Below are 144,179 nucleotides of genomic sequence, written 5' to 3'. Positions count from 1 at the left end.
AGAGTCAAACTGCCAGACTGCAAACCAGCAGACCTCACTCTGGATGTGAAAGAGCACTTTCTGGGCCTTCGATCATCTGTCTAGTAAGTGGATCAGTCTTCATGTAAAATGTCACCATGTCTCTTGGCTGGGAGAGACACTGTTTCTCGAATGGAAAAACAGAAAATATGGCTGATGCTCAGCGGGTCTTGGTTATCGAAGAGGCTAGTGCAATGCTGTTACAGCGCCAGTGACCAGGGCTCATATTCACTGCTGACTGTAAGGAGTTTGGATGTTTTCCCCGTGTCTGTGCAGGTTTCTGGGTGCCTTGGTTTCCTGCCACCCTCCATGTGGTGCGCTGTTAGCCAGAATCAGACACACACAAGGTAAAGACTGTTCAACAGGCTTTAATCCACAAAGACTCCACAGAACCATGCTGGCTTTAGCTGCAGTAACTCTGAGTGAGGCTTTGGGAGGCCGGAGGGTGATTGACATTCGACCGGGTGGGGCTTGATCCCTTCAGGCAGACTGATTGACAGCCGGCCAGGTGTTGTCCTGTCCCCTTACACTCCTGCAGGTACAGAGGTTGCCCCCTGCAGTAGGACGGTGGTGAACCACCACATTCACCCCCTTCTTTAAAATTGTCCCGGGTGGGGCATTAACAAGGAATTGTACCCACTATATACATTCAATATTTACAGATTGAGATGATCAGGCGGCCGCCGGGTTCTCTGTGAGCGTCGTAGGACTGGCTCTTGGTCAATGGTTGGAGGGGAAGTGGGGGGGCTGTTGGCAGGGGTCTGTGTGACTAGTGTGGTGCTGCGTGGGGTGGCTGAGGGGGCCAGGGTCGACGTATGAGAGTCGTATTGGATGGGTTGGGGGGCAGGTTCGTCCCCCAGGGCTGAAGCGGGCCCCTGGTGGTCAAGAAGGTTCTGTGCACCCCATAGCTGCATGGGGACGGGGATGTATGCCCGGTCGGCTGAAGGATGCCTTGGAGTGGTGGGTACTCCTGCTGGTGCCAGGTCCTTGGTTGAGACTGTGTCCTACCTGCCACTGCCGAACCTAACGTAGGCATAGTTGTGGTTCGCAAGTAGGAGGAAGACCTGCTCGACCAGAGCTTCGGCCTTGTGTCCCGGGGACATGAGCCATGCTGTGAGGGACATTCCAGTCGCCAACTTCCTGGGGAATGAGAACAGAGTTTTTGAGGGGTCTCATTGGTAGCCGTACGCAGCAGAGACCAAATGACATGGAGCACCTCGGGCAGGGTGTCTTGCCAGTACCCAACGGCCCACCCTTTCAACTTGAGAGCCAGGAGAACTGCCTTCCAGACCACCCCGTATTTGTGTTCCACTTGCCCATTGCCTCTCGGGTTATAACTCGTCGTGCAACTGGTCACGATGCCCCTCACTGCCAGGTACTGGCGCAGCTAGTCACTCATGAAACTAACCCTCTGATTGCTGAGGATGAAAGCAGGGTAGCCAAACATGGTGAAGATCTGCCCCAGGGCCCTGATGACGGAGGCCATGGAGGTGTCCGGGCAAGGGATAGCAAAAGGGAAATGTTAGTACTTGTCCACTACCGTGAGCAAGTAGACGTTTCGGTTCATGGAAGGCAGGGGCCCTTTGAAGTCCATGCCAAGGTGCTCAAAGGGCCGAGTGGCCTTTACAACATGGGCCTGGGGCGGGCGGAAGAAATGGGGTTCACACTCTGCGCAGACCCAGCAGGCCTCGGTCATGTCCCTGACGTCCCTGATGGTATTCGGCGGGTTCACTTAATGAAGTGGTACACCCGGATGGCAGAGGGACTCATGCAATGCCTACTGCCTATCGTCGTGCATAGATGCGCAGGTGCGAGAGAGGGCATCAGGGGAGTCGTTAAACTTCCTGGGGCGATACTGGATGTCGTAGCTGTAGGTTGCCAGCTCGACACTTCAGCGCAGGATCTTGTCGTTCTTGATCGTTCTCTTGTGGGTAGTGTTAAACATGAACACCAGAGCTTGCTGATCCATGAGGAGGGTGAATCTCCTGCCGGCCAGGTAGTGGCGCCAGTGGTGGACTGCGTCCACAATCGCCTGGGCCTCCTTTTCAATGGCAGAATGCCCTAGCTCAGAGCCGTGGAGGGTCCGAGAGAAGAAAGCAATGGGGCGCCCCTCTTGGTAGAGGGTAGCGGTGAGGGCTAACTCTGAGGCATCGCTCTCCACCTGGAAAGGGGCGTCCTCATCCACAGCCTGCATCGTGGCATCCGTGATGTCCGTCCTGATGCAGATGAAGGCTGCCTATGCATCGGGTGGGAGAGGAAAAGTTGTAGCTTGGGCCAGTGGGCGGACCTTGTCTGAGAAGCAAGGAACCAACTGCGAGTAATTGGAGAATAGGCCAAGGCATCTGCAGAGGGCCTTTAGCATGGGGGGGGGGGGGAAGAGGTTGCTCCATTAATGGGCACATCCTTTCTGGATCTGGGCCGATGACCCCATGGGCCATGATGTTCCCCAGGATGGCGAGACGGGAAGTGCTAAACACACACTTCTTGTTGTAAGTGAGGTTCAGCTATCCGGCTGTCTGGAGGTATTTTTCCAGGTTAGTATCATGGTCCTGCTGGTCATGGCCGTAGATAGTGACGTTATCCATGTACAGGAATGTCACCTTTAGCTTGTGCCGGTCTACCATGCGATTCATCTCCCGCTGGAAGACGGAGACCCCGTTCGTGACCCCAAAGGGAACTCGGTGGAACTGGTACAGGTGTCCATCTGCCACAAAGGCGGTGTAGGGCTTGTCCTTCAGGTGGATGGGGATTTGGTGATCGCCGACTTCAGGTCATTTGTGGAGAAAACCCGGTAGCGGACTATCTCGTTGACCATGTCGGCGATCCTCGGCAGGGGGTAGGCATCCAGTTGGGTGTACCAGTTAACGGTCTGGCTGTAATCTACAACCATCCTCGGCTTACTTCCCCCTTTGACCACCAGGACTTGGGTTCTCCAAGGGATGTTACTGGGCTCTATGACACTTTCCGCCAGGAGTCACCGCAGCTCCGCCTTGATGAGGTCTCTGTCTGCAGCGCAATAGTGCCTACTTCTGGCGGCGATAGGCTTGCAGCCTAGCATAAGATGTGGGAAGAGCGCTGGAGGGGTGATGCGCAGTGTGGAGAGGCCGCAGGTTGGCTGGGGCTGGTAGGTTTGTGTGCTGTGTAACGTGAGTGGAAGTTGGGGCCCCCTGAAGGCAAGAGTGACAGGTGACAATGGAAATCTAGGCCCAGGAGGACTGGGGCACAGAGTTTGGGCATGACAAGGAGCCTGAACCCTGTGTAAGTCTCCCCTACCATAGTTACATCGGCCGAGCAGCGCCCAAGGGTGATCGAGCAGGTGGTGGGGTGGACTTTTAATCTCAGGAAGTGGGCCACGCTCGGTGAATGAAGCTCTCGATGCTGCCACTGTCAAACAGGGACTTCGTTATCTGCCCGTTGACTTGCATGTCCATCATAGAGCACCTGAGGTCGTGAGGGATCTCTCTGATCAGCGTGGTGTCAGCCAGGACTGTCTCGGGATCAGAGTCATCACTCTCCGGTTGTACATGGCGATTTATGGCATCTGGAAGCATGGGGAGCATCAGTAGGGCGGCCTGGTCATCGCCCATGTTGACCTCATCATTCTCATTGTTGTCGGAGCCTTCCGTGTTGGCCATTGCCTGGCCCAAGATGACCACGGCACGTAGGGGCCTCCTTCCGTAGCTGTGTTTGTTGCGCAGGCGGCAGTGATGTCATTACATCAGCTGGAAGTGACGTCACGCTGTGAGCTGGAAGTGATGTCACTGTAGTTCTAGGCGAGCGGCATTGGCGAAGGCAGGGGCTGGTCCAGGTGCTCGGGGCACACGCTGCGATCGTTGCTGGCAGAGCCAGATGCTGCTCCGTCTGAGTCAGGGAAGGCGGAAGTTGTAGCGGGGACAATGGCGCCGCCTGGCATGTGCACGTGGAGGGGTCCGTGGGGGAGGTGGGAAGGACATAGAAGGCCACTGAGCTCCTGGCTGGTTTCGAGAGGCACACTTTAGCAAAGTGGCCTTTCTTGCTGCATCGGGAATAGTACTGGTTCCTAGCCGGGCAATTTTGGCACGATCGATGGTCTGACCCAAACCAGGACCCACAGTACTTACAGGGGTGCCAGGCACCTGCCGCAGTGACATTCTCATCCCCAGCGCGATCTGGGGCTGCCGCTGCAGTGTGAGAGGACCATTAGGGAGCCTGGGGTAACCTGGAATTGAAGGCTTCAATGTGCATTGCTGCAGCTTCCAGGGTTTGGACCACTTCCACTGTCTTGGTCAGGGCGTAGATATTATCTTCCAAAGCTTCTGCTGGATGGCCCTTGAGCATAGCCCTCTGACGAAGGCATTGCGGATCAGCCTCTCGACCTCCTCTGTGCCTACCCCGGGTTCAGCCAGACACGGTTGGGCCAACTCTCGCAGGTGTCCCAAGTAAGACTCGGCTGTCTCATTGGGTTGCTGGGCTCGGGTGTTGAGAAAGTACCTTGCACAGACTGCATTCATGGGGGGTTTGTACAATTTCTTGAGAGTGTCCATTGCGCTCTTGTATGTGGAGTAGCCTTTGGTTGCCAGGAAGGCGTGGGAACCCAGCTTTGACCGGAGTAGGACCAGCCTCTTCCAATCTGAGTCCAGGATGCCACCTACGTGCGCCTCGATGATTGCCTCGACCACGTGCCGCCAGATCTCAAAGTGTGTCTGGGCTTCCGGGTGGCGTGATTGACTTTGAGGCTCCCTGCGTTCAGGAGTTTTTCCATGGCAGCCGTGGGAAAATTTTATGGATTAAATTGTGGTGTGCTGATAGCCAGAATCACACTCACAAGGTAAAGACTGTACAACAGGCTTTAATCCACAAAGACTTCTACAGAGCCAGGCTGGCTGTAACTGCAGTATCTCTGAATGAGGATTTGGGAGGCCGGCGCAGGCTTATAATCCCGGAGGATGATTGACACCCAACAGGGTGGGGCTTGCTCCATTCAGGCCGACTGATTGACAGCCGGCCAGGTGTTGTCCTGTCCCCTTACACTCCTGCAGGTACAGAGGTTGCCCCCTGCAGTAGGGTGGTGGTGAACCACCACACTCAAAAAACATACAAGGTTTGTAGGTTGATTGGTGTATTTGGGTGGTATGGGTTCATGTGCCAGAATGACTTCATATTACCCAAACCAGACCACCTCATTTTCATGATGGATGTCCAATCCCTTTACACCTCTATCCCCCACACAGGTCTGAAAGCATTTCACCTCTTTCTAGACCAAACACCTGACCAGTCACCCTCTATGACCACCCTCCTCTGCCTAGCAGAACTTGCCCTCACTTTAACTCTTCTCACTTCCTCCAAATCAATGGAATAGCCTTGGGTACCCGCATGGGTTCCAGCTACACCAGCCTGTTTGTGGGCTTTGTAGAGCAATCCATGCTACAAGCCTACACAGGCAAGAACCCCCAACTCTTCCTCCAGTATATTGATGACTACATCTGGGCTGCCTCATGCACCCACAATGAGCTTGTCAACTTCATCCCCTTCTCGGCTAACTTCCACCCTGATGTCAAACTTACCTAGTCCATCCCCGACAACACTCTCCCCTTCCTGGATCTCCATCTCAGGAGGCAAGCTTTCCACCAACCCCACAACTCCCTTGACTACACTTCCTCACACCCTGTTCTCTGCAAGGTTTCCATCCCCTTCTCTCAATTTCTCTGTTTCTGCCGCATCTATTCACAAGATGAGGCCTTGTAGCCCAGATCTTCTGAAGTGTCTGCCTTCTTCCACAAACATGGTTTCCTCTCCACCACCATCAACTTAGTCCTGACATGCATCTGCTCCATTTCCCACTCATCTGCCCTGGCCCTCTCTGCCTCCAGACACAAGAAAGATCGAATCCCACTCATCGTCACCTTCCACCCCACCTGCCTCCACATCCAACACATTATCTGCTGGAATTTCCAGCACTTACTACAGGATCTCACTACCAGACACATTTTTCCTTCCCCTCCCCTCTCTGCCTTCCATAAGGACAACTCCCTCCATGATTTCCTCATGCACTCATCCCTCCCCACCTATTCCCCCCACTCCCCAGGGCACCCTCCCCTGTGGCTGCAGGAAGTACAACACTTGCACCTACACATCCTCCCTCTCCACAGTCAGGGGCCCCAAACAGACCTTTCAAGTGAAGGAACACTTCACGTATATTCACGGGACTGATTTACTGCATCCGGTGCTCCCTTTATGCCCTTCTCTACATGGGAGAGGCTGGTCGCAAAATGGGAGATCGCATTGCTGAACACCTCCTCTCTGACAACTACAACAGAGACCTCCCAGTAGACAACCATTTCAGTTCTGTGTTATACTCCCTCACACATATGTCTGTCCATGGCCTTGTATACACCCTGACCACCTGCATATTGGAGGAACAACACCTTATTTTCCGTCTGGGCACTCTCCAGCCAGATAGCAATAACATTGACTTTCTGCTAACCTGGTCACCTTTTTCCCTTCCCCCTTTCCAGTTTTTCCATTCCTCCCCTTCACCCACCCAGCCATCCCTCCTCCATCGCAGCTATCCCCTCCCTCCCTTTCTCACCTATCATCTCCTGCCTTTGCCCCCCCATTCCTCCCCCATCCTTTTGTTCGGAAGTCTGCCAACACTTTTCCCAAACCTTAATAACGGGCTCAAGCCCGAATCGTCAATAATGTATCTTTACCTTTGCTACTGTTTGACCTGCTGAGTTTCTCCAGCATTTTGTGTTTTGATTGTTACTATGCTGTGTCTCTTAAAAAAAATGGGTGAACATTTCAGGTCAAAGACCAGAACGCTTTCCAGGCTAAATCTCCAAGTTGCTAACCAGTCCCGCTCGCCATTCCCACACAGATATCTGAACGCAGCTTCTTCCTTTGCCAAGGTAAAGGAAAATGAGGAATAACACATCATATACAGTAACTCTTGGCAGATTTCAACCTAACAACATGATTTTTCCAATTTTCCATACCCCTCCCCCCCCCCCCCCCACTTGATCTGGTTCCACTGTTTCCATTGTTACCTACTCTCTGCCTCACTTTTCTCTCCCAACATCCCCACCTTCCAGTGTTCTCTCCCTCCCTCACTATCTCTTCCATCTTCTGTCCAATACCTTTTCAGCATTTAGCCCCTCCTCTTGTGCACTGCTGATGAGAAGAGAAACAAAATTAACATTTCAGTTGAAGTTTGTTAAATTCCAGTAAAAGTTTCTCATTGAGACTCATGATCTAAATATTCATTGATCATTTCTCTCCATGGATGCTGAGCCCCTCCAGCTTCTCCTTGTTTCATGGAATGGAATCATAAAATACTGCAGCACAGAAACAGCCCCTGCTGCCCATTTAATCCATGCCAAACTATTTATTCTGCCTGGTCTTATCAACCTGCACCTGGACCATTGCCCTCCTCCATACCTCACCCTTCAACATTCCTATCCAATCTTCTCTTAAATTTTGAAATCAAGCCCAAATCCATCACTTCAGCACATTCCATGTTCTCACCATTTTCTGAGAGCAGTTACTCCCTAATGTTCCCTTTAAACATTTTACCTTTCATCCTTCACCCATGTCCTCTAGTTCTTGACTCACTTTACTTCAGTGGAAAAAGTCTGCCTGCATTTACTCCATATTTACCGCTCATAATTTTGTACACCTCTATAAAATCTCCCCTCATTCTCTGACACTTCAGGGAAAAGAGCCCGAACCTATTTAACCTTTCCCTGTAATTCACTCCTCATCCCAGCAACACTTCTCTCTTCACTCTCTCAGTCTATTGATGTCTAGCTCTCCCTTGGAGTCATTATCTCGGAGGATCTTTCCTGGACCCAATTCACTAATAGCATCATGAAAACACGTCAGTGTCTCAACTTCCTCAGGAGTTTGCGGATGTTTGGTATGACATTGTTAACTCTGGCAGATTTCTACAGATGTGTGGTGGAAAGTGTGCTGTCCGGCTGCATCACAGTCTGGTATGGGGACATCAATACCCCTGAGCGTAAAGCCCTCCAAAAGGTAGTGGGCATAGCCCAGGACATCACAAGCAAAACCCTTCCCATCATCTACAGGGAACGCTGCTCTCAGAGAGCAGCAACAATCATCAAGGACCCACACCATATAGTACAAGCTCTGTTCTCGCTGCTGCCGTCAGGAAAGAGGTATTGGTGCTACAAGACTCATGCCACCAGGTTCAGGAACAGCTGCTCCCCCTCCACCATCAGACTCCATAACAACAAACTCAATCAGGGACTCATTTAAGGACTCAGACTTTTTTGTTACTTTCTTTACTTTTATTTCCTTTATTGACTTTTTTTCTTTCTGTATTGCACAGTTTGTTTACATTTCTTTATTTTTTTACATGTGTATGTTCTATAAGTTTTTTTTGCACTATCAATAATTAGTAATTCAGCCTGGCCTGCAGGAAAAAGGAATGTGATGTCTGACAATAAATCTGAAATCTTCCCTGCAGCTGGTTTTATTGCACTGCCTCCATCTATCTAATCAACCAATTATACTCAAGATTTACTCAAGATTCCAGCATTTTTTGTTTCTCTCTGTCAAATGTAGCATTTAAACATACCTTTGAATGGTGAGTTTGCCTTGGTATTTTGCATTGTTTTCCTGACTTTCTTTTGTTTTCCAGCAAGCTGGGTTTACACCTGCCCCATCCTGTGGACAGCAAGAATGGAAGGGCTCAGTTCCACTCTGAAACTCACACGCTGGAAATCACCTTAACTATGAAGAGAGAATTTGACTTCATTAACTTTGCTTGAGCAGACCAATGGGGATGAGAGAGTGGCAGAATCAGATTAATGTCTAATGCTCAATGTCTAAGAGTGAATATTTCAGAATTCTTGTCTTCTTGCCCTTCACTTTTTATGTTAAAGGGGCAATACTGTATAAATTCCCCATTCATAAAGAAAAGTGGGATTGCACAAAGTAATTTCCTCTTCAAATAAACCTTAAAACTGCCTCCAGGAAACACAGGCAGAGCTTGATACCGAGCCTAAGACATTTGACAATATTAATCACAATACCCAGTTGTAAATTTTCAATATCGTGAAAGTCTTTGTTGGAGTTTGATATGTCCTGAACATGTAACTAATCAAGATGTTGCACATAAATAAGAAAGGATCTAGGAAGAGTGGATTGGGATGTTGTTTTTTGGCAAGGATGTGTTCAGTAAGTGGAAGGCCTTCAAAGGCAAAATGTTGAGATTATAGAGTTTGTATCTTCCTGTCAGGATTAAAGGAAACGTTAACAGGCATAGGGAACCTTGGTTTCCAAGCGATATTGGTGATCTGATAAAGAGGAAGAGAGATCTACAGCAAATATAGGGAACAAGGAGCAAATGAGGCTCGAGAAGAGAATAGAAAATGTAAGAAAATACTAAAGTAGGAAATCAGGAAGATAAACCTGAAAGTTTCTACAAGTATATTAAGAGTCAAAGGATAGTAAGGGACAAAATTGGTCCCTTAGAAGATTAAAGTGGTCATTTATGTGTGGAGTCTCACGTGATGGGGGAGATCTAAAACAGCTTTTTTTTTACAACAATATTTACTCAGGTAACTGGCATCATGTATAAGGAAGGAAGGGAAACAAGCAGGAATGGCATGGAACATATAGAGATTAAAGAGGAGGAGGGGCTTGCTGCCTTACAGCGAATAAAGGTAGATAAATCCCCCAGGCCTGAGAGGATATTCCCTCGGACCTTCAGGGAGACTTGTGTAGAAATTGTAGGAGCCCTGGTAGAAGTATTTAAAATGTTCATAGCCACAGGTGAGGTGCCGGAGGATTGGAAGGTAGCTCATGTTGTTCTGTTGTTTAAAAAAGGCTCCAAAAGTAAACCAGGAAATTACAGGCTGGTGAGCCTGACGTCAGTAGTGGGTAAATTATTGGAAATTTTCACATACACATAGCATGGCTTTGTGCACGGTAGATTGTATTTAATGAACCTTATAGAGTTTTTAAAGGAGATTACCAAGAACATAGATGAAGGAAAGGCTGTGGATGTTATCTATATGAACTTTAGTAAGGCCTTTGACAAGATCGTACATGGGAGATTAGTTCAGAAGGTTCAGACGCTAGGTATCCATGGAGAGGTTGTAAACTGGATTCAAAATTGTCTGAATGGAAGAAGACAGAGTGGAAGTGGATGATTGCTTCTTAGACTAGAGGCCTGTGACTAGTGGTGCCTCAGGGATTGGTGCTGGGACCATTGTTGTTCGTTGAGCATATCAATGATCTGAATGATAATGTGGGAAATTAGATCAGCAAGTTTTCTGATTACACTAAGATTGGAGCGGTTGTGGACAGCAAGGAAGGCTTTCAAAGCTTGCAGGGGATCTGGGCCAACTGGAAAAATGGGCCAGAAAAAGACGTAATTTAATGCAGACAAGTGTGATGTGATGCATTTTGGAAGGACAAACCAAGTTAGGACATACACAATAAATGGTAGGACACTGAGGAGTGTGGAAGAGCAAAGGGATCTGGGAATACAGATACATAATTCCCTGAAAGTGGTGTCACAGGTGAATAGAGTTTTAAAAAACCTTTTGGCATCTTGGCTTTCATTAAATCAAAGAATTGAGTTCAGGAGGTGGGATGTTATGGTGTGATTGTATAAGACTTCAATGATGGTAAATTTGGAGTATTGTGTGCCGTTCTGGTCACCAGACTACAGGAAGGATATTGGTAAGATTGAAAGAATGCAGAGATGATTTACTAGGATGTTGCCGGGGCTCCCAAGAGTTGAGTTACAGGGAAAGATTAAACAGGTTAGGACTTGATTCTTTAGAGCGTAGAAGAATGAGGGGCAATTTGATAGAGGTTTACAAAATTCTGAAGAATATAGACAGAGTAAATGTGAGTAGGCTCCACTTAGATTAGGAGAGAGAAATATAAGAGGACATGGGTTTTGGGTGAAAGGGGGAACATTAAGGGGAACTTCTTCCGTTATTTAAAAAGGGTTCAAGGAGGAAGCCTGGCAACTATCGGCCTGTAAGTTTGAAGTCTGTGGTAGATAAATTAATGGAGAAAATTCTTAGAGATAGTACTTATAAACATCTGGATAGACAGGGTCTGATCAGGAGCACTCAACATGGACTTGTGGGAGGAAGGTCATGTTTGACCAATCTGATTGAATTTTTTGAAGAGGTGACTAGGAATGTGGATGAGGGTAGCGCAGTGGATGTTGTCTATATGGACTTCAGTAAGGCCTTCGATAAGGTACCACATGGAAGGTTAGTTAAGAAGGTGGAGTCTTTAGGTATAAATTTTGAGATAGTCAAATGGATTGAACATTGGCTGAAAGGGAGAGGCCAGAGAGTGGTAGTGGATAATTGTCTGTCAGGTTGGAGGCCGGTGACCAGTGGTGTGCCTCAAGGATCTGTATTGGGCCCATTGTTGTTCGTTATGTACATTAATGATCTAGATGATGGGGTGGTAAATTGGATTAGTAAATATGCAGACGATACTAAGATAGGTGGAATAGTGGATAATGAAGAAGGTTTTCAAGGATTGCAGAAGGATTTGGGCTGCTTAGAAAAGTGGGCTGAAAAATGGCAGATGGAATTTAATGCTGATAAGTGTGAGATGCTTCATTTTGGTAAGAAGAATCAGAACAGGACATACGTGGTAAATGGGAGATCATTGATGAATACAGAAGAGCAGAAAGATTTAGGAGTAACGGTACATCGTTCCCTGAAGGTAGAAACTCACGTGAATAGGGTGGTGAAGAAGGCTTTTAGTATGCTGGCCTTTATCAATCATTGCATGGAATATAGGAGTTGGGAGGTGATGTTGAGATTGTATAAGACGTTGGTGCGGCCTAATTTGGAGTTCTGTGTGCAGTTCTGGTCACCTAATTATAGGAAGGATATAAACAGAGTGGAGAGAGTGCAGAGAAGGTTTACCAGAATGTTACCTGGGTTTAAGCATCTAGAGTATAGGGAGAGATTGGACAGATTATGTCTTTATTCTTTGGAGCGTAGAAGGTTGAGAGGGGATTTGATAGACAGAGTGGATGTGGATAGACTATTTCCGTTAAGAGGAGGAAAGATTAAAACAAGAGGACATGAGTTAAGAATTAAGGGGCAGAGGTTTAGAGGTAACATGAGGGGGAACTTCTTTACTCAGAGAGTGGTAGACATGTGGAATGAGCTTCCGGGAGAAATAGTGGCGGCGGAGTCAATTGTATTATTTAAGAAAAGGTTGGACAGGTATATGGATGAGAAGAAGATGGTGTGCAGGGAGGTGGGACTAGAAAGGGGTGTTTGGTTCGGTGCGGACTAGAAGGGCCTAATGGCCTGTTTCTGTGCTGTAAATTGTTATGTTAGAGTGGTGAGAGTTTGAAATGTTACAAGATCAAACAAGCAACCACAAAGAAGGCATATCACTCAACGGTAAAGATGAACATGTAGCGACAGCTCCACTGCTCCTGCAATAATGCACACAACCAGACAGGTTGAGCTCAGTGAGCAGACTAGTTTATTGCAGGCTGCTGGGCTGCACTTATACTCCCAGCCTGGACCTGGGTGAGAAGTGCGCTGGAGGGTGCTGACGTCACCCGAGCATCACGTGATGCTTCTGAGCATCGTGCTGGAAGGAAGGGAAACCCCTGACGGCACCATTTTGGCTGGCTGCCCCACCGTGTGGCTTACAATTGGGGCCGGTTCGCCTGCCTAGTAGTGAACCGCCACACAACCCCCCCCCCCCATCCCAGAACTGGCATCAATGCCCTTTTGCACTGGGCGGCCTCACTTCTTGGGCTGGGCTATGACCATGGGCTTGGTGGGATCAAGGTGCACTGGCTTCAGCCTGTCCATGGTAAACAGCTCCTGCCTTCCGCCAAGTCCAGCATGAACGCAGAGGCAGAATGCTGTATGGCCCCTCATACGGTCACTGCAGAGGTGCCGTGGTCGGGCCCCGCTAATGAAAATGTACTCCGCAGAAAGCAATTCGCTGGGAACATGAGACAGGCGGGTGCCATGCCTGGGCTGCGGTGGGGGTTTGAACGAGTTCAAGTGTACCCTGAGGTGAGGAAATAGTTCATGTAGCGACATCTGTGGATTGTGAGGTGCATTGATGAACTCACCTGGTAGTGCCAGCAGCGCACCGTAGACCAGCTCAGCTGATGACGCTTGCAGATCTTCCTTGGGAGTGGAGCGGTTGCCCAGGAGAACCCAAGGCAGTTTGTACACCTAGTTGGGACCGGTGAGGTGGGCCATGAATGCCGACTTAAGGTGGTGGCGCAGACATTCATCCAGTCCATTGGCCTGTGGGTGGTAGGCCATGGTGTGGTGTAGCTGATCCCCAACCTGTTGGCAAGCTGTGCCCAGAGCGCAGATGAGGTGACCCAGGACGCTGAACCGGGCAACACAACCATGCAACAGTGCTCGGTAGCAGGAGTCGATGGAGACATCTAGCATTGAGGTTGCCTCGGTCCAGCGAGTGGTGCCGTCCACCATTCTAAACAGTTGACGGTTTCCCCAAGAAACGGTTAAGGGCTCGACGATGTCCACGTGAATGTGGCTGAACCGTTCCCGGACATGCTTGAACTCCTGTACGGGTGCCCTGGTGTATCTGTGCACCTTGGATGTCTGGCAATGAGTGCATGTTCTGGCCCAGCCCGCGATTTGCTTCTGCAGCCCATGCCATACAAACCATTCTGCCACCATCCAGACCGTGAACCTGATGGACGGAAGTGAAAGGTCGTGGATGTGACGGAAGACCTGCCTGCACCACTGCTGTGGAACCACTGGCCACAGGGTGCCCATGAAGATATCTCACAGGATGGTGTCTTTGCCGCTCGGAGTCAGGAGTCTCGGAACAGCAGGCCCGTGATGGCGGTCTTGAAGTCCCTCATCTCCTCATCAGACTTCTGGTCCCGGATGAGCTGGTCGAAGTCGAGGCCGGGCATCAGCGCACAGATGGCAAATCGCAAGAGTGCATCGGCAACCACATTGTTCTTACCCACCTTGTGTCAAATGTCGATGGTAAATTCCGACGTGAAGGAGAGGTGATGCTACTGGCGGGCCGACCAGGGATCCTTTGCCATTGCGAGCACCTGGGTGAGGGATTTGTGGTCGGTGAAGATGGTAAAAGTCCTCCCTTCCAAAAAATAGCGCAAATGCCACACCGCCAGGTACATGCCCAGTAAATTGCATTCCAGCAGACAGAGCAGGCAGCTGAAAACTCCTAGCGGCTTCCAATGTCCATTCACCTGCTGTTCCAGGACGGCACCAACAGCTGTGGCAGAGGCATCGACAGAGAGTGCCATATGCAGGTTGGTGTGCGGGTGGGTGAGCATGGTGGCCTTCGTGAGGGCATCCTTGGTGGCCTCGAATGTGGTGCAGGCTTCTGGGTTCCAAGCAAGTGTTTTGTGCTTGGCTGTGATGAAGGCGAAAATTGGCTGCATAATGCGCGCAGCTCCAGGGATGAAGCAGTTGTAAAAGTAAACCATACCTGCGAACTCCTGCAGCCCCTTGAGGCTGTTCAGGCGTATGAACACCCTGATAGTGGTGACCTTCACAGTGGCGGGCGTGGCTCCTTCGGCCGTGATTGTATGGCCCAGGAACTGCATGGACTCTTTCCCGAACTGGCACTTAGCCGGGTTGATGGTAAGGCTGAAGTCGGCCAGTCGGGAGAACAGGGCACATAGGTGGGCCTTGTGTTGCACCTGGTCCTTGCTGGTAGTCCCTGTCCACAGAGTCCATGAGGTGCTGGAAGGTCTGAGCGGCATTCTTGAGCCCATACGGCATGCGCAGGAATTTGAACAAGCCAAAGTGGATGATGATGGCCGTCTTGTGTATGTCCTCAGGGTGCACCAGGATTTGGTTATATCCGCGCACCAGGTCAACCTTGGAGAAATCCCTCGCACATAGAAACATAGAAACATAGAAGATAGGAGCAGGAGTAGGTCATTCGACCCTTCAAGCCTGCTCTGCCATTCAACGAGATCATGGCTGATCTTAAAGTTCAGTACCCCGTCCCCGCCTTCTCTCCATAACCTTTAATACCCTTATACTGAAGAAATATATCATGCACCATGCAGATTGGCTGAAAAGTCTTGGATGTGAGGGATGGGGTAATGGTCAGGAACTGTTGCCTCATTGAGCCATCAAAAGTCTCCACAGGGATGCCAGCCACCAGAGACTTTTGGGACCAGCTGGAGCAGTGAGGCCCAAGGTCTGTCGGACCTCCGAATGATCCCCAGTTCCAACAGGTGCAAAAACTCCTCCTTCGTCACCTGGAGCTTGTCAGGCAGGAGCCGGCATGCCTTGGCATGAACCGGTGGGCCCTGGGTGGGGATGTGGTGGAACACCCCGTGGTGCAGTGAGGCAGCGGAGAACTGTGGCTTGAGGAGTTTCGGGAACTCATCCAGGATTCACTGGAACTTATCTCTGGGCATGCTGATTGTGGCCATCTGTGGTTCCTCCGAGTGGGAGGCATCAAGGTGAATAGCCTGGAAAGTATGGGCATCCACCAGGCATCTACCTCAAATGTCCACCAGAGGCCTGTGTGCGAGGAGGAAGTCTGCACCCAGGATGGCAGTTGGGAGGGATGAGATGGTGAACTTCCATGCGAAATTTCGTTGGCTGATCTGGAAGTGGACTGTTTTGTCTCCATACATCCGGATTGCTGTTGCGTTGACCGCACAGAGGGGAGGTCCACGAGGTCAGTTCCTGGACTTGACGGCCATGGCCGGAATGACACTGATCTGGGCTCCAGTGTCAATGAGGAACCACTGGCCGCTAACTGAGTCCCATAGGTAGAGGAGGCTGTGTCTTTGGCCAGCCACCGCAGCCATTAACAGCAGCCAGCCTGGTTGTTTCCCTAGAACGAGCAGGGCTGCTGACACCTCTAAGCCTTGGCTCCCCATCGCTGGTGGTAGAAGCAGAGGCCTGAAGCGGATGCTGTGGCCTTGATTATGTTCTTGGGTGCCCCTGCAGGGGCCGGGTGCTCTACCGCAGTGCTAGTGGCAGGATTGGCGTGGTCATGCCCATGCCTCGTGACCTGCTGGACCACTGAGCCCTCCAGGAATCATGCGAGCCATAGCTCTTGGGCCTTCTGGGCAACCTTCCTTGGGTCGGTGAAGCTCTCATGGACCAGCAGTAGCCGGATGTCCCTGGGCATATGGTCGAGGAAAATATGCTCAAAGAGTGGGCAGTTGGTGTGCTCACCCATGAGTGCGAGCATCTCATACATCAGCTCCATCGGGGACCTGTCCCCCAGGGCGTCAAGGTACAGCATCCGAGTGGCACACTGGTGTCTGGATAGTCCGAGGGATCCGGTAAGCACTCGCTTGATGGTCTTGTATTTGTCTTCAGCGGGTGGGTGCTGAACAAGGTGCAGCACGCATCTGTTGGTGGCCTGGTCCAGGGCAACGACTACAGGGTAGAATTTAGTCATGTTAGACAAAATCTGGTGGAGGTGAAACTGAGCCTCCGCATGGCCAAACCAGGTTTCCGGCTCCTGAACCCAGAATTCAGGCAGTTTTATGGCTATAGCGCTGATCCCAGGATTGCACATGATCGGTTCAAAGATGTTTGAACCAGTCGGAGTAACTAATTGTAGCAACAGCTACTCTGCTCCTGCAAGAACACACACAACCAGACAGGTTGAGCTCAGTGAGCAGACTAGTTTATTGCAGGCTGCTGGGCTGCACTTATACTCCCAGCCCGGACCTGGCTGAAAACTGTGCTGGAGGGCGCTGATGTCACCCAGGCATCACATGGTTCCCCAGCGTGGGCTTCTGAGCCTCATGCTGGAAGTAAGGGAAACTCCCGACAGCACCATTTTGGCTGGCTGCCCCGCTGTGTGGCTTACAAGCGGGGCCAGTTCACTTGCCTAGTGGTGAGCTGCCACAAACAATTACTTTATTAACAAAAATTCACCTTCAAACTTTAATTCAAACCCCCCCCCCCTTTTATTACATGCCCACTGGTTACTAGACAAATTTCTATAACAGTGCAAAACTAATAAATTCCCCAGCCTAAATATAACATTTGTAATTAAAGTCCAAGTTATATTTCCAACCAGCCCACAGAAAAACTTAAACACAAAACACACTAGACTCACAAAACTTTGATCTCAACTAAAGCAAAGATCATAAACAAAATTCAATTTGTTTGGTAAACTGAAGGCCAAAAGGCCAAGAGAGAGAGAGAGAGAGAGAGAGAGAGAGCACAAAATTCAAAGTTGTCTTGTGTTGCTTGCAGAGAGAGGAACAGTGGCTTAGTCCAGATCTTTCTGGCTGCCTTTGAAATATTCATCCCTTTTAAAATGCCCAACATTCTAAACTGCCTCTCAGACAATGACTCTGCTTGGGCCTCCTTCCACTTCACAGCCACACCCAGTGGTGGTTTGTCTTCCAAGTCCAGAAATTTCTAGATCATCTTCTGCATTTGTTCAGTTCGTCTCCCACTCTCTCAGCAGTCCACCTTCACCTTGGCTCTCTAAGGCAAACTGTCACTTTCCAACACATAGGCCAATACACAACACAGATCTCTGTAACATCTCTAATAAAAAATTGATACACAACAATTTTTTAACAATTAATGGAAGTATTACATAAATACATAAATAAAATGAAATAAACTCCTTTTTTGCATTAAGTATATGATTAGATTCAGATCTACCCAGATATAACATCTTGACAAACAATCTCATATTACGTTATCTGTCCCCTTCATGTGTGTAATAATTAAATCATACTCTTGTAACATTAAGCTCCATCTATTCCTATTTTTCATTTTAGACAGAAAAACTAATGGATTATGATCAGTATATATTATTAACGATTTTTGACCAGTACAAATATACACATAAAAATGTTGCAATGCTAGAGGGGAGATGTGGTTGCCTGGCAAGGGACAAGGGGAAACTCAGAGAGGGGGGAGGACATTTGGGGTTAAGGGAATTTTAGATGTGGGAATAGTGGAAATATTTTATGTTTTAGAAGTGTTGTCGTACAGTGTGTTCTAAAAAGGAAAACAGAAATGGATAAGGAGGAAAGGTGGTGATGAGGAAACGGAAATGAAAGGTAAACAAAGTATGAAATGGCCATGTTGAACTATATGACTATAAATATTAATGGAATACATAACCAAATCAAAAGGAAGAGGCTGTTAAATTTACCGAAGAAAGAAAAAAATTATGTAGCATTCGTGCAAGAAACGCATCTAACTGAAGTGGAACACAAGAAATTAAGGAGAGACTGGGTAGGACACGTAATGGCAGCATCATATAATTCAAAAGCCAGAGGAGAAGCTATATTAATCAATAAAAATGTACCAATCAAAATAGAGGAGGAAATACTAGATCCAGCAGGGAGGTATGTAATGATAAAGTGTCAGTTATATTCAAAATTTTGGAATTTTCTCAATGTATATGCACCTAATGAAGAGGATCAAAAATTTATGCAAGATATCTTTTTGAAGATTGCAGATACGCAGGGCAATATACTGATAGGAGGGGACTTTAAACTTAATTTGGACTCAAAGATGGATAAAACTGGAAAAAAGTAGCAGAAAGAACAAAGTAACCAAATTTATGGTTAAATCGATGCAGGAAATGCAACTTTTGGATATATGGAGGAGACAACACCCAAAGGAGAAGGAATACTCATATTATTTGGGTAGACATAAAACATACTCAAGGATAGACCTGTTCCTGTTGTCAGCCCACATCCAAGGGAGAGTTAGGAAAACGGAATATTAAGCTAGATTGTTATCGGATCACTCACCCCTGTTATTGGCAATAGAGCTGGAGGACATCCCACCAAGAACATATAGATGGAGATTGAACTCCATGCTACTTAAATGACAGGATTTTAGAGAATTAATTGAGCGACAAATTAAAATGTACTTTGAAATAAATATGGAATCAGTGAAAGATAAGTTTATACTATGGGATACAATGAAAGCCTTCATCAGAGGGCAGATAATAAGTTATGTAACTAAGATGAAGAAGGACTACAATCGGGAAATAGAACAGCTGGAAAGGGAAATAGCAAGTACAGAAAAAGAATTAGCAATAAGGGAAAATACAACAAAAAGAAGAGAATTGGTGGACAAAAAAATAAAATATGAAACACTACAAACATACAAGGTGGAGAAGAACGTAATGAAGACAAAACAGAATCTATGAGAAAAAACATACAAAATACTAGCTTGGCAACTTAAGACAGAACAAACTAGAAGAATGGTATTGGCATCAAGGGAAAAGGACAAACAAATTACATATAACCCAACGGAGATCAATGAAAACTTCAAGGAATTCTACGAGCAACTATATCAAACTGAGAACAAAGGGAAAGAAGACGAAATAGATGAGTTTCTAGCTAAAATTGAACTACCGAAATTGCAAGAAGAGGAGCAAAATAAATTAATAAAACCATTTGAAATAGAGGAAATACAGGATATATTAAAAAAACTACCGAACAATAAAACGCCGGGAGAGGATGGACTCCCAATAGTATTCTATAAAACATTTAAAGACTTATTAATTCCTCCTCTCCTGGAAGTAATGAACCAGAATGAAGAAGCACAAAACATGCCAGATTCATGCAAAACAGCAATAATTACAGTAATACCAAAGATGGGGAAAGATCCACTAACACCAGCATCGTATAGACCAATACCTCTACTTAACACAGATTATAAGATAATAGATAAACTATTAGCAAACAGATTGGCTGACTGTGAACCAAAAATAGTAAAACTAGATCAAACTGGAATTATTAAGAAGAGATGAACAACAGACAATATCTGTAAGTTCATTAACTTAATCCATGCAGTAAAAGGAAACAAGACTCCAACAGTGGTGGTTGCCTTGGATGCAGAGAAAGCCTTTGACAGAGTAGAATGGAATTATTTATTCAAAGCACTACAGAGGTTCGACCTACCAGAGAAATATATTAATTGGATTAAAGCATTATATAAGGGACCATTGGCAAAAGTGATATATATCAAACCAATTTAAATTAAGCAGATCAACTAGGCAGGGATGTCCACTATCTCCCTCTCTGTTTGCATTAGCTATTGAACTAATGGCAGAACTGATAAGAACAGAAAATAAAATAAGAGGGATAAAAATAAAAGAGAAGGAATATAAAATCAGTCTATTTGCAGATGATGGCATAGTATATTTAACAGAACCAGAAATATCAATAAAAGAATTGCATAAGAAATTGAAGGAATATGGAGAAGTATTGGGGTACAAGATCAACGCAAATAAAAATGAAGCAATGCCAATGAATAATGTGGATTTCACAAAGTTTAAGAAAGAATCACCATTTAGATGGCAAACACAAGCAATTCGATACCTAGGTATACAACTAGATAACAATCTAGGCCATCTATACAAACTAAATTATCAGCCATTAATGAAGAAATTACAAGATGACTTAGAACATTGGAAAGACTTACCACTAACACTGATAGGAAGGGTAAATTGTATTAAAATGAATATCTTCCCAAGGATACAATACCTATTTCAATCATTACCAATTCACCTAACTGAGAAATTCTTCAAGGAACTAAAGAAAATAATAAGGAAATTCTTATGCAAAGGGGAGATAGCGCTAGATAAATTAACATAATGGTACAAACAAGGGGATTTACAGCTACCAAATTTTAAGAATTATTATAGAGCAGCACAATTAAGATACCTATGAGATTTTTTATCAAACAAGGGAAAAACCAGATTGGACCAGATTAGAGCTAGATAAAATAGGGGAGAAGGTACCTGAACATATACTATATAAGTGGGATGAAAAGCTGGTGCAACATAGGAATTCACCAGTACTACACCATCTGCTCAACATTTGGAAGAAGATTCACGAAGAAAGGAATAAAACAAATTATCAACTAGCAAGCCTAATATTGATGCAAAATCAACTGCAGATCCCTTTCACAATAGATAACCTTTCCTTTAGAGAATGGGAGAGAAAAGGGATCAAAAGAATAGAAATTTGTTTTTCTGGAAATAAATTATTATCTTTTGAACAAATTAAGTACAAATATGGTATAACTCACGGAACAAAGTTTGCATACCACCAACTGAAAACCTACTTGAAGGACAAACTGGGAAACAGACTGAGGTTACCAGAAGGAAGCAATTTTGAATATGTGATTACAGACACAATAATTAAAAGATTTATAACAAACATGTACATCAAACTGCAAGAGAAAGAGAACAAGGAAACAAACTGTAAACCCAAACAAAAATGAAAGCAAGATATAAACATAAAGATAAAGAATGAAACATTGGAAAAGCTATGCTCCGGAACTATGAGAAATATAATAAACACGAGGTTATGCATGATACAATATAATTGGTTACACAGGCTATACACCACGCCCCAAAAGTTAAATAAATGAGAACCAACTGTATCAGACAGATGTTTTCTCTGTAAGAAGGAAATGGGAACAACAGTACATGCATTTTGGGCATGTGAGAAAGTGGAAAATTTTTGGGAAGATCTAAACCAGGTATTAAATAAATTCACAAAAAGCAACATACCAAAAAATCCAGAGATCTTTCTTCTAAGTAATATAAGAAGTAAAGAACTTGGACTCGATTTGGATGGAGCACAAAAAAGATTTATTATGATATTATGTATTATTATAATTATAATACAAAAATGTATTATGTCAACCTGGAAATTAGAAGATAGCCTGAGAATACAGCAATGATACATAGAAATGAATAAATGTATTCCATTGGAAAAAATAACATATAATTTAAGAAATAACATCACAGTATTCGAACAAATTTGGAAACCATACATGGAACACAACAAAGAAGGCCTACCGCGGACCTCCACCCCATAAAATTACAGAATGAGAAGAAGACAAAATGAACTGACCCAGTATGTAAAAATAGAAGTCACAAATTTCTTGTTTATTTTCATTGTGTGATAACATTGTTTAATGGGTTTAATGTATCATATATGTTGAAAGTTGAGTTAGTGGGGAGGGGAGGTGAAGGAGGGAGGGAAGGGAGGGGGGAAACAAGGAGAGAAAATGACACTGTGTATATTCAAAAGGGAAATGTTTGTGTGTATTTTGGTCAGTATGGTTCATAGTGTGAAAAATAAAATATTTGAAAAAAAAATGTTGCCATGCTAAAACAAGCGCTAATAACTCCTTCTCAATTGTTGAATAATTTCATTGATGGTCGTTAAAATTTTTTGAGAAATACAAAATAGGATGTTCTACTCCATCACCATCCTTCTTCTGTAACATTACAGCACCAACTGCTTTGTCACTGGCATCCATGGCTAAAGAGAATGGCTTTTTAAAATTAAGGGACACAAGTACAGGCTGATGGCATAAAATGGCCTTTAACTTCAGAAATGCTTCCTGGCATGCATCTGACCAGATAAACTTTTCTTTCTTTCCAAGTTTTTGTTAATGGGAGTGCAATTTCTGCAAAATTTTTACAAAATCTACAATAATAGCCAATCATACCTAAAAATCTCCGGAGCTTTCATATTACCGGGGATAGGGAACTCAGTGATAGCCAATACTTTCACTCCAACCGGTGGCACCTGTCCCTTTCCTACCACATAACCCAGATAAATTACAGTGGCAAGTCCCAACTCACTCTTGTGCAAATTCATTGTGAGGTGTGCTTCCACCAGTCTCTGAAATAACTGCTCTAATTCAAGCATGTGTTCTTCCCATGTATCCGTACTAATTACTGAATAATCGATATAGGCTCCTGTATGCTCTAAACCATGAATTGTTGCATTAATCTTTCTCTGAAATGTGCCAGGTGCATTTTTCATCCCGAAAGGCATAACATTATACTCATACAATCCCAAAGGTGTAACAAATACAGAAATCTCCCTGCCTTTCTCTGTCAAAGGAACACACCAGTATCCTTTTAAGAGATCAATCTTTGTAAGAAACATAGCCTTCCCCACCTTATCTATACAATCATCTATTCTGGGAATAGGGAACACATCAGTCTTTGTCACCATGTTTACCTTTTGATAATCTGTACAAAACCTAATTGAGCCATCAATCACAGGGTGAACAATTTGAACTTGATTTTTGGATTATGTCATTTTTGATCCAACAATTTGCTCTTTTCCTGATTAACTCAGTAAGGATGCTGCTTAATAGACTTAGCATCACTGACCACATTATGACAAGCCACAGTAGTTCTTCTTGGAACATCTGGGAATATATCCTTAAATTTCATAAGTAATGTCTTCATTTCTTCCCTTTCTGATTTAGTCAAATGCATTAACTTGGTGTCTAAATTTTGCAAAACTATAGAATTTTTCAGTCTGGGGCTTATCACTTTCTGTGCTCCATGACCTTCCCTGAAACTTATGTCCTCCTTACTTTCCTCTATAACTAGCAACTTGGTTGGAATCCTAGTCTCCTCCTCAGTCATTTTCTCAAAGTAAGGTTTAAGCATGTTCACATGACAGACCTATAACCACATAACCATATAACCATATAGAGCACAGAACAGGCCAGTTTGGCCCTACTAGTCCATGCTGGAACAAATCCCCACCCTCCTAGTCCCACTGACCAGGACCTGGTCCATACCCCTCCAATTCTCTCCCCTCCATGTAATTATCCAGTCTTTCCTTAAATATAAATAACGTCCTTGCTTCAACCACCTCTGCTGGAAGTTTATTCCACATCCCAACCACCCTTTGCGAGAAGAAATTTCCCCTCATGTTCCCCTTATAATGTTCCCCCTGCAATCTCAAACCATGGCCTCTGGTTTGAATATCCCCCACTCTTAATTGAAAAAGCCTATCCACGATGACTCTCTCTGTCCCTTTTAAAATCTTGAACACCTCCATCAAATCCCCCCTCAATCTTCTACGCTCCAGAGAAAAATGCCCCAGGCTGCTCAACCTTTCTCTGTAACTCAAACCCTGACATCCTGTCAACATTCTCGTGAACCTTCTCTGCACTCTTTCTATTTTGTTTATATCCTTCCTATAATTTGGTGACCAAAGCTGCACACAGTATTCCAAACTTGGCCTCACCAATATTTTGTACAATTTCGATGATCAGGCATCTCAATGACATAGGTGACCTGGTTAATTTTTGATTTCACCTTATATGGTCCTGAAAACTGAGGTTTTAAAGGGTTTGACTGCATTGGAAACAAAATCAATACCTTGTCACCAGGTTTAATGTCCCTAATTTTTGGTTTTTGATCATACTGAATTTTCATTTTTCCCTGAGCAGTTTTTAAATTTTTCCTTGCCATCTCGCAATCTGTTTTTAAATTTGAAAACATAATCCAACAGATTTGATTGTGTATTGTGTATCCACTGTTCCTTCAACAATAGTAATGGACCCCTGACTTCTTGACTAAACACCAACTCAAATGGACTAAAGCCAAGAGACTCCTGAGTTGCCTCTCTAACAGCAAACAATAACAAATGGATTCCTTCATCCCAATCCTTATTATTTTCCACGCAATAAGCCCTCATCATATTTTTTACAGTTAAAAGGAACCTTTCCAAGGCCCTTTGACTTTTGGGATGATAGGCAGATGACACGATTTGATGGGCTCCCAATTCATACACCACCTGTTGAAATATTCCAGACATAAAATTACTTCCCTTGATCTGATTGAATTTCCCTTGGTTGGCCAAAGAGTGTGAAAAATTTTAGCATAGCCTTCACAATCATCTTTGCTTTAATGTTTCTCAGGGGAATTGCCTCTGGAAACCTTGAAGCTGTGCACATGAGTGTTAACAAATATTCATTTACTGCTTTTGTTTTTGGCAATGGGCCAACACAATCCATTATCACTTTTGAGAAGGGCTTCCTGAAAGCAGGGATGGGTTGTAAAGGTGCCACTGGTAGTCCTTGATTAAGCTTGCCCACCAGTTGACAAGTGTGACAGGTTCTACAAAAGTTCACAACATCCTTTCTTATTTAGGCCAATAAAACTGTTTCCTTATCTTTTCTACCATCTTCTTCACTCCAAGATGTCCTCCTAAAGGTGTACTGTGAGCTTTGGGAATTACAACTTGCCTTATTACCACCCAGTTTTCACTGGCAGGTATCATTTGTGGTCTCCCCTTTCTCATCAATATTCCATCTTGAACAAAGTAACCTACTGGTACAGTTTCAATTTCCTGGTTAGACAGAATCTTATCTCTTATCCCAGCAAGATCAGGATCATGCTTTTGTCTGGCTATTAATTCTTTTCTCGACAACAGCAAAGCTGGATCCTTAGGTTTGACCTCAATGCTTATCTCCACTACAGGATCATCACAGACTTTCTCTACCTCTACCTTTTTTCTAGACATGGCTCTGGTAATGACACACGCAAGGTAGATTTTTAAATCCTTTTTGGACTCATAAACCAATAGCTTACATGTGAGTTTCACCGCAGGTTTGACTTTATCCTCTGCTAATTCATTCCCTAAAAAAAGAGAAACTCCATCCACCCGCAGACTTGATCTTAATCCTATCGTAACCGGGCCATTAACTAAGTCTGATTTCATCACTATTCTATGCAAAGGTATAGGCTCTGCTTCATCACCAATGCCTTTAATTAAATTCACATCTCCAGTATCGGTCTCCTCACCAAATTCAAAATGTTGCTTAATACAAGCGATTGGGCTGCTCCAGTATCCTGCAGGACTTTAACTGGCACTTGATTGGATCCTTCTTTAACCAAAATGAAACCTTCTGTCATGAATGGTTCAAAAATATCCCTAACTTTCTCACTCTGAACACAGGCAGTTAGTACCAACCCTTTCTCTTTATTCCTTTCAGAACAGGACAATTTGTTATTATGTACCCAGGCTTCTTGCAATAGTTGCAAATAACACTTGAAAATTTTTCCTTCACCCATGTCTCTTCCTCTCTTCCTTTACCCTCACTTCTAGATTTTCTTTCTACTCTACTTGGATTATTAGCAGTATTCCTTTGAAAGGTTTTCCCTGGTGTCCACTTAGGCTTGTAGGTTAAAGCATATTCCTCTGTGAATTTAGCCAATTCTTGCCAAGTTTTTATATTTTTCTCTGCTAAGAACACTTGAATATTGTCAGGAACACAATTTTTAATTTCCTCAATCAAAATGGTTTCCCGCAATAAATCAGTTATTTTCTACTTTCATTGCCACCACCGATCAAAACACACAACCTTCCTATAAGGCAAAATCCAGTTAAGATTGGATTTTTTAAAAACTCATGAACTTTTGTCTATAATGCCTCTGGGACTAGTTCATCAGATAGTATAGCCTGCTTTACAAATTCGTAATCAGCTGCTTGTTGTACCATGAGGCATGAATACACCTGTTGGGCTTTCCTTTTAAGAACACTTTGTAGCAGGAGTGACCACTGGACTGGTGGCCATTTTAAATTTACAGCTACTTTCTCAAAATGCTGAAAATACTGGTCTATTTCAGCTTCCTCAAATGGAGGAACTAACCTCACTTCTCTATTGACCAGAAACCTCTCCTCCTTGCCAGTACGTGGGTTTTGGGCTTCTCCCTCTCCTTGTGTTAGGTTCACCTTTAATTTAGCTAGTTCTAGCTCATGCTTCCATTCTTTTTCTCTCTCCTCTCAAAGCCAAATTTATTTCCTCTGAAGTTTTCTCCTTTGGAAACTGTTCTAATGCAGCTTCTTTAAACTACTCTTCAAGTAGTTCTGTAGGTCCTTTGCAGTCGGAATCAGGGGAATATATAATGGGGAATAAGGAAATGGCAGACCAATTAAATTCTTACTTTAGTTCTGTTTTTACAAGAGAGGATACAAATAACCTCCCAAGGATGGAAGAAATCAGTATCTCTAAGGACATGGTCTTGGGGAAATTGATGGGATTGAAGGCAGATAAATCCCAAGGGCCTGATAATCTACATCCTAGGGTACTCAAGGAAGTGGCCATTCAGATAGCAGCTGCTTTAAGAATTATTTTCCAGAACTCGATAGACTCAGGATCAGTACCCATGGATTGGAGGGTAGCTAATGTTACCCCACTATTTAAAAAGGGGGGTAGAGAAAAAGCGGGGAATTATCGGCCAGTGAGCCTTACATCAGTAGTGGGTAAAATGATGGAATCCATTATTAAGGATGTAATAGCGGAGCATATGACTAGCAGAGAAGGGATCGGACGGAGTCAACATGGATTTATAAAAGGTAAATCGTGCTTGACAAATCTATTGGAATTCTTTGAGATGGTGACAGGTAAAATAGATGGGGGAGAGCCAGTGGATGTGGTGTACCTGGACTTCCAAAAGGCCTTCGATAAGGTCCCGCATAAACGACTGGCTTCCAAAATCAAGGCTCATGGGTTTGGGGGCAAAGTATTGATGTGGATTGAGAACTGGCTAGCAGGTAGAAGACAGAGAGTTGGGATAAATGGGTCATTTTCTGAGTGGCAGGCGGTGACCAGTGGGGTACCACAGGGATCTGTACTGGGACCCCAGCTGTTCACAATTTACATTAATGATCTGGATGAGGGGATTGGATGTAATATCTCCAAATTTGCAGATGACACTAAGCTAGGAGGGGTTGTGTGCATGGAAGAGGGGGTCAGGAAGCTCCAGTGTGATTTGGATAAATTGAGGGAAATGTGAGGTTATCCACTTTGGCAATAGATTAAGAGATGGGGAAGTGCAGAGAGAACTAGGGGTACTTGTACATCAGTCTCTGAAAGCGAGCATGCAGGTACAGCAGGTGGTTAAAAAGGCAAATGGTATGTTGGCCTTCATATCAAGAGGGTTTGAATATAGGAACAAGGATACCTTACTGCAGCTGTACAGGGCCTTGGTGAGATCCCACCTGAAAGTATTGTGTGCAGTTTTGGTCACCTTATTTAAGGAAGGATGTTCTTGCAATGGAGGGAGTACAGAGGCGATTCACCAGGCTGATACCTGGAATGGCAGGAATGACTTATGAGGAAAGATTGCGCAAATTGGGATTGTACTCCCTGGAGTTTAGAAGATTGAGAGGGGATCTCATAGAGACCTATAAAATTCTGGCAGGACTGGACAGAATGGATGCAGATGGGATGTTTCCAATGATGGGAAAATCCAGAACCCAGGGCCATGGTTGAGGATAATAGGCAAACCATTTAGGACCGAGATGAGGAGGAATTTCTTTACCCAGAGGGTGGTGAATCTGTGGAATTCATTGCCACAGAGGGCAGTAGAGGCAGGTTCATTAAATATATTTAAGAGGGAATTAGATCTATTTCTTCAGTATAAGGGTATTAAAGGTTATGGAGAGAAGGCGGGGACGGGGTACTGAACTTTAAGATCAGCCATGATCTCGTTGAATGGCGGAGCAGGCTCGAAGGGTCGAATGACCTACTCCTGCTCCTATCTTCTATGTTTCTATGTTTACCCACTTTCCTACATAGTGCTTAACAATCTTTTGGGCAATTTCCTTTTTTTTAATCCCAGTTCTTACTGTAAGAAGTTTTATCTTGCCAACTATAACCATCATTTCTGACTTTTTAGCCATTTTTAAATGAACCACTGAAGGGTTAGCTTTGAACTGGTCAATATTCATAGTTGCTGTTTTTTTGCTGGTGATTTATACACTCGCCATTTATTTTTAATTTCAAGCTGGAGGTTGAGTCAAACTCAGACGACTGATAACTATGCACAAGTCAATCGCCCCTAAAGCTTCCAAATTGGTTTGATCCTGGATGATTTTCCCCAAATTATGTTACAAGATCAAACCAGCAACCACAAAGACAACATATCATACAGGGGTAAAGATGAACAATTACTTTATTAACAAAAATCCATCTTCAAACTTTATAACAATGCAAATTTTTATAGAGAGTGTAAAACTAATAAATTCCCCAGCCTAAATATAATATATGTAAATAAAATCTAAGTTATTCGTCTGCTTACTGTATAATATTTTACCAATCATAAGACCACAGCTTATCAATACTTAGTAGCTCGTTTCTCGCATATGCAAAGTCTCCGGGTGCCAATCAGTGCAGGTTCATATCCACAAATGCTCTATTGTTCTTTCAGATGCTGCTGCGACCTTCATTGCTTTCAGACATACTTTGTGTGTCAGCTTTATGCTAATTTATTCCTCCTGCTGTTTTCCCATCATGTTGCAAACCCCGACTATACTATACTAGCCCCCAGCTCTACCTACAGTTTAGCCAACTTCCTCACATTGAGAAACAAAAATTGTGGAGGCAAAAAGGAAAATTAATATTAAAGCTTTTTTTTAAGATGTATATTTAAGATGAGATGAGAGGAAAGATTTAAAAGGAACCTGAGAAGTACCTTTTTCACACAGAGGTTGGTGGGCATGTGGAATGAGGAGCCAGATGAATTGATGGAGGGAGGCCCAATTACAACATTCAAAGGTAGAAGTAGGGAAGGTTCAGAGGGATATGGGCTAAACATGGGCAGATGAGTTGGGCATTTTTTCTATGCTCTATGACCCTTTATAACTTAAACAGACAAATCCATAAAGATATAGTTAAAACATTTAAAAGAAAAGTATGTGAGGAACGGGATTAGGGCAGCGGTTGTGCAAGCCTACTCTGCATTTCACCAAGGTAGTGTCTGATCCACTCTTCCCCTCAATGCTGCTTTCTACTCTTATCTTTCCACTTGATCATATAAAAAAAAATTCTGTTTATCTGGTGCACCCAGAACTTTAGTACCAGGCGAGCAGATTTTCTGGACTTATTGGATGTTATTAATAACAATAACATTTCAATGAGCTCACAAAGTGTAAAGAGAGTGAGGTAATTTTCAAGGGAGTGTGGGAACTGGATCTCCGTGAGTCGATGGGGAGTGTCAGTTATCCAGTCCAACTCCAGACCAAGATAATTGCCCCCAAGTCCATTCGCTGTTATCTTGTACATTAACCTTCTATTTGGCATCAAATCCAGATACCCTACATCGACTGGTTCCCTCTATTCACCCTCAAATACTAGCACCACATTGACTCTGCTTGCCCTTCTTATGGCTATTTTTATAGCTGGCCATCACCCCGCTTAACAATGGATTCTAACATTGCCCAATTACAGGTTAACTGACCTGTTGTTTTCTGCTTTCTGTCCCCCTTCTGAAATAGTGGTGTTCTACCTTATAGTTTTCCAATCCTCTGAGACCTCTCCAGAAACCAGAGTTGAATTTAAAAAAAATGTAATAGCAAAGGCTATTCTGCCCTTTTTCCCTTCAAACTTGTAGTTCTGGAAATGCCTATCCAGACGTGTCTATGCAGCAGGTCGAGCTGGCATTGGGTGAGGGCAGCCATTGCAGAACAGTCAGGCACTGTTTTTTCGAGCAAAGGAGTGTCCCTGCCGTAATCTGCTGGAGGCCTGGAACTCATGGGAGGAGCTGAATTCCAAGACTTCCCTTCAGACCCACTGACTGCAGCCAGCTTGACTAAGGCCAACAGGTTTGCAAGGAATTTGTACCTTCTCCCTGTTACCTGTGAGGGTTTCTTGCAGGTGCTCCCATTTCCTCGCATGTTCTGGTTAGTAGGTGTAGTTAGTCATGTGAGTGGTGCGAGCTTGTGGGCTTGAATGGCCTGTTATCATTGCTGCACTGCTAAATTTATTTTAAAAAGAGTTATTTTGTAACTGATCTGTAGAGGCTGATGATCATGAATCATCAGGTATCTCCCACAGATTATAATCAACATTTAGCTCAAGAACTGTGTGGATTCTCCGACTTTGTCTATTTTTAAAACTCTGACTTAAAATAAACTAATGTTATTTGTTGAGTTTTTGTTGGTGTTTCTACTGGTCAGTGATTTGCATAAATTTGAAATATTCTGTGAAATAAGAGGGAGGTTTAGAAGCTTTTGCATCAAAGAAAAATTGGAAATTTGAGGGTGAAAGAATAAAGGAATGAGGTTCATTATCAAACAATTCTACGACTGATTCCACCTGCATTGAATTCGTCCATCGTTATTGAATGAAGATCTACCGGGACCAATGCCTGAAGAGGGCGCACAAAATCAGTGAACCCCATCATGGCCTGTTTCCGCTCCGTAAATGGTTATATGGTTATATGGTTATATTTCCAACCAGCCCACAGAAAAACTTAGACACAAAACACACAAGACTCACAAAACTTCGATCTCAACCGGAGCAAAGATCATAAACAAAATTCAGTTTGTTTGGTAAACTGAAGCCAAAAGATCTTTGAGAGAGAGAGCACAAAATTTGAAGTTGTCTTGTGTTGCTTGCAGAGAGGGGAACAATGGCTTGGTCCAGATCCTTCTGGCTGCCTTTGCAATGTTCATCCCTTTTTGAAATGCTCAACATTCTAAACTGTCCTCCAGACCATGACTCATGCTCTGGGCCTCCTTCCACTCCACAACACCACCAGTGGAGAGAGTGGTGGTTTGTCATCCAAGTCCAGAAATTTCTAGATCATTTTTTACACATGCCCAGTCCATCTCCCACTCTCTCAGTAGTCTACCTTCACCTTGCCTCTCTCATGCAAATTGTCACTTTCCAACACAAAACCACACAACACATAGGCCAATACACTACACAGAACTCTGTAACAGAAAAGAGCTGCTTTCTGATGTGGTAAATGTGGGCTCACTCTTAATTTTTTAGAATAAATTGGATAGATACATGGAAGGGAGAGGTCTGGAAGGTTATGCAATGAGTGCCGGTCAGTGGGACTAGAAGAATGATGTTTCGGTACAGAATGGCCTGTTTTCTGTGCTGTCATTTTCTATGAATTGCAATGTTTTCCAGAATGGTCTATGCAGACTTGAATTGTTTAAGACAATAGTCCCCTGTTAAACCAATGAAGGATTGACAAACTGCTCCAAGAGTAGAAAGAGAGCACAGATTATGGACATATCACATATCCAGAAAGAATACAACCCTCTCAATGTCTCCCACTTGTCACCATTCTCTGCTGCCTGCACCTTAAAAAGAACATGGATCTCCAAATAAAAATCCCAATGGGCTGACCTTAAAATGAAGGTCAAGCTGAAAGACTTGTGATTGCTGGATAAATTCTAAATCCCTTTGTTTGAACGAGCATGTATCATTACAAGACTTCATTGCTCTGAGAAATTGCAGTGGTGCTTTCCCAATTTCCTCCCTGACTTCTCTCAGCAGCCTCAGATGACCACAACTACTGACACCTGCCTTGAGGCCAGGCAACCTTTCTAGTGGTTTGTCTCTATTCATTTTTAGTCCATCCAACATTTTTTATTGTGATCACAGCAGTATGTTCTATTGAAGTATTTGCACAAACACAGCCATTCCCTCTGCTTTTATTTTGATCCCTTAAAGCAGGGGTAGCCAAACTTTGTTTGGTTGTGGGCCACATATAGAAAAATATAGGGAGTCACGAGCCAAACAATATTAACCTGGCAATTTTCAACCAGTTACGAAAGGATGTTGTTGCGGCTCACCATAATGCAGGCGAATCAGCCCCGCTTGTAAGCCATGTGGTGGGCAGCCGGCCAAAATGGCGCTGTCGAGGATTTCCCTTCCTTCCAGCATGGGGCTCAAAAACCCACGCTGAGGGACCACATGACGCCCGGGTGACGTCAGCGCCCTCCAGCACGGTTCTCACCGAGGTCCGGGCTGGGAGTATAAATGCAGCCCAGCAGCCTGCAATAAACTAGTCTGCTCACTGTGCTCAACCCGTCTTGTTGTGTGTGTGTTATTGCAGGAGCAGTGTAGCCACCGCTACAACGTTTTGATTAATGAATTAATTTGAATTACTAATAATGCAGCGGCACCTAGTGTTGAAACTAAGAAGTGCAATGTACATACAGTGTTCTAATAGGTCACTTAAAAATGGGCAACTGGACACAGTTGGCCTGCAGGCCATAGTTTGGCCATTCCTGCCTTACAGGTTTCACTTCTCCTTTTATCTATTCCTGTTTGGTCAGTGGGTCACCAATATGTAATTTTTTAAAAGTTTAGATATGCAGCATGGTAGAGGGCCCTTTCAGCCCATGAGCCCGTGCCACCAATTACACCCAATTACAACAACCCATACATTTTGAAGGGTGGGAGGAACCTGGATCCCCCCCGGAGGAAACCCACACAGACATGGCGAGAACATACAAACTCCTTAGAGATAGCACGGGATTTGAACCCCGGTCCCAATCACTGACGCTGTAACAGCGTTGCGCTAACTGCTGTGCTAACCATGCTAATGACAAGTTGTTATGCATGATAAGTAAGTTTGCAGATTACATCAAAATTGGTGGCATGGTGGACAATGAAGAAGGTTATCCATGTTATTTTTGAGGAATCCACTCAGCTGCTTCACTGCAAAGTCTCTTTGAGGATACCCCGAGTGTCTCCAGAATCCTGTTTAATTGTATCTCATATTGCAACAGGATCTTTCTTGATGAACTGGAGAAGTAGGCCATGAAACAGCAGATGGAATTTATCTTGTGTGAGATGGAGCACTTTGGTAGGTTAAACCGTATCAGGACACACATGATGAATGTTAGGGCCCTGTGGGGAATGTGGTAGAACCAACAACCTTGAGGGTGTCGGGTATAGTTCAATGAAAGTGGCTGTCAAAAAAGTGAGGTCAAAGATGGAGACTTCAAGGTTTGTTTCAAGAGTTTATTACAATGGGGGGCGTGGCAAGATGGCGTAAGGAACAGACGTGCCTTCCAGTCCTCTCCTGACTCTGATTTATTGTTTCGTTTCTAAGTGCCCGTTAAAATTCTTTAAAAAGTTTAAAAATAGTAAGAGAAGTTGAATTAATGCCTAATGGTACATTTGTTTAAAAAAAAATAAAAGAAAACACCAACATATTGTTAAAAAATTACATTTCCCGAAATTATCTGAGCCTACCTGTTTACAAGAAGCCAGGACTCAGCGTGGAATGGATCCAGGAGAAGAAGTGCAGGATTCGGCATTGGAGCTCCGCTCTGTACCGGTAGGGCTCTCTAAAGAAGGCACTCGGCAGCCTTTAGAACAAAGGGCTGGCCGGGTGCGTGTATTTCAAACAACAACCGCTGTGAGCGCTGTCACCGAGACTTTGACAGCTGAATCAGCTGGGGCGCCGCCAGCTGGAGAGTTAAAGAGCTGACCTCCGATTGATATAGGGTGGCGCTGTGAAATGCACCACCAGTCATGACATTTTCCCCAGATATGGATATAATGGAAGCTCTTGATGACATATGGCTTAAGGATAAGGATAACCCTGACTATCAGCCTCCTGATGTTGCTGAGGGGGCTGTGGCAGGAGTTTCTACACGGAGCCATACTGCAAGAAAGGCTGCTAAACCAAGGGAAGGGACAGAAGACCCTTTGGTTTCTCGGAAACAGCAGGATCCTACCATGTCTGAATCTACTTTTTCTGATATGATTGTTAAGAATCTTGAATTTAAGATGTATTCTTCAATGAAACATCTAGGTAGCTCTATAACCCACGTCCATTCTAAGCTTAATGAATTGGTGAATATCAATACTCAACAGATGGCTGACTATGGAGCATTTAAACTTGAAACCACTGAAAGACTTGATATGTGTGATCAAGGTTTAGTTGATGTACAAGATCAACTGCAAGATGTAAACAAAACAATTGAAACATTGCAGATTCAGAATAAAAATCTAGCAAAAAAAGTTGATTATTTGAAGAACCAATCTAGACGGAACAATGTAAAAATTGTTGGTTTGCCAGAAGATATAGAAGGGCCAGATCCAAGAAAATTCTTTACCGAATGGATTCCACGAGTGTTAGGGCAAGATAAGTTCCCTGAAGGTTTAATATTGGAATGTGCTCACAGAGCTTTAAGAAGGAAACCTTTTTCAGGACAGAATCCGAGACCTGTTCTGGTCCGTTGTTTAAATTATTGTGATAGAGAGACAATTTTAAGTGTGGCTATTAGAAACGTTCAGCAAAATAGATCTCCTTTGATGGTCCAGAATAATCGTTTTTTTTAAATCCGGATCTGAGTCAAGAAATTATGTTTCAACGACGTGAATTTAATTCTATGAAAGAGTTGTTGTGGACAAAAGGATACAAGGCAACTTTTAGGTACCCTGTGGTTTTGAAGATTTTTCAGGATGGATATCAGCCAAAGTTTTTTGATAATCCTAAAGAAGCTATGGACTTTGCTCAATCTTTACCGATCACGCAATTTCAAGAACAACGTAGTCCTCCTCGGTCTCCAAAGAGAGTGGAGATACAAGATGGGAATCAGATTCCAAGAAGAAATGGAAACAATGGTGGTCGAAGTGATAAAATTGATTAAAAAAAAATACATCTTTTTTAAATTTTTTTTGGAAGATCTTAGTCATTGATGATAGTTTAATATGAAATGGGAGTTGGGAGAGGGAACTGGGTGGGCACTATTTTCCAGAAGTCATCAGCTACGTGTGAGTTATCTCGCACCCAGTATTTTGTGGGAGTTACCGCATTGTGCGGTTTAAACAGGAGGAGGTAGTAGTAACCTCCTGCCTGATTTTTTTTTCTTAATTTTTGGGTTAAGGAGTGAAGATTTTTTTTAATTACTTTTTTTTAAATAATTTTTATTTTATTTTTTGTTTAATTTGTTTTTGATTTTAGTTTTAAGAGGGAATAAGAGGAAGGATTTCTTTTTTTGGGGGGGGTTTCTTTTCTTTTTTTTTCTTTCTTTTTTTTCTTGTGTTGAGTTGTTGTAAGGAATGTCTAAATTGAAGTTTGCTTCTTTTAATGTCCAGGGTTTAAATAATCCCATTAAGCGTAAGAAAGTACTTGCTTACTTAAAAAAATTAAAAGTTGATGTGGCTTTTTTACAGGAAACTCATTTGACAGATAAGGAACATTTGAAACTCAAACGTGAATGGGTTGGACAAGTTTTTTATTCTTCATTTAATTCCAAAGCAAAAGGAAGTGGCAATTTTGGTGCACAAGAATTTACCATTTCAGTTACAAAATGAAGAGAAAAATGGTGAAAGATTATTAAAATTGAACTGTACAATTTTTAATGAAGCTTGGACTTTGCTTGATGTTTATGCTCCGAATGTTGAGGATACAGCTTTTATTGTCGATATGTCTTTATTACTTGGACAATCAAATTCTAATGTGATGATTGGGGGAGATTTGAATGTGGTATTGGAGCCTTTATTGGACAAGTATCCAAGAGTAATTTGGAAATCGAAGATGGGAGTTCAAGTAACTAATATGATGTCAGATTTGAATTTAGTTGATATTTGGTGAAGATTTAATCCTACAGAGAAAGATTTTTCTTTTTATTTGTCACGACATAATTCTTTTTCTAGAATTATTTTTTAATTTCAACACATTTGCAGGATAGGGTTACATCTGTGGATTACAAGGCAAGATTGGTTTCGGACCATTCATTATTATTATTAGAATATCAGAGTTCACAGGATGTTCAGAGAGCTCCAAGATGGAGATTCAACGCTATGTTACTGCAAAAACCAGAATTTATTAGTTATTTAAAACAACAAATTGAGGTTTTTATTAGTAATAATAGTAATTCTGTTTCTAGTCATTTTGTTTTATGGGATGCAATGAAAGCTTTTTTACGAGGTCAAATTATTAGTTATGCTTCTAAAGTAAAGAAAGAGAGAATTAAAGAGATTGAAGATTTAGAGAAAAAGATAACTTTTGCTGAAAAAGAATTTCAAAAAAATGCTACTGAAACGCAAAAGAATCAGTTAACTAATTTAAAATTTAAATATAATGAATTACAAACTTATCGGTTTGAATGTTTAATGAACCGAACTAAACATAAATTTTATGAATGGGGTGAGAAAGCTCATAAAGTTCTGTCATAGCAGTTAAAAAAGGATCAATTATCTAGAATTATACCAGTAATTAGAAAGAAATCGGGTATTACTTTTAGTCAAAAGGAAATTAATGAGGAATTTTGTAATTTTTTATAAAAAAATTATATACTTCGGAATGTAAAGATGTAACTGAGGATGCTATAGATTCTTTTTTGAAAAATATTAAATTGCCACAATTGAATCAAGAAGATAGACAGGAGTTAGTTAAATCCTTTACAGAAAAGGAAATAGAAATGGCGATAAGAGATATGCCAAATGGAAAGGCACCTGGTGAAGATGGGTTTTCTATAGAGTTTTATAAAACTTTTTATGCTGATATATTTCCTATATATAAGGATGTTTTACAACAAATTTATGACACTTTTCGATTACCCGAGTCTTGTTCCAATGCAATAATTACAGTTATACCAAAAAAAGATAAAGATCCTTTTCAGGTTTCTTCTTATAGACCAATATCGCTGTTAAATGTAGATTATAAAATAGTAGCAAAAGCTATGGCTAATCGATTAGCTCAATATTTGCCTAAAATAATACATAGTGATCAAACGGAATTTATAAAAAATAGATATGCGTCAGATAATATTTTGCGTTTAATAACTTTGATAAATAAATCTAAATCTCAGATGAATTATCCAATAGTGGTTTTGCTGGATGCAGAAAAGGGTTTTGATAGAGTCGAATGGAAGTTTTTGTTTAAAGTATTTGAGAAATTTTGTTTTGGTTCTTCATTTATTGGATTGATAAAGGCGTTATATAATAGTCCGAAGGCCAGAATTGATGTCAATGGGCAGATTTCAAAATCTTTTAATTTAACAAGGTCTACTAGTCAAGGATGCCCATTGTCACCTGCTTTATTTGCTATAGTTATTGAGCCTTTGGCACAATTAATACGTCAAAATGAAAATGTTAAAGGCATGAGAGTTTTGAATGAGGAATATAAGATTAATCTATTTGCTGATGATGTTGTATTATATTTGGTGGATCCGGGTATTTCTTTACCAGCAATTCAAGAATGTTTAGAAATTTATGGTCAATTATCTGGTTATAAAATAAATTGGACCAAAAATGAAATTTTAACAATTTGTAAAAATGATTATTCTATGTATAAAAGTATTACAAATTTGAAGTGGACCACACAAATTAAATATTTAGGAATTAATGTTAATACAGAATTTCAAGATTTATATTCAATTAATTATCTTCCTTTAATAAAAAGGATTAAATTAGATTTGATTAGGTGGAAGGATTTGCCTTTGGGTCTATTAGGGAGGATTAATACTATAAAAATGAATATTTTTCCCCGAATACAATATTTGTTTCAATCAATTCCTTATTTTTTAAATAAATTTTTTTTTAAGGATCTATATAAAGCAATTAGAGACTTTTTATGGAAGGGAAAATTTCCGAGGGTAGCGATGAGAAAGCTGATGTGGGATTTTCAATTTGGAGGTATAAGATTACCGAATTTTCAACATTATTATGAAGCAGCTCAATTTAAATTCCCTAGTGCATTAATGAATATGGATGATCTGCCCAGTTGGGCAAAGATAGAAATGGTGGTTATTTCATAAAAATTTTCTCATGAGTTTTTGTTTCGATGGAATAAAAATTTATTACGAACTTATGATGTCCCAATATTGAAGCATTTATTAAATTTATGGACAAGTAAACTTAATAAATTGAGGCTCAAAAATAAATGGTCTGGACGATTGCCATTATATAACAATCAACTTGTTCCTTTTACAGTCTCCAATATTACTTTGAAACAGTGGGAAAGGAAGGGAATAAAAAATTTATCCGATGTTTTTTCTGAGGGATGTTTTTGTTCTTTTGATGAATTACAAAGGAAATTCGGTATTAGTGGAAACCCTGTATTTGTGTATTATCAATTAAGATCTTTTGTAAAACAGATATGTGGTCGACATATGATTTTATTGCGTGATTCTAATTTTGAGGAATATGTACTTTCAATACCACAAAAGGGATATATATCTGATTTGTATTGTATTTTACAAGAAATTGATAGTTAAAAAGATTGGGATAAGGATAAGTTGAAATGGGAAAAAGATTTAGGTTTTATAATAGCTGAAGAAGCTTGGATGGAAATTTATCAGAATAGTATTAGGAAATTGGTTAATGCTAGATTAGCGATGATTAATTACAATTTTATACATCAGTTATATTTAACACCGGAGAAACTAAAAAAAGTTTGGTCTTAGTAAGTCGGATTGCTGTTTTCGTTGTGACCAGACAGCTAATACTTTTTTTCATACTGTTTGGTTTTGTGGTCGATTGCAACAGTTTTGGAAGGGTATTCAATCTATATTTAATAGTTTATATAATATTTGTCTTGTATTAGATCCTGGTATATTTTTATTAGGGAATATGCAATCATTAATTGATTTGGGCCTACAAGATTATCAGATTTATTTTATCTATTTAGCTTTAGCTGTGGCCAAGAAATGTAGAGCTCTTACTTGGAAAGATAGAAATATATTAACTTTAGATAGGTGGTATTTGGAGATGAAGTTCTGTTTGACTATGGAAAGGATATCTTTTTCAATTCAGGATAGGATGTCTTTTTATAGGTTGAAGTGGACTCCGTTTGCTAAATATATGCATTTAGGTTTGATTTAAATATGTTTTTAAGTTTCATATTTTAGTATTGATAATTTTTTTTCTTTTTTTTTCTTTTTTTTTGATGTTAGTATCTTTATTTGTTATGTTTTATCTTTTTTTGTGTAAGGGTTTTTTTAACATAATTATTGTTCATTTTATTAACTCTTCACTTTTTCACTCTTTATTTTGGGGGGTGGGGTTAGACTAACTTTAAGCTAGGTCATTAATGTTGTGTACTAATTTTGGGGGGGGGTTTATTTTATTTAGTCTGCCGATGTAGTATTGTAATTTTTATTATCTTATGTTTAATCTTTTTACTGTAACTTTCTATTTTATTCATGTTATAAAATCTTAAATAAAGTTTTAAAAAAAGAGTTTATTACAATGTTATCATTGAGAGCCTGTAGTAGTTTAAATCACCATCAAAACTAAATTTCAGCAGTTACAAGTAGAAAGCAGACAAGCTGGCCAGGATCCATAAACCCAATTGTCCCAGAAGATACATTGTTTCTGCATGATTCTGCCCCACCCAACTGGTATCTGCTTACCTTGATTCTGTTTGTACTCCCACTCTGGTCCAATCCCTCCCCACTTACATCTGTGATACTTCTCAAGCTCATTTCAGTGATTTCCTGTTCCTTGAACTTGACTGCCCTATCTTCACCATGGACATCCAATCATTATACACCTCCATTCCCCATATTGAAGGTCTCAAAGCCTTTCCTTTCTTTCTCAACAGCAGACACAACCATTTCCCCTGCACCACCACCCTCCTCCAGCTGGTAGAACTTGTGCTCACTCTCCATAACTTCACCTTTGACTCATCCCACTTTCTCCATGTAAAAAGGGGTAGACATCAGTACCCGCATGTGTCCCTGTTATGCCTGCATTTTTGTTGGCCTCGTGGAGCAATCTATTCTACAAGCCTTCACAGGCAAGGCCCGTCAACTCTACCTCTGCTTCATTACAACTACTTTGGTGCTGCTTCATGTTCCCAAGTTGAGCTTGCCAATTTTATCAGATTTGCTGCCAACTTCCACCTCAACCTCAAATTCATTTGGTCCATCTCCAGCAACACCTTCCCCTTTCTTAATCTATCTGTCTCCATCTCAAAACACAAACTCTCGACAGATATTTTCCACACACTGACCAACTCCCGTCTCCGTCACATTTGCTCCCAGGATGAGGTCTTCTTTCATGGTAGATTTTCCGAGATGTTGACTGCCTTCAAAAAACATGCCTTCTCCTCTACGACCTTCAACTGGGCCCTCACACGCATATTATCTATTATTTGTGTATCTGCCCTTGCCCCCTCTGTCCCCACATGCAACAAGGACCAGGATTCCCCTTGTTCTCAACTACCACCCCACCAGCCTCTGCATCCTCCACCATTTCTGCCACCAGATACATCCCCTCCTCCCCTCTCCACCTTCTGCAGGGACCTCTCCCACTGTGGCTCCGTCTACTCCTCTCTTCCCACTAATCACCATCCCTGGTGTCTACACCTGTGGCCACAGGAAATGCTACACTTGCACACGCACCTCTTCCCTCCCTGCCTTTTGGGTCCATCACAGTCCTGCCATGTGAAGTAAAACTTCACTTGTGAACCTGCAAAGGTCATCTGCTACATCCGGTGCTCCCATTGTGGTCTCCTGTTCATCAGAGAGACTGGACACAGACTGGGAGGTCACTTCAATGAGTTCATCCACTGCAATAGCGGGGATCTTCCAGTGACACCTATTTTAATTTCCTGCCCCATTCTCAAGCTGACATGTCTACTGCCAAACCAAGACCACCCACAAATTAGATAAACAACTCAGATTCCATATGGGCACCATCCAGCCAGATGGCATTAACATTGATCTCCAGTTTCCATTAGCCCCTCTCCCTCCCATCTACCTCTATTTTTCCTTTCCTCCAGCTCTGTATTCTCCTGCACCCCTGATCAATTCTCTTTTCCTCTCCTATCCATGTCAAATACTCACCTTTCCTCTCCTATCCATGTCCAATTCTCACCTTTCCTCTCCTATCCCATGTCCAATTCTCACCTTTCCCCTCCTATCCATGTCCAATTCTCACCTGTGGTCCATTGGTCTGTGCTTCTCCCCCGGCACTTTCTTCCCTTCTCCCAGCCTTTTAATTCAGGCACCTGCCTGAATTTCACTCATGATGAAGAGCACAGCCCCAAAATATCACTTAAATCTTTTTACCTCCCATGGACACTGCGAGGCCGGCTGTGCTCCTCCAGCATTTCTGTGTTTTCACCACAATCACAGTGACTGCAGACTTTTATATACCACCACTTTTAACAAGATAACCTCATTCAATTTTATCAAGACTCAAGATCAAACTGTCTTTTGGAATTACTGTAGACACTGTAGACTTCTTGTTTCTTGGAACTCATAACACCCTGCTTATTACTGAAGGTTCCCCTCCGCTTGCATCAGTAGTTTTAAACACAGCTTGTTTGTAAAAAACATCCCTTTCTATCACGGTAGCAATGTGGGTTGACAAGGTGATGTGAAGAAGGCATTTGGCATGCTTGCTGTCATCGGTCAAGACACTGAGTACTGGAGCAGGGACTTCATTCAATATTAATGAGACCACACTTGGAATATTGGTCACAGTTCTAGTCACTCAGCTAAACAAAAGATATAATTAAGCCAGAAAGAGTGCAGAAAAGATTCACAATGTTACCAGGACTAGTAAGCTTGAATTATAGGGAGAGGAGGATAGGCTGAGACTTTTCTCCCTGGAGCATAGGAAATTAAGAAGAGACTTTATGGAAGTTTTTAAAATCATGAGACAGAGATAAGGTAAATAGTTACAGGTTTTTCCCAGGGGGAATAATACCTCGAGGACATAGATTTAAAGTGAGAGAGGGAAGATTTAAAAGGGGCAACTTTTCACTGAAGGCGCTGGGTATTATGGAAAGAGCTGCCAGAGGCAGAGACAAGTGTTACATCAAAGGACATCTGGCCTCGTGCATGAACAGGGAAAGGTTTAGAGCTGTAGTTCCCAACCTTTTTATTTCCACTCACATACCACCTTAAGTAATCTCTTACTGTTGGGAAAGCCGAAATGTTGTAACTTTATTAGAACTCAGAGAGAATTGGTCTGCAGGACGAACTGCCCCTCTACTGAATTTTTTTTAAAATTTGGGATACACTGAAGGCTTATTTCAGGGGCCAGATAATTGGATATTCTACAGATTTTTAAAAATGAAGCATATGAAAGAAATTAATAATTTGGAACAGGAGTTGGAAAAAGAATATCGAAGATTGGGGTCTGATGAATAACATAGGATTTAGTGAAGTAGTGGAGGGGAGGAGGGTGTGGTGGGGAGGGGATGTTGAGATGGTAGGAGGAGGGGTGGTGGGGAGGGGAGGTGGTCAAGATGGGGGTATGGTGGGAGGAGGGGTGGGGGGAGGGGGGTGAGGTGGTGGGGAGGGAGGTGTGGTGGGGAGGGGGTGTTGAGGTGGGAGATGGAGGTGGTAAACAACACCAAGTTTTAATGTGCCTAACCACAACCTTCTTTCATGCAGAGTACAAGATTGAGTATTGTAGACAAATTAACCTGGCAGTTTTGTACATGTTTGAAACGATTGTACAGTGACTCTAGAATAAAGAACGTGGAAAGATTACATCCAGCTTCCTTTTGAAGACCTCTGTTGTATGTTCACCCCATACGCCCCTGTTGTGTCAAGCTAAAGCAAATTTAGTCAAAAATTAAACACATTTTGACCATTCATCGCCCTTTGTGCATGGGCTGTCGTAACCATAACAAATGTCACCTCCCCACTACCTATTCTTAAAAACTGACAGAAGCAAAATATACCTTTTGAGAACAAGTTGTCTCTTTATTGGATTCTAGCTCATGGTGGGTGACCGTACATCACACAACACACCATAAAATGCATGAGGAGATTTGCTGATTCTTTCCATTGCTTCATGTTCAGTGTTCGAAGAGAAGTCGACCTTGTTCCCGTCACACTCTTCACCCTTCTCATCTCCTCTGGACCCAGACAAACACAGCTCCGACTCCAACTACAAGTTTTGAGGTGACACCACCATTGGAAGTCAGATCTCAGACAATCTGGTGTCAGCACTTCTCCGTCAATGTCAACAAAACAAAGTGGCTGGTTACTGCTGTCAGGAAACACAGGGGAGCTCACTGTCTAATCTGTGTCGATGGTGCTGACATGGAGATGGGGGAAGAGCCTCATATTCTTAGGTGTGACTATCACCACCAACCTTTCTTAGTCCAACCACCTAAAAGCTACAACCTAGATAGTGTGGTGGTACACCACTGGCCAACTGCAGGGGGAAACCTCTGTGCCTGCAGGAGAGTATGGGGGACAGGAGAACACCTGGCTGGCTCCCAATCAGCCGACCTGAATGGATCAAGCCTCACCCGGTCGGGTGTCAATCACCCTCTGGGATATAAGCCTGCGCTGGTCTCCTGAAGCCTCACTTAGAGTTTACAGCAGCTACAGCCAGCCCTGCTTTGTGGATGTCTTTGCCGATTAAAGCCTGCTGTACAGTTTCTTCGGTTTTGTATGTTCGTTTCTGTCTAACAGCGCACCACAGATAGTACACTAAGCAATTGCTTTTTCAGAAGGTCAAGGAAATAACATTTATGAGCACAACACTGAGTGTATCTTGAGAGGGTCTAGAACAGTTTGAGACGGGAACTACTCTGCCCAAGATCGCGAAGAAACCACGAAGAATTGTGAATGCAAGTCAGGCCTCCCCTACATCGACTGTCCTGACCCAACCCAGACACAGACCCTTCATCAACTCCATCTCCAACTCTTGTTGTCTCAGAAAACCTGCTAAAAGATTAAATGAGCCACCTGCCCCCATTCACACTCTTTTATGTCAGGGAAAAGATGCACGTTGAAATGGACCTCTCACTGGTACTGTTTAATTGTAGTTTGCACTACACCTGCACTTTGTCTTTGTAAACTACACCCTCCACTCTGAATCATCCTGTATATGGGCAAAGGGAATGAGGTGAAGTCAACAACTTGGCCTGCTTGTCTCTAGGGCAAAGGCCCTGTTTCTGTACTGCATGTCTCTGAAAAAAGAGGAGCAGGAGGGGTCCACTCAGCCTTCAACACAATCGGGGCTGACACATGTCGGCTTGAACTCCTCTTCTGTGCCAGTTCCCCAACACCCATAATTCCTCAAGCCTTGATACAGGGTTTTGACTTGAAACATTAACCATCACTTTCCCTCTAGATGCTCCACAACCCAATGGGTTCCTCCTACAGTTTGCTCTTTTGCTCCATATTCCAGCCTCTGCAGTTTCTTGTGTCTCCAACGTTGACTCTTCAAACTCTCAAGTACTTATCTTCCTTGACTACCCATGATCCAACTGCCATGATTTTCTGGGATAAACCCATGAAAAAAGTAATTGTAACTGGGGCAATTTGCTTTCATAATTCAGGCTGTTTATTTGCAATATGGGAGGAGGTTGGCGACACAGTCAAAGGGACCCACACAGTCTTCGGGGATGCTGAAGACTTGCTCATGGGAACCAGGAATCAGAATCAGGATTCGAGAAGGTGCTGAGGGGAAGAAGGGCTCCCAAGGGGCCTTGGGTGCTGAAGGCTTCCTGATCATATCAGGGATTTGGATCTGGAGCTCAGGTCACCAATGGTCTGAACTGGAGTTAGTCCAGCTATGGGAGCATTGGAGGTGAATCAGAGTCTCTGAAGAGACTCTCTTTTGCTCCTCTTTCTCCCATTGTTAGGGGCACTGAGCAATGTCATGGTGACTCTTTTTTTGCATTTTACATTTTTAATGTATTATTACATGACAATAAAAGGAATCTTTGTATTACCTGTTGTATGGGCTGACTTACCTGGATAACACACAAAACAAAGCTTTCATGGTATCTCAGTTCACAGGACAATAAACGAATGTCCTTCATACACACTGTGGGAATGATCAGATGCAGAGCCGTTATCAATCTCCTTCACTTTCCTTTCAACGATGGCGATTCTTTGTTTCAACTTCACCTGTGTTGAGCTGTATTCACTCAGCAGCCTGGAAAATCGCATCTGCAAGGCAGCAAGGCTTGATTCGAGGCTCTCTACCTTCTCCTCCCAGCTTCTCTCTCCCAATACTACCGTCTGCTCTTCAACAAGCAACCCTTCTTTGATTAAAACCCTACTGCCTCGCTCTTCCAGAACTTTCTTCGTCTCTGGAAACTCTGCAAATACTTGCATCAAGTCATCTTTGGATAGGCAGAAGAGATCAGTGTATCCAATGCTCCGGATATTTGCTGTCCTCCTGTTTCCCGTTTGACTTCCCTTGATGTTCAAGATACTGATCTCTCCAAAGGAGCTCCCAGGGCCCAACCTTGCAAACTCCGTCACCCCATCATCAGCCACTGCTGCCAGCTTCCCTTCTTTAAAAATTTACATCTCCTTCCCAACATCACCCTTGTGAAAAATATAATCTCCTGGGCTGAAGTGCTGTGGCCGTAGCTTCAACTCCAGCTCCACCAGCAGACCGGCCTCTCAGTCCTGCAAAGTCTGCAACTTCTTGAGGGCCTGCAGGTGGACATTGATGGAGATTTCAGCCCTCAGTTTATCTGATAGGTTTCTCAGCACTTTACCCTCATTCACTGCCCTCTGACTGACCCACAGGTAGTCAAACCACTTGATGACCCGAGCCTTCATTTCCTTGCTCACGTTCCTGAAGTGCATGTAGTGCTTGACAGTGTCGACCCTGACCTGGAAATCTGCCCGGGGTGCACTCATGTTTAATATTGTCGATCCCATGTTTCCCACAACGGTGGCGAAGACGAGGACACCCACCAAAAAATCAAAGACCATGAACAGGAATTCATTGTCCAGAACTGGGCCTGGTATCTCTCCAATGGTTGTCATGGTAAGAATGGACCAGTAGAGGCAATAAACATACTCCCTTGACAGAGAACTGTGCTTGGGGTCAGAGATGTTGGGGTAAACCCACCCATCTGACCCAAAGTCAATGAACTTGGAAACTGCGTAGTAAATGCAAGCATTCAAGTGAATGATGATGAACAGGCAGACCAGCGTGTTGCTGATACGAAAGGCATTTGGGTATTGGCTTCTGGTTTCTGTCCGATCACACAACTCGAAGAGCCGTGGAAGTTTCAGGAGGCAAATGATCCGAAGTTCCGGGTAATTGAATCTCACTGCCGCATAGCCTAGATCAGTGGGGAAGATCGAAATTATATCCAGCTTGAATTGGAAGGCTTTGAAACATTGGTGTTGTAACTCCTTCACATCTTTGACAAGCAGACCCTGTTCGAGGAACCCTGGGCAAGGCAGAAGGTTTAAAATTCAAACAGGAGCAAATGCAAAACAGGTATTGTACCTGCAAAGGGAGCTGGATGTGGCTGTTTTAGTGAAACAAGCTCAAAGAACTGAATGGTCTTCTCTTGCTCCTATACTCTCTGAATCTATGAATGTAAAATACAGAGAATCAGAGAGATATCCTGTTTCACACTTAAGTGCTCAGCCTGGTATCTCTGTTTATGGATGTCCATGGATCCCCAGCATGTAACAATGCTGGAATCCAAGCAAGTAGATAATTTGAGATAGAAGTTGGGAGTTAATGTTTCAGGTGTTGTTGGTGAGGCCTCATTTCGAGTGCGCTCAGGTTTGGTCGCCATTCTAAAGGAAAGATGTTACCATGCTTGAGAGGTGCTGAGATTTTTGAGATATTGCCAGGACTGGAGCCCTGAGCTATAGGGAGAGGTTGAGCAGGCAGGGGTTTTATTCTTTGGAGCGCAGGAGGATGAGGGGTGATCTCATAGAAGTGTACAGAATCGTGAAGGGAATAGATTAGGTGAACATATAGTCTTTTCCCCAGAGTCAGAGAATCAGTAACTGGAGATCATGTCATATATATGCATGTAATAGTCGATATCGTATAAAAGTTGACCCCCCACTATTTTGGGCCCCAGCCACTCACCCATCCGAGCTCGCAAACCTGCAACCAAGGACTTCACCCACCCATCTGAGCTCCCATCCCCCTGGCCACCCACCCATCTGAGCACTCAATGCCTTGGCCACCCACCCATCCGAGCTCCCAACCGCCATCTCTCATCCAGGCCTGGGCTGCCTGCCCAGCTGAGCTCACAATGCTCTGGCCTCCTTCCCACCCAAGCCCCTGACATCCCAAATGAAGCAAATACTTACTGGGGACAAAATAGTATGCGTGTAAATTTTAACCAGAAAAATTGGCCCACAAAATTTGATCATTACATGCATTTATATATAGGGGAGACATTTAACAGGGAACCTAAGGGATATTTTCATTTTTTACCCACAGAGGGTGGTGGGTGCATGGAATAGGTTGCCAGAGGATGTGATTGAGGCAAGTACTGTTGCAGTGTTTAAGAAAAATATATGGAGAGGATGAGTTCAAAGGGATCTGCCAAAGGCTGGCAGATGGGACTAGTGTGGGTGAACATTTTGGTCAGCATTGACAAGTTGGCCAAATGGCCTGTTTCCATCCTATATAACTCCATGCCTCTATCTGGACAACTTTCCAAACTCCCCTCTTGACCAGTAATTTAATTTGGACCTGTCCTCCTTGATTACTAATTTCCTCACAAGAGTGTTAATATTCCATGCTAATCAAGCTGATAAGAGAGATATATCTGTGGGGGAAGATCGATTACTACACAAAAGAGCTGGAGGAACTCAGCAGGACAGATAGCACCCATGGAAAGCAACAGGAAGTCAACGTCATGGCCCTGAGGCCTTCAATCAGGGATGCCTGAAAAGAATATGGAGGCAAGGGAGGGGAGCGCAAGCTAGCATGTGATAGGTCAATGGGATGGGTAGGTCAATGAGATGAGTAAGAGCAGAAAGATGATTGGAGGAGGCGGCAGAGTAAAATGCTCTGTGATAGGAGAAGGGAAGGGGGAAGGGAGCTGGAGGAAGGAATGTGTGGGTTATGGGCAGGGGAGGGGATGATGGAAAGCATGTAGGAGGGAGAAGAGGAAGTGGAGAGGAGTACACGAGATCATGGTCTGACGTGTCAGTATGGAAACCAATATGGTGGATAGTTGCCACCTCTCCTTCATGGGTAGGGTTTAAAGTGAGAAGTTGGAGGATCTGAGAAGAAGACTGAGCATTCTCCAGACAGTGGACGCTGGAATGAGCTGCCTAAAGCTGGTTTCCCAGAAGTGAGATTCAGAGAGATGGGAAACAGTTGGTGCTGGGGAACAAGAGGGCACGCTCAGCCAAGTCCAACCAACCTGTTCTGAGTCTGACAAGGATGTTGAGAATGTAAAGTAGATCCGCGATATAGTCAATGGTTAGCCACACGATCAGATGGTTATCCTGGAGATCTGTAAAGCAAGCCCTGAGTGGGTGGTTTGGTGGGGTGGGGGGGGGGGGGGTGGTGTGTGGGGGGAAACAAACAAATGGTTACACTCACAGTCATTCTGTCCCATTTTCAGGCACATGGCCACAATGCTGTTATAAGTGCAATTCTCTCGACCACCAACAAAACACTACAACACAGAAACAGGTCCTTCACCCCATTTAGTCTGTCCTGAGCTATTCAGTTCCATTGACCTGCACCTCCCTCCCTACCCCTCCCTTTCATGTACTTATCAACATTTTGCTCAAGTGTTAAAATTGAGCCCATATTCATCACTTCAGCTGGCAGCTCGTTCCAAACCCTCACCACTCTCTGCATGAAAAAGTTCCTGCAAATGTCCCCCTGAAAGTCTCACCATTCACCCTTAAACCATAGTCTCTAGTTCTTGTCTCACTTAACCTCAGTGGAGAAAGCCTGGTTTCATTTAGTGTATCTATACCCCTCATAATGTTTTTTTTTTAAACTTTATTTATTCGTTCAAAAAACAAATATACATGACATATGCAGCAGTTAAACATGAACATGAACATTTTTTAAGATATAGAAAAAAAAAGAAAAGTAAAGGAACCCCCCCTTCAGCCAACTCTCCTAAGGAGAGCCATAAAAAAAGAAAAAAAGAAAGAATATTAAAGAAAAAGTTAAATATACATATTGAAATCTAGTCAATATAAACTGAAATGTAAATATTCTGAGTATAACAGCCACATAAATAAAAAAAATTATAATTATCATGCAAAACATACATAATTTTTTTCCATTATTAAACAATATTTCATCTCATTATGCCATCTATTAATATCAATCATATTTGTATCTTTCCATGTACTAGCAATACATTTTTTCGCTACAGATAAAGCTAAATATACAAAAGCAAGCTGGAACTTATCTAATCCCAAACCTATCAGAGGTTGCAAACTACCCAATAAAAATACTGTTGGATCTAAAACTATTTTAATCTTATCTTTGGCTTGGCTTCACAGATGAAGATTTATGGAGGGGGTAAAAAGTCCACGTCAGCTGCAGGCTCGTTTGTGGCTGACAAGTCCGATGCGAGACAGGCAGACACGGTTGCAGCGGTTGCAGGGGAAAATTGGTTGGTTGGGGTTGGGTGTTAAGTTTTTCCTCCTTTGCCTTTTGTCAGTGAGGTGGGCTCTGCGGTCTTCTTCAAAGGAGGTTGCTGCCCGCCAAACTGTGAGGCGCCAAGATGCACGGTTTGAGGCGTTATCAGCCCACTGGCGGTGGTCAATGTGGCAGGCACCAAGAGATTTCTTTAGGCAGTCCTTATACCTTTTCTTTGGTGCACCTCTGTCACGGTGGCCAGTGGAGAGCTCGCCATATAACACGATCTTGGGAAGGCGATGGTCCTCCATTCTGGAGACGTGACCCATCCAGCGCAGCTGGATCTTCAGCAGCGTGGACTCGATGCTGTCGACCTCTGCCATCTCGAGTACTTCGACGTTAGGGATGAAAGCGCTCCAATGGATGTTGAGGATGGAGCGGAGACAACGCTGGTGGAAGCGTTCTAGGAGCCGTAGGTGGTGCCGGTAGAGGACCCATGATTCGGAGCCGAACAGGAGTGTGGGTATGACAACGGCTCTGTATACGCTTATCTTTGTGAGGTTTTTCAGTTGGTTGTTTTTCCAGACTCTTTTGTGTAGTCTTCCAAAGGCGCTATTTGCCTTGGCGAGTCTGTTGTCTATCTCATTGTCGATCCTTGCATCTGATGAAATATAAAGATTGATAATTAACACTCAAAATTATACCCAGATATTTAATTCGATCAGTCCACTTCAAATTAATAATATTCTTATAAACTGAATAATCTCCTTCACTTACCGGTAATATTTCACTTTTTTCCCAATTAACTTTATATCCAGAAAGACATCCATATTGTATTAAACATTCTTTCAAATGCAAAAGTAATTGAGCTGGGTTTATTTAATACACCAATACATCATCAGCAAACAAATTAATTTTATACTCCTCATCTAAAACTTTCATACCTTGTATCTGTGTATTTTGTCTTATCAACTGTACTAAAGGTTCAATCACTAACACAAACAAAGCTGGTGATAAAGAACAACCTTGACGAGTTGATCGAGTTAACTTAAAAGATTCCAAAATCAATTTGTCAATACTCTAGCTACTGGTTTACTATATAGAGCCCTAATCCAACCAAGAAAAGAAGGACCAAACTTAAATTTCTCCAAAACTTTAAACAAAAAATTCCATTCAACTCTATCAAATGCTTTTTCTACATCTAAGGATATCACCATCAGGTGATCTGAAGATTGTCAAAATCTATTCATCAAACTAATCACACGCAAAATGTTATCTGAAGCATATCTATTTTTTATAAAACCTGTTTGATCAATATGAATCAACTTCGGTAAAAATTTAGCCAATCTATTCGCTAATATTTTAGCTATTATTTTATAATCTACATTTAATAACAAAATTGGTCTAGATGAAGATACTTTCAAAGGATCTCTATCTTTTTTAGGAATTACTGTAATTAAAGCATTAGAACAAGACTCAGGTAATTCATAATGTTCTCCATCTTGATGATATACATCCCCAAACACTGTAGAAAAAATATAAAAATCATAAAAAATATTATAAAATTTAACCGAAAATCCATCATCACCAGGTGATTTACCATTTGGCATTTCCAACATAGCCATTTTAATTTCCGAATCAGTAAATGGTTCTTCTAACTCCTGTATATCTCCATCCTCTTATATCGGTAAATTCAACTGTTATTAAAAAAAAGATCAATCCATCCAGTTTCTTCTTTTCCTTCAGATGTATATAACTTTTTATAAAATAAATAACATTTATCATTCATCTCTCGAAGTTTGTAAGTAATAAGCAAATTCCGACTAACAGCATTAATAGTCCTCGATATCTGTTCTTTCTTTAATTGCCATGCCAATACCTTATGTGCTTTCTCTCCCCATTTGTAATACTGTTCTTTAGTCCTATTAATCACACATTCAAATTGATAAGATTGCAAAGTATTATATTTCAATTTCAGCCTAGATAATTCTATTTTCTGATCTTCTGTAGCATCTTTCTGAAATTCCTTTTCTAACTCATTGATCTGTTTCTCTAATTCAAGACTCTGATTTAATTGATTCTTTTTTATTTTAGAAGTATAACTAATTATTTGTCCTCTCAAATAGGCTTTCATAGCATCCCATAATACAAACTTATTTTGAACAGAATTAGAATTTTCTTTCCAAAAAAATTAATTAGTTTTTTTTCAAATAATCAATAAATTCCATATTTTTAACAACATTGTATTAAATCTCCAATGATAAGTTATTTGAATTTTCTCAGAAGTTTCATATGTAAAATATAACAGAGAATAATCTGAAATCACCCTACTTTTATATTCCACTTGTTGTATTTTCCCTTGTAAATGTGCCGATACTAAAAAGAAGTCAATCCTTGAAAACGATTCATGTCTAGATGAATAAAAGGAGAAATCCTTCTCTGTCAGATTAAGACATCTCCAAATATCTACTAAATTAAGATCTTTCATCAACGCTTGGACCTGAATTGCCATCTTAGATTTTTTAACTTTCTTCGGAGATTTATCTAATAAAGGTTCCAAAACACAATTAAAATCACCACCAACTAAAATATTATCATTAGCCTGACCCAAACATAAAAATGCATCTGAAATAAATATTTCATCATCTGCATTTGGGGCATAAATATTAAGTAAAATCCAAAATTCACTAAAAATCTTACAATTCAATTTAAGAATACATCTTGCCTTTTCCTCCATTGATTGTAATTCAAAAGATACATTTTTATGTATCAAAATTGCTACACCTTTAGCTCTAGAATTAAATGCCCAACCCAGTCCCTTTTTAATTTCATGCTTTCCTTCACATTTAAATGTGTTTCTTGTAAAAAGGCAATATCAATTTTCATTTTCTTAATATACGCTAAAACTCACTTATGCTTAATCGGACTATTTAATCCTCGAACATTAAAAGTAGCAAACCTCAACTTTGACATATCTACTATTATTACTAAACACCAATAATATCTTTATATAAAAACTCAAATCAATGTATATTGGCCCTCCAATAGAAAAAAAAAATCACAAATTAAAAACTAAAAAAAAAAGAAAGAAAAAAAAAGAAAATCCCCCCCCCCCCAAAACAAAACTACCAAAAGGTAGTAATCCCCTAAACAAAAGTTCAGTGTGGGTCACCCACCAGGGGCTGATGACTTGTAAAGAACTTAGTGCAAACCTCTCCCTCCCCAGCCAAACAGTCAATAACATCAAAATATCATAATAACAAAAGAAAAAAATAGAATAAGAAAATTCTTCTTTTCATCCAGAAGATTCCAATTTTCAAGATCCAATTTCAGAAGGAGGTAGACTCTTTCCATTCCCGTTTTTCCCATTTCTGCAATTTCTTCTGTTTCCAGAGCAACCAGATTTTTCTTTAGGAGATAATGGTGGACTACGTCTTTGTCCTCTTGTATCTGGCAATGAATCAGCAAAAATCACTGCTTCATGATCAGTTTCAAAAAACCAAAATTGATAGTCTCCATAAAACACCTTCAACACTGCAGGGTAACGAAAAGTAGACTTATAAACTTTATGCCACAAAACTTCTTCAACTGGATTGAATCGCCGTCGACGTTGAATGAACTCTTGACTCAAATCAGGATAAAAAAGACTGCTATTCTGAATCAATAATGGGGTTTGTCGTTGTTTCGCATTTTGTACTGCAAGTCGAAGTATTGCTTCTCTGTCCAAATAATTCAAACATCAAATTATTACCAGTCTCGGTGGTTGACCAGCTGAGGGTGTTCTTCTTAAAGCTCTATGGGCTCTTTCCAGTACCAATCCCTCAGAGAAAAATTCTTGCCCAAATATTTGCGGAATCCAGTCTTTAAAGAAACAAAGAGGATCTTGTCCTTCTATACCTTCTGGCAAACTAACAATTTTCACATTATTCCTTCTGCTTTGATTCTCCAAGTAATCTATTTTTCTTTCTCGCTCCTTCTCATGTTCTCCTTGTTCTATGACTGATTTTTCCACCTTCAACACTTTTTCTGTGTTAGAAGTCACTTGTTGTTTACAGTCCAAAAAAGCAGTCTGAAATTTTTAAAATTCTTCATAAGATGCATCCACACGTGCCTTAACCCTATTTAATTCTGAACTCATACCAGCATTCATTTGAACCATTTCATTCATTTGAGATGTCAACAAAGGTTTTATAACAGCTTGAACAATAGCATTCAATTGCATACACTGTGATTCAGTAAAGCTCAGCTCTGCTCTCTCTGACATAGTGGCAGAACAAGGTAACTGCAGCTCCTGCTGCAACTCAATAGAAGGCATTTTAAAAGTTTTATTACGGGTCTGGACTCCCAGCGACGGCACCCCGACTTCCTCAGGGGGTCGCTACTGGTCTACCCCCCCCCCCCCCACCGCATCTCGTTGTTTTTTCATCAATTCACGAAGAAAAACTATTTCTTCAGATTGAAATGCTACTTGATGCATTTCCAACAATGGAGTCATCTTCCTGCGTGCTTCCTCCGTTGAAATCGAAAGGCTTTCCAAATCGGGGTCCACTTCTTGGGAACACAAGCCTTCTTCCAGAGAATGGGTAATTCCAGCACCACCCTTCATTTGGTGAGCAATAGATACTATTTTTCAGCCCCCACAGGCAATCTTTGGGGTTTAGACAATGAAGAGATTGAGCCTGGGGGTGCATCAAGTTGTCTAGGCCCCAAATCTTCAGCACTTCGAAAATGTAACTTCTTCTGAACTTAAAGTTTTGTATTTTTACCATTAGTGGCCATAATAATTCCTTAATTATTTAAAAGTCTGGCCAGAGAGATTGAGATTACACGTCTAGACTCTATGCCATCTTGCCACGCCCCCTACCCCTCATAATGTTGTACACCTCCATCAAATGCCCTCTCATTCCTCTACGTTGCAGGAAATAAAGTCTGAACCATTTTAACCTTTCCCTGTAACTCAGCTCCTCAAATCCCAGCAACATCTTTTTAAATCTTCATTCTTTTAATCTTATTGACATTGGTTCCATAGGTAGGTGTCTAAAATTGCACATAATGCTCCAAATTCGGCCTCACCAATGCTTTATACAATTTCACAATGATGTCCCAATTCCGATACTCAGTACTTTGATTTATGAATGTCAAAGTGCTGAAAGCTCTCTTTACAACCCTGTCCACCTCGATGCCACTTTCAGGGAATTATGTATCTGTATTCCCAGATCTCTCCGGTCTACTGCACTCTACCTTCTCCCAAAGTAGAACACTTGGCACTTGTCCGCATTAAATCCCATCTGCCATTTTGCGGCCCACTATTCCATCTGGTCCAGATCTCTCTGCAACCTTTTGCCATCTCTCGAGATGGAAGATGACCTAATTCCACTCCTGATCTGTGAAATCTGAGATGACAGCAATATTGCAACTCAGGAGCTGCAATATCTGCGGGATACAAACAGAATCCTGGTGCCTTAGCTGGTGAGCTCCTTCCTCTGATGATCCTGGCCTCCCCATGCTCCTGCATCTCTGGATGCCTGCAGGATGTTCCTGCTCTACTTTGAGTTAGACATGGATCATGAGATGGCTGAGATGTAACATTTTTTTTCTTTCTTTCTTTTTCAATCTTTTTATTATTATTATAATTTATAAACACATACAGTTCAAAGAGATATAAAAAAAATACATAGTAAGTAATGAATTAATACAGAGATATTAAACAATAATATTACAGAATAAAAATATATCATAAAAAAAAATTTTGATCAGTTTAGGGTGTGAACTATCTCTAAAAAAAAGATATAATTAATAACAATATATGAAAAAAGAGAGAAAAAAAACCCCAAAAAAGAAGAAAAAACATCTGAATTAAAAAAAACTTTAAAAAAAACTTTAAAAAAAACCTACAGATATAGCTAAACCACGCCGATCACTCCGATCTCATCTTACAGCCCTCATTTTTTTATTTTTTATTTTCTTTTACCAATGGATTTGAGACCATTGTTTTCTCCCTCCGGCTACTCACCAGCTCAGAGTAAAGATGAAGTGCACATCTGTGATTACAAGGTCACAAGATATAGGTGCAGAAGTAGGCCCATCGGCCCTTCAAGTCTGCTCCACTATTCTATCATGAGCTAATCCATCCTCCCACTCCCCAGCCATCTCCCTGTAACCCTTCATGTCCTGACTAATCAAATACCTGTCAATCTCTGCCCTAAATACACCCAATGACCTCATTTCCACAGCAGCCTGTGGCAACAAGTTCCACAGACTCATGACCCTCTGGCTAAAAATATTTTTCCATATCTGTTTTAAATTGACACCCTTTTATCCTGAAGTTGGGCTCTCTTGTCCTACACACTCTCTCTCTCTTTGGCTTGGCTTCCCACCATGGGAAACAACCTTTCCACGCCAACTTTGTCCAGTCCTTTCAGCCTTCAAATATCTCTACGACGTCCCTCCTCATCCTTCTCTACTCCACCAGGTACAGTCCAACAGCCAACAATCGTTCTTCATATAGTAACCCTTTCATCCCCGGTATCATTCTCGTAAATCTTCCTTGAACCTTCTCCAATGCCAGCATGTCCTTTCTGAAATAACGTACCCAAAACTGTACATCAATATTTTTAATTCTCCACAATGGAGCTGCACTGTATGTACAGGACAGGTATACCTGCGTTACAAAACTAGAGCACTCCTAAGAAAGCTCTCGTGAGCTGAAATGGTGCAAAGCAAAGTCTCATTCACTACTATTGGAGGCCATTTTTGTAAAAGCAAAAACCCATTCAAATCCTTTCATAAAAGTGATCACGGCTTTCTTCGTTAAAGCAAATTTTTGTAATTCAAGTATTCATAAAGTGGGGTATACCTGTATAGTATTTTTGTCTTTTTTTTTATGCTCAAGACCAAAGTTTATTTAAATTTCATTCAATGTGACCATGTTTTATCAAATTCTAACATTAACACATCTAGAGAAACTTTAATGACATTTTTCTACCAACAGCAAGAAGCACCAAAAAGCTCAAACTATTCAATCATGACTTGGAATTAGAATGCAAGTTAACATTTCCATTGCTCACATAGGTTACCCTTCCAAACTTGGAAATAATGGGGGCATTTAATGACCGTAAACACAGGCAATAATGTGCAGAGGACCTAACAGACATGCAAATAGGTCTCCAATTGTTTTTGTATATTAAACATGAAGAGAGAGAGGTGCTGCCCCTCTCATTTTGGCCTGGATTCAAACAAGGCTTTAAAGCTCCCTGGCAGTAGGCAATTCTGGCAAGAACACTTCCTGCCTGACTTTTGTTCAAAAGATGAATCACGCAACTCATTACAAAAGTAATGACAAGATTCATAAAGAGAAGGAATGGTGGCTGAGGTGAAAATGCCAGGTCATTCACCGATCAGACTGTGGTGGAAACAATAACTAGAGCCGGTGACTATGGGGGTAACACCCTTCCAGTTGGGCAGACCTGCTCAATCACATTTTGTGATCCTGATTGTAATTTCCAAATCCCAGAAATCTTCCATGGGCAGCATGGTTAGTGTAGCAGTTAGCACAACTCTATTGTTGCACCCGCGACCTGGGTTCAAATCCAGTGCTGTCTGTAAGGTACATTCTCCCCATGACCATGAGAGTTTCCTCCAGGTACTCCAAAAATATATAGGGTTGGTAGTTGTATTGGGTGTAATTGGGCAGCATGATTTTCATGGGATGGAAGGGATCCATACTGGTCTGCTGATCATTAAAAATTACAATTAAATAAAAATAAAACATCCCAGCCCCACTCTGACCTCTCACTCGGAAGTCCAGCACAGCTTCAGGAACCACACCTCAGCTTCTCGTTACAGACTGCAGGACTTCATGTCGAATCCCCCCCCCCCCAGCTGCTTCAGGAATGACCACGTTTGCTGTCAATCCCTCTTCCCCTTCCCTTATGATTCATTTCTGCATTCTGACCTATTCAACCCCAACCTGACAAACCATACCACTTCACAACACGAGGAACTCATCACACCGTTCACCCTCCATTCAGCCACTGACTTCACTTGGACACAGACACCCCTCTCTTCAACCCCGCCTGCCCTCCTGAACCTCCCTGCCACTTGGACTAATGTGGTCCTCCTTCGCAGTTCTAAGGATGGTCTCAGATCTGAACCATTCATTGGTTTCTTCTGTTTTACCTGGAGCCTCACTGCTGGGGATGCAGGAATCGGAGAGCGTGCTGAGGGGCGCCTCCTTATCTTGCCAATGGATCAGCAAGGTTTAGTCGAGGCAGATTTGGTGACCATATCCAGTGCTTAGATGTGACTATTGAAGGACATGCTTCAGGCTGCATTATATTTGGAGACAGCAGCTGCAAAGCATCAGATCGGACATCAGTAGAGAGAATCATCAAAATGGCCTCCTTTCCTCAATATTCACCAGGGACGTTGCGTAAAAAGGACTCAAATAATTATTTATCCAACACACATCTTTTGACTCACTACCATCAGGAAGGACGAAGGGGACCATCAAAATCAGGACAGCCAGGCTGGGAAGTAGGTTCTCCCCGCAGACGGTGATAATGATGAACAGCATCCTGTAACCAAGTAAATTATCCTAAAATATTTCTATATATTCACATTATCATTTATGCATATGTGTGAGAATATATGTTCTATAATGTGCTGAGTAAAGTGCATGTGCATCAGTAGCAGATAAACTACCACCAGGGCCCTAGGTTGTGCTTTATAAGGCCCCCCCTGACCCAGGCTACCCTCGCCGCCTTTCACTCCCCACCACAGCCCAGGCCGCCACCGCCGACCCTCGCTCCCCAGCGAGGGCCTGACCACCCAGGCGCCACTCGCTACTGGCCTCTCATTTAGCAGTACCGGCCACCGGTCAGACACCACCGGCCACACCTGGGGGGGTGCCCCACGCTATTCACTGTAGATGGCAGGTTGGACGGCGGTATTTTGGACCTCCCTCCTCGTGGATGCCGCAGCCCTTTGTGCTGTCGCCACCAGCTCCCAGAAACCACTGTGTGCATCACTCCGACAACGGCGCGGCGCCAACTCTGGCCTGCAGTCACCGGTATCACCCGCGCAGTAAGTGTGAAATGATAAACCGAGACCAGGCTGCCCTTTACTTCATATAGATGCTGCGTGACCTGCTCCAGCACATTTATGTATCGCACTGCAATCACAGTGTCTGCAGACACGGTCAACACAATCTCGGGGGGAGTCACAGCTTGGGCCCTATTCCCCTCTGCGCCCCTACTCAGCCTATTGGGTAATCCGCCACTGGTGTGCATGTGTGCACTGTGGACCAGAGAAACGCTGTTTTGTCTTGCTGTATAAGTACAGTCAGATGATAATACAATGACTTGAACTGAAGTCCAAGATCTAACAAACAAACCCGACCCAGCTGTAAGTGCCGGTAAGTGTAGGAATGTGAAAGCAGGGAAGATGGAGCTGGTGCAGGAAGGAGGGTTCCAGGACCTGGGGCAGTCTGTAGCCCCTTTTCCCCTGGCATTCTGCCCAAGAATTAACTGGGAATTTACTGGGATAGGTTCCAGTGGAAAAGGAACACTGTCTGAACGCTGGTGTCAAATGACGTCATTTCACTCCAGGGATTAATCGCCTCTACACCCATTCATATCACCAGCATCAGCTGATGTCGGTGTGCTGATAAAACCAGTGGAAAAGCGACAGCTTGAAGGTAGAACACTCCAATCCCCGGGAATGAGTGTGTTCAATGGAAAAGCATTTAGTGTCCCAGTTAAGGGTGTCCCAGTGGAAACGGCACAAAGGGCTTCCCATCACGGGACACTGCACGGCCAATTAACTGGGATGTCAGTGGAAAAAGGGCTTGAGAGAGATAGTTGGCATCCAAATTGGAGCTGGAGCAATACCCTTGCAGGGAGGTTCTCTGGAGCTGCTCGAGAGGGTTTAAGTTACTGGGGCAGGGCTGTGGAATCCAGAACAACAGTACAGGTGGGAATCAGAACTATATGTAGAAAATCGAAGAGGTAGGTCCATTGGGCAGAGCAGACACAGATCGGGCAGCAAGCTGGAGAGGCAAAGAGAATCACGGTTAAGTCAGATGAGCTGAGAGCATCGATCAACTCATGGGATTGGGATTTTGTTGCAATGACAGAAAGGTGTTTGGGAGAATGGCAGGACTGAAGCTCCACACCGTTGGTTGCAGAACTTTCAGATGTGACAATACGGCGTTGCAGCCATATTCATGGAGAACATCCTGGAGAGATCGCACAACTGATAGAATTCAGATGGATAGATTTCAGGAAGAAGTTCTTTCCACCAGCTATCAAACCCTCATAAGGGACTGCTCCGACACTACACGAGGACTGTCTGCACTCATCACTTCTATAGCACTTGGATCACTGTCAATATTTATTATTCCCTCTTATGTATTTATTATTTATTTTAATTTAATTCATTTAGTTTACCTTTATAGTTTTTCTTTACAAATACCTGTTCAACTGCAGCAAGAACTTCAACACATCTGTACATTGTATAATGTGTATGACAATAAACTCATTGTTATCCGTATGAAGAAACAGACAAGCGCTCTCCAGTTAGCAGCAATTCGAAGTATCGGTAGCTTAAAGCAGGGTGTAAAAGTTATAGGGTTGTGGTTGAGGTATATTTCCACTTTCCCAATGTTGACTGAAATTGACTTCGTGAAAGAGATTTAAGTGTTTTAATTTAGACATACAGCAAGGTAACAGGCCATTTCGCCCTACAAGTCCGTGCTGCCCAATTTACAGCCCATTACTCTAGTTCATTTCAAAAGGTTGGAGGAAACCAGAGCCCCCGGGGAAAACCCACGCAGACACAAGGAAAACGCACAAACTCCCCATAGACAGCACGGGATTCGAAGCCTGGTCCCGATCGCTGGCGCTGTAAAGGCATTCCGCTAACTGCTACACTGACTGTGCCGCCCCGCAGGGTGGAATTTGTTAAACGCCTCAAAGAAGTACTTCTTTTTTTTTAAATTTGGAGGACACCTCTTCCCTCCCTTACTCACTCTCGAGGTGCTTTTTTAAACCAGTCTGCAGAGAGTCCCTGTATCAGAGTCCCTGCATTAGTTTACAAATAGCTCAGGCCTGAGACTTTGGTTACCCTTTTACTTCCTATTGATGTTGTGTGACCTGCTGAGTTTCTCCAGCACGTTTGCACATTGTGTTCGGAGACTCCCAGCAGGTAAGGGGATGTACTTGACCTTATCTTGGGGAATGGGAGTGCATTAGGGTTAGGGTAAGTGTTAGTGGAGAAACTGTGCCCAGTTTGGTACATTTCAAGGTGGTCATGGGAAAAGTAAAGGTTGGTCTTCAAGTTAAGGTCCTAAATTAAGGGACGAGAGCCTGTGTCACCAGTGCCAGGCAGGTCATAGATTGGCTGTAGCCTCTCGAGGGAGCAAGAGCAGCTGATCAGTGGGAGAATGTTTTGAGATGAGCTGGTAATAGGTCAGAGTTAGTGGGTCCCTGCAAGGTATGAGGTCAAGATGTTACGATTAGAGAACAGGAAATTGAGCATTGGAAGGAAACCAATGTCAATTATAGTAATTTCCTAGTGAATAAGACCTTTGATGTTTTCAGAGGACATAGGAAAGATATTAGAAGCTAGAAGGTTGTTGGGGAAAGAGGAGGTCCCCTCGGGTAGAGCCAGGGGATATGAGCAGGGATCCTGAATGGCTACTTCTCATTGTGTTCACTGAGGAAGAAGAATGTGGATGATGGAGAAAATGAGGAAGGAGGAGTATTGGAGAGTTTGGCATAGTCCCTAGTGCCTAACTGAATTATCCCAGGATGCTATGGGAACCCAAGGGAGCAGATCACTGGGGCTGCAACAGAAATTGCTGACCCTTTATTCTCCATAGTGAAGTACCAGAATACTGGATAATTGTTAGCATCATTCACCTACCCAAAAAAAAGGCCAGGAGAAAACTAAGGCTACTGAGCATCGCATCAATATTACGGAACTAAGTGGGAAATGATTCTAGGGGATACGACTGATGTTCACTTAGAAAGGCATATAAAGGTGGATAAGTCTCCAGTTCCCAACAGAATTTTCCCCAGGATCTTGAGGGAAGACAGGGAGGAAATAACGGGAGGCTCTGACAGTGATTTTTCAACAGTCACTGGAGGAAGGTGTGGTGCTGTGGGATTGGCGTATCACAAATGTGACTCCTCTGTTTAAAAAGGGCTCCAGGTGTCAGCCCAGTAATTATCGACCAGTAAGTTTGATGTCAGTGGTCAGTAAACTAATGGAAAGAATTCTTAGAGATAATATGTATAAGTAACTAGAGGGGCAGGGATTGATAAAGGACACCCAACATGGGTTTGTGAGGGGAAGGTCATTTTGACAAATCTTGTTGAATTTTTTGAGGTGATTAGGGAGGTTGATGAGGGCGGAGCAGTAGATGTAGTCTATATGGATTTCAGTAAGGCTTCGATGAGGTTCCACATGGAAGGTTGGTAAGGAAGGTTCAGGCACTAGGTGTTAATGTTGAGATAGTCAGATGGGTTCAATGGTGCCTAGAGTATAGACACCAGAGAGTAATTGTGGATGACTGTCTGTCAGGATGGAGGTCAGTGACAAGCGGTGTGCCTCAGGGATCAGTGCTGGGTCCCTTGTTCTTTGTCATTTACATTAATGATTTGGATGATGGAGTGGTAAATTGGGTTAGTAAATATGCAGACGATACAAAAATAGGGGGAGTTGTGGATAGTGAGGATGGTTTTTGGGGACTGCAGAAGGATTTGGACTGCTTAGAAGAGTGGGCTGAAAGATGGCAGATGTAGTTTAATGTAGATAAGTGTGAAGTACTTCATTTTGGGAAGAATAATCAAAACAGGACATATGTAGTGAAAGAGAGGGCATTGAGGAATGCAGAGGAACAGAGGGATCTTGGAATAATGGTTCATCATTCTTTGAAGGTGGAGTCTCATGTAGATAGGGTGGTGAAGGAGGCTTTTGATATGCTGGCCTTTATAAATCATATCATAGAATATAGGAGCTGAAAGGTGATGTTGAGACTGTCCAAGGCATTGGTGAGGCCAAATTTGAATATTGTGTGCAGATCTGGTCAACGAATTATAGGAAGGATGTCAATAAGGTAGGGAGGGTGCAGAGATGATTTATTAATATGTTGCCTGGATTGCAGTATCTAGAATACAGAGAAAAATTGAGTAGACTTTATTTATTGGAGCGTAGAAGGTTGAGGGGGGATTTGATAGAGGTATTTAAGATTATGATGAGTAGATGTGAATAGGCTCTTCCCCTTGAGGGTAAGTGAGATTGGAATGAGGGGTCAGGGGGCAAAAGTTTAGAAGTAACATGAGGGGAAACTTCTTCACTCAGAGAGTGGTTGTTGAGTGGAATTACCTTCCAGAAGAGGTAGTTGCAGCAGGGTCAATTTTGTTATTTAAGAGAAGGTTGGATGAGTGCATGGATGTGAGGGGATTGGAGGGTTATGGACAGAGAGCAGGTTGGTTGAACTAGTGGAGTTCACTTAAATTGGTGCAGACTAAAGGGGCTGAGATGGCCTGTTTCCATAATGTAATTGTTATATGGTTATATATGATTTGGAAGAGTAGGCATGGTTTTGTGCAGCAAAGACCTGTCTATCAAATCTGATTGAGTTTATCCAAGGAGATGGCTTCCAAAAACTGCTTAAATGGCGCTCATGGTTTATTTGGACTTTAGTTAGGCTTTTCTCCAAGTCCCACATAGTGGGATGGTCCTGAAGGGTTGGGAACATGGTGTGCTGGCAAACCGGATCCAAAATTGTCTTGGTGTCAGGAGAAAGAGGGTAGTGTTGAGGGTCTTTATTCATTGGAGCGTAGAAGGTTGAGAGCGGTTTCTCTGACTGGAAGTCTGCGGCCAGTTGTGTAGTGCAGGGATTGGTGCTGGGACCACCATGGCTTGTCAGAGATATAAAAGATTTTTGAGTTAAAAATGTAGGTGGATGGATTCATATGTTTGCTGACAAAACAAAATGTGTCTTTGGGACATGGGTGGCCTCTCTATTTGGCAGCAGCCAGGAGGGGTTGCAGACTCTGGGGAACCAGAGGACCTGGGGCAGGGCACCAGAAAATGAGACCATAGAGGCGGACCAGTGAGGAGTTCTGCGGCTGAAAAACTGACACAGGCGGCAGTAACTCAAAGAGAGGGACCCACATAGGCTGTGGACTGCTGGAGAATGAGGTTAAGGGCTCGTACCGAGCTGCTGACTGTGGGAGACTAGCTCAAGACTGCCTGAAGGTATAGGAACCGGAATGTGAGAGGGTGCCGAGGATGCTGAAGAGTTCCTAATTGTATTGAAGATTCAGATCTGGGGCTTGGATTGCCGATGGTTTGGACTGGACTCTCTGTGGCCACGGAGATGGCAGGAGCACTGGAGGTGAATCCACGGACACTCGGTGACTCTGGGGGGACCCTCTTTTGCTTCTCTTTCTCTGACTGTAAGAGACATTTCAGGTAATTTCTGCCAATAACGAATCTATCTGCCTTACAGCAGACAAAAGCAATTTTGTGTATTATGACACTGTTTTTATTAGATGACAATAAACTGAATCTCATATCTTGCCTCTTAAACATAGCGATTCTATCTGACAGCAAGTTCCAGATTTCAACCAAGTAAAATCTTGCTTCTCAGGTCTCTGCTAAGTCCCCTCTCTCACCTTAAAACTACATTTGACACCCTCACCATGAGAAAGACAAACCCGACTGACCCACTCTCTCCTGGGAAATAATCGGAGGGGTAACATTTTGGGTGTGTGGAACAGGGTGCCGGATATTTGGATGGATCCACAGATAGAATGGTTTTAGAAGGATCAATGTGCATGGGTCATTGGGATGGATCCAGGGATAGAACTGGTTTAGAGGAACCAATGAGGGGAGGAGGGGCTTAGAGGGGTATGGAGCCAAATACAGGCAGGTGAGACTTTTGCATATTTTGGTTGGCATGAGCATTGGGCCAAAGTGCCCATTTCTGTGTGATGGGCCTCTCTCATCAAACATGTGCATCAAACAAGATTTAAAATCTTTCCCCTCCCCTCTCACCTTAAACCTCTGCCATCCAATTTTAGACTCCTCAACCCTGGGGACAGAAAGATTACAACCATTCACTCCATCCACACTCATAGTGGGATTAAAACCTTCAAGGAATCACAGAGATCATGCTGGGATAACGTTGGGGTGTTTTTCTGGAGTGTTGGACTCTTAGGGGAGAGCTGATCGTGAATGATCACTTCATCATGGGAACTGATGGAGCAGACAGTTAGAATAAAGAGTGATAGATGCAGAGGCAATCAGAGTGTTGAAGAGGCTTCCAGATTGAGCCGTGAATATGCAGGGGACAGAGGGATAGAGTTCAACTGCAGGCAGCAGAGATTTGTTTCAATTTGGGCATCATGCAGCACTGGCATCAGTGGTGGAAGGACCTGTTCCTGTTCTGTACTCTTCTGTGGATGACCCACAGCTTCAGGGACAGAGGGACCACGGGGAACAAGACCAGGACCCCACCGGCAGGGAGTGTCGAGGGACAGAGGTGTACACCTTACCTGTCCTCCAGTGCAGCCATCCTCTGTAAGTCTGAGCTGGTGTCATCAGAGGTAGACCTTCAATAGGAGGCAGAAGGATGTCATGAAATTCCGATCTGAGCTGCAGTGGCAAAGTGCCTCTGCCACTCATTTGCATCAGACCCTCCAACGTCAACCAGTTGCCCCTGAAGCAGTGTTCAGAAGAGGTATCTAAAACAGAGACATAACCCTTCCATCCTGGATTGAACAGTTTCAGGACCTGAACTTTACAGCTCCAGTGATATGATCACAAGGTGAAATAGACGCAAGGTTCATAGATAGTGTGGTCAGTGTTTGGCAGCTGCACGGGATGGATGGATGGGAACACCAGAGCAAAAAGGATCAGGAGCAGGCCACTCTGCCCCTCAATCTTACCCTACATGAGCATCGCTGATCTTTGCTCACCTGAACTCTTGTGTGCTAGTCCCCAGAACCCTCAATTCCTCAATCACTTAAACTCTATCTAATGATCTGGCCTCACCATCCTGCTGGCAAGAAATTCCAGAGGTTCACCTCCCTCTGAGAGTGGACCTTAGTTTTAAATATCTGACCCCTAATCCCATAACTGTGTGCCCCTGTCCATAACTCCCCCACTGGTGGAAACATCTCGGCTTCTACCGCTGCCAAGCCCCCTCAGGTTCTTCCATATTTGAATGTTCACCCCTCATTTCTCTGTGTGCAGTCCCAAAGTGCCATCTTTTTTTATAGAGCAACCCTTGCATCTGAGGAATAGGCTTTAGGAATCTCCTCAGTCTTTCCCACATTCAGTTGAAGAGTTTTGCCTTTTCACCTGCCGCTGGATATTAAATACCACCATGAAACAAACTCATTGGGAGGGTTGAGGGAGGTGGTGCTGGTGGGCAGGAGAAGATGGAGCTGAGGGTGAAACCTGGGGGATTGCAAAGTGCACAGAGCCGTATCTAGTCATCCTTTCACAGTGTGATGGACAGGAATAACAACAGAGTAGTCTGACCTTATTGACAGGTCAACACCGAGAGTAACAGAAGGATGTTGGTCCAGGCAACGTGATGCTGGCCAGAGAGGAACTCAAAACTGCGAATGGAGTGAGCGAAGGACAGTGGAAGTGGAGAAACAAAATGTCTTTGATCTTTTGCCCTGTTCTTGAAGGAATGGAGGTGGACATTTTGTGAGACTGTTCTTAGAGCCACCATGTTGTAACCTGGAGTAATGTGAAACCAGTGTTTGGCTGATCTGGTCTGAATGAGTCAGACTCAGGTTCAGAACAAAGTCAAGATAAGCCAATTTATTGTCATCTGATTGCACAGGTACAACCTGATAAAACAGTGTTCTCTGGTCCTCAATGCAAAACATGCAGACACACAACCAGACATACAAACAATTCTTATGCAGGACAAGTATTCATATATACAAATAAATAGATAAATATTGTTCTGTACAAATAAGAGTCTCGGATGGGTTAGTGTGTGTGGTTTCTTTGGTCGTTCAGCATTCTTACTGCCCGTGGGAAGCAGCTGCTTCTCTGCCTGGTGGTGCTGGCTCTGATCCTCCTCCATCTCTTCCCCGACAGGTGCAGCTGAAAGAAGGGATCCTCAATGATTTTACATGTCCTCTTAAAACAACAATCCCGATGGGGGAGGCAGGGGGGATAAGGGAGACTCCAGTATTCCTCTCTGCCACTCATATTGCACACAAGTTCAAGGGTACATGTGGTCAGGCTGCCACGAGGGGGATACAGCTAAGAAGTAATCAGAGCTTGTAGCCCTGGGCCAGAGCCAATGAAAATGTGACACAGAATGGCCCAATGGCACTCAGCAAAAGAAATCAAACCACAGCAGTTGGTCTAATCAAGAGGAGTATAAAGATGGAGAATTTGGGGGAAGGAGCAGCAAAATCTCTGGAGACCAATCGTTGTGGAGGTGTCTGGCTGTACATCAGAAACATGGAGATTTCATGGGGATCAGGAGAAGTGCCTAGCCAGCGAAGACCCCTGTTCCCGGGTATTATCTTTTCTGTTCTTGGATTGTTTTGGGGAAAGTAAAAAAAACCTCAGTGTGTGTGCAAACAGTTACTTGGTTTTGTATGATTTGCATGGTTGATTTTCTTATTGTCTATGCTAGAACGCTTCCACCAGCGTTGTCTCCGCTCCATCCTCAACATCCATTGGAGCGCTTTCATCCCTAACGTCGAAGTACTCGAGATGGCAGAGGTCGACAGCATCGAGTCCACGCTGCTGAAGATCCAGCTGCGCTGGATGGGTCACGTCTCCAGAATGGAGGACCATCGCCTTCCCAAGATCGTGTTATATGGCGAGCTCTCCACTGGCCACCGTGACAGAGGTGCACCAAAGAAAAGGTACAAGGACTGCCTAAAGAAATCTCTTGGTGCCTGCCACATTGACCACCGCCAGTGGGCTGATATCGCCTCAAACCGTGCATCTTGGCGCCTCACAGTTCGGCGGGCAGCAACCTCCTTTGAAGAAGACCACAGAACCCACTTCACTGACAAAAGACAAAGGAGGAAAAACCCAACACCCAACCCCAACCAACCAATTTTCCCCTGCAACCGCTGCAACCGTGTCTGCCTGTCCTTCATCGGACTTGTCAGCCACAATCGAGCCTGCAGCTGACGTGGACTTTTACCCCCTCCAGAAATCTTCGTCCGCGAAGCCAAGCCAAAGAAGAAATGCTAGTTAACACTGAATCGCTCTATGCCAAACCAATCATTGTTGTTGAGGGTAGAAAAGCAAAAGGTTTCAAGGAAAATTAGATCATTAAATGTGATATGAATATCGAAAATAAAACTCAGCACGTCAGGCAGCAATAGTTAGTGTTTAGTGAGTACAAAAAGCACGGTTGGTGTTGTGGTTAGTGCAACGCTGTTACAGCAGGACCGGGGTTTGAATCCTGCACTGTCTGTAAGGAGTTTGTAGGTTCTCCCCACATCTGTGTGGGTTTTCCTTAGGGGCTCTGGTTTCCTCCCACCATTTGAAACCTACCAGGCGTTGTAGGTTAATGGGGTGGCACCAGCTCATGGGCCTTAAATTAATCTATTTAATAAATAAGAACTCTTTGCAAACAAGGAGTTTTAACATCTCACTTGAACCAGATGTTTGGAAGTCTACATTGGGGAAATATTCAAGGGGGCGACAATAATTCCACCAATTAACGAAGAAGCAAATTTCCTGACAGGCATCAAGAGGCTGTGATAGAGCTGCAGAGTGGCTCAGTCTGGGTTAAGCTCATTGTTGACAGCACGGTCTATGTTTTAGGGAGAGGCAAGAATGAATTTCTAACCTGGAGTTGGTGAAACTGCACACCTTCTCAACACTGGGGTGAGTTTATACAGCGAGAATATCACCCCTCTCTTCTGGTTCACAAGCAATGGGAATATTGATCATTGTAAAGTGTCTGTAAAAACTAATTCCCACTGAGCAGATATCGCGGGAGTCCATCAGACCAAAATCAGATTATCCGTGGACTCTGAGGAGTTCGCAGAGCATCCTTCCCTTACACAGAAGTAGAAGCAAATTGTCTGACAGAGTGTTATCGCAAGGATAATGTTTGCAGTCACAAAGGCAGCTACAATAATTGTATGACTGTAGTACAATCCCATTCACACACAGCCATATATTATAGTCCCAGTCTGACCCTGCGATACATCTGCTAGATTTAGTTCTCTTGCTTTTTATTCTTGCTTTGCCTTTTTAGCTGATTTAACTCTTTGAGCACCAAATTTGTCCACAGAAAAGGTACATACCCGCTGATTGCACTTTGAGAATTCTGCATTTCCTTGGAGTTTCTGGCTTCGGGCAGACAATGGACTGATAGGTTATTGTGAGCACTGAAATCCTCTTGTCCTGCCATCCTTGAACGACACAAGCGTGACTGCAAAACAAAATGACACCACGACCTTTCGAGGAATGCTGAAACCAAATTACAGGTCACCTCAACATTGGGTGACAATAAGATCTTCCATGGTCAGATTCCCAGACCACTTTGTCATGTTTATCAACCAATTAATAAACACATTTCCACAAGCAGAATATTTAAATATTGAGTATACAGGACTGGAGAGGGGAAGATCTAAAACAAAGACTACTGCATGAGGCCATTCAGCCCATTGTTCACCCCATACCTCCAGCAGTAGCCTTAGTTTTTAAAAAAATTTAGGATGGCTCTTCTGGCCCATGAAACCTGTATCGCCCAATTACACCAATTAATCAACTACCCCCATATGTTTTGGATGTTGGGAGAAAACTGAAACACCCGGAGGAACCTGTACTGGTCAAGAACAGAATGTGGAAACAAGGGTCAAGGGTTGGAGAGATTGGATGCAGGCTGAAAAAGCAAGGACAGGATTTCCCCATCCCCACCAGCCTCCGCACCCTCCACCATTTCTGTTACCTGCTATGCAATCCCACCACCAGACACACCTTCCTCTCTCCTCTCCCACTGCTTTGCCCAGGGACTGCTCCCTCCATGATTCCCTCATCCACTCCTCCCTCCCCACCGGTTACCCCCTTGCACAGGGACCATTTCCTCCACGATTCCCTCATTCACCCCTCCCTCCACATTGGTTGCCCCCTTGCACAGGGACCACTCCCTCCATGATTCCCTCATCTACTCCTCCCTCCCCACCGGTCACCCCCTTGGCACCTACTCCTGTGTCCGCAGGAAGTGCTAACACTTGTGCCCACACCTTCTCCTTCACTACCCTTTGGGGGTAAACAATCTTTTTAAGGGAAGCAACACTTCACTTCTGAATTTGAAGGGGTAACCCATTGGGGAGACTGAACGCAGACTGGGAGATCCCTTTGTTCAGCATCTTCACTCTGCCCCCCACAAATAGGGGGATCTTCCAGAGGCCACCCATTTTCAATCCCCCCCTCCTCCCATTCCCATGCTGACATGTCTGCCTATGGCCTCATGCACTGCCAGACTGAGGCTGTCCACAAATTGGATGAGCAACACCTCATCTTCTGTCTGGGCCCCCTCCAACCATACGGCATTAACATCGACTTCTCCAGTTTCCATTAGTCTCCATCTCTCCCCTTCCCTATTCCTCCTTTCGTCTAGCTCTCTCTCTTTTCCTTTCCCCCAGTGCTGCCCCTTCCCCTGAACAACTCTCACCTTCCCTCTTCTGCCCTCCAATTATTGCTTGTTGTCCATTGGGCTGTGCTCCTCTCCCTGCCCTTGCCTTCTCCCCAGGCCTTTTTATTCATACCCCTGCCTGCTTGCTCCTACCTTGGAGACGGGCTCAGACTCGAACTCTTGGACGCTGCGAGACCTGGTGACTTCCTTCAGCACTTCTGTGTTTTTACTACAACCAGTCTTCCCTGCTTCACTGTAAACTTACCATGATAACTACATGCTCATCCAAGTTGTTGGTACAGATGACAAACAGCAGTGGAGAGGACACAGGTTTAAGGAGAGAAAGATTTTTTTTTGCTCAGAGAGTATTGGTTGCCAGCAGAGGTTGAGGAATCTGATACAATCACTACCTTTAAAAGTCATTTAGAGAAACAGATCCAGAGTGGTCAGGTTCTGTGCTGTGCTCCTCTAAGGGGGAGACAGAACGATAATGAACCAACGTATTTTGAGATCTGTGTTAAAACTAAATGACCCTAAACTTCTAGGTGCACTCCATACGATGGATAGACACTACGTGGATTGGGTGATTGATGGGGTTTAAACAGGGCGACCCTGGAGCTGCTTCTCCTGAGACGAGGCAGTTTCTGATCCATGAACGTGACTTTGTTCATGACCTGGATTTTCTGGTCTCCCCCGCCGTTCACACCCTGGGGAGGCGGGTGAGAGAACGGTGGAGTAACCGGCCGGTCCTTTGGGATGTGGGAGAGGCAGAGAGTAGGTTCAAACTGCAGGGGTGAGTCCCCCCCTCCCCCCCGTTCGGGATTGAGCCAGGGGCCCCGGAGCGAAGAGGCTGTATTGGGTCGGAACGAACAGCAGCGGTGAGTCCCGCAGCAGAAGCACTGGCTCCTTCCAGTAAACATTGAAGCAGACTGACCTTCAGCGGCTCCAACCCACACCCTGAAACAGGGCAGGTAAAACCCGCCTATCCTGTAACACAGCCAACTCAATTCATTTTCGCTGCAGCAGGTTCGTCCCAAACTTCAATCCCAACTTCGCACCTCCGTCCAAGGCAGGAAGATTCAGGGTCACCCTTAACGCTGGCAGACACCGCAGAGGGGATGAGCGCTGAAAAGGACCGAACTCCCCTCCTCAATCCTCTGCAGGAACCAGCCGTGCACCTACCTTGGGCGTCTGAACCCCGGCGGTAACTCAACCCCCTGCCAGAGGACGCGTCTCTTCACCTAAAACACGCCCGAGGTTCACTCGGCACACCAGGTTGCGAGAGGTGGACGGTGGAATCCGGGGCTGTGGAACATGTCGCACAGGACGGCTCACCGTCAGCTTGCAAATAAACCTGACCTCGCTGCTGGTCCTAATAGTTTCTCCTGTAACCTGGCTCTTATATAACCGGTGTACCTGTTCTCACTGCTTAAACGATGCAGAAGGCTGGAGTCCAGCAACTCTCGGTTCAAGGACAATTTCTTTCCAGCAGTTTTCCCCGTCTTATACTAATCAGCGACTGCTCCGTCACTACAAAGGGAGGTCTGCACTATTGCAGTCACTTATTTGCACTGTGAATATTTATTTTCGTTTTTTCTTATTTATTGTTTCGCTTTAATTCAATTAAGTGTACTAGTATACATTTCGTGTACAAAATACTTGTTCAGCTGCAGCAAGTAAAAAATTCGGTGCATACTTACATTGTCAATGAATTTGTTACCATAGTTTTCGGTCACGTGATGGAGTAGTGGCCGGACGGTGAACTCCAGCCCTCTCCAGAAAAGTCGGGAAAAACAAGAGAAAACACAAAGGCACAGAAATAAAAGTTACAGAAAAGTGAGTATAAAGGTGGAAAGAAGATGGCGACAAAAAAAGAAAAGTCGAAAGCAACGGTAAGAAGAGAGGAAGAGAAGACAAAGGAGGAAAAAGGTGAAGGCCTTACCTGTCCGAAGAGGCCCGCTGCGGAGAGAGAAACCCGCTCCCTCAGGTCGGTAAATAATGGACTACAAAAATGGCTCGCAGAGCCGAGCAAAAGTGCGCAACCGCGCATGCGCGAAGTTTCGCGCATGCGCGATGCGAATGAAAAAAAACACACCGACGGGAGGGGGGACCAGCTGGGGAGTCGATCTCCACAGCCGGCAACGACAGCTGCAGAACACCTGCAGCAAGAAGAGACCACAGAAGACAATAGAAACAAGAAAGAAGAGGAGGAAAGGGCAACAAAGAAACAACAGATGGTCAACCCAGAGGAAGAAGAAGAGGAAGAGTATGGTGAAATAGAAGAAGAAAAGATAGGCAAGGTAAAGGATATACTTGCTCCTATTAAAGGATACATGGAGTCATTTAAAGAATGGCAAACACAGGAATTTAAGGATTTAAGAAAAAGAATAAACAACACAGAAGAGAAAATAATTAAAATGGAGATGACCTTAACAGAAATGGGAAAAAAAATGGACAAGATGGAAGAGCGGGCAGTAGCAGCAGAAATGGAGGTAGAAGACTTAAAAAAGAAATTGGAGAAATCTAATAAAAAAACTAAAGAGACACAAGAACTACTAGCTCAAAAAATAGATACAATGGAAAACCATAACAGAAGAAATAACATAAAGATAGTGGGCCTTAAGGAAGATGAAGAAGGCAAGAATATGAGGGAGTTTATAAAAGAGTGGATCCCTAAGACCCTAGGATGTCCAGAACTACAGCATGAAATGGAAATAGAAAGGGCACATAGAGTATTGGCCTCTAAACCACAACCACAACAAAAACCAAGATCTATTGTAGTAAAATTCCTAAGATATACTACAAGAGAAAAGGTACTGGAGAAGACAATGGAAAAAGTAAGAGAGGGCAACAAACCACTGGAGTATAAAGGGCAAAAAATCTTCATTTATCCAGATATAAGTTTTGAACTCCTAAAGAAGAGAAAAGAGTTCAATACAGCAAAGGCGATTTTATGGAAGAAAGGGTATAAATTTATACTAAAGCATCCAGCGGTATTGAAAATATTTATTCCAGGACAACAAAACAGACTATTCTCGGATCCAGAAGAAGCACGAAAATTTGCAGAACAATTACAAAAATAGACTGAGGGAGGAAGACGGGTAATGAGAGTTAAAATGATCACGACTGATATGTATGTGGGTAAAGACAAAAATAGACTGAGGGATGAAGACGGGTAATGAGAGTAAAAATGATCACGATTGATATGTATGCAGGTAAAGAGGTATAAGAGTGAATAGAGATAATGAGCATACATGAATGTATCTGTACTTAGAGGAAAATATAGATAGTATAGACAAGAATTAATAAGGGAAGGTAATGGAATAGAGAGAATAAGGAGGGAATTAAAAGAGGGACCTTTGTGACATATGAAAAGTGAAATCTTTTCTGGGGGAGGCGGGGTGGGGGGAAATAGCGGTCACTGCAAAATCAGTTGACGCTTGCGAGTGGATTCGCAAATCCAAATGGAGAGGGGAGATGTGGTTGTCCGACAAGGGATAAAGGACAACTCAGGAGGTGAAGGGGAGATTGGGGATAAATAAGATAGAAATAGGAGAATAAGGAAAATGTTAGATGTTGTAGGAATGTTGTCTTATAAAGAGTTGAAAATAAGAAAACAGAAATGGAAAAGGAGGAAAGGTAATGATGGAAAAACGGAAAGAGAAGATAAACAAAATATAAAAGGGCTACGCTGAACTATATGCCTTTAAATATTAATGGAATACATAACCAAATTAAAAGGAAGAAACTACCAAATTTAAAGGAATAAATGTATTCCATTAGAAAAAATAACATATTGGTTAAGAAATAATATTGAAATATTCGAACAAGTATAGGAGCCTTACATTAAATACAATAGCGAAAACCTACCGGGGACAAACATTACCTAAGTTGATGGAAGGAGAAGGAAAGAAAAGAATGGACTCAGTAGAATTTCTGGTGTAATTTTGTTGAATGACAACATTGTCTGACTGGCTTAATGCAACCTAGATTGTATACCTAAAATGGATGAGGGGGGGGGTGGGGGGGTGGTTTGGGAGGAAAGGGGGGGGGGGAGAAAAAGTCACTGTATATGTGTGAAAAAGAAATAGTGTATATCATGGCTAATGTGATTTATGGTGTAAAAAATAAAAAAATTAAAAAAAAAAAATAAAAAAAAATTTGTTACCATAATCTAAGGTAAATAGCCCTCCAAATTTAGCTCGGATTGAAGTCTTGTTCAGATGGATTGGAGGGACTCAATGGGACAGGCAGCGTCCATGGGGAGAAATAAATGGTCGGCCAATGTTTCGGATCAGGACCCTTTATTGAGACCAATGTGGAAGGGGTAGAGAGGGTGGGATAAGATGGGCCTGGGCTAAGAGGTCATTGGTATTTTCTGGACAATTGCTGGACAATGTGGAGATTAAAGAAGTGGAAGTGTTGGATCATCTTAAAAACATCAAGATTGATAAGTACCTGGAACTAGTCGTGATATACCCCAGGCCCCTGTGGGAAGAGAGAGCTGGGGCAGTAGCTATGATCTTTGATTCCTCTTTGGCTGCAGGATTGGAGAACGGCAAATGTAGTCTCCTTATTTAACAGGTAACTCCCAGGTAACAGGGAGAATCCTGGAAATTATAGATCAGTGAGTCTTACATCAGTGGTGTGTAAACTACTGGAGAGGATTCTTAAGGATTGGATCTATGAGCATTTGGAGAAGTCCAGTCTATTCAAGGATAGTCAGCATGGCTTTGTGAAGGGAAGATCATGCCTCACGAGTCTAATAGAGCTTTTTGAGGAAGTAACAAAGGAAATTGATGAAGGTTGGGTGGTGGATGTGGTTGACATGGATTTAAGCAAGACATTTAACAAAGACCCCCACAAGAGAGTTGTTTAGAAAGTCAGGTATGGGATCAGTGGAACCTTGGCTGTGTGGATAAAAAAAAATGGGCTTGCGGGTAGAAAACAGAGAGTAGTAGAGTACATTTCTGATTATCGGAAAACCACTTTACCAAAATTCTCATTCATCCGCAAAAAATTTCGCCTGCGACATGACGTCACAAGTTGGAAAAAAAAGCCAATTTTTATTTTATCTGCCATGCTCAAGTAGGTCTGATGTGCTGTTAGCGCAATTTTGAATCCAACAGAGTTCTCGTAAATTTATCTTAATTTGTAAGCAGAGATCACGTTGGATTTTTGGTAAGAATGAAACTTTATTTCATGCTTGAAAAACCTTCCCTTGTTCTTTGTTTTTGCCTTAACAAGTAAAATGCTGATGCTACTGGGCTAAGATCAGAGCAGGGAGTTTGGGTTCTTGGGCAGGTTTGGCGACGGGGTGGTGAGGTGTCAGGGATCAGAACGGGGACCTTGGGTTCCTGGGCAGGTATGGCGGTGGGGAGGTGTCAGGGATCGGTGCGGGGGCCTTTGGCACTCAGGCAGGTTTAGCGACGGTGATGGGGAGGTGTTGGGGATTCTGCTGCTTAAACCTGCTTGAAGCCATTACTCAGTTAACTGGAAAAAGCAGTTAACCAATACACATCCAGTCCTGAGCGATTCAGATCATCATAAACTTACTGTAGTGGAAGGAAAGTATTCTGTCTAAAGGTTGGTGACTAGTGGAGTGCCACAGGGATCTGTTCTGGGGCTACCCGCTCTTTGTGGATTTTTTATAAATGACCTGGATGAAGAGGCGGAAGGATGGGTCAGTAAGTTTATGGATGACACGAAGGTTAGAGGAGTTGTGGATGGAGCTGAGGGCTGTTGAAGTTTACAAGAGTATATAGACAGGATGCAGAATTGGGCAGAAAAGTGGCAGATAGAGTTCAATCTGGATCAGTGTGAGGTGATGCATTTTGGAAGGACAACCAGAAGGCTGAATACAGGGTTAATGGTCCTTGGAGTCCAAACCCCTACATCCCTCAAGATCCCCATGCAGGTTGATAAAATAGTTAAGAAGGCCTATGGGACCTTAATAAAGGGATTGAGTTCAAGAGTAGAGAGGTCATATAACAACTCTTCAAATCACTGGTGAGACCACATTTAGAGTATTGTGTTCAGTTCTGGTCACCTCATTACAGGAAGGATGTGGAAGCTATGGAAAGGGTGCAGAGGAGATTTACCAGGATGTTGCCTGTTAACCTTGCCTCATAAGTCTTATGAGACAAGGTTAGCAGAGCTGGGACTGGAGTGTAGAAGGATGAGAGGAGACTTAATAGAGGTCTACAATAATATGAGAGGCATAGATAGGGTGGACAGGCAGCACCTGTTTCCCAGGGCAGGATCAGCAAACACCAGAGGACATCTGTGCAGAGTGAAGGGAGGGAAATTTAGTGGAGACATCAGGGTTAAGTTTTTTTACATAGAGAGTTGTGGGGGCCTGGAATGCCTTATGGTGGAGGCTGAAACATTGGGAGCATTTAAGAGACTCTTAGACAGACACATGGATGGAAGAAAAATAGAGAGGGTTTAGTACTTTTTTAAAAGAATATATGGGTCAGCACAACATCGAGGGCCGAAGGGCTGTAGTGCTGTAGTGTTCTCTGTTAAAATCAATGGAGAAATTGTAACAAACGTGCCTTTATTGTCATTCATCTTGCGATTTTGAATGTGTCTAATATATATCTTGTCTTTGATGCAATAGTTAATTTTAAATGGAAGTTTATTATTAAACAAATCCTGAATTAAGTGTTGAGACAACATTCTCTGTTAATTAAGCAGTTTGAAAGCCAGGAAGACACAAATGTTAATGATGGTCAGGCTGTTGAATAGGAGGATCTGTGATTTTGTGTTTAACATTACAATGGATTTTTCACATCTGACAGCAGGAAATTTGAATATCTCTCTAGCAGCCAAACCAGGAAGTCCCTTATTAGCATAGCATTCGCCTCCGCACACCTGCAACCTCTGTGACATTGTCGTGGTTACTGAGGTCCAAAAACGAGTCAGGTTTAACCTTTATTAGCAAGTAAAGGTTGAGATAAATCAAAGCCCGGACTCTGAAATGCCTGTTGCTATGAGACACTGCCCTTTTTATATACAGAATTTCAGTTACTTATCAATGTTTGACTTTGATTAATGTTTTGTGCCAATTAGCTCACCCTGGGTCCATTTTTCAGTCATGGTTCTCTTATCACTTCTCCTTGCGCTAAACTTATCTTCTTGTAACCGGCCTGTTTCAGAATCACTCGCCATTACCTCGTCCTGTCTAACTTCTCCTATCTGATCTCCTGTTACTCCTCTCATCTTGTTTAAATGCTTATTCTCCTGGTGCCTGCAACCACTATTATTTTCTTAGATTTAAGAAATCTTTAGGGTTAATGATGTTTTCTCTTTGGACTTGTGTTTTAAAGTTAGCAGTTTTGTGTAACCTTGGGGATGAAGATATTTTCCCTCTTTCATGTGTTTTAAAGTTAGCAGGATTTAGAGCAACAAATTCGACACATATTTTAATCAGCCAAATTTTCTACATACTGTGGCAGTTGCTTAATTACAGTAATATTTTCCATAAATAGTATAGTTGAAGTACATAGTAAATTGTTACATATTAAATTGTTACATAGTAATGGATTAATGAATGCATAATGAATAGTACATAAGTATATTTTCCATAACCTCTGTCCTCATTAGTTACTACTCTGTTAGATCTTGCAATTTCACCGGATCGGTCTCCAAGTTCATGATGCTCTCTGGCTGTGTCATTCTGAAGGGAACTACATTTGGCAGAGTGAGTGGGGATTTTACAGGATATAACCTACATGCTAAAGAGCCGGAATGAGTGCAACACTTACATCAACAGTGCTGAAGTGTTTTGAAAGGCTGATGTTTAAACATATTGTGACAGAATATAGATATGTTTTTGGGAGATAAATTGGGGCAGGTTTGTTAGTGTAGATCACATACAAACACTTTAAAACAGATCTTATTTAAAATACTGGAGCCCTGCAGACATGTTGGGGCCAACAGCCTTTGCAGAAGCTTTGGAGAGTGCCCAAGTGACTTCACTAATGGATTGTTGTTTACAGAAATGTTGAAGCCACAACTGTCTGCAGAGGAAATTGCTGTTCTAGGAGGGTCATGTGGTTTTTTGCAAGCAGAGAGAGTCAAACAGATTGTGTGTGTGTGTGTGTGTGTGTGTGTGTGTGTGTGTGTGAGAGAGAGAGAGAGGAAGACGGACAGAGAGACAGTTCAGTTCATCAGTTTTACAGTCAGCAGCAGCAACTGGGACTGGAACAGGACAAGCCGGCAAGCTTGTGGGAAACCCCATTTGGAAGACGGGTTGTGAGTGCTTAGTTCAGGCTGATCAAAGCCCTGTGGTTCATGCAAGAAGAGAGGACTGGCTGTCTAATGTTTCACTTGAAATAGGAGAATCAAAACACAGACTGTGGTGACCTGAAAGAAAGAGGTTATCATCTGGAGAACCCTGACGGGTCAAGTTTCATCAACAAGACACTGAAGTTGCTGATTAAAAAAGGAATCAGATGTGGGTGTCAGCGTACAACAAATCTTTCTCTGAAAACTGACAAGAACCTTCCTGAGTGGTAACCATTTATCTTTCAAGCACCAAAGCCTGGTGAACTTTATACATGTTAAACTCTGTGCACAGTATAAGAATTGCCTGCAACCAGTGAATTTGGAGGAATGATAAGTGAGATTGGACTGTGAACCAAATAACTTTTCTGAACTTATACACACATTACATACGCATGCGCTTAGAATTAGAAGGGGGTCAAGTTTGGTTAAGTAAGTCAATAGTGATAAGTTAAAGTGTGATTCTGTTTTCATGTTTAATGATAATTAAAAGCAATTTTTGTTTAAGTAACCATTTGTCTTGGTGAATATCTATTGCTGCTGTGTTTTGGGGTCCTCTGGGCTCATAACAATATCAAGTCCTGTCTGAGCAGTAACATAGATACATCCAGTTCACCTATCATAGGTTTACAGTGGATGCCATCTCACTGGCTCTACACAAAGCACCGGAACACCTGCACATGAAACATAAATTCATCAGGATGCTCTTTATCAACTACAGTTCGGCATTTAACACTGTCATCTCCTCAAAATTGATCAGCAAACTCCAAAACCTGGTACTCAACACCCACTGTATAATTGGAACATGGCTGAATGGTGCACCAACAACAACGTCACACTCAATGTCACCTAAACTAAGGGGCTGATTGTTCACCAGGAAGGGAAAGCCAGAGGTTTACAATCCAGTGATCACTGGGGATCAGAGGTGAAGAAGGTGAGCAAATTTAAATTCTTGCGACTCACTATCTCATGAAGAAAGCACATCAGCATCTTGACTTCCTCAGGAGTTTGCGGAGGTTTGGTACGACACCAGAAACCCTGGCAAATTTCTACAGATGTGTGGTGGAAAGTGTGCTTACTGGCTGCATCGCAGTCTGGTATGGAAACACCAATACCTTGAGTGTAAAGCCCTCCAAAAGGTAGTGGACACAGCCCAAAACATCACAGGTAAAACTCTTCCCACTATTGAGAACATCTATAGGGAACACTGATGTCAGAGAGCAGCAGCAATCATCAAGGAACCACAGCAAGGATCTGTACTCACTGCTACCATCAGAAAAGAGGTATCGGTACCATAAGACCCGAACTACCAGGTTCAAGAACAGCTGCTCTCCCTCCACCATCAGACTCCTCAACAACAAACTCAATCTGGGACTCATTTAAGGACTCTTACTTGAGCACTTCATTGATTTTTATTTATTCTCTCTGTATTGCACAGTCAGTTTGTCTACATTCATTACCTGTTCCTATTTCTTCATTTGTTTACAAAACTGGATACAGTTTGTTTTGCACTTCCAATAAGTTGTAATTCTGCCATGCCTGCAAGAGAAAGGATCTCAGGGTTGTATGTGATGTCATGGATGTTCTCTGACAATAAATCTGGAATCTGGATGGGCCTTTTCTTGGATTGGCAGCCTGGAATGAGAGTTAGGCCCTCAGGCTTGTAGGTTTACAGAACAAACTGTCAGAGGAAGTAGAGGCAAAGGGGGCAAGGTTCGCATAGTAGTTAGTGCAATGCGACCAGTTTTGGAATCCGCAGCTGACTGTAAGGAGTTTGTACATTTTCCCCAGGTTGGCGTGGGTTTCCTCCAGATCCTCTGGTTCCCCCCCAATGTTCAAAACATACCAGGGTTGTTGACAAATTGGGTATTTGGGTGGCACGGACTGGTGGGCCGGAAGGGCCTATTACTGTGTATAACTTAAAACCTAACAATGATAACATTTAGTCAGGGATATCAAATGGAATTGTTTGGAGAGATATGGACCAAATGCAGCTAAATGGGATTAGGGCCAATCTTGTCTATAACGGTCCAAATTAACATTTGGGGCTGGTCCCATTTGCTTGAATTTGATCTAACCCCTTCACAGCCATAGATCAGTCCAGACATCTTAGACTTTGCAATTGTATCTATTTCTAGAGTTTCCTCTGGCAGCTCATTCCATATACGGACCACCTCTTGAAAATGTTTCCCTTCCTCTCTCGCCTTAAACCTGTGCCCTCTAGATTGTCTACGCTGGAGAAGAAGATCAAGCATGCATTTTAACCATGCTCTCATGATTTTATAAACCTTTATAAGATTCCCTCTCAGCTCCCAACCTTCTAGGGTGTAAAAACCCAACCAAACCTGGCCCTTTTATAGTTAACATTAGTGATTTGTTAAAACAGGCTCCACTTACCTGCATAAAAGGTCCAAAGGTAGATTGGCAGGTCCAATGTGACCCAGGTTCCTTCTGCCAAGAGTGGTAGTGTCAGAGGTGTAGTGAAGTCGCTCCTCCTCCTGTGTAAAAGGATTGCCACTGAAAGTGGCTTCAAACAGGAAGGTAAGATGATTGACATCGTGCTGAGAGCCCAAATGCCCCGCTGCGCTGTCATAGAGCAACCGGTGGAGCTGTCAGGCTCATCCGCCACGTTCCTTCACGCCGCCCACTCCTGCTCCCTCATGCCTTCTGCCCCCTCACCCCTCCCTTCTCCCTCATGCCCCCTTCTCCGTCACTTCTCCCTTCTCCCTCACACTTCCAGCCCCCTCACTCCTCTCTTCTCACTCATGCCTCCCTTCTCCTTCACTCTCTCCGCTCCCTCACTCCACCTGCTCCCACGCCTCCCGCTCCCACGCCGCCCGCTCCCTCACGCCGCCCGCTCCCTCACGCCGCCCGCTCCCTCACGCCGCCCGCTCCCTCACGCCGCCCGCTCCCTCACGCCGCCCGCTCCCTCACGCCGCCCGCTCCCTCACGCCGCCCGCTCCCTCACGCCGCCCGCTCCCTCACGCCGCCCGCTCCCTCACGCCGCCCGCTCCCTCACGCCGCCCGCTCCCTCACGCCGCCCGCTCCCTCACGCCGCCCGCTCCCTCACTCCGCCCGCTCCCTCACTCCGCCCGCTCCCTCACTCCGCCCGCTCCCTCACTCCGCCCGCTCCCTCACTCCGCCCGCTCCCTCACTCCGCCCGCTCCCTCACTCCGCCCGCTCCCTCACTCCGCCCGCTCCCTCACTCCGCCCGCTCCCTCACTCCGCCCGCTCCCTCACTCCGCCCGCTCCCTCACTCCGCCCGCTCCCTCACTCCGCCCGCTCCCTCACTCCGCCCGCTCCCTCACTCCGCCCGCTCCCTCACTCCACCCACTCCCTCACTCCACCCACTCCCTCATGCTTCTCAAAAAATTAAAATCTTCCAGTCTTTGCAGAATCTTGATGAATGTCCTTTGCGCCCCCTTCCAACTTATTTGACATCCTTCCTACAGCTGGTGCCAAAAACTGCAAGTGGGATATCGGCGACACCTTGTACAACTGAATCATGAGGTCCCAACTTTTGTTCTCTCGACCCTGTCCAATATAGGCCAATGTACATTCCTGTCTTCCTCACCACCTTGTCCACCTGAACTGCTGCTTTCAGACAACTAAGTGAGTCTAACCCGAGGGCTCTGTTCCACAACACTCTACAGGGCACCACATCTGCTGCTCGAGTCCATCCCTTGGTAAACTTCCCAAAGTGCAACATCTCACACTTGTCAGAGTTAATTACCATTCACCGCACTTTCACCATCTTCCTTACTGATCCTCTTGTAAACAAACATCATTTCACACTAATTTTAGAAGTCACCTCATTGTGGTTGAAATAAAAGCACAAAATGCTGGAGAAACTCTTCAGATCAAAGAGAGTCCTTTATGTAGCAAAAGTAAAGATACAGAACCAATGTTTCAGGCTGGAGTCCTTCATCAATAACCATATAACAATTACAGTATGGAAACAGGCCATATCAATTTAAGTGAAACTCCACTAGTTCCACCTACCAGCTCCCTGCCCATAACCTCCAACCTCCACTTAAATGACAAAATTGACCCTGTTGCAACCACCTCTTCCAGAAGGTCATTCCACTCAGCCACCACTCTCTGAGTGAAGAAGGTGCCTCTCATGTTACTTCTAAACTTTATCCCCTTAACCCTTATGACCCCTCATTTCAATCTCTCCTACCCTCAAGGGGAAGAGCCTATTCACATTTACTCTATCTATCCTGTTCATAATTATATATCCCCTCTCAACCTTCTATGCTCCCAGTCTACTCAATCTTTCTCCGTATTCTAGACAATGCAATCCAGGCAACATTTTAGTAAATCTCTGTACCCTCTCTACCTTATTGATATCTTTCCTATAATTTGGAGACCAGAACTGCACACGATATTCCAAACTTGGCCTCACCAATGCCTTGAACAGTCTCATCATCATCTCCCAGCTCCTATATTCTAAGCCAAAAGCCTTCTTCACCACCCTGTCTACATGAGACTCCACCTCCAAAGAACGATGAACCGTTATTCCAAGATCCCTCTGTTCCTCTATCCCTCCCCTTCACTGCATTCATTGTATTTTGGTTATTCTTCCCAAAATGAAGAACTTCACACTTATCTACATTAAACTCCATCCCCTACCTTTCAGCCCACTCTTCTAAGCAGTCCAAATCCTTCTGCAGTCCACGAAAACCCTCCTCACTCTCCACAACACCCATTATTTTTGTATCATCTGCATATTTATACTCAACCAGTTTACCACCCCATCATCCAAATCATTAATGTAAATGAAGAACACCAAAGGACCCATCACTGATCCCTGAGGCACACTGCTCTTCACAGGCCTCCATCCTGACAGACAGTTAGGCATATTGTGGTAATTTCATGTATACCACTGGAATTGGTGTATTTTACTTACAAGACCACAAGATATAGGAGCAAATGTCTCCCACTCCCTGTAACCTTTGATACCCTAACTATTCAGATACCTATCAATCACTCCCTTAAATATACCCAAAGACACAGCCTACACTGGTGGCTGTGGCAGTAAATTGCAGAGGTTCACCTTTTTCTAGCTAAAAATGCCCTGTTTTAAATGGGCACTTTCAATCCTGAAGTTGTGCCTTGATTCCTTTACCTTGGGAAATGCCTTTGCTACTCTGTCCAGGCCCTTCAACATTCAAAATGCCTCTATGAGGACCCTTCATATTCTTCTGAACACTGTCTCTTCATTCCAGGAATCATTCTTTGGAATCTTCTCTGAACCCTCTCCAATTCAGCACATCCTTTCCTAAATGAGGAGCCCAAAACTACCCCATTCTCCAAGTGAGGCTTCACTAGTGCCTCAACATCACATCCATGCTCCGATGGTCTCTTCCTCAAGAAATGAATGCCAGCAATGCATTTGCCTTCTTCATCACTGGCTCAGCCTGGAGTTTAAGCTTCAGGGTGCCAACACTAGGACTCCCAAGTCCCTTTGCACCTCTGAATTTTTTTTTTAAACAGGCCATTTCAGCCCATGAGCCCGTGCCACCCAATTTACTCCCCATTAACCTACAGAGTCAGTACATTTTGAACAGTGAGAGGAAACCGGAGCCCACAGGGAAAACCCACGGAAACAGGGAGAGAAACTACAAAGTTCTTACAGACAGCGTAGGATTCGATCCCCGATCGCTGGCGCTGTAACAGCATTGCATTAAACCACTATGCCAACTGTGTTGCCCTTTTGAATGAGCTCCTCATCCAAATAATAGTCTGAACTTTTATTTTTTGCCCCCCTTCCCCCCAAACGAGCTTGACTCTACACTTTCCAACACTGGGTTTCATTTGCTGCTTCTCTGCCCATTCTTCTAATCTATCTGAGTCTCTGTCCAGCCTCCTCACTACCTGCCCCTCCACCTATCTTTGTATCATCTGCAAACTTGGTCATAAAACCATTAATTGTGCAATCCAAATCATTAAAAATACCTTGTAAAAAGAAGTGGCCCTTGTGGTACACAACAGGTTAGCAGTAGCAAACAGAATATAATCCAGAATACAACTCCAGCAGGTACAACAACTCCTGCAGGTACAACCACATCCTCCTACCATCTTCCTGGCCAACATACAGTCCTTGGAGAACAAACTTGATGAATTCCAAGCCAGGTTTCAGCATCGGAGAGACATCAGGGAGAGCTGTGTGATGTGCTTTATGGAAATATGGCTAAATGCAGACATTCCAGCTACAGCGCTGCAGGTCAAGGGCTACACCCTCCATTGGGGTGACAGAACACCGATGACTGGAAAAACCAGGGCAGGCGGCATTTGTGTCATCATCAATTCATCATGGTGCACAGATCTGATGGTCTGGTCCCCCGACCTGGAACCTCTGGTGATCAAGAGCCACCCATTCTGTCTGCCGAGGGAGTTCACCACCATCATCCTGGTCGCAGTGTACATTCTGCCCCAGGCTAACATCAGGCTGACATTGGAGGGACTGAACACTGTGATGAACAGCCATGAGACAGTACATCTGATGCCGTCACCATGATTGTGGGAGACTTCAATCAAGCCAACCTGAAAAGTGTCTGACAAACTACCACCAGCAGGTCACATGCGAGACCAGGGGAACCTACCACTCGACTACTGCTACTCACCATGAAAAACGCATATCGAGCCATACCACGACAGCACTTTGGCAAGTCTGATCACCTAGCTGTATATCTACTCCCGGCGTACAAGCACACACTGAGGACCACTGCACCAGTGGTGAAGATCGAAAGTATGGTCGAGGGAGGTGGAGAAGCGTCTGCAGGACTGCTTTGAATCAGTGGACTTGATCATATTCAATGACTCATCCATAGACTTGAATGAATATGCAACAGGTGTCACTGACTTCATCAAGACCTGCGTGGACAACTGGCTGCCCACGTGCACATACCCCTGTATGGTTTTCCAACCAGAAGCTTTGGATCAATCAGAGAATTTGCAACCTGCTGAGGGCAAGAACAAGGACGTTTAAGACGGGGAATCATGATCTTTACAAGACTTGCAGGTACAGCCTGCGGAAGGCCATCTCCGAAGCAAAGAAGCAATTCTAAAGGTAATTAGAGACAGCGACAGATACAAGCCAGATATGGCAGGAAGTGCAGGCTATTACAGCCTATAAAGAGAGTGTGAATACTATACTGTGATGCTTCACTACCCGATGTGGAGGAAAATCTGAACACAAAGGGTTAAGGGTTCACCCATAAGTTGCTTACAAGAACATACAAGAGTCAGTATTGCTTAAGTGGAGGCAGGGAACCTCGAGGTTGTGATGTATCTGCAGACACGCTTATCTGCACACATGATAAGCTTTCTGTGAAACAATGATTAAATTATTGCCAAATGTTGCAATGATAAACTATTGTCAGGTTGACCGCAACAGGAAGCCCACATGCAGGAAGGCACTGCCATTTATTGTATATACACTCTGTTAAAACTGGCTGTGAGCAGAGCAAGCTCAGGCTGGGTGTTGGGCATGCTCTCCAAGATATCTTGCTAATAAAACTCTTCCGAAGAGTTACCCTGATGTCGGAAGTTGATTCTTTCTCCGCAACACTCGATTAGTTGAACACCTTCTATGCCTGTTTTGAGAAGGAGAATGCAACAGTACCTACTAGAATGCCTGCAAAAGGCTGCCTCTGAGGACGACATCAGAACATCTTTCAGGAGGGTAAACCCTCGCAAGACGTTAGGCCCTGAATGTACCTGGCAGGGTAATGAAAACCTGTGCCAAGCAACTAGCTGGAGAGTTCACAGACATTTCAACCTCTCATTGCTGCAGCCAGAGGCCTCCTGCTGCTTCAAAAGGGCATCAATCATCCCGATGCCCAAGAAGAGTAGCGTGAGCTGCCTCAATGACTATCACCCAGTCGCACTAACTTCTACTGTGATGAAATGCCTTGAGAGGCTGGGTCATGGCCAGAATTAACACATACCTAAGCAAAGATCTGGACCCACTGCAATTTGCCTATCGTCACAATCGCTCCATGGCAGATGCAATATTGCTGGTTCTCCACTCAGTTCTGGATCACCTTGAAAACTCATACATACGGCTGCTCTTCATCGACTACAGCTCTGCCTTCATCACCAATATTCCCTCAGTGCTGGTCAAGAAGCTACAAACTCTTGGCCTCTGCACCCCACTCTGCAATTGGATCCTTGACTTCCTCATTGGAAAACCACAGTCAGTGTGAATTGGAAATAACTTCTCCTCCTCACTGATCAACAACACAGGCACACCCCAAGGATGTGTGCTTAGCTTACTGCTCTACTCGTTATACACCCATGACTGTGTGGCCAGGCACAATTCCAATGCTATCTACAAGTTTGCTGATGACACCACAGTTGTCAGCAGAATCAAAAACAACAATGAGAAAGCGAACAGGAGAGAGATAGATCAGCTCATTAGGTGGTGTAAAAACAACCTTGTGCTCAACATCAGCAAAACCAACAAGATGATTGTGGACTTCAGGAGGAAGTTAGGGGAACACGACCCAATCCTCATTGAGGGCTCAGTAGTGGAGAAGGTCAAGAACTTCAAATTATTGGGTGCCAACATCTTTGAGGATCGTCCTGCAGCCTCCATGTCAATGCAATCACAAAGAAGGCTCGCCAGCGGCTATACTTTGTGAGGTATCTGAGGCGGTTCAGTATGTCACTGAAGACTCTCAAAAACTTCTACAGATGAACTGTGGAGAGGATTCTGGCTGGTTGCATCACTGCCTGGTATGGAGGCACCAACTCTCAGGACAAGAGGGATTTTAATTTGGCCTGCGATATCACAGGCACCAGACTTCACTCCATCAAGGTGGTGTCTTAAAAAAGCAGCCTCTATCCTCAAAGACCCCACTACCCAGGCCACACCCTCTCCACTCTGCTACCATCAGGGAAAAATATACAGGAGCCTAAAGATGACCACTCAGCGGTACAAGGACAGCTTCTACTCCGCTGCCATCAGATTCCTGAATGATCAATGAACCAAAGACACTGCCTCACATTTCGTGCACTACTATTGTTATTTTTATTTTATTTTTGTATAGTAATGTTGTAAGATGGTTATAATTTGTATGTTTGCGCTATGATGCTGCCACAAAACACTGAATTTCATGACTGCTTAATGACAATAAATCCTGATTCTGATCCCTTTATTCCATCCTGTTATCCTTCCAGTAATTCCATTGGTCTCATTGTGTGAAGCAACCTCATGTGTGGCACCTTGTCAAAGGCTTTTTGAAAGTCTAATTGTACAACATGCACAGAATACAAGATTATTTTATTGTCATGTAATAAAACAGAAAATATATTATTCAAATTTTTCTTTAGTCAACCATAAGGCAAAGATTCATCATCAAAAGAAATTGCCAAAACTGGGATTCGATTCTTAAATTAGTTAATACTTCTTTACTATGTGCTCGACATTCTCTTATTCAGTTCAAGGATGTACATCAGACTTGCATAAATTATCCCGTTTATTTCCTGATGTAAATCCCTGATGTGACAGATGTAACGATGGGGAAGCAACCTTGATACACACGTTCTGGTCTTGTCAAGTTCTTCAACCTTATTGGAGGGAGATTTTTCATATTTTATCAATAATATTACGTGTTAATATTGAACCTAATCCTTTAATGGCTTTGATTGGAGTGTTAGATGATATTCATGAGTGATTTTCTTCATCTAATTGTCAAGTCATACTAATTACAACTCTAACAGTATGAAGAGCTATCCTATTGAAATGGAAAGATCCTGTTCCAGCCACGAGTACTCAGTGGTCATGTCATGTCTTGTCTTAATTTAGAAAAGATTAGGTGTTTTCTGTTGTATGCTAATGCTAATATTCAAAAATTTGGAGTCCTTTTATGGACTATTTTCGTGCTCATTAAATTTGTTTGACTTGATCATTGAATTTATTTATTTATGGATGTGGTTTTTCCTTCAGTTAATGTTTTATAGATTCAGCAGAGCGACACGACCTTTAATTTTACATCAAAACTTCCCAGGTTTTTTTTTCTGTCGGGGATTAAAGTTTTTTTTTTCATTGTTTTTTTTTAAAATCTTTCCGACAACATTGTATGGAGAAGGGGTGTATCATTATTGTTTTATTTTTGGAAATGTACTTATATTCTTCATATTTGGTAACCTTGTGTTCTCTATACAATGTGCTCTTGTTCTATAAAACTCAATAAAAAGGTTGAAGGAGAAAAGAAACCGCCCAGCTCCCCTTACAGTCAGAGAAAGAAAAGCAAAAGAGAGCATGGATTCACCTCCAGCAAACCTGCAGCCCCCGCAGCTTCAGTCCAGTCTAAACCATCCGCAACCCGAGCTCCAGACCAGAACCTCCAACGCGGTCAGGATTCCTTCGGTGCCCTCAATGCCCTCTTACATCCCCATTCCGATACCGAGTACCCCTTCAGCCAGCCTCAAGCCAGTCTCCAGCAGTCCGCAGCCTGGTGCGAATGCCTTAACCATGATTGCCAGCTACCTGCATCTTGCGTGGGTTCCTTGCCTCGAGTCACCAATGATTCTTTGTCTAGTCTGCATGTGTCGTCCTCAAAAAAAATTGCAGTAGATTTGTCAGGCAAGATTTTTAAACTTATTGTCATCAGATTGTACATGTATAACCTAACAAAACAGTGTTCTCCAGTCCTCGGTTCAAAATATGCAGACACACAGCCAGACATAACACTCGTACAGACAAACGATACATATGCAGGAGAAATATTCATGTATACAAATAAATAGATATTGTCTTGTAAACCCTAGAATCTTAGGTTGTTGGTTAATCTAGTCATTCAGCATTCTCATTGCCTGCAGGAAGAAAAGATTTCTCAGCTTGTCCATGCTGGCTCTTTCCCAATTGGAGTAGTTGAAAGATGCTGTGTGCATGGTGGTAGGGGTCCTCAACGACAGTGACAACAATCCCCATAGATCACCTCAATGGGTAGGGGGAAGGGAGACCCCAGTGACCCTCTCTGCCACTCTTATGGTCCTGTGGATTGATCTAATTCTCTACAGCAATTGTAGCACATTGTGATGCAGTCAGCCAAGATGCTCATATTATAGCTCTTGTGGAAGGTTAACATAATGGCAGTCGGTAGCCTTGCCTACTTCAGTCTTCTCAGGAAGTGCAGTCACTGTGGCATCTTCCTGACAAGTGAGGAGACGTTGAGTGTCCAGAAAAGGTCACTAGTTAAGTGAACTCCAAGGAACTTGGTGCTCTCCACTCACTCTAGTGCAGAGTTGTTGATATGTAGTGGAGGGTGGTCGTCTCTGGTCCTCTGAAGTCCAGTCATTTCCTTTGTCTTGCCCACGTTGAACCTCAGGTTGTTATTCTTTCACAATATGGTCATCTGCAAACTTGATGACTTTAGCTGGATCTAGCAATGCAGTCTTGGGTCAGTAGCATGAACAGGAGTGGGCTGAGTACACAGCCCTGTGGCATACCTGTCCTTTGTGTGATGGTGCTTGATGTTCTGATTCTGATGTTCAGCTAACAGGTCTGTAATTTCCTCTCTTCTGCCATCCTCCCTTTATAAAGACCAGAGCAACATTTGCAATTTTCCATTTCTCATGAACCATGCCAAAGAAAGGGCACTTATGACCTATGTGACTTATGACCATACAAACATACAACCTGAAAATAAATACTGTATATTTTTTTTAAATAAAGAAAAAAATATATGTAAATATATAAATTGTACTGAATGTACTGAATCTTGGAAGATCATTACCAATGCCTCCACAATCTCTATAGATACTTCTTTCAGAACCTGAGGATGCATTGCATCTAGTCTGGGAGACTTATCTAACCTTACCATTTAGCTTCCCAAGCACCTTCTCTCTGGTGATCGTGACTGCACTCTCCTCTTTTTCCTGTCACCCTTGAAATTCCAGTGTTTTGCTAATGTGTTCCTCCTTGTCTCCCATTATGTCTCCAGCATTGTTCTCAATCAGACCTATATCTACGCTTGCCATTTTAAAAAAACTTTTAATCTACTTTTTTGGAGTATTTTATTTAAGAATTTTAAAACCACATCCATGTATACATATTCAATAAAGCTACAAAAGAAAAAAATACACATGCGATGTAGATATATCCACAAACCATCCCTCCCTCCCTTCCCCCTCCACCCATCCTCCCCCACAAAATATATCAAAGAAAGAAAAAAAGAAAAAGGAAAAAAAGAAAAAGTTGGCAGGTTAAAAAAATCTGAATACTAATATAATGGAACTGGGGGTTACCCACAGGATGTTCTTTCAGAGAATCCTTCAAATTTTCAAGCTCCATATTTTTGAAAAAATTGATACTTATTACATAAATTATGCTATTTTCTCAAGTGGAATAGAACACAATTCTGCATGCCACCTCTCCAACCCTAAATCCATACCTGATTTCCATGTAATGGCTATGCATTTCCTAGAAACAGCTAAAGCCAGTCATAAAAATTCAATTTGATGCAGAGTTAATCTTAATTTAGGACTAACCACTTTAATACTGCCCAAGAAAAATAACATCAGGTCCTTTGGGAGTTTTCTCCAAAAAATTTCCTACCTCTAACCAAAAAGGTTTTACTCTGAGACTCTCCCAAGTAGAATGAAAAAATGAACCGACTTCCTGAATCTATTAGTGTTGGATTCAAATTTTTTTAAAAATTTTTGAGGAGTTAAATATAATTGATGTAGAAAATTATAATGAACCAATCTAGATCAAACATTAATAATTTTTCTCTTTTTTTTGACATAATTGCATCATCATTTTCATCTATTTAAATCAACCTCCCATCTTAACCTCGATTTATGAATTTCTAACAGGAGCTGCTTTTTGAAGTTATCTACTTAAAAATAGCTTTTTAATATCCTTTTTGATATTATTTCCTCATTTCTTTTTGAAGTTCAGTTTCTAAAGTCCTTCTTGGTTGCCTTCTGTATGCTTTTGAAGGTTTCCTGTCCTCTTTCTTTCCACTAATTTTTTGCTTCCTTGTACAGGTGGTCCCTGACATATGCCTGAGTTCCATTGTGATTGATCGGTCGGACCTGGAAATGGACACGTTGGGCGTATGTTACTCTGGGCCTACGTTCATCTCCCCCACCTGGAGCACCAGGTCTGCCATCTCCTTCGTGTCCTGAAAACAGAACACATTCGGCAGCAGCGGTGTCTCAGCACCATCCTGGCTCGTGGCCACCGCCATGTTGGTCCATCAAAATAAACAGCTCCAGAATTTGCAGGACCTGGTGCAGAATTTATATATTTACATATATTTTTTCTTTATTTAAAAAAAAATATACAGTATTTATTTTCAGGTTGTATGTATGTATGGTCGTAAGTCACATAGGTCATAAGTAGGGGTCCACCTGAATGCCCTTTCTTTTGCTTTTAGCTTAGCTTTGATTTCTCTTTGTCTGCCACAGTTGTGTCAATTTTCAATTCAAAGTTGTTTTTAGAATATCCTTTATTTCTTCCTTATTTCTTGCAGAAACTCCAGGCTTTGCCGCTCTGCCATCCTCCCTGCTCATCTCTCCAGTCAACTTTGGCCAGTTCCTCTCTCTGCAGTCCCCCTTATTCCACTGGTATATTGACACCTCTGATTCTAGTTTCTCCCTCTTCAACTGCAGGGTGAATTCTATATTATGATCACTAAGCCAGTGGTGCTCAGTCTTTTTTCCCCACTCCCATGCCATTGGTGCTCTGCAGTTTGTAAGGGATTACTTAAGGTGTGTGAGTGGAAAGCAAAAGGTTGAGAACCATTGACCTAAGGGTTCCCTTACCAACTCTGGTTCATGACACAATACCCAATCCAGAATTGCCATTTACCTGGTCAGCTCAGCCACAAGTTGTTCGAACCATAGATTCTGATTTGATTCCTGAGGATTGGAAATAGCAAATGTCACCCCACTATTCAAGAAGGGAGGGAGGGCAGCAGAAAGGAAATTATAGATGGGTTAGCCTGACATCAGTGCTTGGGAAGATTTTGAAGTCAATTGTCAAGGATGAGGTTACAGAATCCTTGAAGGCACATGACAAGATAGGCCAAAGCTAGCATGGTTTCCTTCAAGGAAAATGTTGGTGGACAAATCCATGGGATTTTTTTGAAGAAGTAACAAGCAAGTTGGATAAAGGAAATACAGTGGATGTTTTGAGTTTGGATTTTCAGAAGGCCTTTGACAAGGTGCTGTACATGAAGCTACTCAACAAGTTATGAGTCCATGGCATATCAGGAAAGATACCAGTGAGCACAGAGCATTGGCTGATTGGCAGGAAGCAGAGAATTGGAATACAGGGATCATATTCTTGTTGGTTGTCAGTTGCTAGTGAAATTCCACAGGGGTTGGTGTTGCATCTTTTTTATGTTACATTAATGATTTAGATTGTGGCTTTGTGGTCAAGTCTGCAGATGATATGAAGGGAGGTGGAGGAGCATGAAGTGTCGAAGAAACACAAAAGGCTGCAAAAAGACATTGACAGATTGGACAATGGGCAGAGAAGCTGCAAATGAAATACAATGTCTTGCACTTAGGTAGAAAAAATAAATGGCAGACTATTCTTTAAATGGGAAGAAAATTGATAATTCCCAGATGCAAAAGGGACCTGGGACCTTGTGCAGGATACCCTGAAGGTAAACTTGCATATTGAGTTGGTGGTGAAGAAGACAAATGCAATGATTTCAAGAGGAATAGAATACGAGACAGGAATGATGTTGAGGCTTTATAAGGCCCTGGTGTGAGCTTGTGTGGAGAATTGTGGGCAGTTTTAGGGTCCTCATTGGTGATATCAGAGAAGGTTCACAATTATGATTCCAAAAATGAAAGAGTTATCATGTGAAGAGTGTTTGAAAGCTCTTGACCTGTTCTCATTGGAATTTAGGAGAATGAGGGGGATCTCATTTCACCATTTCAAACATTGAAATGTGTGGACAGAGTAGATGTAGAAAGGTTGTTTCCCATGGTGGGAGAGTCCAGGACAAGAGGGCACAACTTCAGGATTGGCGAGTCTGCTTAGAACAGAGATGCAGAGGAATTTCTTCAGCCAGAGTGGTAAATCAATGGAATTTGTTGCCACGGGCAGCTGTGGAGGTCAAATCATTGGGAGTCTTTAAGGTAGAGATTGATTGATTCTTGATTATTGGGGAATCAAAGGTTATGGGGAAAAGGCCGGGCAATGGGACTGTGGCAAAATGGATCAGCTCAAGATTAAGTGGCAGGGTGGACTCAATAGCTTATTTCTGCTCCTAGGTCTTATTCCACAAATTCTCTCTGAAAATTCAGGCCTAACCTCAATGACTACTGCCACATGGCTTTGATGGTGATGGAATTCATCAAAGCATACCTCCCAGAGACACTACTCCTATTTCAATTTGCCTAGTCAGAACCATTGTACTGATTATGCTATAGCCTTGACCTTCGACTCCATTTGACCCACCTGGAGAACAATGCCTTATACGCCAGGCTGCTGTTCATTGACTTCTGCTCGGCATGATCCTCCTAATGGAAAGGCCACAGCCTGCACTAATCCTTGGTTGGATGTGAATATCAGTACAGCTGTCGATTGCAAGGAGAATAAGATCTTTTGCTCTCACATGCAGTCACTGGGTGATATAAGACAGCTGAGTGAACAACTTACTCCACCAGTTCCATGCAAGTCCTGTGGTGCCCACATAATCATTGGGTTAATGAAACACTATTACGGTGACAGCGACCTAGGTTCGATTCTGGCCTGGTCTGCAAGGAGTTTGTATGTGCTCCCCATAGGTTTTCTCCAATGTTCCAAAGACGGACAGGATTAAAAGTTTAATTGGTCACATTGAGTTAAACAAAATAATGTGCAGTTGCTGGGGTCAAGTGCAAAACAGCCTGTTCTACATCATTCATCGGAAGGGTAAAAGTTGAATGGCTCAGGCCTGAAATGTTGATGATTACCCTTTACTTCCCACCAATGTTACTTGACCTACTGAGTTTCTGCAGCACATTTGTGTGTATTTGGGCAGGGCAGACTCGTGGGTGGCAAGGCTCCATTACTATGCAGAAATATTTGCATAAACATAGAAAGAGCTTAAAAGGAGGAAGTAATGATGGAATATGTCCCAGAAGCAGTAATACCACTTATTTGGTATTGCGAATATCACAATTAAAAATATTAGTTGTATTGTTAACTGAACTGGCTTCATTTGTGGGGATCCCTTTTCCTGCTATACTTTAATCATACACTAGGTATTTTGGATCCTGTATCCAAGTTGTTAATGTACATTTCAAACAAGGTCACACATTTCTCATTTGAAAAGCATTATTCCATCTCCACCCTCTGCCTCCTATCACATAGCAAGTGTGGTATCCAATTATCCAGTGCATCTTGCATATTGTGTGCCTGAACCTTCTGAGCTAACCTACCACGTGGCACCTTATCAAATGCCTTCATAAAGTTCATACGTTCACTGTTGCCTTCATCAATCTTTTTTTACTTTCTCAAGTTGCGAGACAAAGACAGTGAGTCCCACAAAGGATGCAAAATTAGGCTCTGGTAAGATAGTTCTGTGGGAGGAACAAGTCAAGCTAAGAACACCTGTAAATCTTTGGCAAGGTTTTTCAAAAAAAAGTTTATGATCAATTGACATGGGGAAGCATTGTGCATTCATTTTTTTTATATATTATTACACAAGATCAAGTTCTGCAAGCAAATCCCATTCTACATTCAATCCCTGGAATCTTCAATATAAACAACAACGTACAATATTGCAAACACAAATTTGTTCCAAAACAGGGCAGTTGCTGCATGGAGGTTCACCAGTGCAATGAATACTGCAGAGGACTTGCTGGTTGTAATTCAAACATAAAACAAATTCTATTTAGTCTCCATTGGGTCAAGAACTTACTCTCTGTTCAACTCTGCATGCTGTTCAACTCTTCATAAAACTGCAACCCCAAATTAGAAGGACAGCAAGTCTAATCTACAAAACCCACTGATCCTGTGAAAGTTCTGTTGTCCAACAGCTAGAAATAACATCATCTACTCTCTACAATGGTACGAAGCCACAGGTTAAAACAGTCTTAATGACTTGGTCTCAGCATTATGTCCAAATGAAACTACAATATTGAACATGATTTGGTCAACTATCTAACAATGTGCAGATAGGTGCCAAATTCTGGTCATTTTGCAATGAAGTTCAATGTGTTTGTTTTAAAACAAATTCAAATAGCTAAAATTCTGAACATGATTAAACCAAGAATTTCTTGGAGACCTGGGCAAATGGGTAAACTGAAAGATTACTGGAGCATGTTCCATGAAATATTTGATGTTAAAGAGGTTGCCAGAAAAACTCAAACTCAATAGTTTAGCAAAAACAGAAGACAAAGTTTGCCTCGTGGAAGTGTAGTGATCATGGCTCTGAATTACAAGAGCATGTCGACGGCACGGTTGGTATTGTGGTTAGTGCAATGCGGTTACACCACCAGTAATCGGGACTGGGGTTAAAATCCTGTGCTGTAAAGAGTTTGGACATTCTCCCCATATGTGCGCAAGTTTTCCCCGGGGGCTCTGCTTTCCTCCCACCCTTCAAAATGGGTGTGGGGTGGGGGGGGGGGGGGGTTATAGGCCTATTGAGTGTAATTGGGTGGCAGAGACTCATGGGCCTAAAGGGCCTGTTACTGTGTTGTACATAGAAATAAAAAGTTAACATGAGCTAGCTTATCCAGAATTTAGAAAAGCCTCAGGATGAGAGAGGAAGGGCCCTGAAAGACATTTGATTGAAATGTTCACAAATGACAAGAACAAACAAGGATCCAGTGGATTGGAATCACTGAACTTCAGGGCAAGTCTAAAACCTAAGAGCCAAGTTAGAAATCAACAATTCTGCAGATAAAGATAGAAATTAAGAACGATCTTCCCTATACATTGTTAACTTAACTGATACCAATGGTTTTGATAAGCCCAGATATGAAGAATCAAAAGCTCATCCAGGCAAACTGTTTCTGAGGGAAAGCAGTCCATGTTTTGGATCAGGGCCCTACCTCAGGACAGTGTAAAGGTGGAGGAGTGGGGAATTCTCAAAGGGGAGGAGTGAAGCAAAAGGCAAGAGATGAGATGGAAATTGGCTCAAATCAGGCGAGAAGGGGTGTGAGCACTGACCACTAGCAGGAAATGGGGTTAGAACAGGACCTCATCACAATAATGTGAAGTAATGGGAGAGTAGCCTACCTGAAGTTGGAGAATTCAGTCTTCATCCTAGAGATTGCAAAGTGCCCAGGTGGAAGACAAGATGTTCCTTGTTTACATTGGGCCTCACTGTGCAGTGGAGGAAGCTACAAAGCAGCAAGTGGACTTGGGAGTGGGATTATAAATTAAAGTGAGAGGTAAATGGAAGCCCAGGGTCATCCCTGCAGCCTGAATAAAGCAATCCTCCAAACTGTGTTTGGTTTTCCGGTGGAGCGGAGGCCACATTGTTAAAACTGAATGCAGATTAGTTGCTTCACCTGGCTGGGCTCCTGGACGTTGGGAAGAGAAGCAACTGGGCAGGTGTTGTATTTTCTTTGTGTGCAGGTGCTGTGAGAGGTGGGAATACTCAGTCGGTGCAGAGTGAATGATCCCTGTGAAAATCAGAAAGGGAGGAAGGAAGGGATCAGATTTGAGCTGGTGGAAATTGTAGAGAACACATTGAATGGAAGGCTGAAAGGGACTGCTGGAGACAATTTTACCAATGAGATCTCTGGGCATACCAGCAATAGGTGACCATGTGAAGCCTGGAAATGACAAAGTTATAATCATACTTTAATATCAACATAAACTCTGGAACTTTGTATCCTTTCAACATTTGAAGGAGGATAAATAATGATTATAGAAACTCTGGAAAACGTCATTGCACCTTCTGAAGTGAAGAGTGACAGATCTTCCAGAACTCAACCATTGCAAATGGAACAAAATCTAAAAAAGTCATTACATTTAACTGTAGCTGCAGACCACCAGAATGGCAAGGTTCAAACCCCAAGAAGTCATCTTGAGGAATATGCAAAATCCCTAAATTTTGATTTCAATTGGTGGATATCTGAACATAATTTTTTAAAGGAATCTCAGTTTGAAACTCTGAGAAGCACCAAAGCAATAAAAGATTTGCTATGCTGTCAGTTAACAAAAGGGAATGAGGAACTTGTCTTTATGCACAGAATTCCAAAACACTCTCCTTTACAGATAGTTTGGTCTCACCTTTTGTGAGGACTTAATGTAGAACTAGGGATAGAGACAAAAAATATACATACCTAGTTACTGACTGATTTATCCACTTCATGCCAGGGCACAGTAAAGCCCCAGCAATCCTTCCTTTGTTCAGCACAACTTTGTGAACTTTGAAGCTGAGAAAGCACGGTCTATCAAACTACTGCTTCATGAGTGGCAAGAATCTAGATTTCTAATTTAGGATTTAAGACACATACACCAGATCCAAATTAAAATGACTCTAATCCCACTGAGATATTCCATACCCAAGTTTATACCGAGGCTGAACTTTTATCCATGACCTCACAGTTGTACCACAAAAATGCACACCTGTCGCTGTGTGCACAATCCAGTTATTGCAGCATGTAAACTGGGTGTACATCTGCATTGCTCTGTGCATTTGCACATCTGGGTCTGTCTGAAATTGGTACAGCCATGTGCTCCCAGCTGCCTCTGGTGAGCTGCTTCCAAATGGACGGTAAAGTCTTCTATCGTTCTGAGTTTCCAGATGCTGAGAGTGACGACTGTGCACAGATCTTCTTTCCACACTGTCATTAAACTTGAAAGCAGCAACATTTGTGCACAAACCTGAGGCAAGGGTGGAACAATGGCCTGAAGGCTTCCCTCCTTCAACAAACAAATGCCAGGCAGCAGCACAAGCTTTATGCTATTTGCAAGGTATAACTTAGATGGGGAGTTTTCTGAGTTGTTCGTATGTCATGAAGAACTGAAAGTCACAGTTAAGTAAATAATGAAACTCAAATTTATAACATAATTGTCTTCAGAGAATACAGTCAGAGAGAAGTGCTCATGTTACAAATCTGCAGATGCTAGAACCAAGAGAATAGGACAAGGAGGGAATAGGACGAGGAGGAGATCACCCAGTCCCACTTCGAACATTCAACATGTTGCTGGCAGATCTACACTGGCCTCACATCCTCTTGTGCCAGTTCCCCATAACCTTCAATTTTAAGTTCATTATTATCTGACTGTAGACACACAACCAAGCAAAACATGGTTTTATCTGATTTCAAATAGTTACTCATCTACTTGCATTGAATAATCCAGCCCCCACCACCCTCGGGGACTCACCTCCCTCCAAAAGGAGACATCAGTTTTACAATGACAGCACCTAATAGCCTGAGATTGTCTGATCTCGGAAGCTAAGCAGGCTCAGGCCTGGTCAGTTCTTGGAGGGGAGACCACCTAGAAACACCAGGTGCTGTAGGTTTCTGTGAGGGGCACTGGACAAAGCGGCGACTCTCTGTCTGCCTTATGGTAGACAAAAGTTAAAGAATTTTAAGTGTGTTACATTCTAAATGTGGTATTACATAACAATAATGGAACCTTTACCTTGTATCTTTTCTTGTGTAATGATGTCCCTTGTCCGTGACTCTCCCACTGGTGGAGAGATTCTCAACATTTATCCTGTCAGGACCCTTTGGAATATTGTTTGAATTTTCCTAAACTTGAAAAAAAATAAACACAATTTCCCTTGTCAGGACAACTATCTCAACCAAGGAATTAAGCCTGGTTAACCCCCATGGATGGACTATAATAAAGTAAAGGAACCAGAAAATACCATCAAACTCATTAAGATGGGCAGTTTCAATGATGCGGGAAAGAGACATTGCTTTGGGTTTGATAACATTTTGCTACAAAGATCATCAACCTGATAGTTTGATTTCATTTCTCTTTGGATGTTGTCTGACCTGCTCAAAATGTCTGTTTTTGTTTCACAATCGACATTACTTCACCCCTTTAGGCCATGTGTCACTAATCCCAAGCCCAGGAGGACATCTGAGGGCTTTTCTGAAACTTTTTTTGAAATTAATGGGCAAAATGGAAAAGGCCCAGTAGCAATTAGATCCTACTGCAAATTGCTAAATCTACTGATTCCAGGGAATAGGAGAATAGAGTGCACTACTGTCACCCAACCGATAAACAGTAAGGGTTTTTAGATGGCAGGAATGTAACGGCACAATCAACGAAATTTACTGTTACACGGGCAGCCTAAAAAGGAAAATGCAGGAATTTTTAGTCAATTTCTGCACTGCAATTTATCCTGCAGGACCCCTACTACCTTTCAGTCTAAATCGCACCGCAAAACTTGCCTCATGAATTCGACATCTAGCTGATGACTCAGGCCACGTTGCTCCATGTAAAAGCACTAGGACAAACATGCACAGGAATTTAAGGTGTACAGTGTAAATGACCACAAGGTGAGTTAATTTATGTTAAATCTATGAAAAATTTAACAAAGATTGTCTAAAAAAACACAAATTAAACACTTCTTCCACATCACTTGGGAGGCAGTTAACTGGGTGATTTGCACTGTTGGGTATGAACTTCATTGTGGCATAACTGGTGAATACAAGTTCAATTGTCTGGAGCAGGTGACACTGCACATTTATCTGACACTCACACACACCTTCTCTTCAAAAGACCCCTTTGCCTGTCAAAATGAATGCAGAATATTGAAAGGAAATTGGATGAGTCCTGTATAGAGTCACATGCCTTCCTATTCGTCCTTCTTTAATGATTGAGGGGGGTATCATGCATGTTTAAAAAAATCATTTACCAAACACAGAGAATGAGAAACAAAAAAAGGATACAATGATATTCCAAGGTCCAAGCCTTAACCAGTTTGGCCAGAATCCTTTGTACAGAGCGAAGAACCCTTCAGTCTTCCAGATCTAATAATGAATAAAACATTTTAAACAATATCTTAAACAAGAAAGTTTTGCAGATGCTGTGAATGTAGTAAATACACAAAAGTGATGGAGAAGCTCAGCATCCAGAGGAGGTAAAGATATATGGTCAATGTTTCAGGACTGAGTTCTTCATCAAAGTCTTTCTTCCATTTTACTTAAAATCCTTGTTCTATAATCCCAACTAAATACTTCAAACACTGAGCTATCTTCTCTAGTATCCTCCCTTCAACGTGTCCGGCCAAGGGAATGAGCATTCCCAGTTACTTCTCTCTCAAACACAGCGTGGGGGGGGGGGCGTGGCAAGATGGCGTAAGGATCAGACGTGCCTTCCAGTCCTCTCCTGACTCTATCTTATTGTTTTGTCTAGAAATGCCCGCTAAAATTCTTTAAAAGTTTAGATCATTTCAGTGCTGTTAATTTAACTTATGATGGTACAATTGGTGGAAAAGAGCAAAAAAAAAGACAACAGATCATCAAAAAACTACATTTTCCAAAAGTTCAAGTTTTGGAGCCTACCTACAGGAAAGACACCGGGACTCAGCGTGAAATGGATCCCAGGAGAGAAGTACAGTGTTCGGATGTAGAGCTCTATGTTACATCGGTAGAGCCCCCTAAAGAGGGCCCCAAACAGCCTTTAGAACAAAGAGTTACTCAAAGGCATTTGTCAACTGTAGAGATGGCGCTGCAAACTGCATCTTTTGAGATACAAGAACCTATACAACTTGATGTACTGGGAGAATTTAATACATTATGGACTGGGGAAAACCCCGGCCAGCGTCCTCCAGTCATTGCTGGAGAGGCTGTGGCTGGGGTTTCCACATGCAGTCATACTACAAGGAAGGCAACCAGAATGAAGGAAGGAATAGAAGATCCTTTGGAGAAGAAGCAGGAGTCTGTTGAGCCAAAATCTCTTCCAATTGAAAAGATTTTTGTGAATCTTGAATCTAAATTATCTTATACAATGCAGGGATTATTCAAGATTATGACTGAACTTGGTACTAGGTTTAATACTTTGGTGAAAATACATTCTCAACAGATGGCTGAGTTTGGAACTTTTAAGCTTGAAGTGAGAGATAAATTTAATTCGTGTGAAGAAGATATGGACAAAATACGGGATCAAGTTTTTGATGTGACCAAAATGGTCGAAGACTTACAAACTCAAAATAAAAATTTGGTGAAAAAGATTGATTATTTGGAAAACCAATCCAGACGGAACAATATAAAGATTATTGGTTTGCCGGAAGGTATGGAGGGACCAGGCCCAAGAAAATTTTTTACTGAATGGATTCCACAGGTGTTGGGTCAAGAACATTTCCCGGAAGGTATAATACTGGAACGTGCTTACAGAGCCTTGCGTAGAAGACCTATTTCAGGACAAAATCCAAGACCTGTTTTGGTTCGTTGCTTGAATTATTACAACAGAGAAATAATTTTATGAGTGGCTATTAGAAATGCACAACAGAGAAAATCACCCTTGATGATTCAAAATAATCGAGTTTTCTTCTATGCGGATTTGAGTCAAGAAGTTATGTTCCAACGACGGGAATTCAATCCTGCTAAAGAGTTGTTGTGGAAGAAAGGTTACAAGGCAATCTTTAGATATCCAGCTGTTTTGAAGGTTTTTCAAGATGGTTGCCAACCAAAGTTCTTTGATTCTCCAAAGGAAGCTATAGCATTTGCTCAAGAGCTGCCAATTACTCAGTTTCAACAGAGACATAGTCTGCCGCGATCTCTAAGGAGACAAGAGATGGAAGAAAAGAGCCGTGCTCCAAGAAGGAATGGTTGTAATGGTAACTCGGCTGTTGGAGCTGATTAAAAGAAGAGTTGTTCTTTTTTTTTTCCTAATGTTTTTTTAAAAAAAAATGGATATTAAATAAAAAAGGGATATTAAATAATGATGATGTTAGTTTAAGATGAAGTGAGAGTTGGGGGAGAGAACTGGATAGGCACTATTTCCTGAAAGTCATCTGCTACGTGTGAGTTATCTCACACCCATTTTTTTTGGGAGTTACCGCATTGCGTGGTTTAGATGGGAGGGGGTATTTTTAACCTCCTACCCGTTTTTTTCCCTCTTTTTTTGTATTATTAGATTAAAGAGTGAAGGGTTTTTTTTTGTTTAAATATAAAAAAAAGCATAAGTATTTGATTGTTTAAAAAACTAAAAATTAATGTGGTTTTTTTGTAAAGTTTATTCAGTAGATAAGGAATATCTGAAATTTAAATGTGAATGGGATGGATAAGTTTTTTTAAATATTTTTTCTTTAACTTTAAGGTGAAAGGAGTGGTAATTCTGGTGTATATTTATTTGGTATTTTAGTTATAGAACGAAGGGAATAATGGTGAAAGTTATAAATTGAATTGAACAATTCTTAATGAGGCTTGAATTTTGTTTGTGGTTTATGCTCCATTTGTTGAAGATATAGATTTCGTTGTAGATGTGTTTTTATTATTTGGATATCTGAATTTTAACGTAATGATTGGGGATATTTAAATGTGGTATTGGAGCTTTTATTGGATAACTATTCAAGAGTAAAAGGGAAAAATGGTGGAAGAGTACTAAAATTGAATTGTACAATGCTTAATGAGGTTTGAATTTTGTTTTAAGATGGTGGTTTATGTGACTAATATGATGATAGATGTGAAGTTAGTTGATATTTGGTGAAGGTTTATCTCTATAGAGAAAGTTTTTTTTTCATATTTTTTTTCATGCTACAATTTTTTTTAAGAATTGATTATTGTTTAAGAATTTTTGATAGATAATGCTACTAACTTTACTAATTTTTTATATTAAGTTTGAGTTAAATATATGTTTCATCTTAACTCCGTTTGTTAAATATATGCATTTAAGTTTGATTTAAATATGTTTTTTAAGTCTGATATCTTAGTATTAATTACTTTTCTTTTTGTTAGTATTTTAATCGGTTATGTTTTTTTTGTAAGTGGGTTTTTTTCTCATATATTATTAACTTTATTAATTCTTCACTCTTTATTTTGGGGGGGAAAGGGGGGGTTGGACTAATTTGAGTTGGGTTATTAATGTGTAATAATTATTGGGAAGGGTATATTGTATTGTAATTTTATTATTTTATTCTTAATTTTTTTTAATGTAATCCTATATGTTATTCATGTTATAAAATCTTAAATAAAGTTTAAAAAAAAAACACAGCATGGAGATGGAATCCTGGCCGAGAGTCTCCACTGACCACCAGCACAGTTATCTCATTCTGCTTTGCCCTGGTTTCCCTCAACTTCCTTCAGATTTTCTCAATCACCCACACACTTTACAGCAGCCAATTAATCTCCCAACCTGAACATCTTAGGAAGAAAACCAATGCACCTAGAGGAAATTGACTCGGTCACAGGGTGAATGCAAACTCCACACAGACAACACTCAATGTCGGGATTTAACCCGGGTGTTGCTGGAGCTGAACTAATGGATCTACCAGCTGCAACACAGTGCCATTGAACACAAATTCATCATGGTTCATCTCTCATCTCTCCCCCCTTCCCTCCCTCCCCACAAAAGAGCCACAGACAGCCCCTCACGTAAGCCAGGTCAGTCATCTTTGATTATTTTGTGTCAATCTCCGCATCTAGAAGGGGGTGCTTTTGTGGTATGCAAATCAATGATGTGGCTGGTAGGGCACATCCTAACCGTACACAATGTGGCTATCCTAGAGACAATTAGGAGAAATGTTAATGACCATTGGCTCCAAGTGGACAGGAATGAAGGAGTTCACTCAAATGTTTCCTAAGGAACCAGCAGACAGTAAGATTTTTTTCTTTAAATAATTCACCCTGGGAATCAGGTGGTAGGTTTAGTCAGATGTTCAGACCTTCAAAGTTTATCTGCAAGTTTATTATTAAATCAATGTTGGCAACATACTGTCCTGTTAGACTCACCTGCAGGAGGCCATTCAGGGTCCCCTTGTAAGGAACAGTGCTCCCCGAGACGGCTTTCTGGTTCATCTTGCGAGTTCGCACTACATCAACAGGATTAGAGGCCAAGGCACCGGCCAAACCACAGGTGAAGCTTGAACTGAAGAATCAATAAGTGGGAACATGAGAAAGGATTGAATTGCCTCGCAGCTTAACTCTCTTCTGATATTCAATGAGAGAGTGTTTGATTTGTGACTCACCATGTATCTACTTTTGGAATAATCTCCACACTAAATTCATACACCAACAGCAAAAGCCCGAGTTAAAGAGTCACATAGCTCAAACCACCATATCCATGCTGCCCCCTGAACCTGCCTACACCAAACCCATTTCGCTTTCCTTGGCTTGGTGATTCAAGCACTTGTCGAGATGCTTCTGAAATGTTTCAATATTATTCACCTTAATTTTCTCTTCAAGCATTTCATTCAAAACTCTATATAAAAAAAAATCCCCTCCAAACCTCTCCATGACCCTGTGCCATCACCTTTGACACCTCCACCATGAGAAAAAGTCCTTCCTAATATAGGTGACCCCTTAGCCTCCTGCACTCCAGAGAAAATAACCCCAGCCTATCTAGTCTCTCCTCATAATGCTCAAATCCAGGCCACGTCCTGGTAATTTCCACTGCATTCTCTCCAGAGCATCTCTAAAGTACCAGATACGTTCCTTCACTGTACCTTGAAAATCTCAAACAGCATTTAAATTCCAGGGAATGTAAGTGCTTCTGCCACTTCCTCTCAAAGTAATATTCTAGCACTACCTGCATCCCCAAGGGCATATCTCTTTCCTGCGATGTGGCAGGGGTTCAAGAACCAAAGCAGTAGCAAGGCAAGAGAAGCCTGATGAAGGGGTCAGGCCCAAAACATTAGTTATCCTTTACTTGCTAGGGATGCTGCAAGATCTGTTCAGTTTCTCCAGTATGAGCATGTATTGCACTCAAACCCAGCATCTGCAGACTTTCTTGTTTAACCAGCAAGGCAGAGGAGGAAATTGAGGCAAATATAAAAGTTTCCAACCTCTCATTGCTGCAGTCAGAGGTTCCCACCTGCTTCAAAAGGGCATCAATCATCCCGGTCGGTACCCAAGAAGAGTAGCGTGGGCTGCCTCAACGACGACCGCCCAGTAGCACTAACTTCTACAGTGATGAGATGCTTTCAGAGGCTGGTCATGGCCAGAATTAACATGCACCTAAGCAAAGATCTGGATCCACCTCAATTCACCTATCGTCACAATCGCTCATCAGCAGATGCAATATCGCTGGCTCTTCACTCAGCTCTGGATCATCTCAAAAACAGCAATTTATGCATATGGATGCTCTTCATCGACTAAAATTGGCCTTCAATACCATTATTTCATCAGTGCTGGTCGAGAAACTCAAACTCTAGGCCCCTGTACCCCACTCTGCAACTGGATCCTTGACTTTCTCATTGGAAGACCAGTCAGTATGAATTGGAAACGTCTCCTCCTCACTGATCATCAATACAGACACACCCCCAAGGATGTGTGCTTAGCCCACTGCTCTACTCGTTATACACCCACGACTGTGTGGCCAGGTACAATTTCAATCCTATCTACGAGTTTGCCGATGACACTACAGTTGTCGGAAGAATCACAAACAATGAGGAAACGTACAGGATGGCGATAGATCAGCTCGATGAATGGTGTAATGACAACAACCTTGTGCTCAACATTAGCAAAACTAAGGAGACGATTTTGGACTTCAGGAGGAAGTTAGTGGAACATGACCCAGTCCTCATCGAGGATTCAGTAGTGCAGAGGTTCAAGATCTTCAAATTCCTGGGTGTCAACATCACAAAGAAAGCTCACCAGCGGTTATACTTAGTGAGATATCAGGAGATTCAGTATGTCACCGAAGAGTTTCGTAAACCTCTGTAGGTGTATCGTGGAGAGCATTCTGGCTGTTTGCATCACTGCCTGGTATGGAGGCACCAGAAGGTTGTTAATCCGGCCTGCGACATTCCAGGCATCAGACTTCATTCCATCGAGGACATCTTCATGACGTGCACCTCTATCCCCAAAGACCCCACCATCCCCCAGGTCACACCCTCTTTACTCTGCTATCATCGGGGAAAAGATACAGGAGCCTAAAGACGAGCACTCAACAGCCATCAGATTCCTCTTAATTTTTTTATGGTAATGTTGTAAGATGGTTATAATATGCATGTTTCCACTCTGACGCTGCTGCAAAACATTGAATCTCATGACTTGTTCATGACAATAAATTCTGATTCTGAAGTTAAAAGTTCAGCAGGCAGGACAGGGAATGAGGAAAATCTGTTGAGACACTGAGTTTCTCCAGCATGTTTGTGTATTGCACTCAACCCCAGCACCTGCAGACTTTCTTGTTCATCCGTCATAGCAGAGGAGGAATTTGAGGCAAATATAAAAGTTAAAATGAGCAAGTACAATAAGCAGGACAGGGAGTGAGGAAAGTCTGCTAACTACCGTTTATTGCCAGAAAACAACAGTTAGTGTAACAATTCGCGCAAAACTATTACACAGTGCCAGCAACCCAGGATTAAATCCTTCTTCTGTACGAAGTTTGTACATTCTCTCAGAGTCTGTGGGGGTCCTCCACCTTCCTTCAAAAGCAAACAGGGTTTGTAGGTTAATTGGTGTATTTGGGTGGCACAGGCTCGTGAGGTGGAAGGGCCTGTTACCATGATGTAACTCTAAAATTAATTAAATAAGGCAGGTGAAGCTGGGGCATGGATAGGTATGCAGGATTGGGACATTATAGCTATTTCAGAAACAGGGTTGAGGAACAGGCAACTCAATGTTCTATGGTACAGATGCTACAGCGAGAGTAGTGAAGGAAGGTTGGGTCGGAGGGCTTGCAATATTGATTTGGGAGAACATCACGGAAGCACTTAGCGAGGATATCCCTGAGGGAATGTCTTATCAGATGATGGAATTTAGAAAAAAAGATCGCTTTGACAGGATTGTACCATAGATCCTTTAACAGCCAGCTGAAAAGAGAATGCAGATAGATGTTGAAATGATAGGGTTGTAATAAAAGTTATTTTAACTTCCCTAATATTGACTGGGACTGCCACAGTGCTAAGTAAGGGATCAAATGGAGCTAAATTTGATCAGTGTGTCCCAAAGGTTTTCTCAGTGTAGGTAGGTGGCCCTATTAGTCAGGGCACAACATGCTCTCCTCAGAGGAAAGGAGGTTGGACAAGTGACAATTGTTTTAAAACAACTAAAAAAAGATGGCACTAGTCCAAATTCCTAAATTAAGGCAAGATGAAGTTTGATAGCGAGACAGGAGCCATCATATGTTAAATAAGAAGTCTGCAGCTGGTGGAGAACTGGAACAATACACAAAAGAGCTGGAGAAACGCAGCAGGTTACGCAACATCCGTGGAAAGAAACGGGCAGCCAATGTTCCGAGTCTGAGCCCTTCACCAGTAATGCCAAGGATAGGGCAAATGCCTGAATAAGAAAGTGGGAGATGTAATGGATAAATATTGGGAGGAATTTGGTAAGATTAGTGGGTTATATACATTTTAAAACAGATTTTATTTGAAAGACTGAAGAATTCATATTCAATAACATTGCAGGATATCTGGAGAATGTGATACTCATTGCACATGTAGGTGATAACTGAACTGATGTCAGAACACAAACTGGCTACAAGTACCTTTCTGCAAAGTGCTCACAGAAAGATCACTCCTGGATTTTGTTTATCCAAGACAACATCTTGACTAAGGAGAAGAACTGTTGTTTGCTGGAGAAGGTGGGGTTTTTTGCAAGTGAGAGAGTCACATGGGCTTTCTGGCATTCTCAGTTGGAGAGAGAGAGGGAGAGAAGAGAAGCCGTCTCAGAAAATGACTGAAACAAGCCAGGCAGAGCTGATTGAAAACAGAGTTCCAGAGCAGTGGATGGCTGGAAGTGCTATCTGTCTGATGTTTCTCTTGGAATAAGAGAAATAGAAAGGAACTCTGTGATAGCTTGAAGAAAGAAGTTACCATCTGGAAAACCTGATGGGGCAAGTTTCATCAGTGAGACACTGACGTGGGGAGGAGTCATGTGATGGTAGGTGGCTGGTCAGGAAAACCAGCCCTCTCCAGAAAAATAGGAAAAAAGTTAGGAAAAGACAAAGCACAACAAAAATAAAATGTAAGAAATAGAAGATAAAGTTACAGAGAAGAGAAAGAAGATGGCACCCAAGAAGGAGAAAATAAAAACAACTGAAAAAAGTAAAAAAGTTGCCGGAGAAGAAAGAAGAAGGCCTTCCCTGCACGAAGGAACAGGGAGCTGTGGTGGCGAGGAGCGCCTGATCCCCGAGGTTAGTGCCTGCCCTGCAGAATCCCAACCTCCTGACCGGTGGACTTCAAAAATGGCTCTCAGAGCCAAACAAAAGTGCGCAGTGCGGAATCAAAGGAAAAAAAGAGGACACTGACGAGAGGGGAGCTCAGCAGAGGAACACGAACAGCTGAGAGACGCCCGACACCAGGGCGCTCAGCTGGAGGACGAGGAAGGCGACAGAGGAGGGAGCAAGGAAACAAACGAGGGAGAAAGACAGAGGGGTGACCGAGAAGAGGATCAACGACAGGACGCCCGACAGACAAGCAATCCAGGAGGGGAGGACCAGCAGCAAGAGACCCAGCAAGAGGAGGCCCGACAAAGAGACACAAGCAGCTCATCAGGAAAAACAGAAGAGACACACACAAAGAAGACAAGACACAAACACAGGTAGAAGAAGAGAAAGAAGACCAAGATCTTCACAGAGAAATAGAAGGTAAAACTGAAGGACAGAATATAGATAAAGCATTTTTTGAAGAACAAATGAGATCATAAAGGAATAGTTATCATTAGAATTTAGTGCAATTTAAAGGAAAATGAAAGCAGAAGATAAAATACAAAGTTTAGAACTGGTTATCATAGAAATAGGGAAGAGTGGGAAACGGCTGTAGAAATGGAAGTAAATGTCTTGAGAAAAATTGAAAGAAAGTGACATAAAAGTTAGAGGCACAAGAGTTGTTAGCTCAGAAAATTGATATGTTGGAAAATTATAGTAGGCGAAACAACATAAAAATAGTGGGCCTGAAGGAGGGTGAAGAAGGCACAGACATGAAGAATTTATAAAAGGATGGATCCCGAAGGTCGTGGGAATGACAGAAATGCAGGAAGAAATGGAAATAGAAAGGGCACACAGAGCATAGCTCCGAAACCACAGGCACATCAAAAACCAAGATCCATCTTAGTAAAATTTTTGAGATACACGACAAGAGAAAATATACTGGAACGGGCAAGGAATAAAGTTAGAGAAGATAATAAGTCATTGGAATACAAGGGTCAAAAACTGTTTTTTTACCCAGACATATTTTGAACTCTTAAAGAGGAGGAAGGAGTTTAATACAGCAAAAATGATTTTATGGAAAAAAGGTTACAAATTCATGTTAAGACATCCAGCCGTGCTCAAAATATTTATATCCAGGGAGCAAAACAGACTGTTCTCTGATACAGAGAAAGCACAAGAATCCGCAGAACGTTTGCAGGACAGAAGAAGAGATGAAAAGATGTAACAAGAACGAAGAACGGCGATAAAGTATATATAAAGATGTAAAAACAATGTATATGTAAAGAACTAAAGAGGGAAAGAGAAAGGAAGGAAGGAAGTAAGGGGGAAAAAAGAGAGAGCTTTGTTATATGTGTAAAAGAAAGTGTTTTCTGGGGGGGGGTTGGGCTGGGGCAGAGGGAATAACCGTCGCTGCAAAATCAGTTGACGCTTGCGAGCAAGATCGCAATCCAAATGGAAAGGGGAGTTGTGGTTGCCCAGCAAGGGATAAGGGGCAACTCAGAGAGGGGGGGAGCATTTGGGATTACTGGGTGTGGGAACTGTTGGGGTATTTTAAATGTGTTGTCGTACATTGAGTTTAATAAGGGAAAACTAAGAGATGAAGATGGGAAAAAGGGAGATGAAGGTGCGAGGAGGAGTAAGCAAGATATAAGATGGCCACATTGAATTATTTGACTATAAACATTAATGGAATACATAACCAAATTAAAAGGAAGAGGCTACTAAATTTATTGAAGAAGGAAAAAAATAGATATTGCATTTGTGCAGGAAATGCATCAAACTGAAGTGGAACATAACAAATTAAAGAGAGACTGGGTAGGACACGTAGCGGCAGCATCCTATAATTCAAAAGCTGGAGGTGTAGCCATATTAGTTAACAAAAATGTACCAATCAAAATAGAGGAGGAAATAATAGATCCAGCAGGAAGGTATGTAATGATAAAGTGTCAGATATACTTAGAATTTTGGAATTTGCTCAATATATATGTGGCTAACAAGGAGGATCAAAAGTTTATGCAGGATATTTTTTTGAAGATTGCAGACACAAGGAAATATATTGATAGGAGGGGATTTTAACCTTAATTTGGATCCAATGTTGGATAAAACTGGACAAAAGACAAGCAAAAAGAATAGTAACCAAATTTATGGTTAAATCAATGCAGGAAATGAAACTTATGGATATATGGAGGAGGCAACACCCAAGAGAGAAGGAATATTCATATTATTCGAGTAGGCACAAAACATACTCAAGGATTGATGTTTTTGTTGTCGGCCCATATTCAAGGGAGAGTTAGGAAAACTGAGTACAAAGCTAAACTACTATCAGATCATTCACCCCTGTTATTAGCAATAGAACTGAAGGACATCCCACCAAGAACATATAGATGGAGGTTAAACTCCATGCTACTTAAAAGGCAGGAATTTAGAGAGTTTATTGAATGCCAAATTAAAACATATTTTGAAATAAACACAGAATCAATGAAAGACAAATTTACATTATGGAACGCAATGAAAGCCTTCATTAGAGGACAGATAATAAGTTATGTAACTAAGATGAAAAAGTATTACAATCAGCAAATAGAGCAGTTGGAAAGGGAGATAATAAGTATAGAAAAGGAACTAGTAAAAAAGGGATGATATAACGAAAAGGAGAGAATTGGCGAACAAAATAAAATACAAAACATTACAAATGTATAAGTTGGAGATGATCATAATGAAAACAAAGCAAAAGTATTACGAACTGGGAGAAAAAACATAAAATATTAGCCTGGCAACTTAAAACAGAACAAGCTAAAAGAACTGTATTGGTATCAAGGAAAAACGACAAACAACAGAGATTAATGAAAACTTTAAGGAATTTTATGAACAATTATACCAAACTGAGAACAAGGGGAAAGATGATAGAGGACTTTTTAGCTAAAACTGAACTGCCGAAATTGCAAGAAGAGGAACAAAACAAACTAATAAAACCATTTGAAATAGAGGAAGTACAGGATATATTAAAGAGTACACAAGTTAATTAACAAATGTGCCAATATGGGAATGGGGAGTATGGATTTTTGTGGTTGCCCTTTGGGAGGTCCTTGCAATTGCAGCAGAGAGAAGGTACTCAATGAATCTCCCAATCTGCATCTTGTCTTCCCAAAGTAGATGAAGACACATCAGGAGTCCTGAAAACAATAAATCACCCCTGTAGATTATATTAAAGGTTGAATGAACCTATTAGCATGTAAAAGATTGTGTGGCAAGTGGGAGGCTTGGAAAAGTTAGATAGGGAGTGACATCTTGCCCTTCACTCCAACATGTTCTTGCTTGAGTGAAGGGCAAGACTAGCACAATAAGAAATCCTGGTTGATGAAGGATATTTAGGAAAAGTGAGGCATCTGTCAGGTATCAGGAACTAGGAATATGCAAATCTTGAGGTGAGTAAGTGATGCAAGAATACAATTAAGGAAATAAGGACGGCAAGGAAGGAGATATGAGAGGATGACTCTTTGCAGATCAAGTAAAACAGCAGCCTAAAAGATTTTGGAGTGAAACACAAAAGTCTGTAAATGCTGTGATTGTAGTAGCACAGAAATGCTGGAGGAGCTCACCTGGTCTCGCAGCGACCAGAGAAGAAAAAGACATTTAACCAATTCTTTGGGCCTGAGCCCTTCTTCAAGGTACAAGTAAAAAGCATGAAGGCACTTGAATTAAAAAGCTGGGAATAAAGAAAGGACAAGGGATGAGCACAGACCAATGGACAAAAGGTGATAATTAGACATGGACAGGAGAGGAAAGGTGAAAATTGATTGGGGGAAAGGGTGGAGAGAGACAGAGTTACAGAAAGAAAAAAATAGGGATGGTGGGGGGGGGCAGAAGGGATGCTAATGGATCTGGTTGGAGGGTTCCTAGTTGAAAGATGAGGTGCTGTTCCTCCATTTTGCAGTGGTCTCATTCTGGCAGTGCGAGACCATGAACAGACATGTCAGCAATGGAATGGGATGATGAATTTAAATGGATGGCCGCTGGGAGATCCACGCTATTGCGACAGAGCTGAGATGCCCAATGAAGCGATCTCCCAGTCTGTGATGTACTGGATGCAGTGAATGTACTGGATGCACTGGATGCAGTGGATGACCCCTGCAGCTTCACAGGTGAAGTGTTGTTACATTTGGAAGGACTGTTTGGGGCCCTGAATGGTGATGAGGGAGGAGGTGTGGGTGCAAGTGGAGCATCTCCTTCAATCACAGGGTAGATGACAAGGGAACAATCAGTGGGAAGGGAGGAATGGACGATGGAGTCATGGAGGGAGCAACCCCAACAGAAAACAGAGTAGGTGGCAGAGGGTAATATGTTGGATATGGAGGCCAGCAGGGTAGCAGGCGAGGACAAAGGGAACCATGCCACTGCTGCATGTGGGGGCAGAACGGGCCAGGGCAGACGTGTGGGAAATGGAGATGTGCGGGTGTGTGCCAAGTTGATGGCATCAGCAAAACCAGGTTTTTGAAAAAGGAGGACATCTCGGATGATCTGGCATGGAAGACCTCATCCGGGAACCAAATGCGATGGAGACATAGGAATTATGAGAATGGAAACCTTACAGGGAACAGGGTGTGAAGAGGTGTATCCGAGGTAGCTGTGGGAGTTGGTTGGTTTGTAGAAAAACTCTGTTGAGAGTTTGTCTCCTGAGATGTACACAGAGCTAGAGGAAAGAGGAGAATGTTTCTTGAGATGGACCAAGTGAATTTGAGGTCGGGCTGAAAGTTGGCAGCAAAGTGGATGAAGTCGACGAGCTCATCATAGGTGCAGGAGGCAGCTCTAAAGTAGTCAATGAGTAAGGTTGCCATCAAAAAGGCAGGCATAGCTGTGGCCCCATGTGGGTAGCCATGGCTACCCCTTTGACCTGGAGAAAGTGGGATGAGTCAAAGGAAAAGTTATTGAGGGTGAGGACAAATTCTGCGAGTTGGAAGAGGGTGGTAGTGGAGGGTGAAGGATCACAGATATAGGTGGGGAGGGACTGAACCGGGGTTGGGGGGAACAAACTAGAGATGAGATAAACTGATACAGTGGAACCCCCGATTTAACGCGACCCGATTTAACACAAATTCAGATATAAAGCGATGAGCCATTGGACTTGGGTTTTGAGCTGCCGCTAGGAGTGAGTATAAGTGCTTAGGGCTCGCGAGGACCTGGGGCTGCCGTGAACAGCAGGGGCTGTCAGTTTATTAAAAATTAATTTGTGTTTTAATTTCAACTGTAACTACAACTATTTATTGAAACCCCTGATTTAGCGTGAACCCACTTTTTTCACATGATTTTTTTTGGACCCAAACCATCACATTATAACAGAGTTCCCCTATACCAGGTCGGTGGGGCATGAACATGCAGAAATGATGGGTCTACCAGGACAATTGGGTTTGTCATTTTGGGTAGGAGGTAGAAACGGGCAAAGTGATGTTGGAAGCTGTTGAAGGTAGTTGACCAGAAGTGATGAATTCAGAGATAGTGTGTAAGTTTTGGTGGAGTCCTGCTGAAGGGGTTAGTAAGAGTTCAGGTTCGAATTTATTTTCTGACTGCTTAAGTACAACCTGATGAAACAAAGTTCTCTGGGCCTTGGTGCAAAATATGCAAAGGTATCTGACGGATATCATCTGACTTCAGCCAGACAGAGGTCAGTCCACAACAGCACCACCCTTGTCTGTGGGTTCGATGGTGAGGTTGTGATTACTGCAGAGAGAGTGGAGAGCAAGGCGTTCTGGGGTGGGGGGGAATAAATGAGTGGAGTGATGAAGTCAAGATGGTGAAAAGATTCCAAAAGATTTTATAAATATTAAGACCAAAGGCGTGACTCAATCACTAGGAAGAGAATAGATCCCACTGAGGATCAGTGTGGTCCTCTCCATGTTTGGTTCCAGGAAATGGGCAAGGACTTAAATTCCGTTTATGTTTACTGTACAGGTGATCATGGAAGTTCTTGAGTTCAAGAAAGAGAACAGCAGTGAACTGAAACATTTATGAAAGTGGTGCTGGCAGTGTGTGCCTGGACCTACAGGGCCTGACAATTGTAATTCATAAAAGATACTCAGGTACATGGATAAGAAAGGCTCAGATAGATATGGGTCAAAAGCAGGCAAAAAGGACTAAATGGGTAGACTTGGCCAGGATGGACCTGATGGGCCAAAGAGTTTGTTTGCCCACTGTAAAACTGATTTGTTTCCCCCTTAGAAAAAGAGACTGATGGGTGAATCAGAGATGTACAAAATTTTGACAGGCAGAGATGGGGTAGAATATTTTTCTCCTTGTTAGGGGTATCTGAAACATGGGGGATTTTAGAGAGAGTAAGTCTGAAGTCTGATTTATGGGACTTTTTTTATTTACACAGAGAGTGTATAGTATTGGGAACTTGGTGACATAGAAACATAGAAGATAGGAGCAGGAGTAGGTAATTCGGCCCTTCGAGCCTGCTCCGCCATTCAACGAGATCGTGGCTGATCTTAAAGTTCAGTACCCGTCCCCGCCTTCTCTCCGTAACCCCTAATTCCTTTATACCGAAGAAATGTATCTAATTTCCTCTTAAATATATTCAATGAACCTGCCTCTACTGCTCTGTGTGGCAATGAATTCCACAGATTCACCACCCTCTGGGTAAAGAAATTTCTCCTCATCTCGGTTCTAAATGGTTTGCCTATTATCCTTGAACCATGGCCCCGGGTTCTGGACTCCCCCACCATTGGAAACATCCCTTCCGCATCCATTCTGTCCAGTCCTGCCAGAATTCTATATGTCTCTATGAGATCCCCTCTCAATCTTCTAAACTCCAGCGAGTACAATCCCAAATTGCGCAATCTTTCCTCATAAGTCATTCCTGCCATTCCAGGTATCAGCCTGGTAAATTGCCTTTGCACTCCCTCCATTGCAAGAACATCCTTCCTCAGATAAGGTGACCAAAACTGCACACAATACTCCAGATGTGGTCTCACCAAGGCTCTGTACAGCTGCAGTAAGGTATCCTTATTCCTATACTCAAACCCTCTTGATATGAAGGCCAACTTACCATTTGCCTTTTTAACCACCTGCTGTACCTGCATGCTCGCCTTCAGTGACTGGTGCACAAGAACCCCTAGGTGTCTCTGCACTTCCCCATCTCCCAATCTATTACCATTCACAGAGGAGGTGGTGGAATCAGATATAATCACTTCATTTAAGAGCCATTTAGACCAGTGGTTTTCAAACTTTTTCATTCCACTCACATAAGTAATCCCAATGCCATCGGTGTTCTGTGATTAGCAAGTGATTGCTTAAAGTGGTATGTAAGTGGGAAGAGAAGGTTGAGAACCACTGCTCTAGATCCAATTGTTACTGAAATATTTTGCTTGAGAAAAATTGTCATTGGCCCATTTCCTTTGGAGTTATAAAACCGTGAACATAACGAGTCAATTAGGTACGATTAAAATAGTGGTTTTAAAATTTTTATTTTTCAAACTTTTCTTTCCACTCACATACCACTTTAAGTGACCCTTTACTAATCATACAACACCTATGGCATAGGGATTACCAGTACTTAAGGTAATATGTGAGTGGAAAAAAAAAGTTTGAAAACCACTGATTTAAGCAGACATTTGAATAGGCCAGGTTTTGAAGAATATGGACAACACATTAGCTGTAGATGGGCAAAACTATTTGCATGGAAATGGTGGCCGAAGGGACTCTTTCTTTGCTGAACAACTCGATGCAAAGGAACTGAAAGGCGGAATATTTTATAATCATTTAATTAGCTGAAAAATGCTATTAACGACAACACTTTTAATTTTCGAGTCAATGTGCTTGCTCTTACTCAATAGTTTTGTCAATTTTCTCGTCCCTTTAAAACACCTTTGGATAATTATTCAAGATTTTAAAAATGCCAACCATTGTTGGAGAAACTTACAGAAAGTGTGTGTACACTGTGTCTCCCATGAAGCCAGATAAAATTATGTATTTTTTTGTCACATCATAGACAGGCAACTCCACACCCACAACGATGGCTGCTCGCTGGGCCGTGAGGCTAACACCCTGTAAATAGCACAGAAAACAATGTTCGAAGAGCATACAAGCCACAACTCACAACACAAATAAGCCAAGGTATTTTGCAAAAACAGAATAACTCAGCCAGTTAAGCTGCATCTGCAGAAAGATAAACCATTTAACATTTCAGGTCAAAGATCCTTCAGCAGAAACGAGGGAGAGACATAGCGAGTCTATGTGGCAGAAAAGGCAAGAGATGGAACAGAGGGGATGTCTATGACAGGGTAAAATGATGGACAGCCATTGAGTGGAGAGTCAACTCCTTTTTCTCTGTAATGTTGTTCATGTTGTAAAGTCCAGTGACGTTGTATAATCTGGAATTAAGTGTTATGGGGAAAAGGCAAATAGTGGAGCATTGGGAAAAAACAGGTCACATCAGCCATGAGCTTATTAAATGATGGAGGCTTGATGGGCCAGAAGGCTGACTCCTGTTCCTATAATTTGTTTTTATTGTTGAGCAGGTCAGAAAATATAAAATGTAAATAAAAAGGGGGAGTGGAATGACCAGCATCATTGGTCAGTCCTGGTACAATAAGAGCATGTTAACTAAAGTTGGAGAATTCAATAGCCTTGCTGTCTGCCAACATAAATGAGGCATTGTTCCTTGAGTCTCGTAATGGTGCAGCAGTTCAGAGACAGAGAGGGGAGTGGGATGGTGAATGCATTCCACTCATTTGTTTTTGTCATGGTCCCACCTTTCATACTTTAACAAGAATACATTTATCAAAATTTTTCCACTTTAACACAGGACCAAACAGAGTGTACAAAGGTCCCTACTTCCTTATTACTTCTAAAACATTTATTAGAATACTTTGAGTTTAATCCTTTTAATTTATATGGAGTATAATAAAATTAATGTAGAAAATTATACTGTACCATTTGATATCTAACATTAATTGTATTTGTTACACTCTCTTGACACAATATTGATCAAACTTCTTGAATTTGTATATTTAGATCTTCTTCCCATCTTTGTTTTGATTTAAATAGTTCTTTTTCTCCATAGTATCTTGTAATTTTATATACATATTTGTAATAAATTTCTCAATAAATGTACTGGTAATTAAATATTCAAATTGACTCTGTTCCGCCAGTCTTAAACTTGCACCTAATGTCCTTTTTAAATATATTTTAGTTGAAAATATGAAAAAATTGTATGATTTGGTATTTCATATTTCTTTTTCATCTGTTCAAAAGTCATAAAAAACCTAAAAAAACAGTATTTCATTCTCTGTAACTTTTACTGTACCAAATATCAAAAAAGGATTATTCAAATTAAAAAGAATAAGCTGATTTTGTTTTAACAACTTCTTTGTTATTTGATAATTCTTAATTCCTCTTTCTATATGAATTTCATTCCATACCTTAAGCAAATGCTTTAATATTGGTACTTCTGTTTTCTTTTTCAATAACTCATTATTCCACTTATACAAAAAATAATCTGGGTTGATTTCTCCTATTTTATTCATTTCAATATGGACCCATGCTGTTTTTTCTCCAATTTGATAACAGGAGGACAAGAATTTTAATTGGGCTATATTGTAATCATTTTTAAAATGTGGTAATTTTAATTCTCCTTGTTCAAATTTCCAAGTCAGTCTTTCCAGAGTAACTCTTGGCATTTTATCTCTCCAAATAAATTTCCTAACATTTTTATTTAGCTCTTGGAAAATCTTCTCTGGTATAGGAATGGGTAATAATTGAAATAAATAATGTATTCTTGGAAAAATGTTCATCTTGACACAATTTACCCATCCTATTAAAAGTTATTGGCAAATCTTTCCATTTAAAAAAAAATCTTCAATATTTTTTAGTAGTGCTATGTAATTCAATTTAAATAAATTATTTAAATCTCCATCTATTTTTATTCTGAGATATTTAATTGCTTTTTGCCATTTAAATTTTGCCTTTTTTTTTAAACTTTGTGCATAATCCATATCAACCATCGGCATCACTTCACTCTTATCAACATTTACTTTATAACCTGACACTAAACCATATTCTACTAATCTTACATTTAATTTACACAATATTTCTGGTTTTGTTAAATAGACTATAACATAATCTGCAAATAAACTAATTTTATGTTCTTTGTTGTCTATCCGTTTATTGTTTGAGTATATTATTAAGACAAATTATGAAGATAAAATACAAAAGGATCCAAGAATATTTTTACTTGGTAACATACATGAAGAAGATGTGAAATTGAAGTTGGATAAATATGAAGAAAAATTTCTTAATATAGCAATTTCGGATTCAAAAAATGTGTAGCAGTGAACACTGAAATACATAATTGAACAATGTTAGAAAAAAAAATACTTATAAGTTAAGTAATCAGATTGGGAATTTTTTATAAGATTTTATAAAATTTGTTAATAAAAACCCATCCAAATCACTCACTCCTGTCAATCAGTAATACATCAAGAGAATATGATTAATATATAGTCTTGGTCTTTTCTTTTTCTCCTTGGGGGGAGGGGGGAAAATATAACATTTTTTGTATCCTCTTGTATTGAATAATATTAATTTATACATAGATAATACAATAATTGTTTGGTAAGTGATGAATAAAATTTTCCAAAAAAAAATTTACACAAGTCTTTTTTTTAAAAACCTTTTAGACCTTTCTTTAAAATTCTTATCAATCTCTGATTTAAAATCAACGACTGACCCAGGGTCACTTACATCCTTGGGTCTCGAGAATGATAACATGAAGTAAGAACCAGTTTTTTTGGAATTAGCTGTGAGCAGTTACAAGTGTGGCTGATAAACTGTTAAACTGTAAAGGCATTTCTGAAATTATAACCATTAATACTTACTCTCCATAAGCCTCTGGTGCCTTCTTGCTGGTAGATATTAATAAAATTACCAATCATACTTCCCTGACAAAGATTACTTTGAGCTTGCATTCGAATCTGAAAAAGAGATAAAACAAACAAAAATTCATACATGTCATACCAATCAAGAAAAGGACTAAAATTAGGGGTTGTTTTCCAAAGACAATTTCATCCCTGATAATGATTCACAGTATTCTGTCTCATTTCTTGATCCCAAAAGTATCATAAGGGTGTATTTAATGCATGTCTTCATGAACCATAGCAGAGAATACAAGAGCTGGGACATTATGTTACACCTTGACACAGACCTGGGAGAGACAGGAGTGGAGATACAGCATTGCTCTGAGAAGTTCAACCACTCGGTCCTAATGCTGACGGCTCCAGACAGGCTTTAAATGGCCTGTTAAAGGAGCCGGTGGTGTTTGTAAGTAAAATTCTGCAACTGATGGGTCTGTGCCCAAGATAGTGGTGCCTGTGCTTGGCAGAGGTAACAAAGGGTTCTAGTCTCTAGGGGAGCTGCAGACCAACATAGGTCACCAGAAACAGGAAGAACATCCCTCCTCTCTTCTCCCCACCCTGCCCGCAACCCCCCCTACCAACAGCTAAAATGCCATTATTTAATAAGGATGAGCCAGGCACCTGCAGATTAGTGAGCTTGACGTCATGGTATGGAAAATTGCTCTGAATGCACTGTCTGAAGAAATGGTACAGGAAGAGACTTGCGACATTTCAGAGACTCACGCCTTCTCAGAGCAATGCTGTGTCTCCACTCCCAACTCTGCGTCAAGGTGTAACATGATTTCCCAGCTCTTGTATTCTATGCCATGTCCATGAAGGCATGCACTGAATACACCTTTTATCCACCTATGCTTTTGGGATCAAGAAATGAGAGAATACTTGAATCACCAAAGCGCAAAAGGCCAAGAAAATAACATGAGTAACTGGGATTAGTAATTTAACAATTTAGACATGCAACATGGCCTTCTGGCCCATGAGCCCGTCCCACCCAACTACTCCAATTAACCTACAACCCCAGTACGTTTTAGAAGGGTGTGAGAAAACCGGAGCAACCAGAGGAAACCCACGCACATATGAGGAGAACATATTACAGACAGCGCAAGATTTGAGCCTGCACTATATGACTCCATAACAATTATAGCATGATGTTTGGATCAGAAATTTCCACAAACAAGGTCAGCATAAAAACCTTGATCATGACAAGATAAACACTGCAGTTTTCCCTCACATGGCCCAGCAACTGGCAATGGTTTCATCGAACATACAAATATATATTATATACAGATCATGGACAGAACAATATAGCACAGGAACAGGCCCTTTAAACCACAATGTCTAGCCATATAGTAATTTAAACTATACCTGACTCTATACCATTGCTATCCCTCTGTTCCCTGCTGTTTACATCTATTTAAACTACTTTTAAACATTGTTATCGTATCTGCTTCCACCACTTCCCTAGGGAGTGGGTCCAGGCACCTAATTCCCTTTGTATAAAAAAAAAATTGTCTTTTATCTCTCCTTTAAATTTCTGTCCCCTCTCACCTTCAACTTATGCCCTCTGGATGTGTCATTTCCACCTTGCAAAAAAAAAAAAATTCACCTGAAAATAAATTGGGCGCTTTGCCGTTAGTTCACCAATCCATGCAATACGTAATCTCAAGCAATCAGAAAATTCACTTATCTGGCATCTACCAACTCCTTTCTCGATCTCACCGATCTTTGACAAACCCACCAACACCCAGATACCTCGCCTCCACCTCTTGACACCATGTATCCTGTAAGGATTCTATTCCCTTCTCTCAATTCCTCCACCTCCATTATATTTGCTGCCAGGACAAGGTCTTCTATGCCAGATCATCAAAGATGTCTTCCTTCTTCCAACATCATGGCAACCCCTCCACCACAATCAACTCGGCCCTCACCCGCATATCCTCCATTATCCATAAATCTACCCTGGCTCCCTCCGCCCTCACATGTAACAATGACAGGATTCCCCTCATCCTCCCCTGGCACCCCAACAGCCTCCACCATTTTCGGCACCTATTACGTGACCTTGAAGACACATCTTCCCTTCTCCACCCCTCCCTGCCTTCTGCAGGGATGGCTCCCTCTGTGACTCTCTCTTCCACTTTTGAATCTTCAGGAGTCATTTCATGCAACCAATGCTCCTGTTTTGGTCTTGTGTACATGGTAGACATTGAACCCAGACTAGGACATGGCTTTGTTGTGCAGCTCGGCTCTGTCCACTGCAATAACGGGCATCTCTCAGTGGCCACCAATTTCAATTCCCCACCCCATTCCCTTGTCAACACATCTGTTCACAGTCTCATGCACTACCATACTGAGACCACCCACGCATTGGAGGAATAACGTCTTGTGTTCCTTCTGGCCACCTTCCAAACAGACGGAATTAACATGGGCTTGTCTGATTTCCGTTAGACCCACCCTCCATCTTTCCCAATGTCTCCTCTCCTCTAACCTGTCTCTTTCTCTTTTCCCTAAATCTGCCTTCAAAGACAAAAACATTCTCCCTTCCCCTATCAATTCCCATCTTTCCTGTCTTCCTATCCATATCCAATTAACACCTTTTATCTTTTAGTCTATTCCTTCCTTTCCCCATTCTTCCCTTCTCCCCAGCCATTTTATTCTGCTGCCTGCCTCCTTTTTATTCATACCTTGAAGAAAGACACAAGTATTTTTACTTCTTATCGACACTGTGAGACCTGCCAAGTTCCTCCAGCATTTCTGGGTTTTTACTATAATCACAGTATCTGCAGACTTCCGTTTTACTCAAATTAACTTGGTCCATCTTGAGCAACACTCAATCTTTCCCAATCTCTCGGTCTCCATCTCAGGAGACAAATTCTCAACAGACATTTTTACAAACCCATCAGCTTCCACAGCTACCTCAACTACACCTCTTCACACCCTGTCCCCGTAAGGATTTTATACATTTCTCGCAATTCCTCTGTCTCTATCACATCTGCTCTTAGGTCAAGGTTTAAAAGGACTGGATGATCCTTGTCCTCACCAAATATTCCACTTGCCTCTGCATCCAACATAATATCCTCCGCCATTTTCACCACAAATTAAATGAGATAGGCCAAAGTCAGCATGGTTTCCTGAAGGGAAAATCGTGCCTGACAAACCTACAGCAATTTTTTGAGAAAACCACAATCAGTGGATGTTGTAAGTTTGGATTTTCAAAAGGCCTTCGACAGGGTGCAACACATGAGGCTGCTTCACAAAATGACAACCCACGACATTACAGGAAGTAGACTAGTGTGGGTAGAGCATTGGCTAATTGGTAGGAAACAAGAGTGGGAATAAAGAGATCTTATTCTGGTTGGCAACAGGGGTCAGTGTTAGGGCCACTCCTTTTTACATTGTATGTTAATAATTTAGATCACAGAATAAATCGCTTTGTCGCTAAATTTGCAGATGATATAAAGATAGCTGTAAGGGCAGGTAGTGAAGAGGAAACGGGGAGGCTGGAGAGAGACAGAAAGATTAGGAGAGTGGGGAAAAAAATGCAAATGAAATACAGGTACACAATCCTTTATCTGGAACCCTTGGAGGACAGCGTGTTCCGAATTTCGGATTTTTCCGGATTTCGGAAAGACAAATTTAAGCCAACCTTAATTGTGCTGCTGTATCCACCCCCAACCCTTTCCAGTTGCACTGCCATCTCCCCACCCCCCTTGCCTGCCTGACTCGCGCTGCCAGTCTCTCCCCCTCACCTGCCCGCCCATCGCTGCCAGTCTCCCACCCGCCCGACTCGCGCTGCCAGTCTTTCCCCCTCGCCCGCCTGACTTGCGCTGCCGTCTCTCTCCCCACTTGCCGGATTTTGGAGCTTTCCGGATTTTAGATGTCCAGATAAAGGATTGCGTACCTGCATAATGCTAGAATGTGTGCAGTCATGCACTTCAGCAGAAGGAATAAAAGGGCAGACTATTATTTGGATGGGGAGAAAATTCAAAACTCAGAGGTATAAAGGGACTTGAAAGTCTTCACGCAGGATACCCAAAAGGTTAACCTCCAGGTTGAGTTGGTGGTGAAGAAGGAGAATGCAATGTTGGCATTAATTTCTAGAGGCATAAGATACCAGAACAGGGATTGGATATTGAGGCTTTATAAGGTACAGTTTTAGGCTCCTTTTATAAGAAAGAAGGTCTTGACATTGGAGAGGGTTCAGAGAAGATTCACAAGAATTATTCCAGTTTCTTTTAGCCCACCCCCTCCCCGTCTCTCCCCTTCTCCTATTCTTATTTCTGTCTCTCTTCCCTCTCTTCCTGCCACCTTTCCACTTGCTCTGTATTCAAAAGCCAAACCTTCCGCCAATCACTTCTCACTTTTCCTCTCCTACCCATGACCAATGACCTTTTGTTTGTGATCCATGCTGCTCCCCCTGCTATTTCTTCCCTTCTCCCCAGCCTTTTCTATTTATGCACCCGTCTTCCTTTTGCTCAGACTTTGAAAAAGGGCTCAGGCCCGAAACGTTGGTTATATGGCTTTACCGCCTATGGATACTTCAAGACTTGCGGAGTTCCTCCAGGAATTTTGTGTTTTTACACTCCCTAGTTACCCTCATTTTAAATGCATGTGTAAAATGCCTTGGGATCATCTTTAATCCTACTCGCCAAATATGTTTAGCCTTCCTGATTCCCTGTTTAAGTTCTTTCCTGCTTCTTTATATTCCTCAAGGGCCAAGTACAATTTCAGCTTCCAATATAGAACACTACAGCACAGAAACAGGCCTCTTTGGCCCTTCTAGTCTGTGCCAAATTTTTTTTTGCCTTTTTCCACTAATCTGCACCCAGTCCATAGCCCTCCATACCTCTCCCATCCATCTACCTGTCCACATTATCATCCAGATCATTGAAATAAATGACAAACAACAATGGTCCCCGCACCGATCCCTAAGGCACACCACTAGTCACAGGCCTCCAGTACGAGAAGCAATCATCCACCTCTACTCTCTGGCTTTTCCCATCCAGCCATTGTTGAATCCAGTTCACCATGAACCTTCCTGACTATTCTCCCATGTGGGATGTTGTCAAAGGCCTTCCTAAAGTCCTTGCAGACAACATCCACAGCCTTTCCTTCATCAACTTTCCTGGTAACCTCCTCGAAAAACTCTTTAAGATTGGTTAAAACAACCTATCATGCACAAACCGACCCTCCCCGTTCTATCACAGCTAAACCAACAGAAGCCCGCAATGTTGAGCTGCCAGTTCTGCCCCTCCTGCAACCAAGTTTCACTAATGGCCACAATGTCATAAATCCATGTGCCAATCCACACTCTAAGCTCATCTGCCTTTTCTACAATGCCCCTTGTATTGAAAAAGATGCACCTGAGAACATTTCCACCAGGTACAACCCGTTGACTTCAAACAGTGCAGGAAATTCTCAGATCATCTACCCTCCTCCTGCTTCCTAAGTGTGATAGTGTCCCAGTAACTCCTGTTTATCACCCCCTTTGCCTCCCAATGATCTGGAGTTCATCCAATTCCTTAACTTAGCTTGTTCGGAGCTACAGCTGGATGCACTTATTGCAGATGACATCATCAGGGATACTGCTGACTTCCCTGATGACCCACATCCTGCAAGAGGAGCATTCCCCTGCCTTGGCTGCCATTCCCACTGTTTACAACTAGAGGAACAAAATATGATATCTAAAACCTGCAGTTACTTGTGCCCACCTGCTGAATCCTTTTTGTTCTTTGAACAGGGTGGCCCTTTCTTATTTTAACTCCTACTATCCCTTACCTCTTCTCACTGAAGCCTGTTGAGCCAAAGTCTTACCACTCTGTCGATTACCTTTTTCTTTTTGACTACATTTGTAATATCTCTGGTCATCCAAGGTTCCCAAAACTTGCTCCTTCCCATGTCAAGAACTAATTGAAAAAGTACAATTGTAATTATCCAAAATCGAATTTTCCGAAATCCTCATTTTTTTCTGGAGCTGAACTGACCTCACAGGTTGAAAAAAAATTCACTCAGCTTGAAATGAGAATGACAATTGTTCTCATTTCAGGTAACTCCCTCTCCTCTCTCTTTCCATTTCTTCTTTACCTTCACCTATTGACTTTTCTCTCCAACTCTCCCCCTCAAACTGCGTGCCACTGTCTCCTAGCTGCAAACGGTCAGAAGAATCCCTTGTCCCGGCATCAACAAGGAAAGGGGTTTCCCAGACAGGAGCGGGGTCCTTGGACTCGGTGGTGTTCCTTCCCAATCCCTCCTATCCCCTTCCCTCCTTCCTTGGCACAGCAGAACTCCCAATGCCGACTCCAAACCTTCCCGACCTAATACTGTACACACACAATGGACTCCCCAGTGTGAGTGTGTGGTAGGCCTAGGGGAGGACTTGGATGTCAAGAGCTCTGGTGTCCGGGGAGTCAGGAGCCTACCGACTCACCAGTGAGTGATCTACTGACCCAGAAGCCTCTCCGGGATTAGCGGCTGCGGTGGGGACGTGCTGGGGATTGGATTAGCAGCTATTGGAAGGCCTTGGTGATCGGCGGTGGCGTTGCGGCCAACATTTTTTGGTGAGAATTAAACATTTTAATGCTTAAAAAGCCTTCCCTTGCTGTTTGTTGTTGTTTGATCATTGATACAAGTGATTTACTGTTGCTACTGGACTGTTTTAAAAGAAAAGATCAGTTATCTGTAAAAAACTGTTTATCCTACATAGGCCCAGACCCAACCATTTCAGATAATCGGAGTTGTACTGTAGCTTCAAGATTCAGGGCAGTATATTCAGGACAGAGATGAGGAGAAACTGCTTCTCCCAGACAGTAATGAATCTGTGGAATTCTCTCCTCAAGGAGGCAGTAGAAGTTGTCTAATTAAAAATATTCAAGACACAGATATACTTTTGAAGAAGAGGAATTAAAGGTTATGGGGAAATAGTAGGTAAGTGGAACTGAGACCACAGCCAGATCAACCATTATCTCATCTTATTGACCACATGCCAGATGGTCAACTCCTGCTCCTATTTTTGATTCTTCCACGAAGATGTCAGCCCTGGATTCTGACCATATGTCAGATATGGACTTATCCAATAGTAGCTGCTGCCAATGTATTCTCCCCATATCCTGTCTCATGCTGTTGTGTGTGAAATAAATGAAAGACAACAGAGCACCATCACAACTCTCAAGTCCATCACAGGAGTATATTCTTTATGCTCAAGTAGAAGTCATTTGTTTTTACATTTTACTCGGAAGGCAACAGCACCAACACATCTGCCCTTCTTTAGGATTATGATGTAGTGTTAGCCTAGATTATGACCTCAAGCCTGACTGAGGTGCAGTGACAGACAATTTTAATGCTCTAGAATTTCCTCCAAAGTATTTACTGAACTTGTGGGAAACTGAAGCCTTTCGAAATTCAAGGGACAAGGTAAGTCTCCGTGCAGCAAGTTATCAAGAAAAGGAAATTTGTTGCCAGTTACAAGATGTCAGCTATTTTCAGTCTCTCCCTCCCACTTTGATCTCTCTAGCTGTACAGTAGGATTCGGTCACAGCCCGAGAGCTAAACAGTACCACTGTCCTTCGTTTCTTCCTCCACAACTATTCCACTGAGACAGCAAAGAATTGAAGAGCAAAATGTGTACTTTCAACAAAAAACTACCTTCTCTCCATGCGACATTTGCAGGCTCAATACAAAGGAGGTAAAATAGAAAAACAATACACACTAAATTTTGACAATGTTCGAAGAACTTTGCACAAACACTGGAGGATGGGTTGTGCCCGAAGCCTAACAATTGCATAAAGGATATTATCTATCCAAAGGGGGACTCTGATTATGGTTCCTTGTTGGAGTTGGCATGGGATTATAGGATAATCATGGAGAGATAAAGCATGGGAACAGACCCCCTGACTTATCTAGACTATGCTGACCATCAAACACACATTTACACTAATCCTACATTAAAATACCATCTTCTCCCTCCATTAGTTACAATTCCCTCAGTTTCTACCATTCACCTAAACACTTGGGGCAATTAACTGCAGGTAATTAACCTATCTCCCCACACATCTCTGAGATGTGGGTGAAGATCAGAATGCCAGAAGTAAACCCACACAATCACAGGAAGATACAAACTCCCCACTAGAAGTCAGGGTTGAACTCTGGTCTTCGGCACTGAGGAAGCTCTTCCAGAACAGAACAAATTTCTTACCCTTGGAATTTCCATGATGACTTTCTTCTGCTTCCAATGGCAGCGTAGCCTTTCTTAAAAAGACTGCACAGGTTTTCTCACTGGCAGCAGCTCTCCTAAGGTATATGGTAGCCTGGGAGTTATGTTTGCACAAAAGCAGTGTCCAAATTTCATCCAACCCACCAACTTCTGAAATCGTAGATTAAGATTCAACCAGATGTGTGTTACTCAGAATACATTTTAGAAAAGCCACCACTGTACCTTCAGAACATCTGTCGGGTTTGCTATCGAGGATGACACTACTCCAGCAATAATCCCACAAAAAACATTGACAAGGAGGGCTTCATCTGCAAATTGAGTACACTTGCATGAGTGGAAAGGCAAGCAAAATCGCAGAAGCAACTTAGAATTTATACAATAATGGTAGAAACATCAATAAGCATTACGAGAATAAACATTCTTACACAATTTTACAGCAAACACCATGCTGAATGCTTACTTTGCATTTGGAGTTGACAGCATTAGCAATGGGCATCTCAGTTTTTTTGAATTTTAGAGATAAAACACAGTAACAGACCTTTCTGCCCTATGAGCCTGCATTGTCTAAATACGCCCATATGACCTCCGACGGCTGTGGAATGTGGGAGGAAGCTGGAGTACCCAGAGACATACAAACTGCTTACAGAAAGCAGTGAATTCAAACCTGGGTTGCTGGAGTTGTAATAGCATTGCCTCAACTGCTACACTCAGCATGCCACACTTTAATCAGAAGGAATTTGTACGGGTTTGGAATCAAATGCAACATACTTATTAAGGATGCCAATGAGAAGCTTGGTGAACCATTATCACTTTACAGTAAACAAAATGCTTTCATTGAAAATAACAATGACCAGCAGTGCATTGGGAACAGATGCTGAAAAATGGCCACAAGCCATATCTGGCTGACAAATATCATTACATATATTCTTAATCATTATTATTATTATTATGAAGGAAATTAGAATTTCATTCTCCAATTTATTTCTCACCTATATTTGGATGATTTAAAAGTTTTAAATCAGAACATTTGATCAATTTGTTCCTTTCTCATCAATGACTATCCATTTCCATCCCAGACATGAGAAATCAGTCACAGGCCTGTGCATCACTTTACGGACCGAACAGATGGCAGGGGTGTGGCCCCTGTCGTGCTGGAGACTTGGGTTCAATCCCAACCTCTGATGCTGCCTATGCCATGTTTGCACATTTGCTGGGGCCATAGGATCAGTTTCCTCCAGCAGCTCTAAGTTCGTCCCCACAGCCCAAAGATCTGGAGATTGGCCACTCTAGATTAGATTTCCTTCATAGGAGAGAGGTCGAATCTGAGGGGAAGTTAATAGGGAAGTAGGGAGGAATAAAACAATATTAACATCGCATTAATGTAATCATATGAGTGATTGGGAGTTCCTCAAGGATCTGTTCTGGGAACCTTGCTCCTTGTGAATTTTAGAAATGAAGAAGTAAGTTTGAGGAAGGTATGAAGGTTGGAGGTTGTCGTAGGTTACAACAGGATACAGAGTGGGGCAGAAAAGTGGCAGACGGAGTTCAATCCTGATAAATGTGAGATGCTGCATTTAGGAAGGTCAACTTGAAGTCAGAGTACATGGTTAATGATATGATACTTAATAGTGTGGAAGAACAGGGGGGCCTTGAAGACCAACCAGATCCATCAAGGTTGCCGCACATTATTCAGGGGATTGAGTTCAGGAGCCATGAGTTGACTAGAAGTCTATTGGGGCCTCAATGTGCAGGTTCAAACCTGCCAACTACAGGAGCCTGTCCACCCAATGTGGGTGTCATTTTAATGGGGGCGGGGGGGCGGGGTTAGCACAATGCTGTTACAGTGCCCATGACCCAGGTTCGAATCCAAAACAGTTTGGCCCCTGAATGGTGTTGAGGGAGGTGGTATGGCCACAAGTGAGGCACCTCCAGCGGTGGGGTAGGTTACAAGGGATCGACATGCAGGAAAGGAGGAGGGGATGTGGGTGTCATGAGAGATTGGTACCTGCAGAAGGTGGCGAGAGAAAGGAAGAGGTATTTGGTGTTGGGATCACGTAGTAGGTGGTGGAATCACCTAGCGGGGGTGGAAATGGCAGAGGATGATCTCCAAATCCAACATATCCCCCATCTTTGTCTCCTCTAGCTCTGACTCTCTCCTCTTTTTCCTATCTTCTTTCAGAGCCAAAATCTACACCCTTCTCATCATAACCAATTTATATCTTTAGCCTGTTGCTCTGTATTCCTCCTCCTCCTCTCATTCTTCCTTTTTTCCAGCATTTTAATATAAGCCCCCTGCTCTGCATTTTTGCTCACACCTTGAGGAAAGGCTCAGCCCTGAAATGTCAGTAATAAACCTTTACCTCCTATGGATGCTGCGAGAGCTGAGTTCCTCCAGCATTTCTGTGTTTCTACAACAATCACAGCATCCACAGTGTTTTACACATGAAGGGAGATTTCCTGGTTGTAGCATTTTGCATGTCTGCTGTCCTTGAGATATGGCTTGAGTCAATTAACTCTGCTGCATCAATTCCCATTGATTCTCCCCCCCACCCCCCAGCTCTCCTTGGACTAAGGGTGTCTTTTATCAAGGTTAGTCCACGTATCTGGAACTCAGCCCTCTAGTTTGGACATAGAGTGGAAGAGGTCTAGTGCTAAGTGAAATAAAAACAGAAAATATTGGAAATCTCAGCAGGTCAATTAGCACCTGTGGAGAAAGAAAACAAGTAAACCTTTCAGGTTAATGATCTTTCCTCAAAATGGTTGTTATGAAATGTCACAGACCCGAAAGATTAACTCTGCTTCTTTCATCACAGATACTGCCTGACATGCTCAGTACTTCCAGCATTTGCGGATTTTATTTCAGGTTTCCAGCATCTCAAGAGTATTTCACAGCACAGAACAGATTGTTCGGCCCAACTGTTCCATACTGACAAAGTTGCCTACCTAAGCTAATCCGATTTGCATGCTTTGGTCCTTATCCCTCTAAATCTTTCCTATCCAAGTAGCTGTCCAAATGTATTTTGAACGCTATAATTGTACTAGGGTCTACCATTTCATCTAGCAGCTCAGTCCACAAATCCATCATCATCCATCATCTTCCATCTTCTAAGTAAAAAACGTGCCCCTCAGATCCCCTTTAAATCCTTCCCCCCTCTGTCTTCAAGATTCCCCAACCAGAGGAAAAAGACTATTATTATTTATCTTATTAATACCACCATGATTTAGTATCCCTTATACGATTTAGTTACTCTAATAAGTAAGGCATAAGATATGGACCAAATGTGGGCAAATGAGTTAGTAGAGCTGGGCAAAAGGATCCACATGAATTTAATGGGCTGAAGGGTCTGTTTTTGTATTGTATGATTCTGTGACCAAGCCTCCACCACTATTGCCTGGATGCTATCTAATCCCATGGACTTTATTACATGCAATGTTCTCACTTGTTCCTTGCTATTGTGTAGATTGAATTGGTTGATGGAGATCACAGAAGGAACCTTCCAAGATGCCTAAATGTATCAGCCTTGCCTTTAGCATCCACATTAGGCAGACCTCTCAATGGGGGAGTATTTTGGTGATTTTGGTGAGTGACCACAAACCACTCAGCTTCAAAAAAAGCTATGAAAAAGGATAAAAAGTCAAATTGGGAAAGTGCTTAACTTTCTTTGGCTTGGCTTCGTGGACGAAGATTAATGGAGGGGTAATGTCCACGTCAGCTCGTTTGTGGCTGACAAGTCCGATGCGGGACAGGCAGACACGGTTGCAGCGGATGCAAGGGAAAATTGGTTGGTTGGCGTTGGGTGTTGGGTTTTTCCTTTGTCTTTTGTCAGTGAGGTGGCTAATTATGAAAGCACAGATGTAATGTGGAGGAAGTTCAGGGACTACTTGATAAGGGTTCAAGATAGGTTTGTTCCACTGGGACAAGGAAAAGAGGGTAGAAAAAGGGAACCGTGGCTGACAAAACAGATCAAGCAACTAGTCAAGAGGAACAAGTAAGCATATATTAGATAGAGGAAGCAGAAAATAGGAAGGGCCCATGAGAAGGATGCGATATACCCAGGCTGCCGTGGGAAGTGAGAAAAGAGATAGCTGGGAAAGTAGCTATGATCTTTGAATCCACTTTGGCCACAGAGGAGGTGCTGGAAGATTAGAGAACGGCAAATGAATTCCCCTTGTTTAAAAAAGGTCATAGGGAGAATTCTGGTGAGTCTTGCGTCAGTGATGTGCAAACTAATGGAGAGGATTCTTAAGGATAGTTTCTATGAGCATTTGGAGAATTACAGTCTAGTCAAGGATAGTCAGCATGGCTTTGTGTAGAGAAGGTCGTGCCACACAAGTCTAATTGAGTTTTTTGAGGAGGTAACAAACTGATGAGGGTAGGTTGGTAGATGTGGTCTACATGGATATTACCAAGGCATTTGACAAGGACCCCCACAAGAGACTCATCCAGAAAGTCATGAGGCACGAGATCAATGGAACCTTGGCTATGTGGATAAAAAATTGGCTTTTAGGAAGAAGGCAGAGAGTAGTTGTGGAAGGAAAGTATTCTGCCTGGAGGTCAGTGACTAGTGGAGTGCTGGGACCCACCCTGCTCTCTGTGATTTTTATAAACGACCTGGATGAAGAGGCAGAAGGATAGATCAGTAAGTTTGCAGATGATATGAAGGTTGGAGAAGTTGTGGATAGAGCTGAAGGTTGTTGAAGGTTACAAGAAGATATAGACAGAAAAGTGCCAGATGGATATCAATCTGGATAAGTGTGAGGTGAGGCATTTTGGAAGTTCAAATCAGAAGGCTGAGTACAGGGTTAATGGTTGGTTACTTAAGTGTGTGGATGAACAGAGGGACCTTAGGAGTCAAGTCCATATATCTGTCAAGGTCGTCACATAGGTTGATTGGATAAATAAGAAGACTATGGGATGCTGGGATTCATTAACAGGGGGACTGAATTCAGGAGTAGAGAGGTCATGTTGCAACTCCACAAATCTCTGGTGAGACCACACTTAAGAGTATTGTGTTCATTTCTAGTCACCTCATTAAAGGATGTGAAAGCTATGGAGAGGGTGCAGATGAGATTTACCAGGATGTTGCCTAGATTTGGAAACAAGTCTTATGAGGCAAGATTAGCAGAGCTGGGTCTTTTCTCTTTGGAGTGTAAAAGAATAGAGGAGACAATAGAAATCCAAAAGGTTATGAGAGGCACAGATAGGATAGACAGCCAGCACCCATTTCCCAGGACAGGATCAGCAAACACCAGAGGACCAAAGTGAAGTTTAAGGGAGACATCAGGGGTGGTTTTTAAAAAAAAAAAATTATACAGAGTTATGGGTGCCTGGAATGCTGGTGGAGGCTGAAACACTGGGGCAAATTGAGACCCTTAAACTGACACATGGATGAAATAAAGGGCTATGGGGTAGGCAGGCTTAGTTTTTTTTTAAGGAATATATGGGTCAGCACAACATCAAGGGCTTAATGGCCTGTACTGTACTGCATTGTTCTATTCTGGGTTCAATTATAGATGATGTTTCGGAACCAACTTCCACTTCTCAAAATGTTTAATTACTTCCTGCTATTCAGGATTGCAGAATTAATCTAATTAATTAATTTTGAAATCATTTAACTTTGCGTATCACTCACTAGACTGACTTGCAAGCAGTTTGAAGTTGTGGCTTTGTTAAGATGGGTGAAGTGCCATCTTTTAGCTCCCAGTCACAGTGCCATATTGGGACCTATTCAAAGGAATAAATGTTGTTACAATGCTGCTCCAATGCAGCTTTTGGGCATTGCCATTCTCAATTACTCAGCATAGTGTTCCTGTGCTGTCCTTTAAGGTAACAAAAAATCATAAAAATCCTCAAATACAAGTATTCTTTCCTGCAAATTTAACCAAGTGGAAAATAAATTAATCTATCCCACTAAAATTCTACATTTATAGTGCTGGCATTATTGTAGAGTTTTGCTGAATTGCATCCAGCGCTCCCAGTCATGTGCAAACAATCAGTCCCCAAAATAAGCAGGAACAAGGGTCACAAGACTAGTTTGTGCATTTTTTTATTTGAAGATCAAATGGTCAGATGAGGAGGGAACAATCATGTTCCAGGAAATCAAATCAAAAGCTTATGGAAGTGTCAGTGACCTGGATATATTGAGAAAGAAGTAGTATGATGTTGTAGGGTTGCACTTTGTACAAGGTCTGGACAAATCATTATCAAATTTTCACGTTAAGTAAAACTAACCTTCAGGACAGCTTACAAACAAGCGTTTCAAACTTTGGTATGTTCCGATTTTGATGGTGCCGTATGATGCTTGCCGCAACAGAGCAGGGCTAATGCTGTATCAGGAGATAAAGACATTATAACAGACTAACCTATATTAAAAACCAGTCATTATACTATAGTTCAATGCTGGTTCAGTACCAGCCCACATCTATACCCTCAGTGCCTGCATTTCCTCAATCCAAACAGCTCCAATTAATGCAACAATGTCCACCAGTTTAGAGGGGAGACTTGCTCACAATCCAAATTCCTTCATTCCAGTCATGTACCTCTAAGTTAGCTAAACATGCACAACCAAGACATATGCAATATACTGGATGCTGGAGATCTGAAATTAAGTTAAAATATTGTTAATAGTCCAAAGAGAGGTCAAGAACTCCACCTCTCTGCGAGGTGAGCATTTCCAACAATTTCTGCTATTAATGTAGACAAATGTTCCACTAGAAACAGAAACTTATCCACTTCCTGCCAATACCTGTACATTGTTACCCTAAATGCATAATCACCATACATTGAACATTCTTCCATTGAAGGAACAGTAGGGAGAGTAGCCTATTTTCTACTACAATATTCTGATTCTACAACAGGACACGGGGAAGAAGTAGGTTCGGTAAGATGAAAAGGAGGATTATCACATGAAGAGACAGAGACTGCAAATGAGTGAAGTTCAGCAGATCCAGCTGTTCTGCTGAATGTAACACAAGGAGTTAACATGTTGTTTCAACAAGCAGTTCAGAAGGAGAGTTGCACTTTAGCCTTTATTGTGAAGGGCTTGGAGTTTAAGAATAGGGAGATTTCATCCTAGTTGAACCAGGGTGTTGGGAGGCCACTTCTGGAAAATGTGAATTTTTGGTACCCTTATCTAAAAAAGGATATAGTAGCACTTGATGTAGTCCAAAGGAGATTCACCAGGCTAATTTCTGGGATGAGAGGCTAGTTTGGATCTGTGTTCCTTGGAGTTTAGAAGAATGAGGGATGACCTTATTCAAACATACAAGATCCTAAGAGAGATTAGCAGGGGTAGATGTTGAGTGTTTTCACAAGCGGCAAAATACTGAACAAGGGGAGGAGACACAGTAAAAACAAACAAGGGACTGGTCATTTAATTCCAAGATGCGTAGGGATTTCTTCTCTCAGAGGGAGGTAAATCTTTGTAATTCTTTGCCCCTAAAGAAGGAAGGGGATTGGATAATTGGACGTTTAAGGTGGAGCTAGATAAATATTTGAAAAATCAAGGAGTTGAGGATTATGGGAAACTGTCATGGAAGAGGACAGCATAAATCAGGTCTAATCATGTTGCGTGGTGGGACAGGATTTAAGGGTTGTTTGGCCCTCTTCCTATTTTCTGGTTTATTCTCTGATAGCGCACTGGATACAGGATAAAGTCAAGGATATATATTTTTCACTTAACAGCATTCTCTCATTTTACTTGTGTTCAGAAATGGGATCAGATGGTTAGTGTAGTGGTTACAATGCTATTACAGCACCAGTGACCTGGATTTGAATCCGGTGCTCTGTAAGGAGTTTACATGTCTGCGTGGGTTTCTTCTGGGTGTTCTGGTTTTCTCCCACATTCCAAAGACCTATGGGGTTAGAAGGTTAATTATCACATGGCTGTATTTGGGCTGCGCAAGCTGGAAGGGCCTGTTAACCATGCTCCATACCTGTGTTTCAAAAAAACCCACATTTATTTGCATTCTGCCTCTTCTGCGGAGATGCCAATATTTTCCAAGTATATTGCCTGACATTAATTCAGAAGGGTTGATATGGATGGTGAATAAAGAGGAACTCAAGAAGGAAAATGGGACAGCAATTCACAAAGGCAAGGACATTCATACCAACTATGAAAGGCAAACAATTTTAATTACAAGTTGCGTGAGATCAGTGGGAATTGGTAAGATGAGCATCACTGAAGCAAAATAAACAAGGGTGCAGGGAGATGAGATGGAAGCCAAAGAAATTGAAGCCAGGAGGAAAGAGCTAGCAACAGGTGATCAGACCATTTCAACAGCTTCTTCCACTTGTTGGCATCAAAGTGCACAAGATATAGGGAGAAGGAATTCAGAATGTGGTTTGTAATGAACTTTCACGAATGAACCAGTGAGCAATTGTGGTTGAGGAGATAAGTTCTTCATACCACATCACTTGATAGGATAGCAAGTGACTGAATAAGATGTGCACAGGACACATTCAAGCCTTATACTCCAAGTCCAATTGAGAGGTTCTAGCACAGGATTATTAATCAAAATTAGATGGCATTTCAAGGATAGAAGAAATCAAAAATGATCAGTAATGACTAAAATGTCATTGGAGGGGACTGGATGGGGAAGGGCCAGTTCGAGCTGTGATGTGGGAATTATTTCCTGCAGAGTGAAGGAAGGTGGAGCAGGATGGAGAACCACAAGATTAAAGTCATGGTGAGTTTCTGAGGGAATAGCAGAGGCATCAAATGAGTTATAGACTGCACTTACCCAGAATAGAGAGCTCTTAATCCTTCCTCTTTACATATTCGAAGTAAGGCATGCAGCATTCCTCTGTATTTAATTTCCTTATAACGCAAATCAAGGGTTTGGCCCTGAACCTGCAGTCGAGTTTTTGTGAGGTCTATTGGAAAAGTGCCTGAAAGAGTGGGAGAAACAGCTTTTTACTCCTTAAACCTTGATATGGAAACTGAAGCCACACAAGTTATAATAATCCACTCATAACACAGACTGAAGGAATTTTAGTATTTTCCAGAGGAGTCCAATGAAGTTTCAGAGAAAAGAATTAGTAAACTGCAGGGCAGACGTTTTCAAAGTAGGAGATGAGTTTGTCATTTTCCCAGAAACTGTGGTGATACGTTAACAGGATATAAAAATGGCCATAAATGATTCAGTGGTGTGGGAAAGACTTGCTGGCAAATTCAGTAAATGGGGGAATCAGAATCCCAGTTTTAATGAGGTATATTTTGGAACACAGAACAGTACAAGTCCTTCAGACCACCATGTCTGTCAATCTAAACTAATCTCATCTGCTCACATGGTCCATACCCCTCCAATCCCTGCCTGCCTGGGTCACGCTCTCTTCTCACTGCCACCTTCAGCCAGAAGGAACAGAAGGCAGAATCTGACACCTTAATGTTCTTGGACCTCCCTGTATCATCTGAACCATAACAGTAGTCCAGAATTACCAAAGATCTGTCAGCAATACTGACTCAGCACATTTTTTTTTTGCACCATGGCTTATTTCAACTGCGAATATTTGTTATCATTTATCGTTTCTCCTCTTCCTTTTTTCCAATCTTCTTGCATGTTGCTGTGTGTTGCATGTGCCTGGAAGTTTCAGCAACCAACACTTTCAATGCATCTGTCCACTGCACTTGGGCACATGGCAATAAACTCTATTCATTCAATGCCTCTTTAACATTGCTGTCGTATCTGCTTCTACCCTGATTGCATTTAGGGGAGGTGGTAGAAGAAAATAAGATGCTAACGTGATTAATGATAAATGAATACTGTGCACTGAAAGTGAAATTACTTGGATCGTTAATCTCCTCCAGTTCATGTTCCTATCCCAGACATCAAAGTCAACATTTATCAAACGAGGCAGAGGAAGTACAGAGACATGATTTCTTGATCTGTGGGCAAAGGAAGACAGGCGGTAGTGTGGGCTATTGAGTCCAATGAGCTGCTTCTGTTTTTTCAAAACCTTATTTCACTTACCTACTTTTTTATCCTATAGTTTATTACCTTTCAAGAATTGTACTGTCCTTCAACCAACCAGCCATCTGCACATGCATTGTGTCTGAATTAGATTTGTATCCTTCTATGCCCCCTGCTATTCAAGTATCTGTTGCAATGTCTCTAACGTATTGATTGTGTGTATGATTCCACCACCTCTTCTGGTTGCATTTTTCAGAAATCAACAACTTTAAAAAAAACTTTCCCGTCAGCTCTCCCTGAAAACTCCTTGCTCCATAATCTCACTAATTTAAGATGAAAAAGTTAACAATTGCCATAGAGTCCCAAATTTCTGCCATTCAGGATTTCACAATGTAACCTTTACAGATTTACACATTGTTCCAATAAATTCCATTCTGGAAAACATACATAAACATCATCGCCTGTACAGATGAAGTTTAACCCAAAATATTTCCATAGTATTATCATAACTTCTACTTCTTTCAAAGTACAAAGGCCAGAGAATCTTTTTTTAAAATGATTTTTTTTTTGTACTTTATTCACAGCACAGTAATATTCATTCAGTCTTTGAACTGCAAGAACATTGTGAAATCTGTATCCACTACCTAAGATTGCATATAGATGAGTTTCTTTTTTTAAAAAAAAGGCACATGTTGAGGAAATTTATAGCTACATGCTGCACATTAAAAATGTCTGGTCATTTAAGATGGTGATCCATATTATCTTCTGATTGTATTTAAATAATTGTAAATCTTCAATCTGAAAAGGCATCATCATTCATTGAACATGGCAGGTTGCATTTATACCAAAGATTAATTTTAAAAAGCAGTTTAAAAATGATCTAATCACCACTGAATTGGAAAAACAACACATAATGATTACCAACCTATGAACACAGCCAACCTGCAGTCATTTTGAAAGGTAGAGATTGATGGTCAATAAGACTAATCAAGTTAATCAAACAGGATAATAAAGTGCAGCTATAAGAAGCAAAAGCAAAATGTTCTTAAATGTTAAGGCACATTGGGTTCAATGACCAAATGTTTTATCAGAGGCAGTGAAGAAGATATTTGGGGTTGGAGCTGCAGAACTCAGAAGCTTGTCAGCTGAGGACAAGGTCATCAAAATATTGGAACAGTTAAAAATGTTCTGCATTATTAGGGTTCAGCAGGTCCAGCAATATCTGGTAGAAAAGGAATGGTCCACTTTCCTTTCATCAAGAATGTCAAGTTTGACTGGAACATTTAGAATGCATTGACAGTTCATTTGGAAGTATTGCAGGATAGTTGCAATGAATAACAGTAAAAAGCAAGGAAGGGTAGGAAAATGAAGCAGTTGAAAGTGGGGTCGAAAATTTTAATTAAGTGCGGAAACAATGCAGCCAACAAATTGGAACAACAGCAAATGGACGACATGCTGGATGTCAGAAACACAAATTTGTTTCTGACACTGGAGACTGCACATGTTGGAATATGGAGCAACAAAATCTACTGGAGGCATCCGTGGGAGAAAAATGGAAAGTGTTTTAAGCACAAACTCCTCATTGACTGTTAGGTCAGAAGCAGAATAAAGAGGACATGGTGGGAGGAGTGAGACAAGAGGCCCATATGGGTTTGGCAAACCAGATAGATATGGAAAATGATGGATAGAGGCAGAGGACTGACCAAAGGGAGGGAGACAAAAAAAAAAACAATCTCATATTTGGTCCCTGTCTCACCACCTCCCACTCTGTCCTTGTTACATTATTCTAACTCTCCTCAGTCTGAAGAGTTTTTGTTCAAGACATCAACCATCCTTTTTCTCCCACCAATGCAGCTTCAACTGCTGAGTTCCTCCAGCAGCAAATTGAGTTTAACTCAGTGGTTCTCAACCTTTTTATTTCCACTCGCCTATGCTATAAGTGCTGTGATGAGTAAGGGATGGCTTAAGGTGGGATGCGTATGGAAAGAAAAGTTTGAAAACCACTGTTTTAATCGTCCCTCATTAACTCGTTATGTGTACGGTTTCATAACTCCAAAGGAAATGGGCCAATGACAATTTTTCTCAAGCAAAATGTCTCAGTAACAATTGGGTCTCGAGCGGTGGTTCTCAACCTTCCTTTCCCACCCACATACTCACTGGCCACCAATTCATCTCTCGGGCAGCGATCGGAGACACAAAGGGAGACACAGAACGGGAACAAGCCCTTCGACCCACCGACCCCCTGCTGACCCATTCACGTTCATCTCATTTTTCTCCCACCCCTCGGCCACACACTGGGGGGTAACTGAGCCGCACATGGTTGGCAGCAGGAGGGAGGAGGAGTAGGCTGCGCACGAGGTGTGGGTCGTGACCGAGCTCTCCAAGGCTGCGGCCCGGCCGGCCCGTTTGGCCTCTCCTCTCCCTGGGCCGGGGCTCTCCTCGCCGCCGCGGGGAGGGGGAGTACTTGCCGAACTCGGCGGTGATGGACGCCAGGCCTCCGTACACGAAGGGTTTCCAGCTGAAGGTGGACATGACCCCGGGCCAAGTGGGGGAGAGAACACTCCGACCTCGCAGTGCGGCCGCGCGGACCTTCCCTCCTCTCGGGTTCGCTCACAATTCGGTCCGGCTGCTGCACGGAGCATTTGTTCCCCTCCCCTCACTTCTCCGGCGGAACCCTGAGTAGGCGAGGAACGTTCCGACCCCCCCGGGAACAGCGGGGCCGGGCCCTGGGGTGGGATGGTGGGGCCGGGCCCTGGGGTGGGATGGTGGGGCCGGGCCCTGGGGTGGGATGGTGGGGCCGGGCCCTGGGGTGGGATGGTGGGGCCGGGCCCTGGGGTGGGATGGTGGGGCCGGGCCCTGGGGTGGGATGGTGGGGCCGGGCCCTGGGGTGGGATGGTGGGGCCGGGCCCTGGGGTGGGATGGTGGGGCCGGGCCCTGGGGTGGGATGGTGGGGCCGGGCCCTGGGGTGGGATGGTGGGGCCGGGCCCTGGGGTGGGATGGTGGGGCCGGGCCCTGGGGTGGGATGGTGGGGCCGGGCCCTGGGGTGGGATGGTGGGGCCGGGCCCTGGGGTGGGATGGTGGGGCCGGGCCCTGGGGTGGGATGGTGGGGCCGGGCCCTGGGGTGGGATGGTGGGGCCGGGCCCTGGGGTGGGATGGTGGGGCCGGGCCCTGGGGTGGGATGGTGGGGCCGGGCCCTGGGGTGGGATGGTGGGGCCGGGCCCTGGGGTGGGATGGTGGGGCCGGGCCCTGGGGTGGGATGGTGGGGCCGGGCCCTGGGGTGGGATGGTGGGGCCGGGCCCTGGGGTGGGATGGTGGGGCCGGGCCCTGGGGTGGGATGGTGGGGCCGGGCCCTGGGGTGGGATGGTGGGGCCGGGCCCTGGGGTGGGATGGTGGGGCCGGGCCCTGGGGTGGGATGGTGGGGCCGGGCCCTGGGGTGGGATGGTGGGGCCGGGCCCTGGGGTGGGATGGTGGGGCCGGGCCCTGGGGTGGGATGGTGGGGCCGGGCCCTGGGGTGGGATGGTGGGGCCGGGCCCTGGGGTGGGATGGTGGGGCCGGGCCCTGGGGTGGGATGGTGGGGCCGGGCCCTGGGGTGGGATGGTGGGGCCGGGCCCTGGGGTGGGATGGTGGGGCCGGGCCCTGGGGTGGGATGGTGGGGCCGGGCCCTGGGGTGGGATGGTGGGGCCGGGCCCTGGGGTGGGATGGTGGGGCCGGGCCCTGGGGTGGGATGGTGGGGCCGGGCCCTGGGGTGGGATGGTGGGGCCGGGGTCTTGCCTATTTCTGCAGCCTCCTGCGTCCCTTGGTGTTAAAGTTTCCAAACCAAGCCGCGATGCAGACGGACAGCACCTGTGGAAGTTTGACAACAGGCTCGGACTTCTTAAAAAGTACAGGTATGGCTCCGATCAGTGGGACACGGCTTAAATCTGGGGTACTTGAATTCACATATCTGCTGGCAAGGCACATTAGCGGTACCAGGGCAAAGGATGAACTGAAGGAGAACAAGAGAATTGTTTATGGAGATGGGTTTGAAGGGGAACTCACACCAACAGGCTGGTGAAAAATGGTTAATTGATGTTTCATGTGAATTTGGGAATGGTGATTATGGAATGTGAGTTTAATTTTTAAAAAATTCAAACATCCTTGCAAAGGCAAGAGTTGGCAATAGTTAAATAGAAATCTGCATCAAAGCATATGATTAGTGTGGCAGTAAATCTGGAGGATCCATCAATCACAAAGATGGCTCGCATGTGAGGGGTTTGAGGAGATGCGGTAGGCCACCGAAAACTCTTGAAGACTTCTGCGGGTGTACCATGGAGAGAATTCTGGCTGGTTGCATCACTGACTGGATCAGAGATGCCCATGCTCAGTACAAGAAAAATCTCCAGGAGGTTGTTAACTCGGCCTGTGGCATCACAGGCACCAGACTTCACTCCATCGAGGACACCTAAATAAGGCAGTGTCTTAGAAAAGCAGCCTCAAGAACCCCCACCACCCAGGCCATGCCCTCTTCACAATGCTATCATCAGGACAAAGGTACAGGAGCCTGAAGTTGAGCACTCAGCGGCACAAGGACTTCTTCCCTCCTGCCATCAGATTCCTGAGTAATCGATGTGGTACAGGCACTGCCTTACTTTTATTCTTTTTTCGTCTTGTACTATATTCATTTATTTTGTAAGATGGTTTATACAAATGTTTGCACTGTGATACTGTCTCAAAACAACAAATTTCATGATATGTTCATGACAATAAATTCTGATATTGATTCTGAGACATGACTCATGTACAGGGAGCCGTTTTAATTTAATGTGGGTGAAAGGTGACCCTATGGTAGGGTTATACTCTTCTATTAAAGAAGAAAATCTGCAGATGTTGGGGTCAAATGCAGAACAGTACAAAGAATTGTTGGAGAAACTCAGCAGGTGATGCAGCATTCATTAAAAAAAAGGAAGTAAAGGGTGATCAATGCCTGAGCCCTTTGTCGGAAATGTGGAAAACAGGTAGATAACAATTAAAAAAGAGGGGGATGAGTGGGGAGGAGAGAGGAAGGTACAGGGGATCAACACAGCCCAATAGGTAAGAAGTCATAGGTGAATAGAGGTGGGATGGAGTAGCTCTCTGATAGGAGAAGGAAGAGAAGGGTGTGGAGAGCTGGAGGGAAGTAGACAGAGGGATAGGGAAAGAGAGAGACTGGGGGGAGGGAGTTGATTGAAACTGGAGGTCAATGTTAAGACCAACTGGTTGGAGAATGCCGAAATGGAATATTAGTTGTTCCTCCAATTTGCGAGTAGCCTTTGTTTGGCAGTACATGAGGCCATGACCAGAAGTGTCAGTGTAGGAATGATGTGTGGAATTAGAATGGTTGGCCACTGGGAGGCTCCTGTTATTACAGCGGACAAAGTGAAAGTGCTCAACAAAATGATCTCCTAATCTGCTTGCAGTCTTCCTGGTGTAGAGGAGGCTACAACGGGAGCACTTGATGCAGTAGAAGAGCCCTGCAAATTCACAAGTGAAGAACTGCTTCACTTGGAAGGATTGTTTGGAGCCCTGAATTGTATGAAAGGAGGAGGTGTGGGTGCAAGAGTAGCATTTCTTGTGGCCACAGGGGTAGATTAGTGGAGAGGGTGAGTGGATGAAGGAGTCCTGAAGAGAGTGGACCCTGCGGAAGGAGGAAAGGGGGATGATGTATCTGTTGTAGGTGTCGGTAATTATGGAGAATATTATGTCGGGTGCAGGTGCTGGTGTGTAAGTAAGGAGAAGAGGAATTCTGTTTTTCTTACGTCTCAAGGCAGTGGGTGCCAGGACAGACAGGAAGGCCTGTGTTGGCGGCAGTTGAGGGAAAGAAGGAGGACATCTTGGATGTTCTGGCATGGAAGACCTCATCACCAGAGGGGGAAGAAATGAGAAAAAAAAAGAATCCTTACTGAGAGGTAACCGTGTAAAGAGGTGTAATCGAGGTAACTGTCGGAGTTAATACGTTTGTAGAAAATATCTGTGGAGAATTTTCCTCCTGAGATGGAGACAGAGAGATTGAGAAATAGGAGAGTGCTGCCGGAGATGGACCAAGTGAATTTGAAGTCAAGATGAAAGGTGCCTCATGCACCCACAAGTTCATCGTGGGTACATGAGGCAGCTCTAATGTAGTTGCTGAGGTAGTGGAGGAAGAGTTGAGGGGACTTGCCTCTGTAGC

General features: G+C 42.9%; 2 protein-coding genes and 1 long non-coding RNA gene across 9 annotated transcripts in view; 1 reads left to right on the top strand and 2 right to left on the bottom strand.

Moving 5' to 3' along the window:
- The window catches only part of dnaaf6 (dynein axonemal assembly factor 6), a 45,463-nt gene extending 36,449 nt beyond the window's left edge, over positions 1–9,014 (top strand). For all 5 annotated transcript variants that reach the window (XM_069893786.1, XM_069893787.1, XM_069893784.1 and 2 more), the window contains 2 exons: positions 1–83; positions 8,660–9,014. The exon at positions 1–83 is cut by the window's left edge and continues 3 nt beyond it. In XM_069893786.1, the coding sequence (XP_069749887.1) occupies positions 1–83; positions 8,660–8,789 (213 nt within the window). In that variant the 3' untranslated portion in view covers positions 8,790–9,014. The remainder of the gene's footprint in view (positions 84–8,659) is intronic.
- A 56,384-nt stretch (positions 9,015–65,398) lies between these two features.
- On the bottom strand, positions 65,399–72,009 carry LOC138741759 (uncharacterized). 2 transcript variants are annotated; one of them, XR_011343747.1, is made up of 3 exons: positions 71,905–72,009; positions 69,155–69,282; positions 65,399–65,455 (listed from the first exon to the last, which is right to left on the bottom strand). It is a non-coding gene; the product is annotated as an uncharacterized lncRNA (long non-coding RNA). The 2 variants fall into 2 exon arrangements; XR_011343746.1 differs by lacking the exon at positions 65,399–65,455 and adding an exon at positions 66,636–66,971.
- A 23,356-nt stretch (positions 72,010–95,365) lies between these two features.
- Positions 95,366–140,610, bottom strand: slc25a14 (solute carrier family 25 member 14). Of its 2 annotated transcripts, none has more exons than XM_069893772.1 (9): positions 140,464–140,610; positions 136,826–136,973; positions 134,316–134,410; positions 128,306–128,391; positions 119,845–119,940; positions 116,889–117,013; positions 104,611–104,746; positions 100,609–100,689; positions 95,366–98,720 (listed from the first exon to the last, which is right to left on the bottom strand). In XM_069893772.1, exons 1-9 carry the CDS (start codon positions 140,525–140,527, stop codon positions 98,679–98,681), a joined length of 873 nt encoding a protein of 290 aa, XP_069749873.1. In that variant the 5' UTR covers positions 140,528–140,610; the 3' UTR covers positions 95,366–98,678. The 2 variants fall into 2 exon arrangements, with proteins under 2 accessions (XP_069749873.1, XP_069749874.1); XM_069893773.1 differs by lacking the exon at positions 140,464–140,610 and adding an exon at positions 137,871–138,601.
- Positions 140,611–144,179: the final 3,569 nt, after the last annotated feature.

This window comes from Narcine bancroftii, chromosome 8 (genome assembly GCF_036971445.1).
Source record: "Narcine bancroftii isolate sNarBan1 chromosome 8, sNarBan1.hap1, whole genome shotgun sequence".
NCBI classification, from domain to species: domain Eukaryota; kingdom Metazoa; phylum Chordata; class Chondrichthyes; order Torpediniformes; family Narcinidae; genus Narcine; species Narcine bancroftii.
Note: the sequence above shows the minus strand (reverse complement) of the source record. Positions and strands in the feature narration are given on the sequence as shown.

Coding starts and splice junctions, on each gene's coding strand:
- slc25a14 (XM_069893772.1), bottom strand. CDS start 140,527: ATGTCCACCTTCAGCTGGAAACCCTTCGTGTACGGAGGCCTGGCGTCC. Junction 104,747..116,888: donor ACAGTGTACACACACTTTCT/GTAAGTTTCTCC, acceptor TTGATTCTTCAG/TTCAAGCTTCACCTGTGGTT. Junction 100,690..104,610: donor CCCTGAATGGCCTCCTGCAG/GTGAGTCTAACA, acceptor ATTCATTATTAG/ATCTGGAAGACTGAAGGGTT.